The following is a 137,715-nucleotide window of genomic DNA, read 5'->3' as shown; positions in this document are numbered from 1 at the left end:
AGGTCGCTACAATGTCTACACAGATGCCAGTACTGTACGTCGGTTTTCATCCAAGCACCATTTACAATTGATCCAACTTCAAGACATCAGACAGCAGCCAGCAGTTTAAAGAAAATGACCAAAACCAGTGTTTCTACTGCTTCCAAAACAAAGAAAAAATCTCCAGGTTTGAGAAGCACAGCATTGTACCTGGAATATGCCTGGAACCAGGGGGATACAACTAGAAAACCCTTATTATTGAAGAAACTCCTCCTTAGGGGATGGGGCAAATGCAGAGAATTTTCCAGTACTGCTGGGATCAATAAAGTTTCAATTATTATTCTAAACAAAAAGGTCATGCTGATGCAGAGAACACAAACACTATAAATTTAAATAACTGAGGCTGAATGAGAAGGAGCTAAAGGCCCAGATAAGTCACAGAGCAAAGTTCCCTTCTCTGCTCTGTATGTGGGAGACGGACAGACTAGAAAGGTTCCCATCTTACAGAACAAGACAAGAAAACAGTTGGGCTTTTAAACTCCAGACAGATAAGAGACATAGGTCCCCCATGAAAGACATTACTTTTTTACTCTTTGCCCAAGAGCAAAGAGGCACAGTCTTTGGTTGGGATGAATAGAGTCGTGGCAGCTGAAAAGAATGAACTCTGAGACAGAGGAACAAGAAGCTCGCTGAAGGTAATGATCACACAGCAGCCAGCCACCAAAGGTCTATTAAGGTCTTATTAATTTGCATGAAAAAATTTACAGGAACCTTTTGATGGCCGTGAAACTTTTTCACATTTATCGTGGTTGTTCCATGGAAGCAGCCAATCATAAGCTAGATGGCTTGATTCCTGGCGCTCATGCATTGAAGTGAAGATTGTGAGAGGAGACCACTACCTAGGGGGTGTTGCAGAAAACAGGTTATGTGACATACCCAGGTAAGTTTCAGGGTATGTAAGTGACCAACCTCAGCTTTTAGTTCGAGAGGAAACGTTATGGGTGAATAAGTAACCATAGCAACTTGTTCTCTGAAGATGACCTGCTCCAGAGCAGGTTATGTTTCAGGGTTAGTTTGTTTCAGAGGTTACTGAGCATAGCGTGCCCATTTGAGGATGAGCCACCATGAAAGGGTCATAAGGCCACGTATCGATGTTTTTTCATATCCGGATGAATATTTGAAAGAACATTAACGTCTTCCAAAAGAATAATTAATGTATTCACCAAACATTGTCAAACCTTTCATTTTCTGCGCCTACCACAGAGACATTTTGTGCATAGCGCTTCGTTTTTTTGCATTGGACATTTTTTTGTATAATTTGGGGCGATGCAGACCATGTGGGAAAGGCAACGGTGTGTAAAGCCCTTCATACCGTATGGCACTGAAACAGTTCCTGCACACTTTTGTCTAGTTCCCTGGCAGTACAAGATTTTCAAACTTCAGGGAGTCATCACTATGCCACACATTTCAAAGGTATGTTGTAATTTACACAAGCTTTTGTTTTTACTGTATTGTTTATACACATACAAGGATCTCCGGTGCCGTTCTGTGGAGCACTGATCAGCCTCTCGCTGAAGGCGCTCCTCTGTCCAGCCAGCACACTGTGTAGGGGGTGGGAAGTGTTGTCCAGGATAGAGAGTTTGACCAGCATCCTCCTCTAAGCTACAGCATGTAGGGGGTCCAGCTCCACCTCCAGAACAGAACCAGCCCTCCTGATCAGTTTGTCCAGTCTGTTACTGTGTGCTCCATTCATGCTACTGCCCAAGCAGACCACAGCGTAAAACACTGGCTACTACAGACTCAAAGAACATTCTCAGCATGGTGCTGCAGAGGGACCTAAGCCTCCTCAGGAAGTACATCCTGCTCTGAGCCTTCTTGTTCATAGCAGAGAACGTCTGGAGTAAACATGACTCTGAGTTGTACCTGAAGTCTAAGGTGTACAGGGTGACAAGACTGTCCCCTATGGAGCACCTGTGCTGCAGAACACGGTGTCAGACACACAGTTGTGCAGGTGGACGTACTGTGTGCGGTGGTGAGGTAATCCATGATCCATGAGATCAAGGGGGGCTCCACCTGTATGTCCTTCAGTTTCTCTCCCAGCAGTGCAGGTTGGATGGTGTTGAATGCACTGGAGAACTCAAAGAACATGATCCTCACTGAGGCGCCAGGCTTGTCCAGGTGGTTGTAGGTGTGATGGAGCAGATGGTATGATGGTCATGTCATCCACTCCTAGATGGGGTTGATATGCAAACTGGAGGGGGTCGACTCAGGGTTTGACCAGAGAACCACGGAGTCCAGGATCAGCCTCTCAAAAGCCTGATGCCTCTGCAGTGTAAAATAGACAGTGACAAAATCTATGAACACTTCCAGAGTTCTTCCAACGCCAACAAGATAAAATGCATCCACCATTACATCCAGTGCTGTTGTTAATATCTAGAGTTAGTCTCATTGGTGTAAAATACGCAGTGTCAAAGCAAACGAACACTGACAGTGTAGAATATTAAAACGGCACAGGTACACTGTACTCTGGATGCTCCGCCCACCTCCGTCTCATTTCAAAAATCTTCTGACTTTTCCTCCTATGGAAGACTACTGCAGTAAGTCTTTTTAAAAGTGTATTACTTATTAAACATATTGTGTATTTTAACAAAATTGTGTTTTTTCTAATAACATACAAATTGTTTGTTCGTCGAATGCTTGGAAGTTCTACGCTTGAAAACGTTGAAATATAAGCAGGTCCGTGCATGAAGTGCAATTCATTATTCATGTGTAAAATGAAAATTGAATAACGTCTTTTTATGCTGTGTTTCGCTTCCGTAAATCGGTAAAACACATTTGCGATATACTGATTTACTCATTCAACTTTTCTTCACTTTCAAAACGAAATAAGAAAAAGGGAAACCGGGGGCGGGGCCAGTCGCCGGACTTTTACAATAAAACGCCCAAGAGCATTTGAAGCGCAACATCGACAAATATTTGTAACTCTTGAAGGATTGCGGTCGTGTTTTGACACATAATGAGACCCACATTGTTAACATTAATCAACGTAACAATCATTTATTTAAATCATTTATTTAACCAAGCTATTTAACCAAGTGCCGACAACTGTCGATTACGATACGACTCATGGCATTTGCTAAAGGAATGACAGGTCAGTCAGCTCGCCACCGTCGGGTCACTTACAGAATCACATGCCAACAAAGCTAAGTTTTCTGTGCATCACAAAGATGATGCACAGAAACAGCCACAATAAACTGTAATAAATCACTGTTTAGAATACTTGCAAAGATCGGCACAACATTAGAGCGTCTTCCTGGGCATCAACCGGCCAAGCAGGAGGACGCGATTTCAGTCTCACTGTAAACTGAAAATCACCGGAACAGATGCGCTAAATCCTTCCTCATCAGGTGTCGACAAGGTCGTGATATCGCTGCAGTCCTAATGAAGCAGGATGCACAGAAAACTTAGCTTTGTTGGCATGTGATTCTGTAAGTGACCCGACGGTGGCGAGCTGACTGACCTGTCATTCCTTTAGCAAATGCCATGAGTCGTATCGTAATCGACAGTTGTCGGCACTTGGTTAAATAAATGATTTAAATAAATGATTGTTACGTTGATTAATGTTAACAATGTGGGTCTCATTGTGTGTCAAAACACGACCGCAATCCTTCAAGAGTTAGAAATATTTGCCGATGTTGCGCTTCAAATGTTCTTGGGCGTTTTATTGTGAAAGTCCGGCGACTGGCCCCGCCCCCGGTTTCCCTTTTTCCTATTTCGTTTTGAAAGTGAAGAAAAGTTGAATGAATATATCAGTATATCGCAAATGTGTTTTACCGATTTACGGAAGCGAAACACAGCATAAAAAGACGTTATTCAATTTTCATTTTACACATGAATAATGAATTGCACTTCATGCACGGACCTAAGAGGCTAACTTAAACATGCAACACGTGTTAGCTGCCACACAGTAAAGCTAGCATTGTAGTTAGCCAGGTGGGTTTTTCAGTGTTAATCGTTGTGTTTTGGTGGCTACTTGTGGCGTTTGTGTGTAATTCATTAGAGTGGCGTTCTGTTGTGTCTTCTTGCGCCACCATGACTGAAAGTGTTGCTTGTTGGCATGACTTTTACGTATTTAAACATATTAATAATTCTGTCAAATGTTGTTTTGTAATATCACAATTGTTTGTTCGTCGTATGCTTAAGAGTTTTACACTTAAAAACGCTGAATTATAAAGGGCTAACAAAAGTAAGTAGCTAGTTTAAAAGTAAGTGAAGTACTAAGTAGTACTGTGACGGAATAATCTTCTACTACTTTGAGAACCTAATTTATTCAAAGCAAAGTTTGGGCCAGTTGTGTTTTTATACATTCATTCATTCATTCATATTCATCAGTGAGTCTTTTCAAAAATACACAGTAAATTCCATAATTCTGATATTTTGCTGTTTCTTTAGAACGTTAGCTCTAATATCGTCTTCTGTTTTAGAACGCAACCCTGTTAGCCTAAGTATCGCGCGAATCGCGCACTTTAACTATGGCGACTGCTCGTTTCACCACGGAAAAGAGAACAGCGGCTCATTTGACTGCAGTATTGTACTCTATAGTGATAAGAATGTTTAGTGCGCTCTTACTACCGGTTTTAAGGTAAACAATCTCCAACAAATATATTTTAATCTAATTCAGTTTATTTCTGTAGTTCAAAAAGTGCATTTAATCTCACGTGAGTTTATAATCGTGTGGCGTCATCAGAACGCGTCGACGACAGCTGTTCACCGGGACCATGAGACATCGCATCCGGCCCGGAGTGGCCTTCTTTTTGGGAGCGGGATTTGGAGTTTCACTTAGCCGCTTGTGGAGGGACCTAAGCACCGCCAGGGGCGAGCCGCAAAACGATCTCCTGGCCAGAGTCCCGGTGGTCCCGGTACCGAGAGTACAAGCGTCGGAGCTGACGGTCAGTGGCGTGTAGTATTTATACAGGTGTGAATTTGTATAAATGTATCCACCTTATGCTTAATTACAAACACTCTTATGGATCAGTTTTGAAAACTATATAATATGTAATAAGGTAAATATTTGACGCTGATTTAATCCTCCAGAACCTTTGCTTTTTGTTATGTTACCTATTATCCAGGTGAGTCCAGGAGGTTCGGGGGCAGTGATGAAGTATGGCTTTCCGTCCTTAGCCAATATCAAGACCAGAGAATCCTATGTCACCTCCTATGACCCCCGTACCCGAACAGCATCATGGGTAATCGAGAGACTAAACCCTGCATCCCTGAGCGGCTCATCAAACAGGAAGGGTTGTGAGTTCAGAGAGGACGACAGGTGAGGTTGCAGAACCTTAGATGATAGGCAGGACCTGGCCCCTCCTAATCCAGGTTCTGAATGCTTCAAGATAAGAATTAATGTTATTGCAACTAAGAAATTAATGTTATTACAACTAAACTAATCTACTAAAGTAGATTAGTTTCTACTAAAGTAGATTAGTTTCAGATTAATAGATTCTCTAGAGATTAGATTCTCTAATATCAACTGTATCAGCCATTACCGTCTAAAGATTAATGTTTTGTATTTATGCATTTTATGAGCATATCTCTGTTTTAATTGTAATTTAATTTGGTGATTTGAGCAAGTGCAGGTGCATGGCAGCTGCTGGCATCAGTGTGAGAGTGAATGGGTGAATGAGTAGTGTAAAGTGGTTTGGATCCCGGAAGGGTGTTTAAATACGCTATATAAGTTTGGACCACTTACCATTTAATTTAATGTGAAATATTTGGTTCCTATGGCGATTCTATAAAAAGTTAGAAATGTCTGTTTTTATAACTCTAACAGTCATTTTTCTCTGGTTTCTGGTATTAGTCAGTAACTGCACATTAACAAGATCCAGCTGAATATTTTACCAGACTGAAGTTTACATTCAGGTCTTGTGTGTCCAGTATACACCTGTTCCACAGGTCAACTAACGATGACTACAGGGGAAGTGGCTTCGACAGAGGCCACCTGGCTGCAGCAGCCAATCATAAGTGGAGCCAGAAAGCCATGGGTGAGACCTTCTACCTGAGCAACGTTGCTCCGCAGGTACACGTGTTTTCACACAGGTCCCAAATTTCACAAAGCAGAGTCTGGCGAAACTGATGAGACAATCGCACTGCACTTTGACTTAAGCTCAGCGTGTCACTGAGTTGTACAGATAAATTAAAGAAATTCTACAGGAAAAGGTCCCATCAGAAAGCAGGTCTAAATCACGGTCAAAGCTTCTGCTTTGGTCAGAATTGGCCAGAGATCTGTCTTGCAGCAGGTTCTAGTCAGACTGGCTGTACTGTTGTTATTAGTGTCTGGAAGCAGAGTAATGTCTTCTTCAGCTCTGCCATGAGCACCACTAGTGTTTGGTGTTCTCTTGAAATTGGATTTAGACTTTACCCCAGCCTTCATCCTTTGCTGGTCTTGTGTCTGTAGGATCCAAATGTCCAATGAAAATGAATCAACTACATCTTCCTAAACTCAACCTTAAAAAAACTCCCGACTACTCTTCCTGATAAATGTCCACATACTTTAACCATGCCGTTATGTGTAATTCATTTCACTGTGTTCAGGATCCGTCGGAATACATGCTTGTTGGTGTGTGTGTATGTGCACAGAACTCTCACCTGAACCAGAATGCCTGGAACAATCTGGAGAAGATGTGTCGTTCTCTGACCAAATTTTACCTCAACATCTATGTATGCACTGGCCCACTGTACCTGCCTAGGTAACCTCTTTATTTTTGGCTGGTGACTGAACGTGCTGCAGGAGAGGCTACAGGTTGACCTATGTTGGTTTCAGGCAGGAGGACGATGGCAAGCTCTACGTTCGGTATCAAGTAATTGGACGGAATCACGTTGCTGTGCCAACCCACTTCTTCAAGGTGAGTCCTGCCTGGTAGTAAATGTGAGATCACCTGCTGATTAGCTCACCTGTGCTGCGTCCATAGGTCCTCATCCTTGAGCAGGCAGACGGCCATGGGGTGGAGCTTCGGTCATACGTTTTGCCAAATGAACCAGTTGATGAGAAGATCCCTCTGGAGCGTTTCTTGGTTCCTATAGAAACAATCGAACGAGCATCAGGGCTCCTATTTGTCCCAAACATCATGAAGCGCACTAGTAGCCTGCAGGCCATTGCTGCAAAATGAGCTGTAGTAAAACTATTACCCAGAAATGTTGCTACTTTAGCAGTCTGTACTACTGAGATGACTCATTACCCAGAATCCTACACTTGAAAGGACTGAAGTAAAGGTGAAAAGATTGTCAACTCAAGCTTTCGTGATTTGCTAATGTTGTGTTGTGAACTGGAGCCTTTTCAGGTTTCCGCTCTGAGGAGTCAGTGGAATGTTGCTTAGAGCGAATTCACGGTTTTGACTGTGCTTCATGAGTTTGAGGACAAACGAGGTCTGCAGGACTCATGCAGGTGTGGTTCAACTATTCCAGAGAATAAAGCTGAATTTAAGGAATGACAGCTTGCTGTTGCTTTTTTCATGTAAGGTCTTAATTAGTTGGTTTCCCAGTTTACTTCCAAATGTTTTGATTTTTTTTTTTATTTAATATTTTATCACAAGTGGAACAAAGCAATAAACAAACTTAATGACATCTTCAAATTGTTGCAGATGTTTAGGCACATTCTAAATAACTGACCAAGTTTGTACTTTCAAAAGTAGTTTTTAAAATATTCCATATATTTGAGTACCAAGTAAATTAAAATAAAAACATTGTCACCTGTGGAGCTTTTTAAACAAGACATTAGTTTTATGACTGATCCAATAATCAGTCACAAAAGGACAAATTCACGCCTTTACATGATTAATGGTGGCCTTCAAAAGAAAAGCCACAGTTCCTGTCCAGGCAAGACAATATAAATCCTCACATTTCAGACTAACAAGAGAAAGTGGGACGGGTCGTTGTTCAGTCATGTATTTGTATGAGAACTGTTTCTATAGCCATGTCCTGATTAGCTGAAGGGCAGCTGACTGTTGTCCAACTCCTGGTACTTGTTCTCCTCATCTTCCCAGCTGAAGATGTCAGACAGGTGGTAGCTGCCTTCCTCCAGCTCCTGATGCATCTCCTCCTTGCTGAACTTGCTCAGTTTCTCCTGCAGGATAGGAACCACTTTCTGCTTCAGAAAGTCTACAGTCTCTGTGAAAAGCCAGGTGAAACCACACAGATTCAGAAGCACACCTTTACAGGTGGTAAATAAATGACCTTAACATATAGTAAATTAAAGACAAAATTATATGCACAGGCTCTTAAGGGAAGACACTAAACCCCAAGTTGTGTCAGCTTAAGCAAAAGGGTGAATGAGCTTCAACCACTGATGAGGTATAGGAGCTCGAAACATGCAGCATTTACCATTTAGCAATTTGGATTAATGTGTGACTGTATCTCATGGTTTACATTCAGCCCCAATGACGACAGCTCAACAACCTGGTCCTAGGTTCTCGTTAAGAATTGCAATGTCTCAAGTGAGATGCTAATCATTACCATGGCACGGGTGTTTTGGCACATGGTCCTGTTGGCCAAACACTGAAATGATGTTGATTCCCTACTAATGGTACCCTGGACATCAGAGTAAACAGTTATCTGACTAATTTAAAATCAGCTATTTTATTAATGTGTAATATTTATTCTTGTACAGTTTGTTTGTAGTTATTTTTCCATTTTTATTTTATCCATCCATCCATTTTCAACCGCTTTATCTGGGGCCGGGTCGCGGGGTCAGCAGTCTAAGCAAGGATCTCCAAACTTTCCTCTCCAGAGGCATCCAGGAGGCATCTGAACCAGATGCCCGAGCCACCTCAACTGGTTCCTCTCGAATGTGGAGGAGCAGCGACTCTACTCCAAGCTCCTCCCAGGTGACAAAGCTCCTCACCCTATCTCTAAGGGAGCAACCAGCCACCCAGCTGAGAAAACTCATTTTGGCCGCTTGTGTCCATAATCTTATCAATTTGGTCATGACCCATAGCTCATGGCAGGTATGTAGATTGACCGGTAAATTGAGAGATTCGCCTTTCGGCCCGGTCCCACCGACTGCATTACTGCAGCTGCCACAACGATTCGTCTGTCAATCTCCCGCTCCTTCCTTCCCTCGTGAACAAGACCCCAAGATACTTAAACTGCTCCACCTAGGGCAGAAGCTCTCCTCCAACCTGAAGAGAGACAACCACCTTTTTCTGGTCGAGAACCATGGCCTTAGACTTGGAAAAACTTACTCTCATCCCAGCCTCTCTGCACTCAGCTGCAAACTGTCTCAGCGCAGGCTGGAGGTCCTGGCCTGGTGAAGCCAACAGGACAGCGCCATCCGCAAAAAGCAGAGACGCAATCCTGTGGTCCCTGAACCAGACCCCCTCCGGCCCCTGGCTGCACCCACTAATTCTGTCTATAAAAATAATAAACAGAACCGGTGACAAAGGGCAGCCCTGCCAAAGTCCAACATGCTCCGGGAACAGGTCTGACTTACTGCCGGCAATGCAAACCAAGCTCCTGCTCCGGTTGCACAGAGACGGAACAGCCCTTAGTAAAGAGCCTCGGACTCCATACTCCTGGAGCACCCCCCGCAGGATGCTACGAGGGACACAGTCGAATGCCTTCTTCAAGTCCAAAAAACACATGCAGACTGGTTGGGCAAACTCCCACAAACCCTCAAGCACCCTGATGAGTATATAGAGCGGGTCCAGCATTCCACGACCAGGTCGAAAACCACATTGTTCCTCATGTAGCCGAGGTTTGGCCGAATTCTCCTTTCCAGTACCATGGCATAGACTTTCCCAGGTGTAATGTCTCTGTAGTTGGAACATACTCCCCTGCCCCCTTTTTTATAGAGAGGGACAACCACCCCGGTTTTCCAGTCCGGAGGAACTGTCCCCATCGTGTTGCAGAGGCGTGTCACCCAGGACAGCCCCACAACATCCAGAGACTTGAGGTACTCAGGGCGGATCTCATCCACCCCCACTGCCCTGCCACCGAAGAGCTTGCGAACTACCTCAAATGACCTCAGCCTGGGTGATGGGCAAGTCCACCTCTGAGACCCCTGCCTCTGCTTCCTCAGCAGAAGGCGTACCGGGGGGGATTGAGGAGATCTTTAAAGTACTCCTTCCACCGTCCAATAACAACCTCAGTCGAGGTCAGCAGCCGACCACCTCCACTGAAAACAGAGTTGGTGGAGAACTGCTTCCTCCTCCTGAGGTGTCGAACGGTTTGCCAGAATCTCTTTGAGGCTAAACTATAGTTTTCTTCCTCCCCAAACTCCTAAGGTCAGATACCACCGGCCTAGGGTGTCCTGGTGCCATGTGCACTGGTGGACACTCTTAGGTCCGAACATGGTGTTAGCTATGGACAAACTGTGCCTAGCACAGAAGTCCAATAACATAACACCACTCTGGTTCAGATTAGGGAGGCCGTTCCTCCCAGTGTCACTGTCAATACCCATGTGAACTTTGAAATCCCCCAGCAGAACGATGGGATCCTGAGTTGGAGCACTTTTCAACATTTCCTCCAGAGACCCCAAGAAGGCCGGGTACTCCACACTGCCATTCGTCCCATAGGAATAAACAACAGTGAGTGACCTATCCGCAACTCCAAAGTAGAAGAGAGTCCAGCCCCTCTTAAGGAGTTGGGTTCCAGAACCCAGGCTATGTGTGGAGTTGAGCTTGACTATTTCTAGCCGGTACCACTCAACCTCCTGCACAAGCTCTGGTTCCTTCCCCCCCAGTGAAGTAAAATTCCATATCCCGATAGCCAGATCAGTTATTTTAGGTTACCAAATAATCAATCAATGAGTCAAACCCAAATTAACCTATGGAATTAAAGATTTGAGAGTGAAATGTGATAAAAATAAACATTAGATGCAATGTACTCTGTAGTAATACACGTGTACTGATACTGACCTCCATACGATAAACTGGTCCAGTTGGGAACTCTGGAAACTTTCAACCTGTGGAAACTCTTCTGTACACACACTGGAGTGACTTTACTGCCGAATACACAGGTTCAGTGTTAGGGGGTTATATCATCACTGCTCCTGCGGCAAACTAAGTCAAACTCTTCATTATAAAATAGATGCTACTGCTGCTTCATTACACTGCCCAAATACTAATGCACTGTCCCCACGGAACTGGATTCAGCTACCATCTTCTGGAAAAAAAAATAACAACACCTGGATCCTGTGGAAGTCTGAGGTAACAGCGCCAACGAAGACTTGACCATGTTTGAACTTTGACCTTACCCAATAGTCTCCGCAATCCTGTCCCAGTCAATGTCGGCTGCATCGTCCACTTGCATGTTATACAACCTGAAACACACAGGTCATCAATGTCCACTTTCAGGGTTTTGATGATGAGCTAAATGATACAATTCCAGTCACCATATGAAACCTTTAGAACTTCAGAAGCTCTGAATTAGAGGCGTTAGAGGAACTTGTGCTGTTAAGCTTAAATGTCTCTGTCCCAGACCGAGCACAGACAGTGAAGGGGTCACAAGCAAAGGAGGATTACTAGCACTCGCTCATGTAGTGACTTTTGGGACCCAGTCATACGCACAGCACTGCTACAGACACTCAACTCGTATCCAATGGTCACAGTTCTACAAGCTGGTTGGGGTTGTGTGCTGTAGCCTCACGTGTTGATGAGCTGAATTTTGGCCTGCAGTCCTTCAGGGCCTCTGTTAAAGGTACTGCCACACGACGACAGTTTGTTTTTCAGGATGCTGAACCTGAAACACACACAGCCCCTGGTTTGGTCACTGAGGCTGAGGACTGAATGTTCCTGGGAAAACATAGGATTCACTTGTGTATTTTGCTATGAACATGTGTTTACCGGGATTTAACCAGTGCTCACAATGGCTCAAAAGGCCACAAGTGGTGTCTCAGCCAGGAATTTCACCCCAGTTTAACCGTCTAAACCCAGATGTCTGTACTTGTTTACCTAAAGGGACAACATCCTGGAGGATCCAGCACAGTGGACGTTCCTCACAGATTTGCTTTTGACAGAAATACAAAGTTCAAGAACAGAAGCTCTCCCTGCACTAAAACTCTCTATCTATCTATCTATCTATCTATCTATCTATCTATCTATCTATCTATCTATCTATCGTCAGCCCTACAACAAAGACATGTCTAAACTTCCAACATATCTAAACCTAAACTAAAGTCGAGGTCTATTGTTGTTTTTCCAGCTCTTTCTCCCATCTAAAAACTAAAAAAAACTAATACAATGTCACTAATAATGGAAACCAGGACAATTAGAACTATTAGATATCTTAATCAGAATCAATACAACTGAAAACTGACCATTTAAGACGACACTGGGTCCAGGATCTGGTTCCAACCTCGTGACTAATCTCTTTCCAGGGAAGATTAGTGCACAGCTGGTCTCTGGTCAGACCAGGACCAATAGAATTCAGCTGGAGCAGGGCCTCCAAATGAGCCTTGAGAGCTTGCCTTAACCTGGACTCTTCATTTGCCGTCCACGGGCCCCGTCCTGCAGCTGGACACATAAAAATCAAAACAGGTCTGCATTCTAAGCTGTTGAGAACTGCAAATACTGAATTACTGAGACTTTGTTAGTCAGGGTTAAGATCAGACTTTGACTAAAGAGCTGAACAAACAAGCACTGAATGATGAGAAGATTATGAGAAACTGTCTTCACATATTTATTTTCTCTGTCTACCATCAAACCATCTCAATGCCGTGGCCAGAGGTTAACCATTAGTTTACATGTTACTGCTGAAAGTCAAAGGTCGGTATGTTTACCGAGGCTGGAGAAACGCTTCTGTAGGGCATAAATGCTGCGGCCTGTCTTCTCAGAGATGGTTCTCCAGTCATTACCATGGAGGTTCTGCAACTTTATCAGAGAATGCACCTCATCCTCTGAGAATCTGAAGAAAGATACACACATCACACAGGTAGAAAATAAAGTCCCAACACATAAAACTCTAATGATTAATTGTTATAATGATAATAAAACATAAATGCACAAGAGGTAGAACTGAAAGACAAACAGATGAGGATATGCTGTGGCATCTGACCTTCCCATGTGGTTCCTTTCATCAAACATTTTCTTGGCTCTGGTGACAACCTGCTGACATGTCCGAGGGATCCCCTCAGCTGAGAGACAGACAGAAATGGAAGAGTCTGAGGAAGTCTGACTTCACCTCTTTGTCAGAACCACAACTAACAAGAGCAAATGTGAATAAATCAGTTCATTAAAAGCAGCAAGAAAGCACCTAATCTACAAGCTTCGGTTTGTCAGTGGTTCATTGTGAGAGAAGGAAAAGACAAAAAGATTCTTTTCAATTGTTTCACAGATTGGTCTTGTGACTCATGGTAAATGTGTTTCTTAACATGTGAAAACCTGCTGAGGCTGTGGTAGATGTTGTGCAACGCACCAATCTTCTCCAGGAAGTGATGCTGAACTCTGAGCTTCCTGAAGTCAGCCTCCTGCTCTTTGTACCTCTGAGGAAACAGCAGGTGACTGGCTGAGCTGATGCCAGTAAGAGCAAGGAAGTCTGAAACATTCCTTCTGATTTGCTCATTCTCCACCTTAGAACACCGCCCCCAGCGTACAGAGACACCTGTGGAGTAAGCATTTAAAATAGGAGACCTTCATTGTTTGTAACTGTAGCCTACAGTTATATCAGTATCACCCCGTACTTCTGAAAGCAGAAGCCAATAGGAGGTGTATCAAGCTCGCCTTGTTGGACTAATACCTTGCTGCTTGAACTTCCTGAAGCGCAGCAGGTCGTATTTCAGCAGCTTACTGATTTGATGAATTGATTTCTGTTTGACGTCAGGGACAAACTCCTGCAACTCCTCCACCAGCGCCATGTCCAAGCTGACAAAACTAAATGATTTTAATGTTAAATGTTCCTCAGGACTACAGTAAACATGAACCAGCTGTGACTCAGCTTCACATCTTGAAGAAATAACCCATAGATGAAAAACTCACTCTGTTCCTGCAGTGTTTTTTCCTTCCTCCCTCTTCTTCATTCTTCTTGTCACCATTATTTTTTGTTTTTTTTTCTCACTGCTTTGCTGCCGCTGCTTCTTCTTCTTATTATTATTATTATTACTATCCCCTTCCTGTGACTCCACCCCACTTTTCTTCTTCTTTTTTTTCTCCTCCTCCTTCCAGGTTTTGTGTGTTTCTGTGCAGAATACATCAAGGTCTTGGTTTTTATTATTGGTTGCAATGGCAGCACTCTTGCCACTCAGCCTGCGCTTCTTTTTCTTAGGTTTCTTTTCTATCTTTGTGATTTCTGTAGCACCGATGTCCGCCTCGACCTTCTCTTGATGGCCACTGAACTCTCCACCGTCAGTAGGAGGAGACAAAACCTTCTTTTTCTTCTTTTTGTCTATTGCCTGATGTGAGTCAACGCTGACAGTTTCAGGTGATTCTTTCAGACCCTGAGAAAATGATTTGTTTTTCTGAGGGGATGAAGAGAGTGAGGGAAAACTCATGATGAGGTGATGGAGGAGGGACACAGCAGATAGAGGTAGGCGGCAATGCTTCTAAAGCTAGAAATAGAAAATGCAACAGAAATTAAATTAAAAAGGAGCGCTGTACCTTTATAAAATAGTCAGCTAACAAGGAAGTCCCCACCCAAAGACTGTCGGAGGCATTCAGAGACAGTCAGGAGTGTAGGTCAGAGCCCAGGAGGCCAAAACTTCACTAACAATTATTTCTTACTGTTTAGCTCGCCATCTGCTACTGTTACTATAGCAAAGTCTCATTCAGCCAACTCTAATGTATTGTTCAAGTTGCTTTTTAAACTTACTCTATTAAAAATCAGGACAAACTTACAAAGGTAACCATGGTTGCAGCAAAAATAATCGGTCTCCCCACACGCAACTTAAATGCTCTAAATAATGCAATTAAACACATCACATTTTGAATAGATGAATTATGTTGTTTGTGCTGTTGTCTATTGTTTTCATCGCTACCATTGTCACTCGGTTATGATCATTACTGTTATTGTGTTGTTTTGTCAACGTGGAATATGGGGACAGACAGCCTGAGCCTGACAGACATCCTCTGTCCACATAGACCACATTGACCTCGCACTAGGAGTTTATAAAGATACCAAACGGACAAGTCAACCAGCTACAGCTGATTAGCATATGAAGGCAGCTAATCATAACTCAATCTTTTGTTTGATCATTCGAAAATGTCATGTGAAAAACAACAACATGGCTTTAGATATAAAAGCTCATTTGAAAAAATAAAAAAAACTTTTATAAATTTTTAAAATATTAAAAATAAATATTCAGGTTGGGGCAGGCTGTTAAATAATTAATAAAAAATATTTATTAATAATGCAGAAATAAGCTTCAGATCAAAAGCGTTTGACTCTAATCACGTTTTGGTAAGACGAATGCATCTTACTGGTTTAACTGGTCTCATACAGATATTAAAAGTGGTAAAATAGCTTGGTGGTCACTCGTGTAGGTTTAAGCAGACACAACATGTGAAAGAACATGTTGCTGCAATAATGAGTCGTAGATCTGACTTCCGGCGTCATGACATACCGTGAAACAATTACGATCGACGGCATAAATCTAAAAGACGTGGCATGACTACGACCAGTGGAAAACGTGTAACGGAGATAAAAATGTTTGAAACCGAAATAGGCAACTGTAGTCCTACACAACCCGACCTAAACGCCTTAACGAGACGGTACACGCTCCCACGTAGTGACATCGATTTCTTGCGGACAGTCACTTTTTGGCACGACACACGACAACTCAAACTGGGATACAACTAAACCAACTGTTCTGGCAACCACAGAACAGCCCAGTCTGCTTAGGATCAGTTCAGACTGCTTCTAAAGGATCCCACTTGCACACAAACAAGTTTATTTTCCATTAGATCTGACCAAGTCTTTAAAAGCCTGCAGACGTACCCCTGGAATAGATTCTGACCCGAACCCGCGGAGACACGATCCTACCTGAAATCCTGGACCGACAGCGACTTGTTATCTCGACACGACGAGGTGGAGAAGCAGCTTCCTTCCACTTCTTCTTCTTTGGGGTTTCACGGCAGCCGGCATCCAAAGTTGTTGCATTGCTGCCCTCTACAGGAAAACCTTAAATCCTCCTAATCAGCCCCGATGCTCCCAGGAACATAAAAACAGGCCGCCTATCAGCGCCTCTGCTGGTCAGCATGTCACTCAGCTCCTTTACCTCTATTTCTCTCTTACTGAAATCCGCCTTCATTACTTTTACAGCCCTGGTCCAGTCCATGGTCCAACCATCCTGCCTGTGTCCAGTCCCTGATTCAACCATCCTGCCTGTGCTCTGTTGTTGCCTGTTGTTGTTGCTGTTGAGGTGTTGCTTTCTCTCTCCCCTCCCCCCAACTGGTCAAGGCAGATGGCCGCCCACATGCGGCCTGGTTCTGCTGGAGGTTTCTTCCTCATTAGAGAGGGAGTTTTTGCTTTCCTCCACTGTTGCTGTCAAATTTTAATTAAAGGCCTGCTGTATGTGGGATGTGTTGGGTTTAGTTGTGTAAGGTCTTAAACCTAACCTTGTTGTGATTGAATTGAATTCAATTGTATGTTTTACATCTCATCACATGCTCTGTTTTCAACTCCTGACACTCCCTGCACAGCCCGTCATCATGTTTCCCCAGTATATATAGCGTACTGTTTAAGTTACTGTAACCTATTCGTAGCCTGCTAAAAACCACTTCTTCTCATCTTTTACTGCTCCCCCCCTTTCTCCTCTCCTACTTTCTTCTGCAACCTATTCAAATGTTTGCCCTTTGTCTCCTGATCCCAGTACTGCTGCCATTTTTTATTTACCTTCCTCCACACCACACTCTTCCCATCAGACCTTGACAATGCAATAGTGATGTCAGTCAGATAAGACCCCCCTTTGCTAACTTACCAGCCTTTTCATTCCCAGATATTCCTTCATGAGCAGGTTTCCACACAAATCTAACTACCACATTCTGTTCCACTACTTCTGAATATAACAACAGTATATTCACCAGTAATTCCTGTCTACATGTATATTTAGATGACTCAGCCCTAATGCTGTGCAGAACAATAGCAGAATTGCTACATATTGAAACTTTACTCGGCCTATACTGTTTTACCCACGCCAATGCTAAAACACTGCATACATCTCACTGTATACACACTCAGGCCATTTAAAGTTCTTTTAATCATGTCTGTGTTATGACTCACCACAGTAACTGCAGCACAGGTTCAATCAGTTCTGGGAACCTTAGAGCCATTTGTATACACATGAATGAAACCAGGGTATTGCCTTCCTACATACAAATAAAACGTCATACTTTAATCCCCACACTCCTTTCTTTTTTTAAACAAAAACATCTCCAGATCCACAAAAGAACTCTCCTTCCTCGGGGGGAGCTTCTTCTTCTTTTTGTAGATTGGCGGTTGGAAAGCTTGGTAGTGCATTACCACCACCTTCTGTGTTGGAGTATGTACAGTATTGTTGGTTAAAAAAAAGAAAGGAAAAAACTTTTTATATTCTACTCTCTAACCCTGTCTCCTCTACAAACACAGCTCTGTATCCCATTTCCCATTCACCTGACAAAAATCTATCCTATCCTTATTTTTTCCACTCCAGGACCAATCATCCTACCTTTTTGCTGTATGTATAATAGACAATATATCAGAACACTGCTGCTACTGCTGCTGCTTCTTCTTTGTTTTTTTTACAGTGGGTTAACTAACCCAGCATCATGTCAACAGGGCATTCAGACCGCTCCCTGATCCTCCAACTTCCAACACACTCCTCAAACATACATCTTTCTTTCCTGCTTTCCTCATGCTCCTCATCATTACTTCCCTTTTCCTCTTGTATTTCTCACATTTGAAAATGACAAGCTCCACTCCCTTCACCTCACCACAGAATTCACATTGCCCATCAAATGTAAAGTGCTTTTCAGATAAGTGTGATCTACTTAAAATAACTGTCAGTCTTCTCTCCCTTCCACATGTTCCTCCACCTTTCCCTGCCTTCGCCTGAACACCAAATCATAACAACACATTTGCTACAAAGACAGAATTACAACAGTTTAGAAACTGAATAAGAACTTAGTAGATCAGACTCACAGATTAAAAGGTTTCAGTTACTTCACGTTCAGGCTCTGGATTTACACACACACACACACACACACACACACACACACACACACACACACACACACACACACACACACACACACACACACACACAGACACGATTGAGAAAAAGTCCAAAACCCCCACCCCTGTCTTACACCATTGTTATTATAGTAACCAAAGTAGGACTCCAAATTCTGCCCTCTTTGTCCACACACACATTCCTGTGTTGTTTAGAGCCATGGGCCTCACATACACTTAACACACAGACACGCAGCGTTATACAAGTACCACTGATCCCAGAGGTTCAGCTCCATGCATGCGGACATATTTATGAGCATCTATTATTTTACTGGTAAAAAACAATTGTCCACCTTTCAGGACAATTGTGCAGGGTTACAGGTTGAACCCCAGTTCTCCTTGATGAGTTACACCAGTTACTCTTACATGTGTAACATGAGGTCAGACAGGAAATAGAAAGCCCTGGTTCTGATCACGCCTCTCTGCTGTTTAGTACAGATGGACTTGTTGAATTGGAAAAATGGTGAAACTCAAAGCCCATGTACTGATCTGGTTCACCATGCACATTTTGCCATATTTCTTAGCCAGGTGTGCTCAATCCTAGTTCTCGAGAGCTACTGTCCTGATGGTTTTCCAACGAGGACCAGGATCTAACCAGGATCAGGATTAGCACGTCTGATCTAAGCTATTCAACCTGAAGGGGTACAACAATGCATCATATTAGCAGCAGACATACGAGGTGGAAACATGGGGTGTAAAACATTTTGAAAAGTCATTTAAATTTAAACTAAATATCAGTTGTTGAATTTACATAATTATTAATTGTCACTGATGCACAGACTGATGCGCAGTTCTCTGGACTTTGTTCTTATCACGGCAGGAATGAAACAGCTCAGGAGATAAAGACTGAAATAGACCAAGAGGTTGTGACAAACTGAACCAGAACTGATTGGAGCTGCTGTGCCTTGTTCATCTACTAAGAACTGATCTGAGCTTTACAAACATTTCCAGTCTATTGCTGACTGAACTCCTGGAGCATCGCTCCACACATTACTGTTCCATTTGTAATATTTTAGACCAAGCTCTAATCAAACTGCTTCATTTGTTAGCAGATATAAAAACTGCATTGTCTCAGCACATGTGACCTGTTCTTTCAGCTCTTATCTCCTGTGAGTGTTTCTATTCTAGTTTGCTTCCATCTTTGGTCATCCTCTTTCTCTCTCTCCTCTCTCTCGCTCTCCCATTGCTATAAATTGCGAACTCTTCCACCTCTGTCGAAGAGTTTTGCAGCATCATGCCTGCCAAGAAAGTGGAACCCAAGAAGACGGAGGTGAAGAAGGTGGAGGCAAAGAAGGAGGAGTCCCCTCCACCTCCCAAACCTGCAGAACCAGAGCCCAAACCCCCCGAGGTGGACCTGAAGAGCATTGTGGTGGAGTTCACTCTGGACCAGATTGAAGAGTTCAGAGACGCCTTCACGCTGTTTGATGAGACGCCAACAGGTGAGATGAAGATCACCTATGCCCAGTGTGGAGACGTAATGCGGGCACTGGGACACAACCCCACCAATGATGAGGTGCTGAAGCTGCTGGGGAGGCCAAAGGCAGAGGAGCTGAACGTCAAGCTTCTGGACTTTGACAGCTTCATGCCCATGCTACAGCACGTGGCGCGATCCAAGGAGCAGGGCAACTTTGAAGACTTTGTGGAGGGTTTGAGGGTCTTCGACAAGGAGGGAAATGGCACCGTGATGGGTGCCGAGCTTCGTCACGTCCTCGCCACGCTGGGAGAGAAGATGACAGAAGATGAGGTGGACCGACTAATGGTTGGGCAGGAGGATGCTAACGGACACATCAACTACACCGAGTTTGTCAAACACATTCTGGCTGGATAGAAACCAGCCTCAACTACTTGTATCTGAAGTGTTCATCTCTTTCAGCTGTATGTCCTTGATTTCTCCAATAAAACATCAGCTCTTAATCATGATGATAAATAGTTTCCTTTGATTCTCATGTTACACTTTAACGTTATCAACGACTGATACAAACATGTACAACTGGACTGCAACTAGTGGTAAAAACTCTTCATTGGTTAGAGGCTAGTTGCTACAGATTTGTAGGTCTCATCTGCAACTAGAAAAAGGAATTTCTTGAGAAATTACGTGGGAGAGCTGATCTGCTGCCGCAAAGATGCCAAACGCTGATTAAGCTGCTGACGTCAAAAAGTTGACTACGTCCAAAACTTGACTACGGCAAAACGATGAAAACGATGAAAACGAGAAAACGTTGACAAAGATTAAAACAATGACAAAAGATGGCGATTAAAAAGATGATGATTAAAACGATGACCAAGCGCATACTAAGACAAGATTAAAAATATGACAATGATTCAAAAGTTGACCAAAGTAAAAAGATGTCAAAGATTAAAAAGTTGACCAAGGTGCATTGTGGGCAATCATAAATAAGCTGACTAGCTTTTTGATTTGAAGAAAGTATTTGTAAGTAAATACCTAAATGTGTAATAGTTTAATAACTAGTAAAAATTTACTAGTCAGAAACAAAAATCTTGCCATTTAAGATAATAAATAACATTGATGCTTTTATTTTGAAAGGATTTGGAGTCGTGTGTGAGTGATTGCTAAAGCAAAAGATTTAGATTAAGCCCTTTCAGAATAAAATCACCCTAATAAGTGTGAGTGGTTATTTACTGAACTCTAAAATAGTCTCATTAACGATTGGTAAGTATTCAGAACCAGAAAATTTCGAATCAATCTTGCCATTAAGAGTAATAATTTGTAATTGGCGCTTTTATTTTGAAATGATTTAGAGGAAATGTGTGGGGGTAATAGCGTAACTGTCATTTAGTCTTTAAATAATCATAATTACCCATTAAAAGGCAAAAACAGTGCAGTTAAAGCTAATAAATTGCATTAGTGCTTTTATTTTGAAAAGATGTAGAGGAAGCATCTGTGGGTAATTACTAAACTGTTAATCTATCTTTAAATAATCATAATTACCCATCTAAAAGCAGAAATATTGCTATTAAAGCTAATCATTTGGCTTGGTGCTTTTATTTTAAAAGGATTTAGTGGAAGTGTGTGCTTAATTACTACTACTACTACTATGAATCCCAAGGCTTCCCTGAACATGTGGAGTTAATTTTATGTTTGAGGACTAAAGTTTGTAGCCACAGTCGCAATTTCAAAATACGTCTACTCTTGTTTTTCTCACCAGACGTCTACCGAAAATCATCATTAGGGTCTATGGGAGAATTTCGGGATCTCTCTGCGCTTTGAGGTTGATAGCGACTAAAGTATAGGTCTGATGGTATAGCCAGACACATCATTAGAAAGAAGACAAGTATGACTAAGATTTAGTGAAATAATTACGTTGATAGAGTAAAAATTGTGGCTGTATGTGATGAGTTAAAGACAGAAGCTCTGTCTTTAAAAAGCTCAGCCTCGCACTGTGGCTGTGACATCACACACTCTGACGCAATACACACTAATGGAAAAGCTGAAACTGTAACAAAAAAAAACCACACTAAATTTAAACGCTCACAAGTTGAAAAGTATAGAAGATACGAGGACGCTGATTGACACTGATAAAGTTGAAAGATGCTTTTGAAGTTGAAATGACGTTTCTACGCCAAAGTATGACGATGATAGACGCTGATGAAAAGAAGGAAGTTGATAAAAAGTTGAACGATGATTCCCATAGACGACCATTATAAAAAAACGACGGAAAAAGTTGAGAAACGTTAAAAGTTGAAAAGCTGAAAACGTGAAAAGTAATAGCCCCCATCTCCTAAAGACGACACACGTTTAGAAAGTTGAACGACGATTCTACAATGAAGCGTTGAGACGATGAAAGCGACCGAAAAACGGGTGAAATAAAAAGAATAATAAAGACCGAAGATATCAATAGTGTGAGAGCTGTTCAGCTCTCCCACTAACTAGTTCAATAATTGCTTTTAAAGTAATTAACTACACATAGGTGAGACACAATTTAAGCAACTCATCATATCAATTTAAATATTTCAATGATAATCGAGTGTTTTTATCTGAAAAGTGTTATAATACAAACATATGCATCTCTGTAGATAAAACACACACACACAGAAATGGATACTTAGGTCAGAGTTCGTCATACATTTATTCTACAGCCATAACACAAAGGATAAAAGCGAAGTCATTGTGTTGGTGTCCTGATTTTGTGGATACGAAGAACTAAACGGTAAAAGCTGGAAGTTCAGCTTGAATAGCCTCAGGCAGGTGGATCTCTGTGGATGCAGAAAGTAAACAAACATTTTGTATTTATTGTTATGTTGTTCTCTATCTCCTAATTTCACTCAGGCTGTACTGATTTGAGAAATATTAAATAGATCTGGGTTATGTTTCCTTCAAACAAAGCTCAGGTACTTGAAGAAATCATTGGGTTTAGGTTTTTATTCTTTTCTATTTATTGTTAATTATACAAGTGATGGGACAGATGTCAACCTCTGATCACTCACTGACCAACACAGACTTAGCTGTACTCTGATTGGTCAGCTGTGTGTAGAGGTGGGACTTCAAGAATCGTGGGTAACTGTTCGTCTCCATCAGTCCAAACACCTGTTCCTGGGCCAGCTGGAAGGACGCAGGGTGGACCCCTAGTCTGAGACTTTGATTGGTCGCCTTTCTGACAGGAGTCCACGTTGACCTGTAGACAGAAAACTGTGGGATCACATGACTTCAGAACCACAGTTACAGAGCAGGAAGACAGACATACCTGTCTCACTGCAGAGGTGGAAATAAAGTCAGCGTAGATTTTTTCAGTTCTGGATCCCATCTTGCTTAGAGGGCGTGTTTGCTTTAACTTCTCCACAGCCAACCAAAAGTCCAGGTTTTCCTCACTGAACTCAGACCTCAGAAAGTGACGGAACACTGTAATGCCATCTGAGCAATGAGCAGAGAGCAGCAAGTACAATGTCATTGTACAGTAGGCTCCAACTCAACAGGCAATTACACACATGGGAAGTGATTTGACTTACACTGGTTGCTTAGTAAAGCTTCCAGACTCTCTGCCCAGCTCAGTGCCTCAGCTACAGATGGTCTGAAAACCACAACACACACAAAAGAACAAACCAGAACCAAGAGGACAGTGCCAAAACAAACTAAAGATGTTAGATGTTAACCAAATGGAGCAAATGCCAAAACTAACTGGAGCCCACAAAACACTGCTGAAACTGTAGTGAAAAGTCATACATATATGTTTGTTGAAGGGCATATTATAGTGTATATGTGGTGTGCTTTCACACCTACAGGATTTAGTTCGATGTAATAGGATTCAAGTTTGTTTTCCCACTTGGTGTGGTTGGTTTTGTCTGGCATGAGCACGGTAATCACACTTGAGTGCTCACCAAAACAAACGCACAGAGATCTCCAAAGTGAGAATACTTGAAATCTCTGAAACAGGTTAGTCAGTATATGCTCTAAAAAGTCACTGAATAGCTCAATCGGTAAACTCGCAGGACTTGTATACGGGTGGTCCCCGGTTCGAATAAGCATCCAGTGTGGGTCCTTGGGCAAGACCCTTCAAGCTACCGCCTACCTCATAATGACTAGCCACATGAGATACCGGCTCAGACGTCGCCCGGTGTTGGGGAACCAGAGAACCTTGGCGAGAAGTGGGCTACTAACCCTAGTCAGAGGGCTTACATGAAAAGAATGTGCGGCGAATGGGAATGGAGAAACCCACACAAACGGCAACTGCTATCACAACTTGAGATTGACGAGGTACAACACAAATGCTACGGGAGCCAGGACGCCAGGTCAGAGGGGAGGTTTCACCATCTCCACAACCGGAAATTGGGAACGAAGTCTTAATGAGCACAGATACGCTGAGCGAGGCAGCGAGATCTCATGGCGAGATTCAACAGGCAACCCCGAACCCCACTACAACGACTAAGTGAAGTACCATCAGAAAGTCTGTGAATGCAGCATTGAGAGCGATCCCTACCACAACCATCACAGAAACCAATGAACCAATATACGCTTCAGCATCAGTCATCCTAGAGGGGCTTGGCTATAAGTGCAACCATGGGAGCCATGAGAAACAATAGCCACAATGGAAACGAAGGTTGGAGGCAAAAATCAAGGCAGCTCGGAGGCAAGTGAGCCAAATGACAGAGGCCCAGAGGGGTGCAATGAAAAGACCGATGCTCAAGCGGTACAGTCAGATGCCCATACCTGAAGCACTTGAAACTGCCAAGCAAAGGATACAAGCCTTGGCCAGCCACCTAAAGAGATACACCAGAGACAACGAAGCCAGATGAATAAACCGGCTGTTCGCAACACAACCTGCGAAAGTGTTGTGTGACGCCTCCCTTTCCAGTACTGTTCAGTTTCCAGCTCTGCTGTTATTACCCTGCCATTGAGAGTACAGTGATGCACAGTGGCTGGTGGATCTGAGGGAAGACCACAGCAACCTCCCTGAACAGAATCCAGTGATTATCACAGTGGCAGACATCCAACAAAGAGTCTCAGGTATGAAAAACTGGACAGCACCTGGCCCTGACATGATCCACGCCTACTGGCTAAAGAAGCTCACTGCAACCCATGAGCGCCTGGCAGCACAAATGAACCAGCTGCTAAGGGATGGTACCCACCTTGATTGTCTAACTGAAGGGCAAACAATCCTGATAATGAAGGATCCCTCAAAGGGTACAGTCCCATCCAACTACCGGGCAATAACATGTCTCTCCACAACATGGAAGCTCATGTCGGGCATCATCGCAGCTAAGATAAGTGGGCACATGGGTCAATACATGAGCGAAGCACAGAAGGGCATTGGTAAGGATACCAGAGGAGCCAAACACCAATCGACTACAAGAAAGCCTATGACTCAATGCCACACACATGGATCACTGAATGCTTGGAGCTGTACAACATCAATAGGACTCTAAGGGCCTTCATTGCAAACTCGATAAGGTTGTGGAGAACCACCCTTTAAGCCAATGGGAAGCCACTTGCCCAAGTATCCATCAAATGTGGCATATACCAAGAAGATGCACTGTCCACACTGCTGTTCTGCATAGGTCTGAACCCCCTCAGCCAAATAATAAACAAGACTGGCTATGGATACCGACTCCGGAACAGGGCCAAAGAGAGGCAAGGTTATCCACACAGAAGGGGTCTCACTCCCAGAAGGAACAATAGCAGACATTGAGGACAGTTACAAGTACCTTGGAATACCACAGGCGAATGGCAACCTTGAACAGGCAACAAGGAATGCGGCAACAGCCAAATACCTCCAACGAGTAAGGCAAGTCCTAAGAAGCCAGCTCAATGGCAAGAACAAATCCCAGGCAATAAACAGCTACGCCCTGCCAGTGATCAGATACCCTGCGGGAATAATAAGGTGGCCAAAGGAAGAGATACAGACCACGGATGTTAAGACACGAAAGCTCCTCACCATGCATGGAGGGTCCCACCCCAAATCCAGCACCCTGTGACTGTACTCTAGCCGCAAAGAAGGAGGCCGAGGACTAGTGAGCGTGAGAGCCACTATCCAGGATGAAACATCCAAGATCCATAAGTACATCAAGGATAAGGCTCCGACAGATGACGTGCTGAGTGAATGTCTCAGGCAGTGGAGAACAGAGGATGAGATGCTGGATGAGGGACCATCATGGGAGGACAAGCCCTTGCACGGGATGTACCACCGGAACATAACTGAAGTGGCTGATCTCAACAAATCCTACCAATGGCTTGAAAGAGCTGGGCTGAAGGATAGCACAGAGGCACTCATCCTGGCTGCACAGGAGCAGGCCCTGAGCACCAGAGCCATAGAGGCCTAGATCTACCACACCAGTTAAGACCCAAGGTGTAAACTGTGCAAAGAGGCCCCTGAGACGATCCAGCACATAACTGCAGGGTGTAAGATGCTGGCAGGGAAAGCATACATGGAACGCCATAACCAAGTGGCTGGCATAGTATGCAGGAACATCTGCGCGGAGTATGGACTGGAAACCCCAAGGTCAAAGTAGGAAACACTTCCCAGGGTGGTAGAGAACGAGCGAGCCAAGATCCTGTGGGACTTCCAGATACAGACAGACAGATTGGTAATGGCGAACCAACCAGACATTGTGGCGGTGGATAAAGAACAGAGGAAAGCCGTGGTGGTGGATGTTGCAATACCAAGCGATGGCAACATCAGGAAAAAGGAACATGAGAAACTAGAGAAATACCAAGGGCTCAGAGAAGAACTGGAGAAGGCTTGGAAGGTGAAGGCCACAGTGGTGCCTGTGGTGATCGGAGCACTGGGGGCAGTGACCCCCAATTTGGAGGAGTGGCTACAACAGATCCCTGGAATAACATCCGACATCTCAGTCCAGAAAAGTGCAGTCCTAGGAACAGCAAGGATACTGTGCAGAACCCTCAAGCTTGGAAAGTGGATGAGACCACCCACGTGGGGTGAGAAGGAAGTTGTTTTTTTTAGATAGATAGATCGATCTTCACAAAGATATTTCGATCTTTCAATGGTAAGGCAATGCTATAGTGGCCTCACGTAGAACCGCTGCCAGAACCAACTTTAGGGACTTGGCATCCTCTCTTAAGGGCCCGAGTTGTTCATTATGGCTGTTTTCAGGGAAGTCCATCTTAAACTGTTGCTTCCAAAACTCATCAAGCATAACAGAAGAAATCCTATTAGCAGTAACTGTTAATGAATATCCTGATTCCCTCCCAAGTGGCCCATTCACAGTCCAACCAAGCACTGTCTTAGTTGCAAAAGGCTCCACTTGCGCATCTATCTCGGGCAAAGGGACATGTTTCAAATATGGCCACTCATCCAGGTCCTGTTGTCTTGGAATATTATGTATATTGACAGGCATTTTGCAGTAAAAAGATCAGGCATTCCACAGTAGACATTGCTGTGCAATCCGGCTACTTTGAGGTCAGGAACGATACACCTGTTCACCACTTTTTCCTGTCCCATAGTACACAGGAGAATCCTTATCTTCCTTCCTGTGAGATTAAATCTAACCATGAGGCTGGATGTACAGCAGGATGCTGAACTCCCTGGATCCAAGAAGGCGTACGTCTTCACAATCAGCTGACCCTTCTTCGATTTCACTTTAACTGGTAAAATGGCAAGTTTACAATCCTGGACACCGGCCCCAGTAAGACCACTTGTCTGGACAGTAGCAGGATCACCCCCTGTCTTAGTGACAGCTTTAACGTCATCCTTCTCCTTACGATAAATATGAAGAACACTTGGAAGTCTAGAACCACAGATTTCTTGTTGTTTACATTGCTTACTGATGTGCCCAACACACAAGCAGCCAAAACAGAGGCCGCTTCTTTTGAAGAAAGAAAGTTTGTCATTGTGTGGTGCCTTGCCAAGCTGATCACATTGCTGCAGTGCATGTCCACCTTCACAAAACAAGCATAAACCGATGAGACCATCATATGACTCTGGCCAAATCTTCCTCTCCAGAGCAGTAACCAAAGCTGCTTCCTTTAACCCTTGGACGAGCAAAATGTTTGTTTCCACTGTCACAGTCCTTAACTACAGTTGCTGGGTTATGACAAAGATTTCCATAAATAGGATCTGTAGCAATCTTAACCTGATGTTCAAGAATTATGACAGTAATAGTAAACGTCGCTCTGCGGTGCTGTTTCTCCTGAATGTCACATGCCACTGTTCGCCACTTATCCTTCAGCTTATATGGTTGCCTTTTTATCACAGCAAGCATATTGACGGGAGTGTTCAGAGAGAGCTCTTCCATCTTCAGACCTAATTGATGGCCAAGTATGTACCTTGTCCAAATAAGCAGCTGCAATCATGTGTTCATTTCCAAAATGCTCATAAAAAAGGGTCTTTGCCCTTGCATATCCAACACCTTCAGCCATATGCTGACAGCTCTTAACAAGTTTGTAAGGCTGCCCCTGGTGTACTGTGCAAGATAGTGCAGGCAATCATCAGCATCTCTGGTCTTTGCTTCTATCACCTGCTTAAACGAACGCATAAAGGCATGGAAATGCAAAGGGTTACCATCAAAAATTTGGATTCCTGTCTTTAGTATGTTGATCCAGCAGCCTTTCCTCACTGCCAGTTAGTTTGTTCTGTTTCCCCAAAATAGACAGCAAGTGTGAGTTCTCGTTAATAGTTAGATAGTCATCTTGTTGTGTTTCTATCTTGAGCTGTGTTTTCTCAGCAGTCACCTTTCCCTTTGTGTTCACATTAAATTGCTGTGGCATGCAGGCCTCTACATTTTTTGTTTTCCCCCTGCTTTAAAATATGATTCCATTTCGTTCGACCTCCGTGAGACAAGGGTCCGTACAGTAGACCCGGCCCTCAACACATTCACTTTAGCAGCGGCTGCAGCTATATCAACTTCAAGCTGAAGTTGCTTCTTCCTTCTTCTTAATAGCTCTTCCTGCTGCTCTAGAGTATGTTTTTCTTTAAGCATCTGTTGCCGTGCCAACAAGGCAGCCATCTCAGCTTCTACTCTAAGCCTTACAGATGAAGTTGATAAAGTAGTCGAGCTTGACAACTACCTATATAGGATACGCTGTCCAAGGGCAAAACATCATCCTGGATATCATCATGCTGAAGATTCTGATGCAGTGATGTGCTCTGTGATTGCCCTGTGTCTTTAGTCAACTGTACAGGCCGATTTGAAAGTTTATCAAGTTCAGAAAGCCCTATTTCAACATCCTTAATAAATCCTCTGTTATATTTAGCGTTGCTCAAAATCCATGTATTTTGCTCATCTCTTACGTCAGATGAAATTAAAGACAGCAGAGATTCATGCAAAGCGTCGGCATTCTCGTGTCCCCAGCAGCCGAACAGGCTTGTGATCCACTTATCGTAACCGAGCGACAAACATCAACCGGAGTTCTTAATATGTCACCAGTTGATCTCAGCAATAAATCCCCAGATTCACCGTAATCCCACTCCAGCTCCTGCCGTAATCCTTATTTGCGTACTCTCGTAGAGTGACTTTGTTCGCCGTTTAGCTGCATCTACTGACTATTTAAAATCCATGTCCAACAACGGCTACCTGTTTCATTGACAATGTTGGCAACTCTCCCAGGCTTCAATATTTCCAGAGTCGCCAAGTGGCTGATTTTGGGAAGCTTGTCCGACGCGCTCCGTACAAATATTGACAGACTTGGGTTCAATATATTTGTATTTCGTTTATTCTTTCAACCATTAATAATGACATCCAAATAAGTCATACAGTAGACCCCAGAGTAACATATTGTGTCGGTATAATACAGCGGTCAATGAAAATAGGCCTTCCCCATCTCCCGCTTACTACAAACTGGCAAACACTTTAAGTCATTACCACCATCGGTACCATGTGACCTTGTGACAATTTATGATCACGTGATCACCCCCTGAGCCTGTCCGCTACAACAGTTGTTTAGTTATGAATGTGTTAGCCTAAGGTACATCCCTGCTTTTTTATTTTGCACCGATTGTTTACTTAACAGATTTGCTTGGTTTCAGCAGCAGGTTGCACCCCCACCCGCCCTCCCGCACACACACGCCAAAGCAGAAACTGTCCACCAACACAGCAACATCACACATTTAGGATTAGCTAAATAAAACATTAAATAAACCATTAATCAAGAAGAGTATATATATTTTATATATACCCCTCTTGTTAAAGACAAGCTGTCCATCACAATATGGCATTAAGCGTAATATATGCTGCTTGTTAAACTGCTGGACAGAACAAAAGGAAAAAAAGGAAAGCAGTTAAAATCTTCAGTCTAATGCATCTGACCTGGTTTTCTTTGTTAGTACCTGTGGTTTCTCAAAGCTTTCTCCAAGTTGTTGCTATGGAAGAAGGAATTCTTTTTACGTCTTTGTAGGAACCACATTCGACTCTGAACATCTGTGGCTCTAAAGACACAAAGATACGTTGGAAACAGAAGATGCAAACAATACCACAGTAAATGTGTTGTTACATACAGACTCTTGGACTTCATTCTCAGCTGAAGATTACTGGACCTGGGATCCTAAAAAAACAACAACAGATAGTCGGTTGCTGCTGTTCCTCACTAATGAACCAGAGATGTTTTCCTTCATATTGTCTTCTTAAACCAGTTTTGTGCTTCTTGGTGGATCAGACTTCATTCATTGACCCCCATGCTTTTTACTAGACTAAACATGACTCTGCTGCTTTCAATACCTTGGTGCCACAGAGAAACAACAGCATTTGGTGCAGAGACCCCCCCTTTCTGGTTAGTTGTTTCCTCAGGGTGTGGGGTGAAGGAGGTCTTGTGTCTGGCTTTGACCTTGTGTCAAAATCAAAAGCCACAGCTTGTGTGAGTCTGTGAATGTGAATGGTGCTGTCGGACAGGAACCGGGGGGATTGAGGTTCCTGCAGCAGAGAACCCTCTGAAAATGAGCGACTTAGGCCTGAAACAAGACCACAATAAGAAGGTCTGATGTCTTCATCACTTTTATTTGTTCATGAACTTCAGCACTTTTACCTTTTTTTATCATGTACCTCCATATACTGTACAAGTCATCAGCTTATTCTGTTGTTGCAATCGATCATGGCCGTACTGGACCATATAATGGAAAAAAATTCCATTACATGGTCTAGTAATCCTGCAATTAATATCTTATGTTTTGCCTTACATCTGTTTTAGGTATTCTTCATTTAACCTGGATTGTTCAATGGTCCTCAAGTGCACCCACCATCCGCAGGAGGAACCGTAGGGGGCCGGTGCAAAGTGGATTGGGCAGCAGTCGAAGGCGGGAGCCTAGGCGACCCAATCCCTGGATAACCAATCTGGCTATTGGGACATGGAATGTCACGTCACTGGGAGGAAAGGAGCCTGAGCTTGTGCAGGAGGTTGAGTGGTACCAGCTAGAAATAGTCGGGCTCACCTCCACACACAGCCTGGGCTCTGGAACCCAACTCCTTGAGAGGGGCTGGACCCTCTTCTACTCTGGAGTTGCCTGCGGTGAGAAGCGGCGGGCTGGTGTGGGCTTGCTCATAGCTCCCCAGCTTAGTCGCCATGTGTTGGAGTTTTCCCCGATGGACGAGAGGGTCGCTTCCCTGCGCCTTCGGGTGGGGGATAGGTCACTCACTGTCATTTGTGCTTACAGGCCAAATGGTAGTGTGGAGTACCTGGCCTTCTTGGGGTCTCTGGAGGGAGTGTTGGAAAGCGCTCCAACTGGGGACCCTATCGTTCTTCTGGGAGATTTCAATGCCCACGTAGGTAACGACAGTGATACCTGGAGAGGCGTGATTGGGAGGAACGGCCTCCCTGATCTGAACCCGAATGGTGTTATGTTATTGGACTTCTGTACTAAGCACAGTTTGGCCATAACAAACACCATGTTAGAACATAAGGCTGACCGTCGGTGCACATGGCACCAGGACACCCTAGGCCGGAGGTCGATGATAGACTTTGTAGTCGTTTCACCTGACCTTCGGCCATATGTTTTGGACACTCGGGTGAAGAGAGGGGCTGAGCTGTCAACTGATCACCACCTGGTGGTGAGTAGGATCCGCTGGCAGAGAAGGAGGCTGGAACGACTTGGCAGGCCCAAAACCTTTAACTCACACCTCCGGGAGAGCTTCGACCAGATTCTGAGGGAGGTGGGAGACATAGAGTCCGAGTGGACCATGTTCTCCGTCTCCATTGTCAACGCGGCCGTTCAGAGCTGTGGACGCAGGGTCTCCAGTGCCTGTCGTGGTGGTAATCCCCGAACCGTGGACGCCAGAGGTAAGGGACGCCATCAAGCTGAAGAAGGAGTCCTACCAGGTATGGTTGACCTGTAGGACTCCTGAGGCAGCTGATGGGTACCGGCAGGCCAAGCGTGCTGCAGCCCGTGCCGTTGCGGAGGCAAAAACTCGGGCTTGGGAGGAGTTTGGGGAGGCCATAGAGGAGGACTATCGCTCGGCCTCAAAGAGATTCTGGCAAACAGTCCGGCGCCTCAGGAGGGGGAAGCAGTTCTTTACCAACTCTGTTTTCAGTGGAGGTGGGGAGCTGTTGACCTCAACTGGGGATGTTATCGGACGGTGGAAGGAGTACTTTGAGGATCTCCTCAACCCCTTCGACATGCCTTCTGCTGAGGAAGCAGAGGCATGGGACTCAGGGGCGGACTCGCCCATCACCCAGGCTGAGGTCCCTGAGGTAGTTAGTAAGCTCCTCGGTGGCAGAGCAGCGGGGGTGGATAAGATCCGTCCTGAGTACCTCAAGTCTCTGGATGTTGTGGGGCTGTCTTGGGTGACACGCCTCTGCAACATCGCGTGGAGGAGGGGGACAGTTCCTCTGGACTGGACAACCGGGTGGGTTGTCCCTCTTTACAAAAAGGGGGACAGGAGAGTGTGTTCCAACTATAGGGGGATTACACTTCTCCGCCTCCCTGGGAAAGTCTATGCCAGGGTACTGGAGAGGAGAATTCGGCCGATAGTCGAACCTCGGATACAGGAGGAACAATGGGGTTTTCGGCCTGGTCGTGGAACGCTGGACCAGCTTTATACCCTCAGCAGGGTGCTTGAGGGTTTGTGGGAGTTTGCCCAACCAGTCTACATGTGCTTTGTGGATCTGGAGAAGGCATTCGACCGCGTCCCTCGTGACATCCTGTGGGGGTTGCTCCGGGAGTATGGAGTCCAGGGCCCTTTGCTAAGGGCTGTTCGGTCTCTGTACAACCGGAGCAGGAGCTTGGTTCGCATTGCCAGCAATAAGTCAGACCTGTTCCCGGTGCATGTTAAACTTCGGCAGGGCTGCCCTTTGTCACCGGTTCTGTTCATTATTTTTATGGACAGAATTTCTAGGTGCAGCCAGGGGCCGGAGGGGGTCTAGTTTGGGGACTACAGGATAGCATCTCTGCTTTTTGCAGATGATGTTGTCCTGTTGGCTTCATCAGGCCAGGACCTCCAGCGTGCGCTGGTGCGGTTTGCAGCTGAGTGTGAAGCGGCTGGGATGAGAATCAGTTCCTCCAAATCTGAGGCCATGGTTCTCGACCGGAAAAAGGTGGTTTGCTCTCTCCAGGTTGGAGAAGAGTTCCTGCCCCAAGTGGAGGAGTTTAAGTATCTTGGGGTCTTGTTCACGAGTGAGGGAAGGAAGGAGCGTGAGTTTGACAGACGGATCGGTGCGGCGGCTGCAGTAATCCGGTCGGTGTATCGGTCCGTCGTGGTGAAGAGGGAGCTGAGCCGAAAGGCAAAGCTCTCAATTTACAGGTCAATCTACGTTCCTACCCTCACCTATGGTCATGACCGAAAGGGCAAGGTCACGGATACATGCGGCTGAAATGAGCTTCCTCCGCAGGGTGGCTGGGCGCTCCCTTAGAGATAAGGTGAGGAGCTCTGTCACCCGGGAGGAGCTCGGAGTAGAGTCGCTGCTCCTCCACATCGAGAGGAGCCAGCTGAGGTGGCTCGGGCATCTAGTTCGGATGCCTCCTGGACGCCTCCCTGGGGAGGTGTTCCGGGCATGTCCCACCGGTAGGAGGCCCCGAGGAAGACCTAGGACTCGCTGGAGAGACTACGTCTCTCGGCTGGCCTGGGAACGTCTTGGGGTCCCACCGGAAGAGCTGGAGGAAGTGTCCGGGGAGAGGGAAGTCTGGAACTCTCTGCTTAGAACTCTCTGCTGCCCCCGCGACCCGGCCCCGGATAAGCGGATGAAAATGGATGGATGGATGGAGGTTTTCATAGGTTCTGACTCTGACACATCCCAACATCTCATCTCAAGGTTTCCTAGAAAATTGAAACCAATTCTCAGTATATTCACAGAATCAGACCCCTCAGTTCTCAGAGGTCACCTTGTCCTCCAAGATCAGGTTCATTCTCCATGTCCTGATGCTAATCCTATTTTTTTTCTGATGCTAGTGTAAAACATAATTAAACCGGCTAAGTACAGTGGTACTGGATGTAGTAACATCTGTGGTAGTGGCAAAGCAAAGACTACAACCTCCCACCAGTATTTGTAGAAATGGTAATGCTACTATCATATTTAAGGTAGTGTTTGCACTACCTTGGCAGGCAGCAGGTCAGACTGGTGTAGGATCATTTCTTCCGACATCAACAGGGTTCTGCTGGGGCTGCAAAGATCCAAAGGCTAGAAATAATCAAAGAACAGCAGGTTTATTCAGATAAACAGAAAAACAATGATAATGTGAGTTTGAGGAATAATATTCAGATTCTAATGCAAAATTAAAGCTCCATTGGTTCTAACATTAACATTCCTAGACAACATTGTCTTCAGTGTCTAGTTTCAGTGATTCTATCCTGAAATGGTTCTGACCTGAATACAGGAAAGGCTGTTTGGTTCAAAGACCAGCAGAGGCCATTGGCAGAGTCTAACCTGGACAAAGATGGGGAAGATGAGTGTCTTGGGTGCCAGATTAATGTAGGTTCCGTACACGGAGCACGCTAGGTGTGATTGAACGATAGTGCAGTTCTGGTAGTTACTGTAGTTATTGGGTGGTACTGGTGGGGACAGGGCATTGGTAGAGCTGGAGCCATGTCTAAAGTCTGGGATGAACTTCTGAGTTCTCCTGGGGTAAGTCTGGTACAGGTGCCCTAGACACAGATAATGCAGGTAGTTACCGTTAGCATTCAACCCTCATACTAGAGGACATATGCGCAGAACAAGTCTCACCAATGGTCCTGGTCCCATCGTGATATACTGACTGCAAGAGCTGGAAAACAGAGCAGATGGAGAACATCTCATCTCAGAGTGTTATCAAAACCAACACTGGCAACGATACATATACCTTTTGCAACCCACGCCTGTTTTCTGGGGGTGTTCTGGAAAATGACATAGCTACATCCAAACGACTTCTCTTTGCAACCATGAAATCTATTTCACTGCAAATAATGTCATAATATAAGAGCCAGCTGTGTGCTGTTATATAAGGTGTAACGATTTGTGTTACTAATGCAATGTTTATGAACAATAAAAAAGTAAACTTTTCAGTTCTGTCTGAAAAAACTTCAAGGCCAACTGCCTTGACCGGTTGGGGTGAGGGGATAGAGAGGGAGAGAAAAGCACAGCAACAAAAAAACAAGCAACAACAGAGCACAGGCAGGATGGTTGGACCAGGGACTGGATACAGGCAGGATGGTTTGATCCGCAGCTGCCCATCACAGACACAGCTCTGAGTCCTGACCCAAATCCAGCACCCTGAGACTGTACGCTAGCCGCAAGGAAGGAGGCCGAGGAATATTAAGCGTGAGAGCCACTATCCAGGATGAAACATCCAAGATCCATAAGTACATAAGGATAAGGCCCCAACAGATGACATGCTGAGTGAATGTCTCAGGCAGTGGAGAACAGAGGATGAGATGCTGGAGGAGGGACCATCATGGGAGGACAAGCCCTTGCACGGGATGTACCACCGGAACATAACTGAAGTGGCTGATCTCAACAAATCCTACCAATGGCTTGAAAGGGCTGGGCTGAAGGACAGCACAGAGGCACTCATCCTGGTTGCACAGGAGCAGGCCCTGATCACCAGAGCCATAGAGGCCCAGATCTACCAATAATAATAATAATAATAATAACAACTGCAGTGTGTAAGATGCTGGCAGGGAAAGCATACATGGAATGCTATAACCAAGTGGCTGGTATAGTATTGTTGGGGATATGCGAGGAGCACAAATTATAATAATTGGATTTATAGCTCCTGATTGGAGATACCAATTATGTTTATAATTTAGATTCACAAATCTTGGTTATTAGCTTAAATATATATAACTATATGACGAATGTCTATAGTTTGGTAAGTGAAACACTTATTATTGATTTAATAATTATTAATTGAATTAATAATTACTTAGTTTACGGGGCACCACCCTGTTTCCAGGGACCAATAACCGATTTGGAATAGCCAATACAGTCTCATTTGTATTATATAAGTTAGTTGAAGGATGAACTTCGTACCATAGCCGACTCAATTCACTAGTGCTGCAAAACCATATACAAATAATCACAGACAACGACCAATTAAATTATGAACGCTTTATTATACAATTAACATTAACTCTATCAACACTATCTTGAATAACTCAGCAAATCACAACTTAATCTTATGGTGTGTTCGTCTGGCGTTCTGTATGTGCGTTACCTGAGATAAGAGGGGTGTGTGTGAGAGAGAGAAAGAGAGAGAGAAAGAGAGAAAGAGAGAAAGAGAGAGAGAGAGAGAGAGAGAGAAGAGGAGGAGGAGGAGAGCACCCCCCTTTAGGGGCGTGGTGAGGTGGCACAGCTGCGCGCGTGTGCCGGTGAGCCCTTTGAATGGAGCGCGCGTGTCTGGCGCTCACAGGGAAAGAAGCGTGTAAAGGAGTGTGAAGTGGGGCTAGCGTGGATAAGGCTTGTGGTCACACAAACACGTGGGGCTATATTCTGAGATATAGTCACGTGATCGCGGAAGCGTGCAGTGGTTGAAACGTGCGCTTGGCGTGGTCGCAGAAGAAACAGAGCACTGCACAGTAACACACTAAAGCGCTTAAGCTAGTAAAATCACAGATTACAACACTTAAATATGCACCTCTTAGATTCACGTAGACCTGTAACAGCGTTACAGTCACGTGATCGCGGAAATACACAGTGATCAGATCGTGTGTGCAGGAAAAGAGACAACACAACAATAAAACAATTACTGATACCCTAAGAGTTCTACTCTGCTCAGACTTAAGAATGCCTCTGCCTTACTGCTCAATCCTGGTGAGAAGCTCCGGCGTTGCGTGCGTGCGTGCTTGCGCTGTTGCGGTCCGGTCCGGTCCAGGTGTGCGTCGCGGTGATCGCGTCGTGATCAGCTGATGCGGCGGCGAGTGAGGCGGTTAAGCTGGCGGTTTCCTGCCGTGTGGCTGGAAGTAGATGGGTGATCAGGCCCGTTCTCTGTGACGACGTCTCCGTTGGTTCAGCTGTTGGCTGCGGTGGAGGCTCCAGGCGGATGGAGAGAAGAAAGGTCTGCAATGGTCTCGTGTGCGAGGAGAGAAGGGTCCGGGACGAAGTCGGAGAGAAGAAAGGAAGGAGAGATCGCAGAGAACAAGGGGAAACGGGACAGGGTCGGAAAGAACAAGGGTCGAGTCTTCGGCCACGGTGACTTTTATAACCGTGTTTTTGGTCACGCCCGTCCTATTGTTTGGTCCAATCAGGATGGCTGACGTCCAAGTTTCTCCTCCGTTTGTCGCTTGTGTCAGCGGGAGTTGGATGTCAGCGGGGGAGCCAGGTACAGTATGAGTCCCCAGCCTGGCGCCTGGTTTTGGCGCTGAGATTTGAAATCTCTTTGTTCTCACTCACTACTATCAGGATGAGGACTTTACATGCAGGCCACAGTGCCTCCTTTGTCTGAGCATGTGGGACCTTAATAATAATTCTGTTAATAACAGATTATACAGATGAGGTCCCCCAACAGTATACAGGAACATCTGCGCAGACTATGGACTGGAGACCCAAAGGTCAAAGTGGGAAACACCTCCCAAGGTGGTAGAGAACGAGCGAGCCAAGATCCCGTGGGACCTCCAGATACAGACAGACAGAATGGTAATGGCGAACCAACCAGACATTGTGGCGGTGGATAAAGAACAGAGGAAAGCTGTAGTGGTGGATGTGGCAATACCAAGCAATGGCAAAATCAGAAAAAAGGAACATGAGAAACTAGAAATACCAAGGGCTCAGAGAAGAACTGGAGAAGGCTTGGAAGGTGAAGGCCACAGTGGTGCCTGTGGTGATCAGAGCACTGGGGGCAGTGACCCCCAAACTGGAGGAGTGGCTACAACAGATCCCTGGAAATACATCCAACATCTCAGTCCAGAAAAGGAACAGCAAGGATACTGCACAGAACCCTTAAGCTGCCTGGCCTCTGGTAGAGGACCCAAGCTTGGAAAGTGGATGAGACCACCCGCGGAGGGTGCGAATAGAGTGTATGCCTGGGAGCTTGAGGGTCCTGTGTCCTTCTGAACAGAGATCTCAGATGTTGTTCCTGGGATCTGCTGGAGCCACTCTCCCAGTTTGGGAGTTACAGCCCCTAGTGTTTCTATCACTTGTGCCCTCTCCTTCCACATCTTCTCTATCTCTTGTTTTAGACCTTGGTACTTCTTGATTTTCTCGTGCTCCTTCTTTCTGGTGTTGCTATGACTTGGGATGCTACACCTATCACAGCCTTGTTTTCTTGTTTGTCCACCACTACTATGTCGGGTTGGTTGGCCATTACCAGTTTGTCAGTCTGTATCTGGAAGTCCCACAGGATCTTAGCTCAGTCATTCTCAACCACCTTTGGAGGTGTGTCCCATTTGGGTTTTGGGACCTTCAGCCTGTACTCAGCACAGATGTTCCTGTACACTGCCAGCCACTTGGTTATGGCGTTCCATGTATGCCCTGCCTGCTAGCATCTTGCATCCCATTGTTATTTGCTTTATTGTTTTAGCTATCTGGGCTCTGTATAGCCAGAGGTGGTTCTACCTTATTTTACCAATCAAACAAGATCATCAATAACTGTCCAATGACTCAAAGCAAAAGTCAAAGCAAGCAAGCTCTGTCTGTGGTCATTTTGTTTTAGATGTCATTGCGTTTCGGTGAATCCTCACCCGTTCTGAACTGACAGGTGAGAAAATGATGTAATTCTCTCCATCTGATGTCACATGGGTTCCCTTTATTGTAGTGCTGTGAGAGGAGTACTCAGTCATCTGGGCTCCCTCCATCTTATCCCCCTCCACTCTCTTGTCTTTCCACACAGATCCCAGGGCCTCCAAAATGAAGCGGACTCCCAAACCTTGACCCTCTCCATGTTTACTGCAGACGGGGTGAGACAGGAACTTCTGGCCCATGGTCTAGGAAAGGTTAGATGTGTTTAGTACAGCCCCTTTCACACCTGCATCGGATGTGTGAGCAGGGCCCCTAAGTTGTTACATGGTCCTTAAACATGTCTGAAAGAGGCTTCAGGCTCACCTTACAATGAGCCGGTGGGCATCCTGACCAGAGCTTAGGTAACCCTCTCCTCACAACCAAGACGATACGAGATGAACTCCTGAAATGACAGGTTCTTATGAGGAGAGGCTACAGGCTTGCGTATCTCCGCTGCACATTTACAGTAGCAGAGGGAGAATTCAAACACAACTGGCTAAGGGCAAACAATGACTGTTGTAATGTTGACAGGGAACCAGCTGATAAAACATTTCATTTATCATGGCTGATGGTTTGACATTCTGCAGTGAGAGCTGAAGTGCTTCTTATTATGTATTTCTAAACTTATTCAATTAAACATTATGGTTTCCATACTTTATATAAGTTCGCATATACTGTAGCTAAATATGCTTCTATTTTCCACATATAAAACTGAGAGAATCATTCAGTTGCAGCTCATCCGGTTTACCGGGTCTGCTTCGTTTCTGTTGTTTCTTAATCACCATTAGATTCAGTTATTCTAAATTTCTACCTGATTGTGTGGGCAAGGTCCACACACTTCCATGTCTCCACAGCAAGGCCATTCAACTGTAGGACCGAGTCTCCCTGATGGAGTCCGGACTGATGAGCTGGACCACCTGTAAACACAGTGGAAAAGAAAGAACCCAGACAGGCAGGTGTCAGTCTGCAGACACCCAGCCCACTCACACTGACTGATTTAGTTCCCACAAACTTTGGCACCATGCACGTAAAACTGTGTGAGGAATTTAATATTGCTTGCTATAAGAGACATCAACTAATTCTGATTTCACTGAGTTTCTCACCTGGGTCGACGGCCTGGACTCGGACAGGACAGTCAGAACAGATGGTGAAGCCAAACCCATCTTTTCCTCGAATAATGTTCACCTGCACAAAACACAGAAGAACACGTTAATATTTTTACTCTGAGTCTGAATAATATGTCACATGCAGACTGCAGTTCTGTGTCGATCCTGGTTTTTATGACTGTGTAAACAGCAAAGGGAAGAAAAGGTCGAGTTTGCCCTCCACAAAAAATTTGTAAATGTCTGTGCAGACTGACAGCTGATATTAAAAGTCCTGCAGAAACACAGGTCCTGATCCTGGGGAGACGTGATTTACCTGGAAGGTATGTCAGCAATGTTTGCGTTTCTTTACATGATCAATCTTGTTCTCTGAAGAACCTGGACTGGTTTGGTTCCAGAAGCACAAGAGTCTTCACAGAAATGTTGGACTGTCCCTTTAAAATGACAGCCATTACATTCTATATATATATATATATATATTATATTAAACAATATTACACAAATACTATACACACACTATACTATACAGTACAACATTCTGATATTTCAGAACCTCGTTTGCACTTTTAGGTTTTTTATTTACTTTCCTGAAACTGTTTTGACCCCAAATTAGGAGGGTCTGGATTGAAGCTTATGGCAATGTTCAGATCACAAATTAATTGCCAACCATTCACACTCAGACCTGAGAAAGATTCTCTTCGATGCAGACTTGACAGAGACGATGGATTGTGTGCATACCAACAGATCGGGTTCTTGGTTGAAATCTTGCAAGTCCCTCAGCCTACGTGGATCTACTGTAGGGCTAAACCTGGACAAGGGTTCTAGATCCAGGTCCAAACAAATTCCACAGTTCCACGTCAAGCTCTATAGAACTAGTTCATAAAATTCAAATCCATTTAAACATTCATATGTCAAAATTCCAGATGTACAACCAGATCTAATCCACATTAGGACAGACTGAGGTCTAACTGATTCACATGAACTACTGTGTGAGACTGAGATCTGAATGGTAGAGAGAATAATAGCAGGAAGCGGGACTCACAACAACACCTGATGCATCCGCGTGATAAGACACACACTTCCTGTACAGACACACACACACAATCCCTACCTCCCCCTCCCCGTGTTAACAGTCACAACCTGGTACCAAAGAGTAATTAGTTACTCTCCGGTACAAGTTGCGCTGTGTTCCAGTTTCTCCAGTTCCTACATTTCTCCAATATGCTTCTGGGTGAAGCTTCATACAAGAGAAAACACAACAGAAACCCTATGGTCCTCAATGGGCAGAAATATGACACCCATAGGTCAATGTGTTCCTGGTCCCGGGGGGGGGGCATCCAGCCTACCTGAGGCCAACAATTAATGCAGATCAGGATTTTGTGTTTGTGTAAGCACAGCCAGGTGATTATTCAATTCAAATTAATTTTTCAATTCAGTTTTATGTATGTAGCACCAAATCACAACATAGTTATTTCAAGGCACTTTACAAGGTAAGGTTTAAGACCTTACACAACTAAACCCAACAAATCCCACATACAGCAAGTGTCATAATTCATGTTTCTTAGTTACGTTTTCACTCATGTCGGGTTTTATTTTTTCACCACTTCCTGTTTAGCTCCTTACCAAGTTAACCTAGCTTTACTTCAAGGCCTTGTTAACATCACCTGCCTGTCATCAGTAATTAGTCTTCTAGCACCACCTCTCACCCCAGTACCTTGTCAGATTGTCTGCGTTGTTCCTGACCAGCATTTCAGCGTTCCTAGTACTCTTGTCATTGTGTTCGACCCTGTCTTGTTGCCGACCTTGCCTCTAGCCTAATCTCTGACAGTCCTGTGCTGTAAGTTTGACCACCGTTTTGTTTTTGACCTTGCCTTTGCCTACTCCCTGTCGGATCAATGCCTACAACGTGTATGACATCTGCCTGCTTCACCTTGCCTATTAAACCATTGTTTTACTCAAGTCGATGCTGTGCATTTGGGTCCTTCCTCCATTGTCTGTTTGTGACAGCAGGTCTTTATTTGTAACTAATTACTATTTCACAGCAACAGTGGGATTTCTTATTAATGTGAGGGATGCAGGAAATGTTGCTGAGGTTCACTAAAGTCAAAGTGATATTTTAAACAAAGGTAAATGTTACTCAGATTCTGATTCTTCTAACATCATGTTCTGGTTCAGAATCGGGGTCAGTACAGTAGCACTGCAGTACATTCGAGGATTTACTGTGTAAAGAGAGGAGGCTGCTTCGTTCTATAATTCATCGCATGAATCTTTGATGACTCTGGAGAAAAACACTAAAACACAACAGACTGAGACATGAATCAGTGACAACTGTTCTTTGTGCAAATTCCTTTGAGTTTTACTTGATAAGTAGTAAAGTCCAGTTCAGGAAAACAGATTCTAGGTAATCTGACAATAAAGCCATATAATTACAAAGGATAACAGAGCTCTGCCTGGGGGGCTCTGTGTGGGCGGCTTGGGTCGCAACATCTGCCCTTCTGGAACTGAAGGTGTGTGGGCTCCCTGGCTGCTAGGATTCTTTCCTCTGCTTGTTGGATGGGCGTAGTGGCCGAGCCCCTCACATCACCCTGGCTTCCACAAGTGGCATTGTTCATGCACAAACGTCTGCCTCAGCCTTTGGGTGAACAATGTTAAGGTACAGCTTTACTAACCTTGTAGTGGGACACTTTCCAAATCCAACTGTAAGTATTACTGATACTTATCACTACCAATATCAATAATGTGTGAATATGGAAATTGTAGTGTTGTATGTCATGACTTTGATTAAGTTGTATGGGATATGTATAACAATGCACATATGTATGTATATGATATGTATGTTTGTATGAGTATGTGCACATACCATAACACTATTATTGGTATTAGTATTAAACCACAGTACAACAGTTGTTTAGTTATGAATGTGTTAGCCTAAGGTACATCCCTGCTTCTTATTTATTTTGCTCCGATTGTTTACTTAACAGATCTGCTTGGTTTCAGCAGCTGGTTGCACCCCTGTGTTGTATATATATATTATATATATACTCCTCTTGTTAAAGCAAAGCTGTCCATCACAATATGTCATTCAGCGTAAGATATGCAGCTTGCTAAACTGCTGGACAGAAGAAAAAAAAAAACAAACAAAAAAAAAAACAAAAAAAACAAAGGATAACAGGACGTACCATAAGCTGCTGGGAGCTGCTGGGATCTCTGGACAAGTGGCGATGCTCGGTGTTTGGCTGACTGCAGGGCAGGTTGTGGTTGCTAGAAGCTTTGGGTCCAGTGGGGGAGGTGGTGAAGTGGGTCGTGTCACACTCTGAATTTAAGTCTGAAGTTCTCCTGAGGTCTGCTGCAAGTAGATACCCACCGTCATCATCATCATCAGTCCAAGACCAGACTGCATTCTTCCAGAACATCCCAAATGTCATCAGAAGAGACCAGTGAAACCTGCAACTAACACTGGATCCAACTTTTAAAGTTGTTAAAAGAAATCAAACCTCAGAACTTCATAACCAACAACCTAAAAACCAAAACAGGTCTAGCTGCTGATGAACTACAAGCACTACTGATACTGCATCTAATAGTACTTCTGGTGATCTGGGCTTCTGCAAATGAATCTGCTTCTCCTGAGTCCTCTCTTTCCTTCTGCTGGTTGTCTCTCTCTCTCACTGCTCATCCATCTGGGGCAAACCAGTTTCGGATCTCTGTGTGATATGAGAGAGAGGGAGAGAGAGGGAGACAGAGGTAGAATAGGGGGGTTTGGACAGACTTGGGACACATGTTTGCTGGACACCTTCTCATCACCATGGTAACCATGCCCCCCCAGGCAGAGAGAAAGAGCAGCTTTAATTTATATTTACAGCTAGCGTGGCTCCCCTCCTGCACGTTAATGCAGCCATCACAACATGGGGTTCTGTTTATAGCTTAGAGTTGTTTGTTTATGAATAAGTTTACATTGTTAATGTCTTCACAGCAGAAATCTGGATTCATTTTGTCTCTAGAAAGAAGATCTGTTCTGTTTCTTTACCTATTACACACGTCTTTAACTTCTTTTTCCTTCCTATGTAACAGCGCAGCCCAGGACGCAGAGTCGCAGTCTTACACGCCTCTCTGCATGTTCTCTACAGCCGCCACCCACTCTTAGTCTTAGTTATCGCATAGACTGTGTCTGCTCCCCGACCACCTAAACTATACAAGTCACACACAAATCAAAGAGGAGTGACTTACCAGAATTTAATAAACATCAAAACAGTTCCTCTTACAGAACAAAGTAACAGTAAGCTAATAAAGTGTGGTTTATTAAATATCAGACCTCTCTCATCTAAATCCTTTTTAATAAATGACTTGATAAGTGACCATCACATAGATCTGTTCTGTCTCACTGAAACCTGGCTGCAGCAGGATGAATATGTTACTGTTAAATGAGTAGACTCCAATGAGTCACATCAACTATCATGTTCCTAGAAGTACAGGTAGAGGTGGAGGAGTAGCAGCAGTTTATAAATCAGATTTATTAATTACTCCTAAACCTGTCAGAGAACGGCAGAGAAAGGACCCAAATGCACAATGCATACGCAGCAGACGGGAGGTACGATTAAAGTAATATTTAATGACGGAATCCAGGTCACAAACGGTCCAAGTCATACACAAGCAGGCACAGGTTAGCAGCACACAAGGGAATAGCGTAACCGGGTCCGGTAACAGGCGTGGGTCAATAACAGAAGGGCTCAGATCTCAGAAACAAATCGACAGGCTTAGACAGGTCCAAAAACAAGCAGGGATCAGCAACGGGGTGAAGACTTACAATGCCAGTCAGGATTAGGCGAGAACGATGGTCAGAGGTGCGGAACTAGGTCAATAACAGAACAAGCCGAGTTAGAGAATGCTGGAACGTGAGAACAGAGAATCAACGATCTAGCGAGGTGCTGGCGTGAGAAGTGGTGCTTAAATGCATCATTACTGATGAAGTGCAGGTGTGGAAAATGACCGGGTGAAGCAGGAACAGCTGTGACGTGACGTAAACCGGAAGTGAAGCTAGAACAGAAACAGAAACCGGTAAACTACCAAAATAAAACAGGAAATGGAAACCCCAAACATGAATATATGGCTGATGAACAGAGTCCTTACAAAATAAAACCGGAAACAGAACCAGAACCTGACAAAACCTAAACATAGTTATAACTCATTTGAGAGCCTCACTCTGAGCCTTTCTCACCCAGACTCTAAAACCCAGAAGCCAGTTGTGTTTTGCATTGTTTACCGTCCTCCTGCTCCATATATGGAGTTCTTAACTGAATTCTCTGAATTCTTATCTGACTTAGTTCTTAGCACAGATAAAGTCATTGTAGTAGGAGACTTTAACATTCATGTAGATGTTGACAGTAACTGTCTCAGCACTGCTTTTAACTCCTTAATAGACACTATTGGTTTTACACAGCAGGTAAATAAACCCACTCATCACTTTAACCATACCCTCAATCTTGTCATGACATATAGGGTTGAAATTGATAATTTAATAGTTCTTCCCCAAAACCCTCTGTTATCTGACCATTTCCTATTAACTTTTGAATTTAGCATAACTGACCTTACAGTAGCTGGAAAGAAATGTTACTACTGTATAGCAGATGTTTATCTGACAACGCTTTTGCCAGATTCAAGCAGACGATTCCATCATCTTTTGCTCATTGTCTTGTAGATACACAGAAAACGGTCACCTTAATCCTTATGAACAGGTTGACTGTCTTGTAGATGATGCTGCAGCTCCTCTACGTACAATGTTAGACACAGTGGGTCCTCTGAAGAAGAAGACAGTGAATCAGAGGAGGTTAGCTCCGTGGTATAACTCAGAGATCTGCACCCTAAAGCACAGGACCAGACAACTAGAAAGACAGTGGCGTTCCAACAAAATAAATGTAAACTGCATTGCATGGAAAGACATCCATCTATCCATCCATCCATTTTCTTAACCGCTTACTCCCTAGTGTGGGGTCACGGGGGTGCTGGAGCCTATCCCAGCCGGCTACGGGCGAGAGGCAGGGTACATCCTGGACAGGTCGCCAGTCCATCGCAGGGCAACACATAGACAGACAACCATTCACACACACACTCACACCTACGGGCAATGGAGAGAAGCTGTGCTTGCTGTGCTTGCTGTGAGGCGACAGTGCTACCCACCGCACCACCGTGCCGCCCCTGCATGGAAGGACAGTCTAATAAAATATGAAAATGTGCTGCTAGAAAAACATATTATTCCTCCCTAATTGAGGAAAACAAAAACAACCCCAGGTTCCTTTTCAGCACTGTAGCCAGGCTGAATCGTAGCTGTGTTAAGTCTACTATCCCCTTAAATCTCAGCAGCAATGACTTTATGAACTACGTGACTAATAAAACTATCACCATTAGAAAAAACATTCAGCAGCGACCTTTTCTAAATGACAGAAAGCACTGTCTAGATCCATCAACTTTAGATATACCAAATCCTCTGTCTCACCTTGACAGCTTCTTCCCCATAACTCATATGGAGTTAACCTCAATAATCAACTCTTCCAAGTCGTCCACTTGTCGTTTAGATCCAATCCCAACCAGATTACTCAAAGAAGTTCTACCTTTAATCAGCTCGTCCATATTAAATCAAATCAACCAATCTTTACATTTAGGCTATGTACCACAGGCTTTTAAGGCTGCGGTCGAACCTCTATTGAAAAAACCAACCCTGGACGCTGGAGAACTAGCCAACTATAGGCCCATTTCAAATTTACCCTTTATTTCCAAGATTCTTGAAAAAATCGTGGCTAAATAATTATCTGACCACCTGAGTGGGAATAACCTGTACGAAGATTTTCAGTCAGGATTTAGAAAACATCATAGCACAGAAACAGCTCTGGTTAGAGTCACTAATGATCTTCTATTAGCTTCAGACAATAGGTCTAGTTTCTGTCCTTTTATTCTACATCTTATTACAGACACTAGAACATAAAATCGTGATTAAAGGAACAGCATTGGGATGGTTTAAATCCTATTTGTTGAACAGATTCCAGTTTGTTCATGTTAATGAGAAATTCTCCACATGCACAAGGGTTAGCTATGGAGTACCACAGGGTTCTGTGCTTGGTCCAATTTTGTTTAGCCTATACATGTCTCCCCTAGGTGAGATTATTAGAAAGCATTCTATTCATTTTCATTGTCACGCAGATGATACTCATTTATATATATCCTTGGAACCAAATGAAACAGATCAACTAGTCAAAATTCAGGGTTGTTTAAAAGACATTAAATCCTGGATGTCCCAAAACTTCCTTCAACTAAATTCAGATAAAACTGAAATTCTTATTGTTGGGCCTAAAAATCAGAGAGAGACACTCCAACTAGAGTCAGATAGCCACCCTGGATGGCATAACATTAGCTTCAGATTGTGAGGAACCTTGGTGTGTCACGATCCGGGTCTAGTTCTGCTTTTATTTTTGTAAGGACTTAATTTGTCAGCCATGTCATCATGTTTTGGTTCCAATTTCCATTTCCTGTTATATTTTGGTAGTACTCCCGGTTTCTGTTTCTGTTCTAGCTTCACTTCCTGTTTACCGTATGTCACAGCTGTCCCCGTTTCCACCAGTCATTATTCACACCTGCACTTCATTAGTAATCAGTTCACCGTGTATTTAGGCACCACCTCGCACCCCAGCTAATCTTGTTGCACAATCCTGACCGTATCTGACCGCCGATTCCTGTCAACACCTTGTCTGTACCTTCGCCTTGGACCTTGTGGTAACTTTACTGACCGTCTGACCATCGAGTTTTTGTCTAGACCTAGTCTGTACCTCTGCCGTGTTTACCCGTGTACCGAACTCCTGCATGTTTCCCGGACCTGATCCTGCCTGCCTCTTTTGTGCCTCTGAACTGAGCCTTCGTGTGTATGACCTGGATCGCCTGACTACGTTTGAGTAATAAACACTGTTTGTTAACTATCATCCTCGTGCGCACTGTGCATTTGGGTCCTCCTCCGTGTGTTCCTGACAGAACAATCTGGCCAGACTTAGACCCAGCCAGTGCTCAGTCTCCATCCAGGTCAGTGACTGGTTTTGTTTTTTTTGTTCCTCCCTGCCTGTTTGGTTGCGAGTATCAATCGCTTGCGGGGAGAATGGAGTTTACATGTGCCGAGCTACCCAGCGACCTCCACAATTATTTTAAACTCCTCGCGGAGGATTACCGAAGGGCGCCCAACCTGGAAGCCCAGCGAAGCGCCATGGAGGTGGCGGTGTGCACCTTGGAAGACGAGGACAGCGTGCTAGAACGCCCTAGTGTCCGTCACCTCTACGAGCGGATGTGTGCGCGACTCGGGGAGTTAGACAGCACGCTCCGCACCACACCAGCCCCCACGCCGTCCGCTCGGATTACGCCAGCCCTTGTCGCATCCTCGATGCCCCCGGATTCAGCTGACTCCTCTGCTCCTCCTCCCACACCAGATCAGCCCGCGGTCCCGGTTTCAGTTTCTTTTTCCCAGCCCCGTCTGACCGTTGCTGCTGCACCAGCCTGCCCAGCTCCAGTTTTACCCCACTGGGAGGAATTCCTGCACCAGTACGGTTTCACGTCTCATGCCCACGTTCTAGCCACAGAACTGCAACCAGCAACCACATCAGTCCCCGCGTTTCAGTCAGCCCAGCCCTGCTCTGCTCAGTTTCCAGCCCCAGTTGAGTCGTGCTCTGCTCAGGCTCCAGCCCCAGTTCAGTCGTGCTCCGCTCAGGTTTCAGCTCAGCCTTGTCACGTTCAGAGTCCAGCTCAGCCTTGTCACGCTCAGGTTCCAGCTCAGCCTTGTCACATTCAGGTTTCAGCTCAGCCTTGTCACGTTCAGGTTTCAGCTCAGCCTTGTCACGTTCAGAGTCCAGCTCAGCCTTGTCACGTTCAGAGTCCAGCTCAGCCTTGTCACGTTCAGAGTCCAGCTCAGCCTTGTCACGTTCAGAGTCCAGCTCAGCCTTGTCACGTTCAGAGTCCAGCTCAGCCTTGTCACGTTCAGAGTCCAGCTCAGCCTTGTCACGTTCAGGATCCAGTCCAGTCGAGCTCGGCAGCTGCGAACAGCACTCCAATGAGAAGTCCGCGAGCAGCACTGCCGGCCCTGGTAAGGACGCCGTTCCAGCTCCCATCGGCCCTGTAGAGGTCGTTCCAGTTCCTGTCTGCCCGGTAGAGGTCGTTCCAGTTCCTGTCTGCCCGGTAGAGGTCGTTCCAGTTCCCGTCGGCCCGGTAGAGGTCGTTCTAGTTCCCGTCGGCCCGGTAGAGGTCGTTCTAGTTCCCGTCGGCCCTGAAGAGGCCGTTCTAGTTCCCGTCGGCCCTGAAGAGGCCGTTCTAGTTCCCGTCGGCCCTGAAGAGGCTGTTCTAGTTCCTGTTCCCGTCGGCTCCACGGAGGGCGCCGTTCTAGTTCCTGTTCCTGTCGGCTCCACGGAGGGCGCCGTTCTAGTTCCTGTTCCTGTCGGCTCCACGGAGGACGCCGTTCTAGTTCCTGTTCCTGTTCCTGTCGGCTCCTGTGAGGACGCTGTTCTAGTTCCTGTCGGCTCCTGTGAGTACGCCGTTCTAGTTCCTGTCGGCTCCTGTGAGGACGCCGTTCTAGTTCCTGATGGCTCCGGTTCCTGGTGACCCGGCTCCGGTCATGTCTGCATTGGGTCCTGGTGGTCCGGTTCCAGCCACGTCTCCACGTCTGTCCTCGTCTCTGGTCCTGTCTCCGTCTCCACGTCTGTCTTCGTCTCTGGTCCCGGCTCCGTCTTCACGTCTGTCTCCAACTGTGGTCCCGGCTTCGTCTCTAGTCCCGGCTCCGTCTTCACGTCTGTCTCTGTCTCCACGTCTGTCTTCGTCTCCAGTCCTGTCATCGTTTCCGGTATTGGTCCCGGCTTCTCGTCCGCCATCGCCTCTGGTTCCGGCTCATCGTCGGCTCTCATCCCGTCTGCCGGACTGGTGGCCTCGCCCTTGGCGCAGCCTGCTGTGGGGTGGCGCTGCCTCCTGCGTTGTCGGCCACCTTGGTGGTCCTGCCTCTGGGGCGGCTCCCCGCCTGTAGGACGTCGCTTTCTGCCGCAGTAGTGGTATGGTCTCTGCCTTCGTCGTCCGCCTCGACCCCTCAGCCTCCAGGATTGTCGCCCACCTGGGGGACATCGCCGTTCGGGGTGGTTCCCGTAGACGCTGGCCCAGCTCAGGGGCACTGAGTGTGCCGCCCTGTCTCAGTGGCGGCTGAGCAGGATCTCGCCTCGTCACCACCCTCCGTGAGGAAAAATTTGGACCTTGTTTCTTAGGTACTGTGGACTCATCATGGACTCCAATTCCTGCCCTGTGTCATGATCTTGTTGTTTCTGTTTTGACCCATCTCCGGTCCTCCCTTCGCCCACCCTGCTTGTGTGCCTTGGGGGGGAGGGATTCGGTCCCTCCTCCTGTGACCACCCTCCACCCGCCCTGGTTGGGGGGAGGGGGGGGCCTCCGTGGGCGCCGTGGTAGGCGCCCTAGGAGGAGGGGTACTGGCACGATCCGGGTCTAGTTCTGCTTTTATTTTTGTAAGGACTTAGTTTGTCAGCCATGTCATGTTTTGGTTCCAATTTTCATTTCCTGTTTTGTTTTGGTAGTACTCCCGGTTTCTGTTTCTGTTCTAGCTTCACTTCCTGTTTACCGTATGTCACAACTGTCCCCGTTTCCACTGGTCATTATTCACACCTGCACTTCATTAGTAATCAGTTCACCGTGTATTTAGGCACCACCTCGCACCCCAGTACCTCGCCAGATTGTAGAGTCTCAGTACCACATTCCAGCGTTGCCGTATCAGCTAATCTTGTTGCACGATCCTGACCGTATCTGACCGCCGATTCCTGTCAACACCCTGTCTGTACCTTCGCCTTGGACCTTGTGGTAACTTTACTGACCGTCTGACCATCGAGTTTTTGTCTAGCCCTAGTCTGTACCTCTGCCGTGTTTACCCGTGTACCGAACTCCTGCATGTTTCCCGGACCTGATCCTGCCTGCCTCTTTTGTGCCTTTGAACTGAGCCTTCGTGTGTATGACCTGGATTGCCTGACTACGTTTGAGTAATAAACACTGTTTGTTAACTATCATCCTCGTCTGCACTGTGCCTTTAGGTCCTCCTCCGTGTGTTCCTGACAGAGTGTCATCTCCAAGCTCCTCTCCTCTGGAACCAGCTCCCTCTTCAGGTTTGAGAAGCTGACACACTCTCCACCTTCAAGATTAGGCTTAAAACCTTCCTTTTTGATAAAGCTTATAGTTAGAGATGGTTCAGGTCACTGGCAATGATTGTTAGTCACAGGAACCATCTCTTAGTTAAGCTGCAATAGACATAGACTGCTAGGGGACTTAACTTAATTTATACACTGAGCTCCTCCTTCCTTCTACCTCTTGTGTCCAATAACCTCCCATCATTGTCCCATGTTTAACTAACCTTGTCTCTTTCTCTCCAGTAGTTGTGCTTCTCTCTCTCTCTCTCTCTCTCTCTCTCTCTCTCTCTCTCTCTCTCTCTCTCTCTCTCTCTCTCTCTCTCTCTCTCTCTCTCTCTCTCTCTCTCTCTCTCTCTCTCTCTCTCCTCCACTCTGTCCTCCACTCTGTTCTCACCTACAGGTATCATTGGACTCAAAGTTTGGTGTCTGTGATGGGCAGCTGTGGATCAGACCATCCTGCCTGTATCCAGTCCCTGGTCCAACTGTCCTGCCTGTGCTCTGTTGTTGCTTGTTGTTGTTGCTGTGCTTTTCTCTCTCTCTATTCCCTCACCCCAACCGGTCGAGGCAGATGGCCGCCCACATCCAGCCTGGTTCTGCTGAAGGTTTCTTCCTCGTTAGAGAGGAAGTTTTTCCTGTCCACTGTTGCTGTCAAATTAAATGCTTGCTTTATGTGGGATTTGTTGGGTTTAGTTGTGTGAGGTCTTAAACCTTTCTTTGTAAAGCGCCTTAAGATAATTTTGTTGTGATTTGGCGCTATATAAATAAAATTGAATTGAACTGAATTGAATTGAATTGAACTATACTCAGCACTTAGAGGAGTGTTTTTCTCACATTGTCATCATAAAAACAAAGGTTAGACCCCAGGAGGCTGTTCTCCACCTGGTCCCTCCTCCACTGCACTGCACAGTAGAACTGGAGTCAACAGAGAATCCAGGTAGATAACAGGTTCCAAATGTTCTGGACCATCAGCCCCCCAAATTTACATAAAGTGTGACTGTTAAAATTCTGGAGCACTTCCACTTATTTACCACTCTAGACTTTGAAAGATGTGCTAACATGTGCTGTTATCACCTGTTAACTTAGGCATTTTGAACTTGCTGCCGTCTGTCACTCTGGCTTTCTCCAAGCTTGATGCTGCTTTTCTCTGCTGTGATGTCACACAAAGGTGTTCTGGCCAAACGCCTCCCCCAGCAGGTAGAACCAACCAATCACACACTGCAATAAAGTGGGGTGAAGTGGGAACAGCACATATATAACATAAATACCAGCCAGAGTCATGTTTAATTTCTCATCATGATACATCTTCCAGCCTGTCAGGCAGGTGGTTTCCCGACTGACCTTAGAGGATGAAAGTAGAGAACCAATCCCAAAGCACATGGGATTGGTTCTCTACTTTCTACTATGATAGATTCCGGTTTGTTCATGTTAATGAGAAATTCTCCACATGCACAAGGATTAGCTATGGAGTACCACAGGGTTCTGTGTTTGGTCCAATAGTGTTCAGTCTATACATGTCTCCTCTATATGAGATTATTAGGTAGCATTCTATTAATTTTCATTGTTACGCAGATGATACTCAGCTATATATGTCCTTGGAACCGAATGAAACAGATCAGCTAGTCAAAATTCAGGGTTGTTTAAAAGACATCAAATCCTGGATGTCCCAAAGCTTCCTTTAACTAAACTCAGATAAAACCGAGATTCTTATTGTTGGGCCTAAAAATCTGAGAGAGACACTATTGAGTCAGATAGCCACCCTGGATGGCATAACATTAGCTTCAGATTCTACTGTGAGGAACCTTGGTGTCATGTTTGACCAGGATCTCTCTTTTACATCATACATTAAACAAATCTCCAGAACCGCCTACTTCCACCTTAGAAATATAGTTAAAATCAGAAGCATCCTCTCTCAGAGCGATGCAGAGAAACTGATCCATGCATTTGTTACCTCTAGGCTGGACTACTGTAACTCCTTACTCATAGGATGTCCTAACAGCTCCTTAAAAGCCTACAGCTTATTCAAAATGCTGCAGCCAGAGTTCTGACAGGACTTAGAAAGAGAGATCACATTTCTCCTACATTAGTTTCTCTGCACTGGCTGCCTGTAAAATGTAGGATAGAATTTAAAATTCTCCTACTCACCTACAAAGTACTCAATGATAAAGCTCCTTCTTATCTTAAAGACCTCATAGTTCCTTATGCTCCCAGCAAAACACTTCGTTCTCAGAGCGCTGGGCTACTTGTGGTTCCTAGAGTGTTTAAATGTAGAACAGGAGGCAGAGCTTTTAGCTACCAAGCTCCTCTCCTCTGGAACCAGCTCCCTCTTCAGGTTCGAGAAGCTGACACACTCTCCACCTTTAAGATTAGGCTTAAAACCTTCCTTTTTGATAAAGCTTATAGTTAGAGATGGTTCAGGTCACTGGCAATTATTGTTAGTCACAGGAACCATCTATTAGTTAAGCTGCAATAGACATAGACTGCTGGGGGACTTAACTTAATTTATACACTGAGCTCCTCTATTTCCTTCTACCTCTTCTGTCCAATAACCTCCCATCATTGTCCCATGTTTAACTAACCTTGTCTCTTTCTGTCCAGTAGTTGTGCTTCTCTCCTCTCTCTCACCCCCCCCCCCCCCCCCCCCCCCCCCACTCTCTCTCCCTCTCTGTCCTCACCTACAGGTATCATTGGACTCAAAGTTTGGTGTCTGTGATGGGCAGCTGCGGATCCAACCATCCTGCCTGCATCCAGTCCCTGGTCCTACCATCCTTTCTGTGCTCTGTTGTTGCTTGTTGTTGCTTGTTGCTGTTGATTCTACGATAACAAATCGTAGCTAAACAATTATCTGACCACCTGAGTAGGAATAGCCTGTATGAAGATTTTCAGCCAGGATTTATAGACAGACATGCTACAGACATAGCATCGGAATTAAAAGAACAACACTGGGATGGTTTAAATCCTATTTGTTGAACAGATTCCAGTTTGTTCATGTTAATGTCAAATCCTTCACATATTAGCTATGGAGTACCGCAGGCCTCTGTGCTTAGTCTAATTCTGTTCAGCCTATACATGTCTCCTCTAGGTGAGATTATTAGGAAGCATTCTATAAATTTTTATTGTTATGCAGATGATACTGTGGTGGAAATTTCCCATAAAGAGGCAGATGAGAGAGTTGTCTTTTGTGTGATTTAATATAAAAATAAAGGAAAATAAAAATAATGGGGAAAGCAAATCAAAAACATGGATGTTGAACGTGCACGTCAACAAACCAAAAACCAGTTGAGGAGATCAGTGCATACACCACGAAGGTGTGACGTAAACAGCCCACAATCCTCAAGTTGTTTCTGCTTTTAAACCCCTCTGTCTGAGGAGCGCTAAGTCTCACAGACAGAGAGACACAACTCCCCGGCCTTGGGTTTGGGAACTAGAGTACAGAGTCTATCAGGCAGAGACAACCATGGAACAATCTAGGAGAGATGTCAAATACATAAAACAGAAGTAAGACAAAACATATGTTCTGCAATTAATATCTTAAGTCATAAATCATAATATATAATAATGACTGCATTTTTTTGCAACAATTTTTCCCATAACACTCGTTTTGATCACATGTTAATCAAACACTAAGAATAAAAAAAACACTAAGAATAAAAATTGTCAAACATATCATTTCCTAATACTAAAAGACCCTTGCAAATGAAACAATTGTGTATTAACTCATAAAGAGTGCATTGTGTCATTTGATACGAGAGTGCTGCTGAGGTCGCACGCATGATTAGACCTCTAACCAGTGGGATAACGCAACAACCAAGGAAGAGAATCACAGCCATCAGCCAGATTTACATTTTCCAGACATTTCGTCTAGCCAAAAGGGGAAAATTCTAAGCGCCCCATTTGTCCCTGAGACTTTGAAGGTCGTGGAGCGCCTTCACCACAGTACCATTAGAATCAGTGTTATTCGGGATGTAAGTACTGTTTCATATAGTCTTAAGATAGTTTTCATGCTTTTGGATCTTTGTTGTACATTTGGGTCTAGAGTGAATAGGAGAATCAGGGATTAAGCAGAATGATGATGTGTATTGCTGCTTGTGTTGTCTTATGACCTCTGTCATCTGTAGATGAAGGATAAAAGCAACAAAAAATGAAGTCTACAACTGCATGGTTACATTTGATGTCTCGCTCATCCAAGTCTCCTCACTTCTGGTGGATTGTCCGTGCGGTTTAGACAGAGGGTCGTCTGTTGGATCCGGGACCCTCCTGCAGTAGATGGAGTGGATCCAAGTTGCTCTCTCTGCGACCTTCACAGCTGTGTGAGTCGTCAGTAGGACCTGGAAGGGGCCTCGCCACCATTTGGAGTTCCAGTGCTTCCTCCTGATCTCCTTAACGATTGCTCGGTGCCCTTGTTGGATGGTGTAATGGTCCTGTTGCCTGTTTGCACCTATTGGGTAATCTGAATTGTGGGGAAAAAGTGTTTGGGCGGCACAGCTTGCCATCAGTCCCAAACCACTGTAGACTCCATGGCTACAGGTGGAACCATTCGTCTGCCAGAGTCTGCGTGTTTAAAGCACAGGGAGAAGCCAGTCCACCAGGAACCGAGGCAGACGTGGTTGAAGCCGGACCACTGGAAACTGAGGCAAACGCGGTCGAAGCCGGCCCACCGGGAAAGGAGGCAGGCGGGGTCGGTGCCGAACCACCGGGAACGGAAGCAGGCGGGGTCGGTGCCGAGCCACCGGGGGGGCAGTGGTGGTCAGCGCCTGAGACAGAGTATCCTGGAACCGAGGTTCGAGCAGTCGTCTCCAGGCCCCTGGAGACAGAGGGTGGCACGGCCTCCCTTGGACCCCTAGGGGTGGAAACAAATGTGCTCCTGCAGGGACCACCAGCACCTCCAAGGACGACACCTGTGCACAGAAAATCAGAAGACACCAGGCTCCGGACCGGACTCTCAGGGAAGGAACGGGGTGTGGTCTCCTCAGGACCACCAGGGACTCCAGAAGCGGCCTCCTTGTTGGTGTCGATGAGGCCTGGAGGGACCTCTTTGTGGACGGCTGGAACTGAGGCAGGGACGGCCTCTTTGTGGACGGCTGGAACTGAGGCAGGGACGTGGGTCAACCAGTAATCATAAACTCTAGCAGAGGTACAGGCAGGGACAAGGCAAAAACACGGTCAGAACACAGGCACGAGTCAAAAACCATAAACTTACTAGGTAGTGCTGGGAGGCTGATAAACCAGGTGCTTGAACAAAAACTAACTGGCAGAGAACAAAGGAACATGCAGGTGCTTAAATGCAAGGAGGTGATTACTAATAGAATACAGCTGGTGATCACATGTCTTGAAAACAACTACGCACAGTTGTGCAGACAGGAAACAAGACAAAAATAAAACTGAAGACTAAGCCAACAAGAGCAACAGCTGGAATCATGACAACCAGACTTCAAGACGGCATGAGGAGTGCAGACTGCATACCCAACCTAACATTGGCCCAAAGCAGCGTCTGTAGAGGCAGAGCCATCAACACAGTCTGAGGTTCGCCATCGTCAGGGCGTGGAAGAAGAGTGGCTGGGTCAAGCACATTGCACCTCTTGATAGTAATGTTCAGCATGTTAAGCAAGATGGTGTTGTATCTTAGCCATCGGGCTGTAGAAAGATGTGATATTTTCTGTTCCAAAAGGATCAAAAACACAGCATGAGGAACCAACAAGGTGACGTCAGAGTACCCAGCAATGTCACATGATGCCAGCATGGCTTTCTCTGCCGCCTCCACTGCCCATAGACACAGTGGAAGTTTAGCAGCAGCTGGTTGACGCTTGGCAGGAAAAAAGACTACAGGACAAAAGACCAGAAGTCGTACAACAAGATTTCTTATCCACGGTTTGAGTGAAGGTCGCGTAAGGTCAGATCAGGAAGACCCAAAATAGGAGCAGACTGAAGAGCAAGCTCGAGGTCAGTAAACGCTTGTTCAGCCGCAGACGTCCTTGTGAGAGAAGAAGTGGACGATGAAGACATCTGCGTCAGAACACTGAGTGGGGCCTCAAAGACAGTAAAGTTAGGAATGAAGTTCCTACAATAAGAACAAAGACCTATAAAAGACAAAAGCTGTTTATACATGCACGGTTTAGACAGGTTTCACATTGCTTCAACTCTGTTGGGTGAGAGGGATTGCCATCAGCTGTAATTACAATGACCCAGAAAAATAACCTTTGTCTGAGCAAACTGTAATTTAGACAGGCTCGCTTTGCGGCCTATAGCATCCAATGTTTCAGTAGCTTTAAGGTGTCTGCAGTAATGCCATCTATGACTTCCTTTCAGAGGGTGTTGTTGTTTACATAATCTGTGGTCAGATTTAGGTGTGATGACCACTGGTTCACATCCTCTAATCAAACCTCATATCATATATGTGTGTGAGCCACAGCGAAGCAGGGGCTTCCTATAAGGCTGAGTGTTGGGTCAGAGCGTCCATAACAATACTCAGCTATATAGTCCTTGGAGCCAGAAACAGATCAACTAGTCAAAATTTGTTGTTTAAGTTGTTTAAATAACATCAGATCCTGGATGTCCCGCAACCTTCAACTAAATTCACATAAATCCCCCCATCATTGTTCCATGTTTAACTAACCTTGTCTCTTTCTCTCCAGTAGTTGTGCTTCTCCCCCACTCTCTCTCTCTCCCCCACTCTGTCCTCACCTACACGTATCATCAGACTCAGAGCTGTGTGTCTGTGATGGGCAGCTGTGGATCAAACCATTCTGCCCGTGTCCAGTCTCTGGTCCAACCTGCCTGTGTCCAGTGTCTGGTCCAACCATCCTGCCTGTGTCCAGTCCCTGGTACAACCATCCTGCCTGTGTCCAATCTCTGGTCCAACCATCCTGCCTGTATCCAGTCCCTGGTCCAACCATCCTGCCTGTGCTCTGTTGTTGCTCGTTGTTGCTTGTTGTTGTTGCTGTGCTTTTCTCTCTCTCTATCCCCTCACCCCAACTGGTCGAGGCAGATGGCCGCCCACATCCAGCCTGGTTCTGCTGGAGGTTTCTTCCTCGTTAGAGGGGGAGATTTACCTCTCCAATGTTGCTGTCAAAAAAGAAAAACAAAAACAAATCCCACATACAGCAAGCCTAATTGTATTTAATTCCAATTTAACAGCATCAGTGGAGAGGAAAATCCCTAACCTCCAGCAGAACTAGGCTAAATGTGGGCATTTGGCAATCTGTCTCGACCGGTTAAGGTGAGGGGATAGAAAGAGAGAAAAGCACAGCAGCAGCAGCAGCAGCAGCAGCAGCAGCAGCAGCAGCAACAACAAACAACTACAAGCAACAACAAGCAACAACAAGCAAAGGCAAAATGGGTATAAATAAAATTGAATTGAATTGAATTGAATTGAATTGAATTGAATTGAATTGAATTGAATTGAATTGAATTGAATTGAATTGAATTGAATTGAATTGAATTGAATTGAATTGAATTAAGCTTCTGGTCTGATAAAAGACCCACACCCACTGAAAAGTGTTAACATTCATTAACTGCTAACAGTAACACAAGCCAGAGTGACAGACTGAGTGATCAGATTAGCTCCCACTCCGCCTCACTGAATGCGTCGGTTCTGTTCCAGCAGATGGTTTTTTCAGTCTTTTCTTCATCATTATCACAGCTTCAGTTCTACCACCGGCACTCAGGTGAGGTTATTATATATTGTTTTATTTTGATCAATGCGTGTAGTTGAACTCATCTGGCATTTTATCTTTTACACTCAAAACCTTAAATGATTTAAATCATTAATATTTGCTTTAATGTTTAAATAACTAGCATAAACTATTCACCCTCTAAGATTGTTCGTCTGGCTGGTCTCTGACGTTTGATCTTTAACAACCCTAACCACATTGGAGGTCACAATGTCATCACACAGGCATAACCTAACAATTTTTTTTTATTAAACATGAAAGTTTTATGTTTTAAAGCAATTTTGTGACAGACCTAGTCAGCAAAGACCAGCTTCTTTGAATTCCTGCTAAATCTAATCAAGTTCACCCACATGTTTTAGATTAACCATAATTTCTGCTCATGAACAACAACAAGCAAAAGAGCAGCCACTCTGCAGTTTAATGGCTCTTTACAGAAAGCAATGAAACATCACTTAGTTTCCAAAGACTCAAGAAGGAGGGTCCAGCAAGACGTTCTAGAGGTGCTTGACCTTTTATGAGGTTCTGTTCTTGAAAGCAGTTCTAGAAGTTATCAGTGATACTTCAGAGGCTGGTTTAGTGGTTCTCAAATTTACAAAAAATATTTGGTGAATAATTGTTTTGAAAATAAATGTTGAGGCTTAAGATTCCGACTAGCCAGATTTTAGGGTCACAGATTAAAGGACATTCTAAACGTATTCACTGGTTATACATGTTTTAAGGTAGTATAAATAATAATCATATACTTATGAAGACAAAAAAGATAATTGATAATGTTCAAAGTCTTAGATTCTGTGGCTGGACTAGCTTAGCCAAAAGTCAAGACCAGAGATCTAGCGATCCACTGAGAAGTTCCTACAGAAGTGTGTTTCATATTTTTAGGATGATGCTGAATGACCGATGGACAATCATGAACAACAGCAGCTCCGAGCTTGACAGCAAACGACCAAACACACAAAAGGTAACCTGGCACCTGGAGCTGTTGTATGCTTCATTTATAGTTTGTTCTGTAAAGGTCAAAATAAAACACATATGAACAGCATAAAGGACTAAATGTGTCACTGGAAGAATGATGGACTCATCAGGTCAAAAATCCACCAGGTTTAAATTGTAGAATATAACTTACCTAACCAGTAAAGTGGAAACACGAAGACACACAGAGCAGAACCATTAATTCCCCCTAATCAGGAGTTAAAGTGTCAGATCAGCATGTGTCTAATCTGCAGCAGCTGTCGCTTTTGCCTACTTCTGTGTACTCAGTTTGAAGGTACTTTTAACCATCAACCTTTTATTCATAGCTTCAATCCATGTGGGACTACACAGTTGGTTTTAATTTCAGTTCCTCTAGGTCATTTTTGTTTTATATAGAAACATTTTTTGGTCTAACAAATAGCATTGACCCATTCCCTGTGTCCGTAAATAGAATCAGACACCATTTTTGATAGCTTTTGATGAAGAAAGTTGTTGATACCCACACAGACAGGAGGTGAACATGCAAACTTTACACAGAAAGACACCTGGGCGACTCTGGAATCAAATAAGAGAGCATTTACAGCCAGAACAATAAAAGAGGCCTAGTGAGTTCAGCTGATACTCACTAGCTAACATACAGCAATGTTGTTGAAATCCAAACTCCCAAATCCAGTTAAATCCCAACCAAGAACCAAACCCAAGTTAACGATCCACATATTAGAATCACAGAGGCTCCAGATGAGAGGGTTCCAGATACCCAATCTAATTTTTGTGAATTCTCCTCTTGAATGAATAAAGTTTCCATCCGTCCAACCCCCAACCCACCCACTGACTAGCTTCTCTGTGGTAATTATGGCAAACTAGATTCACTAGTTTTCTGGCTAATGAGAATACATCACAAATAGGAAGCAAAATAAGGGTTTAATTTTACAAAAACTATATGACTAATTATCATAACAGTTGAACCAAATGTTTAGAAGCAAAATCAAAGAACACAAACATTTTATTAATATTTTGCCAAATTACAACTCAGTTTTAAATATAATTTCTCTTTACAAATAAAATAAAAAACTAGATAAACTAGAACTCAAACTTAGACAAATTCAGTTTTTACAATAACTTAAAGCATATTTGAAATATATCTATCTATCCATCCATCCATTTTCATCCGCTTATCCGGGGCCGGGTCGCGGGGCCAGCAGTCTGAGCAGAGAGTTCCAGACTTCCCTCTCCCTGGACACTTCCTCCAGCTCTTCCGGTGGGGCTCCAAGGCGTTCCCAGGCCAGCCGAGAGTACCACTACCCTGTTATAGACTTTTCCGGGGAGGCTGAGAAGTGTGATCCCCTTATAGTTGGAACACACTCTACTGTCCCCCTTTTTTTGAAGAGGGACTTACAAACTACCTCGATGACCTCAGCCTGGGTGATGGGCAAGTCCACCTATGAGTCCCCTGCCTCTGCTTCCTCGAAGGGGTTGAGGAGATCCTCAAAGAACTCCGTCCGATAACATCCCCAGTCAAGGTCAACAGCTCCCCACTTCCACTGTAAACAAAGTTAGTGAAAAACTGCTTCCTCCTCCTGAGGCTTTGAACGGTTTGCCAGAATCTCTTTGAGGCCGAGCGATAGTCCTCCTCCATGGCCTCCCCGAACTCCTCCCAGGCCAGCGTTTTTGCTTCTGCAACGGCACAGGGTGCAGCACGCTTGGCCTATCGGTACCCATCAGCTGTTTCAGGGGTCCCACGGGTCAACCAGACGTGATTGGTGGTGATCAGTTGACAGCTCAGTCCCTCTCTTCACTCGAGTGTTCGGAACATATGGACGAAGGTGAGGTGAAAAAACTACAAAGTCTGTCATCGGCCTTCGACCTAGGGTGTCCTGGTGCCATGTGCACTAATGGACACCCTTATGTTCGAACATGGTGTTTGTTATGGCCAAACTGTGCCTAGCAGAAGTCCAATAACGTAACACCGTTCAGGTTCAAATCAGGGAGGCCGTTCCTCCCAATCATGCCTCTCCAGGTATCACTGTTGTTCCCCACATGGGCAGTTGGAGCAACACTCCTTCCAGAGACCCCAAGAAGGCCAGATACTCCACACAACCGTTTGGCCCATAAGCACAAACGACAGTGAGTGACCTATCTCCCACCGGAAGGCACAGGGAAACGACCGTCTCGTCCACCTGGGACAACTCCAACACATGGCGGCTAAGCTGGGGAGCTATGAGTGTCAGGTTCTGGTTCTGTTTTCAGTTTTATTTTGTGACACTTCCGGTTTCTGTTAATCAGGTTAGTTTCCGCTTTTGTTTTAAAAGGACTTAGTTTGTCATCCGTGTTTTGGTTCCAGTTTCCTGTTTTATTTTGTAAGCACTTCCCTTTCTCGTCACGCCACAGCAGTTCCCGCTTTACTTCCGGTTTTCAGTTACGCACCTGTGTCTCATCTGGTTAGCCCCCGTTCCACGTCCCGGTCTCATTACACACACCTGTCTGTCATTAGTAATCACCTGTGTATTTAAACCACCACCAGTCACCATAGTCTTTGCCAGATCGTTTGTGTATGCCAATCATCACTATCCAGCGTTTCATCGTCCTGCCCGTTTGTTCTTGATCCTGCTTCGTGTTCCCGACTCCCGATTCCTGCCTGCTCCTTACCGGTACTGTAACCTTGTCATCCTGTTGTCGAACCCTTGCCTGCCCTTGGACCTGATTCAGCCTGCTCCCTCTGTACTGAAACCTGAGAATCATTGTGTATGACCTGGACCGACTATTGGAAAGAGAACTGTATTAAACCCTTAAAATTCTACCATCTGTCTGACGTCTCGGTGCTGTGCATGTGGGTCCGATCTCTGCCAAACCCTGACAGAACGATCTGGCCAGACTTGGACCCAGCCAGCGCCCAGCCTGCACCCAGGTCTGTTACGGTTTTTCTTTTTCCCTTTTTTTTCTCTGTTTGCTCGCCTCCGTGCATAACCATGCAGCGGAGCGATGGAGTTTTTTCCCCCGAGCTTACCGGAGGATATCTGCAGAGATTTCCAGAAACTGGCGAACAAATATGCGGAAGCGCCCAGCAAGCAGCCATGCCAGCTCCAGAGAGGACGCCGTCCCAATCCCTGCTGGCTCCAGCGAGGAGGCAGCGAGCAGCACCGCCGGCCCCTGCGAGGTGGCCGCGAGCAGCCCTGCCGGCTCCAACGAGGAAGCCACCCCCGTCCCAGTCCCTGCCGGCTCCAGTGAGGAGTCCGAGAGCAGCACTGCCGGCTCCAGTGAGGAGTCCGAGAGCAGCACTGCCGGCTCCAGTGAGGACGCCGTTCCAGTTCCTGTCGGCCCTGTAGAGGTCGTTCCAGTTTCCGTCGGCCCTGTAGAGGTCGTTCTAGTTCCTGTTCCTGTCGGCCCCCGCAAGGACGCCGTTCTAGCTCCCGTTCCTGTCGGCTCCCGCAAGGACGCCGTTCTAGCTCCCGTTCCTGTCGGCTCTCGCGAGGACGCCGTTCTAGCTCCCGTTCCTGTCGGCTCCTGCGAGGACGCCGTTCTAGCTCCCGTTCCTGTCGGCTCCACAGAGGACGCCGTTCGTGTTCCTGTCAGCCTCGGGGGGGCAGTCCCCGCCGACCTCCAGGAGGAGGTCGCGCCAGCTGGAGTTACTGCCGCAGTCCCCGCCGACCTCCAGGAGGAGGTCGCGCCAGCTGGAGTTTCTGCTGCAGTCCCCGCCGGCCTCCAGGAGGAGGTCGCGCCAGCTGGAGTTTCTGCCGCAGCCCCCGCCGACCTCCAGTAGGAGGTCGCACCTGTTGCTGTTCCTGCTGCAGTTCCTGGTGGTGCTGCAGAGACTTTCGTTTCTGTTAAATTGTGCGCAGGAGCCGTTCCGAGGGTGCTGGAGGTTCCTGCGGAGATCCATCGGCGCCTGCCACGCTCATCTCGGCTCCTGGCGGCTCGGCTCCGGCCGCATGTGCATCGGTACCTGGCGGCTCGGCTCCGGCCGCATGTGCATCGGTTCCTGGCGGCTCGGCTCCGGCCGCATCTGCATCGGTTCCTGGCGGCTCGGCTCTGGCCGCATCTGCATCGGTTCCTGGTGGTCCGGCGCCGACCACGTCTCCAAGTCTGTCTTCGCCCCTGGTTCCGGCCACGTCTCCACGTCTGCCCTCGTCTCTGGTCCCGGCTTCGCTTCTGGTCCCGGCTCTGGCCCCACATCTGTCTTCATCGCTGATTCCACGTTGGTTCTCGCCTCGGCGGCCGGACTGGTGGCCTTGCCCTCGGCGTCTCCTGCCGTTTGGATGGCGCTGCCTCCTGCGGCGCCGTCCGCCTCTGCTCCGCCGTCGTCATGGTCACTCGCCTGGGGGGCGTCTCCTCCTGCCGCGACGAAGGCGCTGTCTCTGCCGATGTCATCCGCCACGACCCTAGGATCCCCGGAGCATCTCCGTCGGGAGGGGGTTGGACTCGGCTCTGCCCTCCCGGACCCTGCCAGCCGTCGTGGCAAACTCCCCTGCTGCCGCCCTCCAGAAGAGGGGGTTTCTGGGCCACATGGGGCCTTTGGGGACGGGCTCTGCTTCGGTTTATGGACTCTTGTTTTGACCCTCCTCCAGTCCTCCCTCCCCCTCCCTCCGGGGGGGGGGCTTCCGTGGGCGCCGTGGTAGACGCCTTAGGGGGAGAGGTACTGTCAGGTTCTGGTTCTGTTTTCAGTTTTATTTGTAACACTTCCGGTTTCTGTTCATCAGGTTAGATTCCGCTTTTGTTTTGAAAGGACTTAGTTTGTCATCTGTGTTTTGGTTCCAGTTTCCTGTTTTATTTTGTAAGCACTTCCCTTTCTCGTCACGCCACAGCAGTTCCCGCTTTACTTCCGGTTTTCAGTTACGCACCTGTGTCTCATCTGGTTAGCCCCCGTTCCACGTCCCGGTCTCATTACACACACCTGTCTGTCATTAGTAATCACCTGTGTATTTAAACCACCACCAGTCACCATAGTCTTTGCCAGATCGTTTGTGTATGCCAATCATCACTATCCAGCGTTTCATTGTCCTGCCCGTTTGTTCTTGATCCTGCTTCGTGTTCCCGACTCCCGATTCCTGCCTGCTCCTTACCGGTACTGTAACCTTGTCATCCTGTTGTCGAACCCTTGCCTGCCCTTGGACCTGATTCAGCCTGCTCCCTCTGTACTGAAACCTGAGAATCATTGTGTATGACCTGGACCGACTATTGGAAAGAGAACTGTATTAAACCCTTAAAATTCTACCATCTGTCCGACGTCTCGGTGCTGTGCATGTGGGTCCGAACTCTGCCAAACCCTGTCAATGAGCAAGCCCACACCACCCATCGCCTCTCGCCACAGGCAATTCTAGAGTAGAAGAGGATCCAGCCCCTCTCAAAGAGTTGGGTTCCAGAGCTCAGGCTATGTGTGGAGGTGAGCTCGAGTATTTCTAGCCAGTACACCCCCCCCCCCAGTGATGTAACATTCCATGTCCCAATAGCCATCCATCCATCGATTTTCCAAGCCGCTTATTCCCTAATGCGGGGTCGCGGGGGTGCTGGAGCCTAACCCAGCTGGCTATGGGCGAGAGGCAGGGTACACCCTGGACGGGTCACCAGTCCATCGCAGGGCAACGCAGAGACAGACAACCATGCACACACACACTCACACCTACGGGCAATGGAGAGAGTCCAATCAACCTAATGCATGTCTTTGGACTGTGGGAGGAAGCCGGAGAACCCAGAGAGAACCCACGCAAACACGGGGAGAAAGTGCAAACTGCTCCAATATGCACTGTATTTTTGAAATATAGAGAACTAAATCCTTAGCAGACTAACAGGCAAACAAAAGAAACAGCAGAAAAGGAGCCCAAGCAGATGGATATGAAGCATGTCACAGAGGTTGAAGTGAAGGTAAAGTAATAACTGATATCTGAATGGATGTGGCAAAGGTTAGTGAGCAAATAGGACAAATCAAAAGCAGGATTCTAAGGCCAAAGCTTTAAGGCTGACTAGAAGATTGCTAGGAACAAACTAAAGATGGGGTTTCAAAACAAAAAGCTGGCTTGTCACCTGCTGGCTCAAAGAAAAACTGATCTTGTGTGTGTGTGTGTGTGTGTGTGTGTGTGTGTGTGTGTGTGTGTGTGTGTGTGTGTGTGTGTGTGTGTGTGTGTGTGTGTGTGTGTGTGTGTGTGTGTGTGTTTAGAAATGCTGCAGCTTTGTGTTATGGACTGTCATCTCTGTGCTTGGCATAGCAACTGTAATTATGACAACTGTCATCATCCTGTACCTGAGCCAGTACCCACTTCCTTTCGTCAACAGGTAAAATCAGAATTTGTTTTACCCATGTGCGGCATATCTGCCACCTGCACATCTCACCTGTGTGCATATGCTTTCACTGTGATAGGGGTGGTGTCTCCTCCTCCTCGCCTGTAATTTCAACCAACCCTAAAGAGTCTGTTGCCCTGGTGACAGTGTCTCGTGTCACAGCTGGTGAGCCAATCAACATCTTCTTGGACCCAAACTGTCCAGACTACAGTGAGAACCTTCTACGCTGGGAGGCGCTACAGAGCTCACTGCTACAGGCACTGACTAATCACAATGCAGATGACTGGCAGGAGAAGGGACTGCTACAGAAGGTGGCAGAGGAATTAAAAGTACTTGTTGGCCATGCCCACAACCTGAGGCTGGAGTCTGATTCACTTAAAAGAAGTCAAGGTGTTCTGGACCATAAGCTGGATGGACTGCAGAGTGAACAGCGCAGCATCATACAGGTGAATTTAGAGGTGTCACATAATCATGCATGAATGTTAATGTGAATAATACTCACCTATCGCACCTGTGCAGGTGTTGTCTGACAGTCACTCCGGTGTGCTGAAGGTGGCTGCAAGTTTCAGTGACTCTCTGCTCAGCCTGCAGAGTGAAACAGAGAGTGTGAGAAAGCTGAAGAGTGAATTGCAAAAAGTCAATAATAACAGAGGTACAGAGATGCACAATAACCCAGTGAGCTCTGTTATGCTGGTATATGAACCCCCCACACCACACGCTTCTCTCTGTCTCCCCATCCTCAGCCATAGGACCCAGAGACTGCAGCGATGTCATGGCATCCGGTGTTTTTGAGGACGGAGTTTATTCTGTGTTTCCAGTTCATGACCCTAACGGCTTCATGGTTTACTGTGACATGACGACTGATGGAGGAGGCTGGACGGTACTAATACAGGCTACACTAGCAAACACTGGCCTCGAAGGACACTACAACTCTCTGAAACACCCCAAAGCACTGAATACCAATAAATACAAGAAGCTTAATTTGAAGTGGTCACTGGACAAGGGCACAGTTCCAGATATTTGTATAGCCACGAGGTAGCTGTTAAGGGAAAAGCTAAGTCATAGGAAGGCACAAACGACAGGGACAAGAAGAAACACAAGACCAACATAACCCTCATAACAAATTGTAAAGCATCATAAAATGCAAGGTCAGTTCTGGGTGGACCATGCATTACAGTATTATGGTTGTGGTAGATGCCTGTGCATTGTGTGTGTGTGCAGGTGATCCAAAGGAGGGAGGATGGTTCTGTGAACTTTTTCCGGGACTGGGAGGCATACAGAGACGGCTTCGGACAGACGACAGGAGAGCACTGGCTCGGTCTGACACACAATTAGAGCTAGATGTAAAAAGACTGCTATTGGGATTGATTAAGGAGCTCCAGGTCTAAATAACCTCCCTGTATCCATATCATCCTGTCCCTCCTAGGTTTACACAGGATGTACTCTTTCACCAGGTTGGGAGGCTATGAGTTACGTATAGATATGGCTGACTTCGACAATGCCACAGCCTTCGCTCATTACGCAGAATTCTCTGTTGGCCAGGACTCTGTGAACCCAGATGAAGATGGGTACCCGCTAAGCGTGGACAAGTACTCTGGGACTGCAGGTACTGACTCAACACAGGACTTTTTCCGAAAAAGTAGCCCATTCAGATGTAAACCACTCATTAATAAACTGTCCTTAAGGAAGGTTAAATCCACACTGTCCTATACATCCTTAACTAGGCTAGGTTAGGTAAATGTTGCTGTTTGATAAGATCATTCCATGTGGAGGTGTAGCTAGGTTCAACTTGTTCTGCACGTAACTTAAGGTCTTCAACCACTAATGTCTCACACCCTCACAACATATGACTATACTATATAGTATACTATACTATGACTATAAATACCAGCCCTAACTAGCGGTGTCTGCTAAAGGTGATTCCCTGTTGAAGCACTCTGGGATGCAGTTCACCACCAAAGATCGGGACAATGACCAATCAGAGAACAACTGTGCAGCATACTACCAGGGTGCATGGTGGTACCGAAACTGCCACACCTCCAACCTGAATGGCCAGTACCTGAGGGGAGGCCACGCCTCCTATGCTGATGGGGTTGAATGGTCCAGCTGGACCGGCTGGCAGTACTCACTCCGTTTCACTGAGATGAAGATACGTCCACATGCCAGACCACAGTCCTGATCCTCACAGACCTGAACTTAAACTGGACCTTTGACAAAAAAAAACCCTGATCTAAATCAGGCCCTGTTTTTGGTAAGATTGCGACTTCACCATAACTATGACACCTGGACCTGAAGGGCCAGGGTCTGTATAGTGTGAAATCAGAACAAAGCTTCTAAATTTGGTTTAAGTATTAAATTACTTGAGTCTTTTATTTTCAAAATCTGCTGTATCACATTTCCAAAGTGTAGAAATACTTGATGATAGTACTGATAGTAATTTTAAAAATCCTGTTGCTGTTCACACACATAATATATCATATGACTTGTTGGGGTATGAGCTTAAAGTAACTAAAACTAATAAGCCAACTAATGTATTACTACTGCTGTAGTGAGGTATTTGGGTACTTAGTTACTGTATTCCAATCAGCTAGTATTTCAGGTTGCTCTCTGGTTAATAATTAGTTACTTGATAATGAGATGTCACAAAAATACCTCCATGAAATGTATGTTGTTTATTTTTCTTATTATGTAAACGTATTAACTTTCACACCCTGACTGCCGGTCCTCCATACACCTTGTAATTTTTATATAGAAGAGGTGAAACACAACATAAGATTTTTGGCTTAGAAGTGAAATACTTCACCTCTGACCTCTGGCATTGACCATACACTAAGTCTAAGCCCTGGGGAGTCATCTGACTCTTTGTTTTATACATTGTGAGCATTTATATTGTGAAGAGTTTGATTTACTTGTTTGTTATCCTAACTTGTAATTTATTTGCTTGAATGTCTTACTTAAGATCTGTTGTGCTAAATGATCTCATGAGTCATAACTGACTAAAGTAAAAAAATAAATTTATTAAACTAAATTGAATGTCTCATTCATCCTGTTCATGTTTGTTCTAAACGTTGTGTTTAGTAGACTGAGTTGTAAATAATAATATTTAATAATAATAATTATTATTATTATAATAATGAAATATTATAATATAATAATAACAATAATAATAACAATAATTATTATTATTATTGTTGTTGTTATTATATAGATAGACAATAAAACAGATAGACAATAAGACAATAAGGGGGTTCGAGCGCCCGTCCTAACGTAATGACGGTGACGTTTATGCAAATTATAAAAACCTTCTTTGATTCGCGGGAAAAGTGAAAAAATGGCGACGGTGGAAGTTTGAAGTTTAGCGCCACGAAAGAGGAACGGGGGCATAAACGTTAAGGACGTGGAGATACTGACTGTCTTGCTGCGGTTCGCGGTTACGACCGGGAGACGAAGGTTTTAGCGGAGGAGTAGGTAAGGCGACTCTGAGTCTAACCCGCATCAGATGGTTATGTCACATTAGACCCGCTCATGGACCGATTAGCTTAATATCGGTTGTTAACGGCAGTTTAACTTAGTGAAGCTGGTGATACCGGGCTCTCCCGTATTCACTTGTGACCGGAATGGTTGCTCGTATTTACGGCAGTTCTTTAATTTCTAAAGACTGCTTACGTCCATTTGTTTCATCCTGTAAAGACACGACAAAGCATTGACGTGGAAAAAACGAGCTTTCTAACTGTGCGCTTCAGTGAGCTAATAACCCTGCAAATGACCAGATTATTAACCGGTTCTATGATCAAATTACTTCGGGATGGGTGGTAAGCGGCAGTTAGTCTGTGGTTAGTTGGTTAACGGTTTGCCATGGGTCGAGTTGTACGCATGCTCCAACTTATGAGGGTTCGAAAAGAATCAGTTGCAACCTGTCGCATTTACTGTGTGTGTGTGTGTGTGTGTGTGTGTGTGTGTGTGTGTGTGTGTGTGTGTGTGTTTGTGTGTGTGTGTTTGTGTGTGTGTGTGTGTGTGTGTGTGTTAGAAATGTTAGAGGACCTGGTTGAAGCCTTTGGGGGTCTGGAACCCCAGGTGTCCTGTCAGAAGGGGCTTTGCCTAGAAAATGATGAAGAAGCTGAGTTAAATTTGAGTGTTGGGCAGTTTGTACTTTGTCACTGGTCAGATGGACTCTACTACCTGGGCAAGATACAACGGGTAATGCACACACACACACACACACACACACACACACACACACACACACACACACACACACACACACACAAACAGTTTTCACAATCCTTTAATTGTCAAGTTTAAAAAACTTTCAAATTGACAGAGTTCAACAGGCTATCATTTCATAATATCGTAACCAATGCAGGAATGAATAAATAAGATAAATAAGATAATTAAATACTAGTAACAAACTAACACTTTTCTTAAAATCCCTCGCCCCATTTTGGTTCAACATGCTAATTTTAAAATTAATCATGAGGAAAGAAAAATTAAAAAGAAATTAAACACATTAGCAGCATGACAAAAATGTGCCGTATAAAAGACTAAAACATCATCATCATTTTCATCATGTTCTCAACTCACTCTGTGCACCAGTTTCTTCAATCTATAAACCTTTTGGTCAGTGTAACCTTCTTCCTCTGCTTCTCTACTGCCTTCGGACTGATTTCACAAAACATTCTTTGTCAAAAAAATTATCCTCAATTTTCACCCCCCTTTATATTTTTTGCATGTACCAGAAAATGCTTAACCCTGTCTACACTATACACCTTGGTCCTTAGTGACTGAGATCTGCAGTCAGACATTTCAGTGTTTGTGCACAGAGAGATCTCATCCTCACTGATGTCATACTCTGGAGGTAACTGTCGATTGTCCAGTTTACTCCAGTTTACCTTTCATTTCGCTCTACACTCTTTTCAGCTGCAGCACTGTTTACATTTGAGTCCTCATCACACATTTTTTAAATTTTTATTCTGCCTTCCAACAGTTGACATATTAGCAACTTCACTTTCGTTTAAAGTCACCACTTCAGCCTTTTTAGACTGTTGGTTGCCTCTACCGCAGTGTTCCGTCCACTCACTACTCGTTTTCTCCTCCTCCACCTGTTTGTCTGCACCCTCTCCACGTCCTTCTGTCCGTCTGCACCTTCTTCACCGTCCTTCTTCTGAGAGGAGTTGACCAGCATCCTCCTCTCAGCTATAGTAGGGGTCCAAAACAACACTGGCCACCACAGACTCAGAACATCTGCAACATGGTGCTGCTGACGTTAAGGGGCCTGAGCTTCCTCGCAAAGTACATTCTGTTCTTAGACATCTTTGTGCTGTGATTTATGAAGGTGAGCCCCCCCAGGCAGAGCTGCTTTGTCACATTTGAGGACAACTCAAAGTTTTGGGTCCTCTGGAAGGACATCCAACACGGTAAGTGATAGACATGTGGAGAATCATCAGACAGAGGGAAATCTGATAAAACCATTTTGCTGTCATTTTGTAGCTGGGGTGCCAGGGGAGGAGCCGCGCTGCTCTGTGTGCCATGGGGAAAAACCAATCTGTGACGGCCAACTAAACCAAAACAACCAGATCCTCATCTGTGGGAAATGTGGTATTGGTGAGTGGGACAGGAAGATCCTGAGAGTCAGTTTGTACAGTTCAACAACAAGGTAGCGTTATAAACAGCAAACAGTTGTGTGAACTGGTAACTGCTTTCTGTAATTGGCCCCGTGTTTCAACAGTTGCTGGTCTGCCTGAACTTTGCAGCTTATCTGTATGTTTCTCAGGGTTCCATCAGCAGTGTCATGTCCCCCCCGTAGAGGGAAGCGGTGGACTCGGCCCGTGGTTCTGCAGACGCTGTGTCTTTGCTCTAGCTGTCAGGGTAACTGCACCAACACAGAATGCCGTGTCTGTCCTAGCAGTCCTGCGCTCTGAGCATGTTTGTCATGATACAGAGCTCGACACATGAGCTCAGATTACATCAGTAATGAGCTGTGAGTCATATGTGCTCCTCCATAGAGACCTGTGAACTGGAGGTACCTTTACAGTATCTAAACTTAGGACTGTGTCTGTCTGGTTGGACAGACAATTCAGATATTAATCCTGAGACCTCAATAAAAAAACTAGCTTTGAGTGTTCTGCTTCTCATTGTTGCCTTTACAGTCCACAGCTCTAGCACATTTCTCATCCTTGGTACAACACACTAACAATGATGTCTAGCGAGACACACAACTAACAGCACAGCAATGTTAACTACTTATGAGACAAAATATGTATCACCCTTTACTTACTGTGGTGTTTTGTATAGAAACAATGAGTTGTGTTAATAATGTAACAAATTAAATTCTAAAAATGAGGTCGTTACTGTGTGTTATGTACTGGCTAGCAGCAGGTTTTGGTTTGACCACCATTGATTTGACCCCCCCCCACACACACACACACAGAAAGGAGGTGCTCTGAAGAAAGGCCCCATTGCCAAAGCTCTGTCAGCAATGAAACTGGTCTTACCCTATGAGCTGGACTCTTTGGACTGGGACTCTCAGCATCGAACCAACCAGCAGCAGTGTTACTGTTACTGTGGGGGACCTGGAGAGTAAGACATCCACACACTGATGACAGAATCAAGTGAGCAGAGACACTTGATTGACATGTCTTTCTGTTTCTGTTTGTAGGTGGTACCTGAAGATGGTGCAGTGTTTCAGGTGTCAGCAATGGTTCCACGAGGCTTGTACCCAGTGTCTGCTGGAGTCTATGATGTTTGGAGACAGGTGCACAAAAACTCCTCTTGTCTCTTCTGCTTCTCTTTACTCCTCCTTGACTTCTCATTTGATCCTCCACAGGTTCTACCTGTTCCTGTGCTCTGTTTGTAACAAAGGTTCTGAGTATGTGCGACGTCTCAGTCTCAGGTGGGTGGATCTAGTTCACCTGGTCCTCTACAATCTGTCTGTTAGCAGCAAGAAGAAGTACTTTGAGCTGGATGAGATCTTGGCGTTCGTCTCCTCAAATTGGGACCATCTGCAGCTTGGAAAGGTACCAGACTAAAGCTACTTAAACAAACACTAGATTTTAGGAGGTTTGGTTTAACTTTAGCCCTGAATAAATCTAAAAGGAGACAAGAATAAAACAAAACCAAATAAGCTTTTTTGACCAGCTGTGAAATCCTTCCACTGATCTGTTCTATATGCAGTGATTGATAACTGATATCGTGTTTGTCTGATATGTTTTCGTTGTTCAGCTGTCAAACACTCCTCCAGCAGAGAGGGGGCAGCACCTGCTGGATGCGCTCAACAAATACAAGAGCAAGTAAGATAAAAGAAAATTAATTTTCTATTTAATTTTGAAAAGATGTGTGTGTGTGTGTGTGTGTGTGTGTGTGTGTGTATAACTCCCTTCTCACCCCACAAGGGTGGTTGGTCTCATCCGTTTTCCAAGCTCGGGTCCTCTACCAGGGGCCAGGAAGCTTGAGGGTTCTGCGCAGTATCCTTGCTGTTCCTAGGACTGCACTTTTCTGGAATGAGATGTCGGATGTTTTTCCAGGGATCTGTTGTAGCCACTCCTCCAATTTGGGGGTCACTGCCCCCAGTGCTCCGATCACCACAGGCACCACTGTGGCCTTCACCTTCCAAGCCTTCTCCAGTTCTTCTCTGAGCCCTTGGTATTTCTCTAATTTCTCATGTTCCTTTTTCCATGATGTTGCCATCGCTTGGTATTGCCACATCCACCACTACGGCTTTCCTCTGCTCTTTGTCCACCACCACAATGTCTGGTTGGTTCGCCATTACCATTCTGTCTGCATCTGGAAGTCCCACCGGATCTTGGCTCGCTCATTCTCTACCACCTTGGGAGGTGTTTCCCACTTTGATCTTGGGGTTTCCAGTCCATACTTTGCGCAGATGTTCCTGTATACTATGCCAGCCACTTGGTTATGGTGTTCCATGTATGCTTTCCCTGCCAGCATCTTACACCCTGCAGTTATGTGCTGGATTGTCTCAGGCGCCTCTAGGATTTGTTGAGATCGGCCACTTCAGTTAGGTTCCGGTGGTACATCCCGTGTAAGGGCTTGTCCTGCCATGATGGTCCCTCTTCCAGCATCTCATCCTCTGTTCTCCGCTGCCTGAGACATTCACTCAGCACGTCATCTGTCGGGGCCTTATCCTTGATGTACTTATGGATCCTGGATGTTTCATCCTGGATAGTGGCACTCACGCTCACTAGTCCTCGGCCTCCTTCCTTGCGGCTAGCGTACAGTCTCAGGGTGCTGGATTTGGGGTGGAACCCTCCATGCATGGTGAGGAGCTTTCGTGTCTTAACATCTGTGGTCTGTATCTCTTCCTTTGGCCACCTTATTATTCCTGCAGGGTATCTGATCACTGGCAGGGCATAGCTGTTTATTGCCCGGGATTTGTTCTTGCCATTGAGCTGACTTCTTAGGACTTGCCTTACTCGTTGGAGGTATTTGGCTGTTGCCGCATTCCTTGTTGCCTGTTCAAGGTTGCCGTTTGCCTGTGGTATTCCAAGGTACTTGTAATTGTCCTCAATGTCTGCTATTGTTCCTTCTGGGAGTGAGACCCCTTCTGTGTGGATTACCTTGCCTCTCTTTGTCACCATCCTCCCACATTTCTCGAGCCCGATTGACATCCCGATGTCCGAGCTGTAGATCCTGGTGGTGTGGATCAGCGAGTCGATGTCTCGCTCACTCTTGGCGTACAGCTTGATGTCATCCATGTAGAGGAGGTGACTTATGGTGGCCCCGTTCCGGAGTCGGTATCCATAGCCAGTCTTGTTTATTATTTGGCTGAGGGGGTTCAGACCTATGCAGAACAGCAGTGGGGACAGTGCATCTCCTTGGTATATGCCACATTTGATGGATACTTGGGCAAGTGGCTTTTCCATTGGCTTCAAGGGTGGTTCTCCAAACTCATCGAGTTTGCAATGAAGGCCCTTAGAGTTCTGTTGATGTTGTACAGCTCCAAGCATTCTGTGATCCATGTGTGTGGCATTGAGTCATCGGCTTTCTTGTAGTCGATCCAGGCTGTGCACAGGTTGGTGTGTCGCGCTCTGCAGTCTTGGGCGACTGTTCTGTCAACCAGGAGTTGGTGTTTGATTCCTCTGGTATCCTTACCAATGCCCTTCTGTGCTTCGCTCATGTATTGACTCATGTGCCCACTTATCTTAGCTGCGATGATGCCTGACATGAGCTTCCATGTTGTGGAGAGACAGGTTATTGGCCGGTAGTTGGATGGGACTGTACCCTTTGAGGGATCCTTCATTATCAGGATCGTTCGCCCTTCGGTTAGCCATTCAGGGTGAGTCCCATCCCTTAGCAGCTGGTTCATTTGTGCTGCCAGGCGCTCATGGATTGCAGTGAGCTTCTTTAGCCAGTAGGTGTGGATTATGTCAGGGCCAGGTGCTGTCCAGTTTTTCATACCTAAGACTCTCTGTTGGATGTCTGCCACTGTGATAGTCACTGGATTCTGTTCAGGGAGGTTGCTGTGATCTTTCCTCAGATCCACCAGCCACTGTGCATCGTTGTTGTGTGATGCCTCCCTCTCCCATATCCCTTTCCAGTACTGTTCAGTTTCCAGCCTTGGTGGGTCTGCTCTGCTCTTATTACCCTGCCATCGAGAGTACACTTTCGCAGGTTGTAATGCGAACAGCCGGTTGATTCGTCTGGCTTCGTTGTCTCTGGTGTATCTCTTTAGGCGGCTGGCCAAGGCTTGTAGCCTTTGCTTGGCAGTTTCGAGTGGCTGTACCTCTTGGGCAGCGGTCTTTTCATTTCACCTCTCTGGGCCTCTGTCATTTGGCTCAATTCCCTCCGAGCCTGGCGTCCTGGCTCCCCCTTGTCGTAGCATTTGTGTTGTATCCCGTGAATCTCAAGTTGTGACAGCAGTTGCCGTTTGTGGATGTTGGAACACTGAGCTACTAGTTGCTTCGCCGTCAGCCTTGAATGTGGGTTTCTCCGTTCCCATTCACCGCACATTCTTTGCATGTAACCCCTCTGACTAGGGTTACTTGAGTAATAGCATTCCAACAGAGCCTTGTTCTCGCATCTCAGCCATTTCTTTCTTGTTTCAGTAGCCCACTTCTCGCCAAGGTGCTCTGGTTCCCTAACACCTGACGCAGACCTTGTTGGACCGGGCGACGTGTGAGCCGGTATCTCATGTGGTTCATTGTCTCTCATGATATGAGGTCGGCGGTAGCTTGAAGGGTCTACTAATGGCTTGAAAGGGCTGGGCTGAAGGACAGCACAGAGGCACTCATCCTCTGTGGGAGCAGGCCCTGAGCACCAGAGCCATAGAGGCCCAGATCTACCACACCAGACAAGACCCAAGGTGTAGACTGTGCAAAGAGGCCCCAGAGACGGTCCAGCACATAACTGCAGGGTGTAAGATGCTGGCAGGCAAAGCATACATGGAACGCCATAACCAAGTGGCTGGCATAGTATACAGGAACATCTGCGCGGAGTATGGACTGGAAACCCCAAGGTCAAAGTGGGAAACACCTCCCAAGGTGGTAGAGAACGAGCGAGCCAAGATCCTGTGGGACTTCCAGATCCAGACTGACAGAATGGTAATGGCGAACCAACCAGACATTGTGGTGGTGGATAAAGAGCAGAGGAAAGCCGTAGTGGTGGATGTGGCAATACCAAGCGATGGCAACATCAGGAAAAAGGAACATGAGAAACTAGAGAAATACCAAGGGCTCAGAGAAGAACTGGAGAAGGCTTGGAAGGTGAAGGCCACAGTGGTGCCTGTGGTGATCGGAGCACTAGGGGCTGTGACCCCCAAACTGGAGGAGTGGCTACGACAGATCCCTGGAAAAACATCCGAAATCTCAGTCCAGAAAAGTGCAATCCTAGGAACAGCAAGGATACTGCGCAGAACCCTCAAGCTCCCTGGCCTCTGGTAGAGGACCCGAGCTTGGAAAGTGGATGAGACCACCCGCGGAGGGTGAGAATAGAGTGTGTGTGTGTGTGTGTGTGTGTGTGTGTGTGTGTGTGTGTGTGTGTGTGTGTGTGTGTGTGTGTGTGTGTGTGTGTGTGTGTGTGTGTGTGTGTGTGTGTATATATATATATATATAATTAAAGATAAAATTTAAATATAAAAATTTTAAATTTTAAAATTAAATATAAAATTTATTTTCTTCTGCCGCTCAGGTTTCTGTGTGGGAAGGAAATAAAGAAGAGAAAGTGTATCTTTCGCCTGAGGACCAGAGTGCCCCCTAACCCCCCCTCCAAGCTTTTCCCAGAGCGTGCTCAGAATGTAAGGTGGCAGCACAGTAAGAAGGGCATGGCTAGAATCAGGTAGGTGAGACTGTTTTACAGGAGCGGGGTGTGGTTGCCTGGAATTAACATGTCTGCCTGCATCCAGTGCTGCAGTAGAGAGAAAAAAGAGAAAATCCAAGTGGCTTCTAGAAGACGCCATTCCCAATGTAAGGCTCCTCTTCCGCTCAAGTGAACAAACCAACACAGACAATCAAACATTAACTGCTGCTTTCCTCTGTTGGCAGAATGAGCTGACTGGCAGCTGGACGTCCAATCATCACATGGCCAACATCTTTGACTTCACCCTGGACGAGCTGAAGAGGTTAGTCCCACATCAGCTGGTAGTATATAAACCAGTCCCCAATAATACGAAGCACCTCCCCTCACCCGTCTGGGCTTTGTCAGCAGTTCCAGTAGAACCATTTGTGTTGACCAGGACTCCACTGATGCATCCACGTCTGGATCTGCTACCACCAGCACCTCCTACCACTTCAGGTAAGCTCGGGTTACTGGACTGATGTTCTACCTAAAGCTCTGACGTTTTTCACAAAGTAACTGTCAATTAGTCTTTAAATTGTCATAATTACCAGGCAAAAAAGCAGAAATATTGCTATTAAAGCTAATTATTTGGCTTGGTGCTTTTATTTTGAAAGCATTTAAAGGAAGTATGTGCCTAACTAGATTTCCATAGGAAAATGCACAGTGAATGCTGCCATGCTGAATTTATTCCTGGGGGAATTGCTGGAAGTAGCTGAAACACTTAAAAGAGACTGATCATACTTTTCATTCTAAAGAATATTGGACTTAAATGCCTCAGTAAGGTCTAAATTTTCATTCCATAAAACCCTTCAGATCTTCCACACTTTCCCTGTCAATATGTGGTTTTCACTCCCCATCAGCAAATACTCTGGGCGTGTCGCAAGTTAAGCTGCTCGCCGCACCCCTACCACCACCTTGTTGTTGTTTTTTTTATATTGGCTTAATGGATACCAGCCACCGCACGGTTAGGATACAATAGGCGGCAGTAGTGCGACATTTAGAATGCAATCCAACGCAATCCTCCACAGAAGCAGAAGGCCCACAGGACTGCACGACAATAGCCAGCTGGTTCGGTAGCGTAGTACAACCATACATCTACGATCCTGAATCTGACCCTGAAGCTGAAGAGGAGGCTGTTGAAGTCACCACATTTCGGCTGATGCAAGATGTGTCTCATTGGTAATGTCGCATTTACTTTAATTTATTTGATTTATGTAATTTGCAAAGCGACTAGCGTTTGCTAATGCTAAATGGCCTGTGCAGCTTGAATATTCACAACACGACTTACCTGGAAAACTCTTGTTAATAGAAAACACTACTTTAGCTTACATTACACAAATGAATAGGTTTGAGAGCATAGCTGAAATAATATAAATACATTTGACACTGTTTTTGTCTTACTTCTGCTGCTGCTCTGACAATTTTATTTAAAAAATGTGCATTAATATTCAGAGCAATCACTGCATGACCTACCTGGGAACAAAAAGCATTGGTTCAAATTATATATTGACCTGACATATTTTTACTTCTTTTAATTATGTTTTTGGATTATTCTTGATAAATCTGACAGTAATATGTCTCTGTATCTTAGGTTGTTACAGGTATCTAGTCTACAGAGGCTAATGAGCTGGTGCTGGGGATTCCTGGGGTGAAGAATCTGAGTTGCCATCTCTTCATGCGTGGGTTGTAGATCAAGGCAGAGTTTCGTGATGGATAAAACACTAAAACACTCACTATATGATGGATGTAGACCACCTGTGGAATAACTCCTTTACCATTTGTGTAGAAATGTGTTTTTTGTGTGTGCAATACTCATTAAGAATTTGTTTTTTTAAATTTATATTTACACATTTATGGATGGTTCACCTTTATAGCTTACCATATTAGAAAGAGAAAAACATGTAATTTCAATACTATGATTTCCTAAATAAAAGTGTTTTCCCCTCAGAAAAACAGAGTTCAGTGAAATACGTAATAGTTAAAGACAACTTTATTGTCAACCAAAAAATGCACCACTACTCCAAAGCTAGAACAAACTGTTATGTTCATACTCCAATGCAATGTATAGGTTACTGAGTTAATTAAAAAGTCTGGGGGTTTGAGGACAGAAGCTTTTGCAGGGCCTTGCATATTAAATGCTTGATGGAAGTGGGTAAACAGTCCATGTCCTGGGTAGGGGGTACACTTGGTTATGTTGCAGATTTGTTTCTGCAGCAGGACAGGTATAGTTGTAGACAGATGACCAGGGAGATGTGGTGATCCTTGTTCTCATCACTATTTGGAAGACTGAGCCGAAGCAGTCCTCTACCAGATGGAAGCTGTGGCTCTCCTCACCATTACCTCATCAAAACAAAAGGTACTGCAATCAGAATTGTAGATTAGTGATGTAGGTCAAAATCTTCTCTAATGTATCAATACACAATACCAGACAAAAATTAAATTAAACCAAACAGACCTGTCTGTGCTAAACCAACAGATAAACAGTTGTTACAATTCAAATATAAAATCTAAACAGTATATACCAATTAAAATTAAAATCTTCTATTGCCTATCTTACTGTTGGTACATACAAACGTACGTACCTTCACTCCTGAGCTGGGCAGCCCATGTTTGTGTACCAACAGTCTGCAGTGATTTCTCTGTTTGACAACTTCCTTGCATGTGGGTAACTGGAATGTGTCCCCCCCCCCCCCCCCCCCCCCCCCCTATAGAAAAGACTATGTTAAATTTACTGTAAATGGTATTGGTCCTACAAATATAATGGCTATGGTACACAAGCTATAGGTAACTGACCAGATAAGCAGCAGTTATTGTAGAGATGTGACTAATAAGCAACTAAGCTTGCAACACAACATAGTTACCATTCCAACTAATCATGTTAGAATTTGATAGCACAATGACATAACCCCAAATCACAAGTTGATTTAGGCTGTTACACAGGACGGGGTAATAACGAACATAACCATGTTCATCTGCAGTTTCTTATTGTAGTGATCACCAGCTGTAGCTCTAAAGTGCAAAGGCCTAACGGCATGCTAACGGCTAACGCTACACACAAATAGGAGCAGCAGCACGTCAACAGGACAAAAGCTCGATCCAACGCTCCCTGCCTGTCGCCGCTCGAAGGCCCATAGCTATTAGCTGCTCCCCACACAGGTGTGTGATTGCGCCAACTCAGAGTAGAAAAGGGAAAGGGACAAAGGCTTGGTTGACTCGCTGTAGCTTTTAGCAAAGCTAGCGATTAGATTGTCTCACATGTGGGTTACTACATTTTAAACAGACCAACTAATATATTTAAACACGAGTATCAAGCACAAACTTACTACAGCAAGCTAGATACACCTCTCCCTGCCTGTAGCCGCTCAAAGGCCAATAACAATTAGCTGTTCCCCCCAGGTGTATGCGATTACAGAAAAAGGCCAAAAGCTAGACCCACTGTTCCCTGCCTGTAGCCGCTCGAAGGCTGAAAGCTATCACCTGTTCCCCCGAGGTGTAGGTGATTGCAGAAAAAGGCTAAAAGCTACAGTAATACAGAGTTAGAAAAAGCAGGCATTCGTGTTTCAATGGTAGAATTCTCGCTTGCCATGCGAGAGACCTGGGTTCGATTCCCAGCCAGTGCAAGCCAATAGTGTATAGCCTACAGTACTGGTAAAAAAGCTTGCGATTTATTTATCAGAAGACAAGATGGTAACCTAAAGCAGCAGCGGCCTAAAACTGCCAGTGTCACATGGTCATTTCAATTTGTTCTTGTGAGTTCAACCTCATACGGGCCATTTTTTAGATTTCATTGAATACCTTGTTAACCACCACTGACCACATATAACTATAATGATGAATAGGTGCTGCTTCAAGAACATGTTGGTTCAGATTGTTGCCATTGTTTTAAATGTAATATAGAGTTATTAATCGCAGGCATTGGTGTTTCAATGGTAGAAATCTCGTTTCCCATGCGAGAGACCTGGGTTCGGTTCCCAGCCAGTGCAAACAGGCAGTTTTTAGCCTACTTATTGGTAAGCACAATCAGAACAAATTCTTCAGTGGAAATATTTGGCCAAATTGCTTCCGCCCTGTGGATCTCATTTATATTTGTTAATTTTGCCTCATTTAGTCTCACCATTAGTCGGTATGTGAGGTTTTACACATTTAGTACCAATTTGCTGCAGATGGAAAAAACATGCTCTCATGTGTTCAAGCATGTCTCTCAGGTTTTAAGGCATATCTGTTCATAGGTTAAACCCTATACTGGCCAATGTGTTGTCCTCCAGGTAGGAGTTGTGAGAGATTTTAGTCTTGCATGTGCTTTTGTCCAGCTGGGCAGTTTGAATGCGGCACAAGTAAGCTTTCGATGTCTCGTTGGCGCAGTAGGCAGCGCGTCAGTCTCATAATCTGAAGGTCGTGAGTTCAAGCCTCACGCCAGGCAAGTTTTTTATTGCATATAGTACGTTTTTAACCAGCACCAGCACAGACACACTGGAAACTTTTTAAAGATCTTAACAACACATACAACTTTAAGGATAAGTAGTTGCTACTTAAATAACATGTTGAATCAAAGAAATGCTCTCAGGTGTTCAAGCATGTCTGACAGGTTTTCAGGCATGTCTGTTTATAGGAAAATCCCTATACTGGCCAATGTGTTGTCCTCCAGCAAGGAGTTGTGTCAGATCTTAGGCTTGCATAACCCTTTGTCTACCTGTGGAGTTTGCATATGACACGATGTAGCTTTCTATGTCTCGTTGGCGCAGTATGTTTTTAACGATTAGTAGGTGCTACTTCAAGAGCATGTTGGGTCAGATTGTTGCCACGGTTTTAGATGTACAGATGGAGCGGTTCATTTTCGCTGATTTCAGTCGACTGTCAGTCACCTTTCTGACGCTGATCACACACTTATCACACCCTCATCAGCCGACTGTCAGCAGCCCCCCTCCTTGGTCTGTCTGGGGAAGGTGTTAAAAATGTTAATGAGGCCACCCCCATTTTAGCACCAAAGACGCAATTCCAGGGTAAAACCAAAAGGTGGAGCTTTAGTATCTGACCCGTAGAGTTAGAGTCAAACAGCAAGTATAGGCACAGTTCTGAGAACAGGACATAGATCTGATAATGTCAGTTCTACACTGTTTGCTAGGGCATACAGACAAACAGACAGACAGACAATAGTCTGTCTAAACAGTCAACTAAAAAGTTGAGAAAACTTGAAAAGTTGACTTCATTTCAGAATTGAATGTTGTACTAACTTTTTTTTAATCATAGATAAGCATCGGCAGCTCACGCTGCCACAGCTGCCAAACTACCTTCTGGAGGTTTATCAGTTACTGGCTGTATTAGGTTGAGTTGGACTTCACAAATGAAATTAATAAATTCTCATTCTATATATTATTCTTATTCACTTGAATGTAGTGTGTGTCAGTCTGCCTGCTTCAGGAGCTGTTTTAAATTAAAAAAAGAACATTTCAATGTTCTAATCAAGCTTAGATGAACATAACAATAGAGAGCCTCTTTTCAGACAGAACGACCAATCCACAGCACCAGTTAGACTGGTTTCACACCACCCCCTTCTCCCCAAAGCACCAGAGTCCTGCAGTGCTGTTACCTGATGTAACCAGATACATTTGTGAACTACTTCATCCATCCATCACTTATAAGAGCCTAGTGGTTAAAGCACACAACTTCTCACCCACAGTTTTTAATTAAACTGTTTTTGTTAGTTGGTGGTTTAAAATAAGAAACTTTTATATCCTAAAGCCATAGACTTAACACTTTCTTTTTAACAAGTTTTATTTACAGATTTTATAAACGTCCAGTTCATTTGACCATTTTCTAAACCAAGTTGTCTGAAAGTTGGGTCACTACATTCTTTTAGAGCAGAAATGTTTCTCAAGGAGCTTCTACATTATATGTCCTTCATGGGGGACATGGTCTTCACACCTTCTCACAGTCCTTTGTTCAACTGATGAGCCAGTTCTTTACAGGTGTGAAGTGAAGCCTATTGTAAATAGAGGATAGTGCCTAACTTTACTCAGACTGAAGGTTCCTGCACTTTTGGTAATGTTTCAGCTTTCAGAACAGTACTGGAAGGGTATATGGGAAAGGGAGGCATCACACAACAGTGATGCACAGTGGCTGGTGGATCTGAGGGAAGACCACAGCAACCTCCCTGAACAGAATCCAGTGACTATCACAGTGGCAGACATCCAACATAGAGTCTCAGGTATGAAAAACTGGACAGCACCTGGCCCTGACATGATCCACGCCTACTGGCTAAAGAAGCTCACTGCAATCCATGAGCGCCTGGCAGCACAAATGAACCAGCTGCTAAGGGATGGGACTCACCCTGAATGGCTAACCGAAGGGCGAACGATCCTGATAATGAAGGATCCCTCAAAGGGCACAGTCCCATCCAACTACCGGCCAATAACCTGTCTCTCCACAACATGGAAGCTCATGTCAGGCATCATCGCAGCTAAGATAAGTGGGCACATGAGTCAATATAAAAACACCAACTCCTGGTAGACAGAACAGTCGCCCAAGACTGCAGAATGCGACACACCAACCTGTGCACAGCCTGGATCGACTACAAGAAAGCCTATGACTCAATGCCACACACATGGATCACTGAATGCTTGGAGCTGTACAACATCAACAGAACTCTAAGGGCCTCCATTGCAAACTCGATGAGGTTGTGGAGAACCACCCTTGAAGCCAATGGGAAGCCACTTGCCCAAGTATCCATCAAATGTGGCATATACCAAGGAGATGCACTGTCCCCACTGCTGTTCTGCATAGGTCTGAACCCCCTCAGCCAAATAATAAACAAGACTGGCTATGGATACCGACTCCGGAACGGGGCCACCATAAGTCACCTCCTCTACATGGATGACATCAAGCTGTACGCCAAGAGTGAGCGAGACATCGACTCGCTGATCCACACCACCAGGATCTACAGCTCGGACATCGGGATGTCATTCGGGCTCGAGAAATGTGGGAGGATGGTGACAAAGAGAGGCAAGGTAACCCACACAGAAGGGGTCTCACTCCCAGAAGGAACAATAGCAGACATTGAGGACAATTACAAGTACCTTGGAATACCACAGGCAAACGGCAACCTTGAACAGGCAACAAGGAATGCGGCAACAGCCAAATACCTCCAACGAGTAAGGCAAGTCCTAAGAAGCCAGCTCAATGGCAAGAACAAATCCCGGGCAATAAACAGCTACGCTCTGCCAGTGATCAGATACCCTGCAGGAATAATAAGGTGGCCAAAGGAAGAGATACAGACCACAGATGTTAAGACACGAAAGCTCCTCACCATGCATGGAGGGTTCCACCCCAACTCCAGCACCCTGAGACTGTACGCTAGCCGCAAGGAAGGAGGCCGAGGACTAGTGAGCGTGAGAGCCACTATCCAGGATGAAACATCCAAGATCCATAAGTACATCAAGGATAAGGCCCCGACAGATGACGTGCTGAGTGAATGTCTCAGGCAGTGGAGAACAGAGGATGAGATGCTGGAAGAGGGACCATCATGGGAGGACAAGCCCTTGCACGGGATGTACCACCGGAACATAACTGAAGTGGCTGATCTCAACAAATCCTACCAATGGCTTGAAAGGGCTGGGCTGAAGGACAGCACAGAGGCACTCATCCTGGCTGCACAGGAGCAGGCCCTGAGCACCAGAGCCATAGAGGCCCAGATCTACCACACCAGACAAGACACCTGCAGGGTGTAAGATGCTGGCAGGCAAAGCATACATGGAACGCCATAACCAAGTGGCTGGCATAGTATACAGGAACATCTGCGCGGAGTATGGACTGGAAACCCCAAGGTCAAAGTGGGAAACACCTCCCAAGGTGGTAGAGAACGAGCGAGCCAAGATCCTGTGGGACTTCCAGATCCAGACTGACAGAATGGTAATGGCGAACCAACCAGACATTGTGGTGGTGGATAAAGAGCAGAGGAAAGCCGTAGTGGTGGATGTGGCAATACCAAGCGATGGCAACATCAGGAAAAAGGAACATGAGAAACTAGAGAAATACCAAGGGCTCAGAGAAGAACTGGAGAAGGCTTGGAAGGTGAAGGCCACAGTGGTGCCTGTGGTGATCGGAGCACTGGGGGCAGTGACCCCCAAACTGGAGGAGTGGCTACGACAGATCCCTGGAAAAACATCCAAAATCTCAGTCCAGAAAAGTGCAGTCCTAGGAACAGCAAGGATACTGCGCAGAACCCTCAAGCTCCCTGGCCTCTGGTAGAGGACCCAAGCTTGGAAAGTGGATGAGACCACCCGCGGAGAGTGAGAATAGAGTGTATATATATATATATATATATATATATATATATATATATATATATATATATATATATATATATATATATATATATATATATATTAGGTATCATTAGGTATCATTCCACCAAGCCCCCCTACACCAGTCATGACCCCCCACTGTGATGTACTTAATGCGTGGCTGCCTTGTTAACGCCCCCTAAACCTTTTTTAAGAAATGACCTGCAATTGCACATTCATGCACCAGGTGGAGCAGTGATGTGTAATGCAGGCCCATAGGCAGATTGGAAGTGCATGAGGTTTGTGTACTATATATTATATTATATATATATATATATATATATATATAGTATATATTATATATATATATATATATATATATATATATATATATATATATATATATATATATATATATATATATATATATATATATATATATATATATATATAGTACACAAACCTCATGCACTTCCAATCTGCCTATGGGCCTGCATTACACATCACTGCTCCACCTGGTGCATGAATGTGCAATTGCAGGTCATTTCTTAAAAAAGGTTTAGGGGGCGTTAACAAGGCAGCCACGCATTAAGTACATCACAGTGGGGGGTCATGACTGGTGTAGGGGGGCTTGGTGGAATGATACCTAAGTCATGCTAATGTCATGACAAGATCAGTGTGAAAGTCCTGCAGCAACGAGGCAACGAAAATTTGCCGCTCCATCTGTAGACCCACCGTTCTCTGCTTGTAGTTGATAGCCATTAGCTTTTTTCTACACAGGTGTGAAGGTTGAAGGGGACAAAAGCTCGGTCGACTGGCTGTAGCCGTTAGCATAGCTAACTATTAGCTTGCCTCACACATGGGTTACTACATTTTAAACAGACAAGCTATTTTAAAACATTATAGGTACCAAGCATGTACTTACTTCAGTGAGTGGATGACGGACTGTAGGAATAGATCCTTTTTTTCCAACAGGAGCCGTGAAACAAATCCAGCATTGTATGGACCCTCGTTTGAAATGCACATACATATAAATGCTGAGGCAGTGTTTCGGGCACCGGTCCGTTTAAAATAAAAGTGACCCACAAAGTCCTCACTTGTTGATCCTTTGGTTAAGTAATAAACTTTGGTGTTGATTAAAACACCCAAGAACCGAACTATTTCTATGGGAGGACTGGGGCGCTGCAATGCTCGTTCACGGTGAGTGGGGGTGGCGGAAGTCCAGTTTTGGTTCGGTATCATTGTGGGGGTGGTGGTTCAGGATTTGCAGGGAGGACTTCCTGCACTTGTGACCACACGATTGTAACGGTTTTAGGATGAGTTGAGTAGGACGAGGTCTGTCTCTATTGGATAAAGTTAAAGTAAATTTCCTCCTTAAAAAAAGGAGGAAATGCACTTCTACCGTGCTCAGTGTGTGTAAATGTGACCCATAGAGTCATAGGATGAATAACTTAAAGTTATGGAAACATTTAAAACACCTGAAAGTAGCTGCAGAGGTAAAAGTTGGAGCTTTGGAGGAAACGTGTGCAGGTAGTTGCTAAACAGTAAAAGCTAGCTAGTCATAATGAACCAGTTGAAAGCAGAAATACTGCTATTTTTAGCTAAGGATTTGAACCAGTGCTTTTATTTTGAAAGTATATGAAAGAAGACTGTGGTAACTGTAAATCTTTATAACAGACGCATTAACTACTCACAATACACCAATTGAAAGCAGAAATATTGCTATACTTAACTAAAGGTTTAGATTGCGGGTCTTATTTTTTATAGGATATGGATGAAATGTGCAGGTAATATTGCTAATCTATGAAATAGTAGTCATATTTAAACAGTCAAATCCAAAATTTGAAACTTTTACTTTGAAAGTAATTGGAAAAGGTTTGTGGACATTTGCTAAACTGTAAAACAGTCTTATTAATTAGCAGTCATTATCCATTCAGAAGCAAAAAAATGACTAAAAAAGCTCATAAATAAAATTGGTGCTTTTATTTTAAAAGGATGGATGAAGCGTGTGTAAGAAATTATTAAATTGTAAAATAGTCTCATTTACTACTCAATAATAAACCAATTGAAAGCAGAAATATTGTAGATCTGGATTGGTGCTTTTATGTTGAAATGATTATAAGGAAGCCCATGAAGGTAATTGTAAAATTGTCTTATTACTAGTCACAATAAACTGGTTGAAAGCAGAAATATTGTTATTTTTAGCTAAATAGTTGAATTGGTGCTTTTATTTTGTAAGGATTTGGAGGATGGGTGTGTGCTTAAAAACTAAACTAAAATATTCAATTCAATTTTATTTATATAGCGCCAAATCACAACAAAGTTATCTCAAGGCACTTTACAAAGTAAGGTTCAAGACCTCACTCAACTAAACCCAACAAATCCCACATACAGCAAGCCTTTAATTTGACAGCAACAGTGGAGAGAAAAAACTCCCTCTCTAACGAGGAAGAAACCTCCAGCAGAACCAGGCTGGATGTGGGCGGGCATCTGCCTCGACCGGTTGGGGTCGCATTAAAGTCATGCTCTTTTGTCACTCAGCCACACCAGCTGCTTAAGTTACTGCTCGGAGTAACAGCATACATGCGAATGGAAAAGCTGAAAATTTCTAATCTTGTAAAATGTCTGAACATTGGCAATACATTAAGCATATATGTCTATTTATCTGGGAAATACATATATTTAGATTATAGAGATTATAGCAGAGTTTGACCCGTCAATCAAACTGTTACTGAGCTCAGTCTCTGATCGACTGCAGCTGCGCCGTTGTAATGGAGACAGCTCTCCAGGAAACTCCACAGATCAGCTCAGGGAGCTGTAGTGAAGCTGATTTCCATCATGATTCCACTTACAACAAAACCATAAGGGTTATCACAAAAATAACTTCACTTTATAAATCCCAAGGCTTCAGCGAGCAAGTGGTGTGAATTTAATGTCTGTGGAGTAATAATTGTGGCCACAGTCACGATTTAAAAATTCTAATCCGACTTAATTTTTCCACAGAAGTCTTACGGGTAAATGAATTAGAGTGAATGGGAGGATTTCTGGAACTCTTTGTGCTTTGAGGCAGGTACAGACTAAAGTATAGGTGTGAGGGCTTAACCAGGCACATTATTAGAAAGAAGACAAGTATGACTAGGACTACAGTAAGTGAACAAAATATGTTTATAGAGTAAAAACTGTGGCTCTGTGGTGGTCTTAAAAAAACGTGTCCTCACACTCTGGCTGTGACATGACTCAACCTAGCTCACGCAATACACACTAATGGAAAAGCTGAGAATTCAGCAAAAACACCTTGTATTTAAACTGCTGTAACCCAAAGTGTTAAAGATATTGAAAACTGAACAAGAGATTGATAGTTGAATAGTTGAAGAGTATTTTGTGGTTCAAGTTGTGTCTGTAGCTTAAAGTATTTGGAAGTAGTTAAAGCTGAAAGAAGACAAAGCTAAAGAGGATTTGAAAAGTTGTTTCCATTTATTTCAATGGGAAAAAATGAGTGAATAAAAGCTTAATAACTTGAAAAATATGAAAAGTTATAGCCTGCGTCGTCTTAAAATGCTGCATGTTTTGATTTTTGAATGGTTTCTGTAGCCTAAAGTATGCGGGACTAGTTAGATGCAGACGAAAGAACTATATTAAAGCTTAGAAAAACAATACAGTGCTGGAAGCATATTTAAGTCAAGATTTCTGACCTGTGTTCTCAGGAGGAGAGTGGGCAGCAGGAAGAGGAAGTTACCAGCCAGCATCTATAACCACTGGACCAGTCGCAGTCAGGTAGGGGAGGAGGTGGGACGTGAGGAGCTCTCTGGAATCCTGCAGACCCACGATGCCTCGAGCCACCTGCCATCAGACTCCTCCCACTTCCTATCAGACTCCTCCCACCTGCACTCCTCTATCTCCTCGTATTTTGGAGTAGCGGGAAGACTGAAAAATGGGGAACGATATCAGGTGTTGGCTCGCCGCATCACTCCTCAGGGTACAGTCCAGTACTTGCTGGAGTGGGAGGGGACCACGCCTTATTAGAATAGTTACATACTGGAAAGGTTTGGGTAATTTTTCTCTGCTCCCAAACACCTGTTGTTCATGTCATTCTGATGCATAACAATTACTTTTATATTTGGGAAACCATGACCAAAGCTGTTCTGTTAAACCAATATTTAGTGGAACTCCAGCCAAAGACGCCACCATAGTATGACATTCTGTGTCCATATTGAGAGCAGATGGACTTTCTCTCTGTCAAACCAAACATTTCTTCTGAGTTGACCCCCCCCCCCCCCCCCCAAGCTGTCAAACAGCTCTCCTGCCCATCTACCTGTGCGTTAATTCATGTAAGCACTTGATTTAAAGAGCCGGCCAGAGGTCAGAGAAGCAGCGGTTCCACTGGCTGTGTGGCCCTGACCTTTAGGGAGAACTAATGTGAAGTTGTGATGAGTCTAACACCAGTATATGGGTTTTACGGTTCTACTTGGGTTCAGTCCTTTAATGGTCATACATACTGACTTTGGATAAAGGGATTGGATGACACACTGAGCCTGAGTCTACGTCACAACCACTTTTTTAGCTGTTATGAGTTATTGGATGTGGACATGTGATTCTGTAGCAGCGCTGGGCTTACTGTGGGGTTTGTGCTGGCCAGAGGACAAACAGCTGTGTCTCTCATAGCTCAAATGATAATCCACATTTATTAATTCAAATATTTGATTAAGTGTAAAATAATTATTCAGCTGTAGTGGAAAAAAATAATTGTCGTAATGGTGGCTAGTAACTAAGTATATTTCCGTACTACTGTGGTGCTGCACATTCTACTTTACTACAATTTTTAAATCTAAAACCTAACTCTCCCATGAGTCAGTTTACTGTTGGATATGAAATGAAGTATTAAAGCACCAGTATCTTTTATAAAAGCTTATTGTGAAATATAAGTAACACATATATCCAAGTACACGTATATCCAAACTGTACTTCAGTGCAGTAGTTGTGTAAATGCACAGTTACCGTCTACCACTTTAAACTTCAGCACGACTCAGAGACGAGGATGATTATGTTCTTCGGACTAAGGCAGCAGATCCAACATTTGTCCAACCCGCTGCTCATTCTTGTAGCACTGAGCCCATCTGTTTTTGCACTATTAGTATCTATGCAAACATAACTGAACTGAGAACCAATCGGCCACAAAACCACATTTATGTCTTTTACACAATAGGTTAGCCTGATGCTAGCAGTGTTAATAAAACCAACGGTCTGTATGACATTAAACTGTCACTTGAAACTTTGCATTGGTGTTTTCAATATGTGAATGACTTACCAATCTGCTACCAGCCTCTCTGGAGAAATAAAAAACTGAACCACTGTTTGATCTTTTTTCGTGTGTGTGTGTGTGCGTGTGTGTGCGCGTGCGTGCGCCCGTGCGTGTAAATGACCTTCATTCATATTCATAAAGTACAGCTTGTTGTCAGCCCTGAGGACATGTTGCCTGCCATGTTCTCCTTCAGTGTAGGGTTCGGATGTGATTCTGGCAGTGGGGTTGTAGAAGAGCTATACAGACCTGTCTGTGTGTGTACTGTAGCAGTGAGAGTGAAAGGCGATAATCTCTTAAAACCATTAAGGATTAAAGAGAAGTGAAGGAGAAGAAAACAAGTCTTTTGGTCCCTTCCACTATGTGTTGGGTCTTCATTGGTCCTGTATCCAGACACAGATCAAGGTGCAGCTTCTTTATCTACTTGTATGTAAGTTTACTCGTCTTTGACTTTTTCTGTTACTTGTTGTCTTGTGTCTCCTGTCATGTGTGCTTCTCTAACTACATCAAAATTAACATGTCTTCTCTTCTATCTACCATCTGTCCCTGTGTCAGACTTGTGTACATGTTAGGGACAGACAGGTAGAATATCCTTAATGCATTCCTTTGCCTAAAGGATATTGTGGCTATGGAGGATCTGGTAAAACACCTCTCCAGATGTCAACACCTGGGCTGGATGTATGTGATTGGTGAGTTGATTGACTGCTGTAAAAGGCACAAATCTGTCTAGCAGCTATGGCTAGTGATGTGTGTTCCCACTGTAGCTATAGTGGAGAAGAAACCTCCAGAACCAGGCTAACGATGGGTAGCCATCTGCCTAGGTTGAGTTGGGGGAGAACAACAGGCAGCAAACAAACAGCTTTCAGTCACATGAGGTTAATCACATGGAAAACAATGAAATGACTCAAAAAACCCATTAGTGATGAACACAGCATTAACTTTACTCACATCATTTACATAAAACTACTCAGTGATGAATGACAAACCAACATGATCCAATTATTGCGTGGCAGCAGTAGCACGTCTGTAAACCAAACACTGGTCATCTGGATTTAATTATATTATGACGCTGTGACAGAGCTAAAGCAAGGCTTCAACCACTGGTTGTCCTGTGGTCACAAGGCGAAGCCAGACATCTGGAACCAGATGTTTTGCATCCTGTCGGACTCTCAGTTACTGATGCTGGACAACCTGCAGGTACTATGGATGATCAGAATGTTTGTGCCGGGTCCCTTTTAAATTACAGCTTTCCTCCTGTGTTCCTCAGATCCATCCCCTCCTGCTGGCAGAGAGGGCGGAGGCTTGTACTGTTTGGCTGCTAAAATACACTCTTCGTGTGACCTCAGCACCCCCTTGCCCCACCCACAAAGGTAAAACATTATGGGTTCTACAGAGCTGCAATACACAGAGAGACACTGAGACAGGTGGACACAATGATACACAGTTATGCTGTATTTAATGCAGTGTTGAACGGTCTAACTGGTAAGAGTGTCTAATTTCTTTCTGATGGTTGCTACGGGGATTAGATTGTCTGGATAATCTTAACGACGCATCATAATAACAATCTCATAATCTGAAATCTGAGGCTGGTACCACTCCAGAATGTACTGTATGCCTGTGTCTCTGCTCACTGTTGACAATCCTAACCTAAACTAAGTAGGAGCTGAGTTTAAGGAAACTAGAGTTTAAGATTTAAAAGTTGGAAGTTAAAGTTCAAAGATCACAGATTTTACTGACATTAACATCAACGTATCTGAATTAAGGTGTAGAAAACCGTTTTTGTGACTTGGATCTAAATCAAAGCGGTTGACACAGACTCTGTTGTACTAAAAAACAACCAAATTTATGAGATGCAAAAGACACAAATTAGAAAATGATAAAAAGTGGATTAGGATGCATGTTATAGCTACCCAGTCTGATGGATCAGTCCAAACCACAGGTATTCACAGTTCTGTTCAATTATTACAGAGTAATTGAACCAGTAGGAAGAGAGAAGGCGAGATGTAAGTTGGAGCAGGCTCATGATGGCAGTGGGTGAACAGTGCAGTGCTTGTTGAATTAGACAGAGCCAGAGCTCCAGCATCCCTCTGAGCTCTGGACTTATTCTTTGCTAACACTAAAGAGTCCTACAGTGCATGCTCCCTCCCACCCCTGGGCAGAGATGACCATGACATCCTGCATCTCCTGCCTGTGTATAGACCTGTAGACCACTGTGTGGACAGGGCTCTGCAACCCACATGTGGAGGACATAAATGCCATCACAGACTGCATTACAGACTATGTTAACTTTTGCTGTGAAAACACTGTTCCCTTCAGGCGGGTTCGGTGGTTCGCCAACGACAAGCAGTGGGTCACCCCTGATATTAAAGCTCTGCTAAGGTAAAGGAAGAGAGCATTTAAATCAGGGGACAGGGAGGAACTAAGGAGGTTGCAGAAGGAGCTGAGGAGGAAAATCCGTGAGGGGAAGGCCAGCTACTGGAGGAAAATGGAGAAGCAGCTGAAGCAGAACAACGTTAGTGAGGTGTAGAGAAGCCTGAAAACCAACTCTGGCTTCAAAGCACCACACCCACAGGCTGAGGGGGACCTGAGCTGGGTCAATGACCTGAACTCACATTTCAATAGGTTTTACCTATCACCCACTCATACCCCCTAGCAGCTGCCTCCAAACCTTTTGTGACTTCACACCACTGGACCACCCCCCACAGTCCTTCACGCCTCTAAACAAAGGCCTTTACCATCAGCCCTGCATAACGGCTACTCATCTCAGCAACACTCCACTCCACTTAACACCAACCTGAGACACTCCTTCAACCCTTGTGCTTCTCCAGCACCCAGCTAAAAAAGGGCTTAAGAGGATTAAGGCCAGGAAAGCAGCTGGACCAGATGGCATCAGCTACAGACTCCTAAAGTCCTGCGCAGATGAACTGTGGGGAGTCATGGAATACGTGTTCAACCTGAGCCTCAAGCTCAGGGTGGTACCACGGCTCTGGAAAACCTCCTGCGTGGTACCAGTACCCAAGACACTGCATGCCAAAGACCTCAGCAGCTTCAGACCAGTGGCCCTCACGTCCCATCTGATGAAGACACTGGAGAGACTGGTTCTGGGTCACCTCCGCTCTGCGGTGGGAAACTACCTGGACCCATTGCAGTTCGCCTACCGACATGGCATAGGAATAGATGGCGCCATCATCTCCCTTCTACATCAAGCTCTTTCTCACCTGGAGAAGTCCGGCAGCTCTGTGAGGATCATGTTTTTTGATTTCTCCAGTGCTTTCAACACCATGCAGCCAGTGCATCTGACACTGCCTGACCAGACCAGCCTGGAGGAGGTTGGTCTGGACCTCCACCTGACTGAGTGGATTTTGTTCTGTTTTCACTCACTAACCATCATTTTCATTCCCTCACACAAACTGATACCACTAAATGTGACTCTCAACAAAACAATGGATTAAAAAAACAAACAAACATAAAATTGATCATCTGTAGCAAACTGACACTAAATCTGTAGTGACAGTAACATTCAGACACATGCACAGTGCAGAGCCGCAGCTATACGTGGCAACAATATTAACAATAGAATACTAATAGTAAATAATATAGAAATTAAAAACACAGAGCATGACATATGGCTTTTTCTTTCAATGTTTATCCTCATCTTCTCTCCTGTCGCTGGTCACCATAGCAACTGCATCACTGGCATTTATCATGGCAATAGCTGCTCAGTCAGTGTTTCTTATAATTGGTTTCTTATAATATAAAAAATAAACTACAACCATTCCCACTATGCACCTGTTTCAGATGGTGAAGACAGAGGGCGTCAACAGAGCATGCCCAGTAACTCCACTGTAGACACGCCCACTGCCAGAATCACGGTGAGCGCATTGAAAATGACACAAAAACATAGAGGGATCAGACCTTTGTTTCCATGGTAACAGGGACCTAGCTGTAGATTAGCTGGTTGGCTCCACCTACAGGTCAAACAGCGTGGGAGCAGACAGACAGACAGACAGGTGCAGAGTGGCTCCCACTCCTCCAAAAAAAAAAAAACAAAAGATATTACCATTGTACATTAACATATTCAGCAAGTAACATTATACAAATTTTTAAGTTTTCATTACTGCTTTTTTGAGTGTTATTGTTACACTGTTAAATTTACTAATTATTTAACCAGCAGCATTTTTGTGAGCACTGCAATAAATATATTTATAGATACTTGGTGGGAGATTGATTGTATCACACCATCCTTTTCAGGGTTTTCTGTCCCAGAGGCTGAAACAGTCTCTTCGTCGAACCCGATCGCAGCCCAAACTGTCTCGTCAGCACAGCATTAAAAGTGAATCCATGAATCCTGCTGAAAGCAGGTAACATGTCTGATACCACAATGTAGTCAAATGATGTGATGCTTTTTCATACTTAGTAGCCATACACTGCTCATATCCATGATATGTTAACCTGAGCCTGATCCCTTGTGATGTGATTCTGTCTGGTTACTACTGGAGGACAAGTTCTGTAACAATGGTTGAAACAAAGCACAGATTGCTACACTGCTACTTATCAGTTTAAACACAACATTTACATGACACATAATCTGTCTGCTGAGAAGCAGGGAGGCTGAAGTGTGGGTTTAATCCCTGGATGCCAGCAGCACAAAATGACAATGGGTGAGGAGGGGCAGTGGATTAACGGGAGGAGCAAAGAGGGAGAGTCACACTTACAGAGGAGGCGAGGAGAGGACTAAGGAGACGAGGAGGGGAAGTAGGGCAGCCTCACTGCAGGGGAGGGGCAACTGCTGACAGGCAGGGTGGTCGAGTCATATCGAGACAGCAAGAGAAAGCTACTAGCCGTGTAGCTTCATTAACGAGAAACCAACAAGCAGAGAGACAACCAGAGAGACAGACAGGTCTTCAGCTATTCGACCACACAGCATCAGAATCAGCAGGTTCTCCATCTTTCTTTCTCTCGTCTCTCCTTCTGCTGCTGCAAAAGAACATGCATCTATAACCCCCAACTTCCTCCTCCTTTTCCTCCTCCTCCACAGCAATCAAAATGCTCGGTGAGTATCTGCACAGATCCTGCACACATCCACCGTCTTTGTTGTGTGACTAAACACAGCAGCTGCAATGAGTCATTGTGTGTGCTATAGTGGCATGGCGGCATCTTCCCATTAATTTGCATAAGTATCTATTCTGCGTTGTGTGCTAACAGTGCTTTAGCTTGTGTCAGAGCTGGACCTGCTGGTAGACAACACAAGGTTAAACATGCAGACATCCCTGAAGACTTAAAGCTTGCTATGAGAAGATACAGAGGCCAGATGAGGCAGTGGTGCTGCTGATGTGTGTTTAATGTCAGAGCTTGCTGCCACCCCACAGAGCTCCCCATCTGTCCTTGAAATCATATTTCAGTTTTATCTTCTATCTATAATCATGATGGGTAAATCCTAAATTATGTTTCATTCCTAGTGTGGCCCCTCCCCCTTCTTTCCCAACTGTGATGGACTTAGAGTAATGGTAGGACCTCTGTACCTCGCCAGCGGTTGGTTCTGGTATACTTGGGTTTTTATGTTAAAGCTTTGAATGACAGTCATTGTCAGACGTCAGAGCCAGTGGGTTAATGTTGGTGCAGACTTGGCCATAACGAGCAGACAGGACAACTGATGAGGAGCAAGCATCCATTTATAGGCAATCTCCTAGGTTCATATTTGACTTGCGTATTGACTTCTTAAGCCAATAATCTTCTATGCATCAGCTGCTTGAGCGGATCCAAGCTTTGATACTGAAGCTTGCATGAATAACAAGCAGCTCACTGAATGTTAGCTGCTGGTTTGGGTGCAGTTGTGCAAGAAAGGCATCAGTAACCAGCATCTGGTCATCAAAGTGGAAATGTTATAATGATTAAATTTATTACATATTTTACATTGGCCCAAGATGTTTGAACATTAAGGTCTGCAAAGTTAGACATTTGCTGACTGTGCTTGTGTTTGTGTTGAATAAAAGAGCTGCTGTCAGCTGTTAGATTGAGTGTCTGGTTAGGCTTTTTCTAAGCTTGATGGTTGTTGCTAAACTGTCACTGTGGAGTATCACAGGGGTGTTGTCCTTGTCCTGCTGCCTAGTGGGATGTTTTCGTATAGTCGTGTTGTCACACTGACGTGCCTTGAGACAAGTCCTGCAGTGACTTGGTGGTGTACAAATAGGCCAAACATATGCAAAAATGTTCTCAAACACTCATATTCAGCAGAATCAAATTCTACCCAACGTTTTGGCTTAACAGGCAAAACAAAAGCAATTACTGGTTTGAGATTCTGTCGTTCAAGGAGGAACCTCACACTTAGGACCCCACCTCTGTAGTTTGGAGCCTGAGGCCTTTCTGTCAAATTTGTTTTAAGCTCATTTTGTAGTTCATTCTATGCTTGTGATATTAACATATTCATCCTATGCTTTAAACAAATAACATGGTTGCTCTCTCATCACGATAGTGAGAGAACAAAGTTCTGTCTTTATGAACTCTGAATGAATCTGTGGTGGCCGTGGAGATTCTCAGCCATCCAGGTGGAATAGTCTGAAGGTTGAGTCATGTCAACTGGATTTTTTTCTTTTCAGTAGTAGAAAAAAAGAAGAAATCTACTTGATATGACTTAACCTTAAGTCAAACTGGTGTCTTCAAGCCTGTTGTCTGTGTTTCAGGTGTGTGATGCAGCGGCTGCACTGCAGTAGCCAGGAATCTCTGCTAACCACTGGCTGTGTTTCATCTCTGGAGCTCTGGATGGACCAGTCTGTGATCATCAAACCAGTCCACTCCTCCCTCCTGGGCCAGGATTACTGCTTCGAGGTGACCCATAGACTACTTCAGTAACACCAGTTATGTCACAGAGGGGAACAGCAGATTACCAAAACATACACTGCTCAAAAGATGCACTTGGCTTTTGATGAGAACTTAAAGTTAAAAAAATCTCTCTCTCTCTCTCTCACTCACTCACTCACTCACTCACTCACTCACTCACTCACTCACTCACTCACTCACTCACTCACTCACTCACTCACTCACTCACTCACTCACTCACTCATTCAACTGAAGTCAGTACACAATTTAAAACCTGAGGTCACAGGTTGATTCAGTTGCCTGAATGATATAAACATCCAGACCAGATCCAGAAAGGTGTCCTGTTGGGCTTCCTCCTAGACCAGTTGGTGGACCAGGACATGCTACTGTATACACTAGGCCTTCCCATCACTGGCCTGACGCCTACCTAGTCATGTTCCCTGTCAATTTGCTCTCATCTCTGAAGTGAACCTGCTGGAAACCACCAAAAGTGCTGGGCTGCTGAGGGAGAGCTCCTGTTGTCCATCTTCTGTGCAGTCCTCTGCATGGTGTAATGGACATATTTGTCTGTGGCCTTTTCATTGTATCAAAGCAGATTAAACTGATTTACCACACTGGGCAGATTAAGTCAGTTTACCCAATTTGCCTCTATATACACCTCTGATACACTACTGAAATGTTGAGCAGCTAATACGGCTTATTGTCAGGCAGGCTATAACTTCTGACCTGTGTCTTCTAGGTAACTACCTCAACAGGCACCAAGTGTTTTTCATGTCGCTCGGCAGCAGAGCGAGACAAATGGATGGAGAACCTGAGACGAGCCGTTCATCCCAACAAAGACAACAGCAGGAGGATGGAGAATGTGCTGACTGTGTGGGTGATCGAAGCAAAGGACCTGACCACGAAGAAAAGGTAGGCCTGTACCCGAGCCTCTCGATCAGCTGCATTATGAGACAATAACAGCACTATCTATGCTACAGGTACTTCTTTGAGCTGTGTCTGGACGACAGTCTTTATGCTCGAACATCATGTAAACTGAAGACTGACAACATCTTCTGGGGAGAACGCTTCGACTTTAGCAGTCTGCCATCTATCAGCGCTATCACACTGCACCTCTACAAAGACACAGACCGGAAGAGGAAAAAGGACAAGAGCAGCTACGTTGGACTGATCAACATTCCTGTTGCTACAGTGACTGGCAGGCAGCTAGTGGAGAAGTGGTACTCAGTGAGCACGCCCAGTACAATCCGAGGTACAATGCGAAGCTGCATATGATATTTGTCAGTAATGAAGTTGAATCATTAGTTGTGTGAAATGTAATTTAATACAAATAAATCATAAAACAATGTATTTGTTTAAGAAACATGGGTGGAAAGTCCTGTACATGCAAGTACTCACACTGCAGAAGTTTGTTTACTGAGGACAAGGATGGGATGATACAACTTAGTCAGTTACAGAAAGTAGCATCTAAAACCACAGAAGCAGCACCAAACAAATAGCTTTTGGTAAAAGACCAGCAGATTTCAAAGCTGACAAATAAGCAGTCCTGGCCTTGACCTTCGTTAAAATATTTCATTTAAACTGACCGTTAATACAAATCTGTGTTTCAGGGAAATCTTCAGTGCCGATGGTCCGGATCAAAGCTCGACACCAAAGTATTGTCATCCTGCCCATGGAGCAGTACAAGGAATTTGCAGAGTACATCAGCTCCAACTACCTGCTGCTCTGTAACACTCTGGAAGCCTCCATCAGCCTGAGAGCTAAGGAGGAGCTGGCTGCTGCACTAGTCCACATCCTGCACAGCACTGGCAAAGCCAAGGTAATACGTCCACCTTAGGTACAGATACTGTAGCACCTCCACTTTAGGTACAGGTAGCACCTCCACCTTAGGCAAAGGTAGCCCTATCCCACCGTCCTCCACTACTCTAGGTACAGGTAGTCCCACCCATCATCCTCCACCACTCTAGGTACAGGTAGCCCCACCCACTATCCTCCACTACTCCATCTGACCAACAGGTGTAACCTTAATGAAACACCATCGATTGTTATGAAGACAATTAATGTATGTTAGCGATATGTTTCCGGTGGGGTTCTGTTACATATAATTTTGAGCTAGTTTTCAGGCTTTCGTATCTTTAATTGTACACTTGGGTACAGATTGAATAGGAGAATCAGGGATTAACTAGAATGATGATGCATATTGCTGCTTGTGTTGTCTTATAACCTCTATCATCTGTACAGATGGAATGGTTCGTTTTCGCTCATTTCAGTCGACTGTCTGTGCCCTTTCCGGCGCTGATCATACACTCATCACACCCTAATGAGCCGATCTCCTCCCTGGTCTGTCTGGGGAAGGTATTAAAAATGTTAATAAGGCCACCCCCACTTTTAGGACCAAAGATGCAATTCCAGGGTAAAACCAAAAGGTGGAGCTTTATTATCTGACCTGTATAGTTAGAGTCAAATATCAAGTATAGCCACAGTTCTAAGAACAGGACATAAACTGACAGTCATCAATGTCAGTTCTACACTTTTTGCTAGGGCAGACAGACAAACAGACGGACATATAAACAGTCAACTAAAAAGTTGAGAAAACTTGAAAAGTTTTCTTCATGTCAGAGCTAAATGTTGTACTTAATCATAGATAAGCATCAGCAGCTCACGCTGCCACAGCTGCCAAACTACCTTCTGGAGGTTTATCAGTTACTAGATGTATTAGGTTGAATTGGACTTTACAAATGTACCAAATGAAATTCCTAAATTCTCATTCTATATATTCAGGCCATATTCACTTGGATGTAGTGTGTGTCAGTCAGGTTGCTTCAGAAGCTGTTTCAAATGAGAAAAGAGCATTTGAATCTTCTAATCAAGCTTAGATGAACATAACAATAGAGAGCCTCTTTTCAGACAGAGCGACCAATCCACAGCACTAGTTAGACTGGTTTCACACCATCCCCTTCTCCCCAAAGCATCAGAGTCCTGTAGTGCTCTTACCTGATGGGATGTAACCAGTTACATTTGTGAACTACTAAACTAACTTCAAAGAGCCTAGTGGTTAAAGCACACAACTTCCCACCCATAGTTTTTTTAAATCAACCCGTTTTTGTTAGTTGGTGGTTTAATATAAGAAACTTTCATATTCTGAAGCCATAAACCTAACTCTTTCTTTTTAAAAAGTTTTATTTACAGATTTTAAACATCCAGTTAATTTGACCATTTTTTAAACCAGGTTGTCTGAAAGTTAGGTCATTGCAACGCCATTCTTTTAGAGCACAAATGTTTCTCTTCATTTGTTCAACTGATGAGCCAGTTCTTTACAGGTGTGAAGTGAAGCCTATTGTAAATGAAGGATAATGTGTACTGTAACTTTACTGAGACTGAAGCTTCCTGCACTTTTGGTAATGTTTCTACTTTAAGAAAAGTCTCTGAGTTAACTTGAAAATTATTGAGCTGTCACAATCAGCCGATTGTGGTGACATTTGGCAGTAAAAGGTGACTGAAATGACACAGAACTGAAACAATATCAGCTGGCATAACTCTGGTAACACACATAGATAATCAGATGTCCATTTATTACTGGATATGGTGGATGATGATGCTGATTTCCTGCTATACAACCAGGCCCAATGTCTGTCCATTCTTGAGGCACTGATGTGCTTTGCCTTATCTGATTCTTCTCGCCTTGTCAACACAAACTGGGCGCGCAGATCTCTGTATTTTGTGTCACTCGAATTTGTGTGGTAAACAAAAGGCACCAGACGCAAGGAGTCTCTAGCTGGGAGATTCTGTGCCTCAACCACTAGGCTGTTGGTCCTCTGAGGGTGACCTACTGTATGCACACATACTAAGTTCCTTCATACAGCATTATGTTAACAAAGCCTTGATTTGAGTGAAACCATGAAATATTTTCTTGTTAAGCAGTTTACAAATATATCTGGTTTTCATGGCTCAGGGGAAGTTTTGTAAAAGTTGAGTCATGTCAACTCTTTCAGTCTGGAGCAGAAACCATCTTCTACAATTTGTGTCCTTCTTGGGCAAGGGTTCATCACACCTACTCACTTTTGTGTCTTTTGTTCAAGTAACGAGGCAGTTTTTTGCAAGTGTGAAGTGAAGCCAAACTGGAGGGTAATATGGAATTTCCCTCAGACTGAGGAAGCTTTTGGCCTTTGTCAGTTGTCATTTATTCCTGGCAGGTTGAAAAAAAATGCCGGTAAATTTTGTGCTAATCACTACAATACAGTAATACATAGTATAATTAGAACAAATAAAGTATCCATGTGGATCTTGACTAAATGTTTTCCTAAAGGGCATTGTATTCAAAACTTAACGAGGCAGTTACACATTAAGTACATCACAGTGGTGGTCATGACTGGTGTAGGGGGGCTTGGTGTAATGGTAGTCATGCTATTGTCATGACGAGATCAGTGTAAAATCCAGCAGGAGCGAGGCAGCAAAAACTTGCTACTCCATCTGTAGGTACAGGTATTCCCACCCATCATTCTCCACTACTTTAGGTACAGGTAGTCCCATCCACCATCCCCTTCCACCTTAGGTACAGGTAGCCCCCACCCACCATCCTCCACTATTCTAGGTACAGGAAGTCCCACCCACCAACCTCCTCCACCTTAGGTACAGGTAGTTCCACCCACCTCCCTCCGCCACCTTAGGTACAGGTAGTCCCACTCTCCATCTTACACCACCTAATGATAAAGATCTTCAACTCCTTCTTGTAGGACTTCCTAACAGACCTGATGATGTCAGAAGTTGATCGTTGCGGTGATAATGACCAGTTGATCTTCAGAGAAAACACGCTGGCAACAAAAAGCATTGAGGAATATCTGAAGCTGATTGGACAGAAGTACTTGCAAGATGCTCTTGGTAAGTTCAGCACTGCACACTTTCCTCTCAGAACCTTCTGCAAATTCTTGGATAGTCAAACAAGTCAGCAGAAATATGAGCTATGATTAGGAAGGTACCAGTGTGGTGTCCTCTCTCCAATGTTTAGCAGGCATACAGCATCCATCAGTTTATTGGTCTCTGGTCCTCCTGTCTCTTTGTTTTAGGTGAGTTTATTAAAGCTCTGTACGAGTCCGATGAAAATTGTGAGGTCGACCCATCTCGCTGTTCAACCTCTGACCTCGCAGAGCATCAGGCTAACCTGAGGATGTGCTGTGAACTTGCTTTCTGCAAGATCTTGGACTCGTATAGGTAAATCAGAGAAAATCTTTCATTATGATTTTTCCAACTGTGCAAAACTCGACAGAAGAACTCACTGCTAAAAATGTGTCATTTTATTTGTGCCACCTATTTTTACCCATAGGTTTCAAAATATAAAATAAAAACACACCATTTTGATCTATAATAGAATAGAATAGAACAGAAAACCTTTATTTTTCCCTCAATGGGGAAATTGCCATGTTGCAACAGCAGGAAAATGCATATAATGCAAAAGACATAAATACAGAATTGTTGGAAAAAAATATGACTATACTCTATCACATTCTTGCTAAATTATCAAATAGGGTGTTTCCCCGGGAACTGAAGGAGGTGTTTGCATCATGGCGGCAGGAGTGTGGTAGCCGGGGGCGGCCCGACATCAGTGAGAGACTGATCAGCGCATCATTGTTCCTGCGCTTCCTGTGTCCAGCTGTGATGTCACCGTCGCTGTTTGAATTGATGCAGGAGTATCCAGACGAGCGTACAGCAAGAACCTTGACCCTGATTGCCAAGGTGATCCAGAACTTGGCCAACTTCAGCAAGTAAGTCTGGGCTCCTACTTGGAAGGGCTTTTAATTTGAACCTGGTCTAAGAAGATTAAATAGCCTCTATTGTCATTGTCAACAAGGCATGAATGTTTTGACTGTGAACACACTAAAAGGCTTTTACTGTACTGTAATAATTGTAGCTGATCCTGAGTTATCTGTGTACCTGACTGTTGCCTGTGGCTGCAGGTTTGGCACCAAGGAGGAATACATGCTGTTTATGAACGACTTTGTAGAACGACAATGGAGCAGCATGCAGCGCTTCCTGCAGGAGATTTCAAACCCAGATGGGCTGAACCACACTGCTGGCTTCGATGGGTATATTGACCTTGGGAGAGAGCTGTCTTGCCTGCACACACTACTTACTGAGCTGGATCAGGTAAGACTAGAACAGGTAACACGAGGGCAGGTAGCATCTCCCCCCTTTAACACCTATATCTCTTTCTCAAACTGTTTTGTCTCCAGTCCTGCCTGGCGAAGCTTGGCCCTCTTCCTCGGGTTCTCAGAGATGTTTCGGCAGCTCTGGTTAACCCAGGGGGCCTGGGTAATCCTGGGTCTTTCTCCTCTCCAGAGCCACAGCGGGTGGTGGCTCCACCTCCTCTGTCCCCACCCCCTCTGTCTCCACCACTGTCTCCTCCCTGTAATCCCTCCATTGGCCTGCAGGGTGGCATTGGGCTGGACGGGAGGTTAGCATCAACAAAATACAAGCATAAACCAGCAGAGACATAGATTTGTACATGGAATGTAGCATTCCAGCCTTTGCAAACGTCAAAGATTAGCTATAAGGAATTTACTGGTGAATAAGAACGTCAGACGACATGTATTAAGTTTCCTCTGCCAACACCAACTATACTGTAATATTAATACTAATATCATTGAAACACACACCATTATCATCATATTGTGCCATTAATTGAATGTCTGCTAATCCTGACTTTGTGTTTGTACTTGTTCTTATTGACCTACTGGCTCTCTGTGTTTGCAGTGTAGTGGACTTTACCAGACTTCCATCTCCAACGCCTGAAAACAAAGATTTATTTTTTGTCACTAAAGGATCCAGTTTGCAGCCCACATCAGGTAACCCTTGACTTAGGATCTTTATGCTGACATCACTCTGGCTACTGACATCTGACCCTGTGCTGCTGATGTTATCTTCTGCAGGCCTACAGGGTTCTCCTGCTCCAAGCTCTTCCTACTCAGAACCCAATGAGACTGAGGCAGCCTTTGAAATGAATAATGGGTGCCGGAGGGATGGGATGGAGCTGACCAATGAGAGTCGCAGCCTGTCTCTGGTTGACCTACAGGACTCCTCTCCTACTGATGGCCTTGACGACAGCAAATGGCAACGTAGGACAGGGCTACTCCCCCTGTCTTTCCAGAACCCTGTGTATCACATGACCACCACATCTCCTCGGCAGCCACAGCAACAGCAGGATGCCACACCATCAGATGGGTCAGCAGGGTCGCAAGGAAATGTCGACACCATGGCAACCAAGCCAGCATTTCTCACCCAGATGTCTGTCGGGCTCGGAGGTGGGGAGAGGGGGGAGAGGATGTCAGCCATGTCAAGCAGCAGCAGTGGAGAGGAGTACTCCAGACGAGCTCTGTCCCTCACTGAGACTCTCACAGGTGACCAGAACCAGATCCACTAAATAACAATGTGGGGGGTGGACGAATGATCAGCAAGGATTTGACATGCGAGTGAAGTTTGCTAGTTGGTTGGGGAAATTATGTTTAGCTTCCTCTTGGTGAAGAATAAAAATTTCACTGAATGAATAACACCAATATTTAGTTTTGCTCAAACGTAAACATAAAAATAAGACCTTCAACTGTGGTAACTGAGCTTTGGACATAGGAGTGAGATGAGTTACCATACATACAGCAAAAAGAAACACATTTTACACAAATCACAAAACCAGCAGCTTAGTCAGAGATATAAGTAACAAGTTTTTCATTTACTCTTCAGGAAGGAAATAACAAGTATAAAACACTTTCTGACGATGTCACATCTTTGTTGTCCCTATCCACCTTCCTAAGGTACCTCGGGGGCCCCTCGTCAGAATTCCTCAGGTCCTCAAAGACGCATTGATCAGCCCCCTCCCCCGAACTCTGCTCCCCCGGGACCTGCCCGAGGCCGGACTCCCCCCAGTATGCTCAGTGGCAGCGGTGGGGGTTCTGTCTATCCTCCTCGTCCAGCCTCTGGTAGCATAATGTCTTCAAGTCCTGACTGGCCAAGCAGTGGGCAATCACGACTCCGACAGACATCATCGTCATCTAAAGGGGACAGCCCTGAGAAACAGCGCCCGGCTGCCAAGGTAACAAACTGTTACTATTTCAACATATTTTCCTAGGGCGAGGGGCCATACTGTAGATCAACACATTTTATATATTTAGTGGGAGAGCTGGCAACAGCTCTCACACTATTGATATCATCAGATTTCTTTATTAGTGGGAACGCTGGCAACAGCTCTCTGATATCTTCAGATTTCGGGTTATCACAGTACTTCACAGTACTGAGCTGGAGTATGTGATGTCACAGCTAGAGTGTGAGGACACATTTTTTAAGCCAAAACCTTTCTATTTAACTCATTACTATGGCCACAGTTTTTACTCTATGAACATGTGTTTTCTACTCGCCATCAGACTTATATTTTAGTCTGTGTCTGCCTCAAAGCGCAGAGAGTTCAAAAATTTCGCCCATACACCAATGCATTTGTCTGTGAGGCTTTTGAGAAAAAGCGCAAAAGGAGTGGCCTTTTTTTAATATGCTGTGGCCACAATTCTTACTCCTCAAATATAAAACTTATGGCAGTTGCTCATTGAAACCTTGGGAATCATAAAGTGAAGTTATTTTTGTGATAACCATAATGGTTTTGCTGTAACAATCCTGTTGAGCAGGGGAGCAAATCAGCTTCAACTAATTGAGCTGATCTGTGGAGTACCTGCCTTTGGATGACCGTCTCCATGACAACGGCGCAGCTGCAGTAGATCGGTGATTGATCTCATTCTCTCTGCTCTTCTCAGTGTCCACAGCAGCTCTATGCATATAACTGATGAGTTCATTACAATGCCCATTCCTGATCAGAGCAGGTGTAAACATTCAGCTTTTTTAAACTACCTGATCTTTATTGTATAGGTATATATAGGTATATTTAGCCATACTTGTATTGTAGTATTAATAGTGAGTATTTCTGGCACCCTAACAGAAGCTGGTCACATTTGTCTTAGGTTTACACCTTTGACACTGTTGCAAGATTCAAGTCTTTGTTTAATAAAATTACTAAACATTTCTTTCCATCTGGAGGAACCTCTTGAGCTACGTTGTCTTTCAGCTATTATATACTGTACCTCAATGGCGTAAGTTATTGGCTCTGGAATGGGGGATGTGGGTTTGATTCCCCTCTGAGTCATGTTTATGCAATCACATTATAATATAAATATTTGTGTCTCACAGATAAATTGAGTTATATGCTTCATGTATTACTTTATTAGTAATCTATATTATAGATGAAGAAATTTTCGAAAGTTTCAGTTTTTTCAGTAGTATGTATACTGCTCCTCTGAGCAGTGCTTCAAGCAGCTAGTGTGGCTGAGTGGCTAAAGAGCATGGCTCTGATGCAGAAGATCCTGCTTTGAAACCTGACTAGAACAAGTCTTTCAGCAAAATTCAGAAGGATTTAAAGGATGCTAGTCATGTGTGAAACATCTTATAATTTATATTATTTAGCTCAAACTACTTTTGTTTTATTTGTGCATATTCAGCTCTACAACATTTTCTTTGCAGATCTGATCAGCTATACATTCAATTCATCCGGTAGTTTCAGTAATGTCTCAACTGATTAATTACAAATAGTAATTAGAATATTTTACAGTACAATAAAAATCCACATGCCCTCAAAATCTTTTACCCAATAAAAGCAATCCAATTGCTTATTAGCATGTTTTCTGCCTTTGACTGGATAGTTACTGACACTGTTTTAACTTTACCAGTTAAGCACACACTTCGCCTAAATCCTTTCAGAATTAAAGCATAAGTCAAAATCATTAGCTTTCGTAGAAAATCTTTCAACTGCTTCAGCCTTTTTTCTCATCCACCACTCATATCCTGTGGCTCAATGGTATAAGTCCTTGATTCGGGAGTAGGAGATCTGGTTTGGATTCCCATTGGAGGCATGTTTGTGCATTTAGTTATTAATATACATACTACATTGATTTCCTTAGGATAAATTGAGTTATATATTTAATATATCAGCAACATTCAGCTATATTATAAAAAACTACTGCCTCTGCAGCTACTTTCAGCTGTTTTAAACTTTCCAGTATTCTTTCAGCTCTATTCAACTCTATTTATCTATTTTGATGCATTCAGCTACATTTCGTCACATTCAGCAAAATTTCATCACTTTCAGCAGTCCTTTACACATTTCCTTTATTGTAGTGTTTCTTGATTTTCAGTTGACCTCTTTGAACTTTTCTTAATTTAACATTCAACTGCTTCAGCTTCTTCTGAAAATATTCAGCTCTGTTTAAAGAACTCCCAGTTCTCTTCAGATACATTCATCTAATACTTACGTTCAGATATGTTTCAAATGTTTCTGCTATTTTCAGCAATTCTTCAGCAATACATTCAGCATGGAAGCATTCACTGTGCATTTTCCTATGGGAATGCTTTTTCTAGTTATACCTGTACTTATTATGTTTTTCGGTTGTGTTCTTTTTCTCAACACTTTATTGTAGACAATTTCCACAATTTTCAGGCACAATTTTGTAAGCGTTTAAATATTGTATGTTTTTTGTTACATTTTCAGCTTTTCCAGTAGTGTGTATTGCGTCAGCTAGAGTGCGTGGTGTCACAGCTAGAGTGAGAGGGTGCACTTTTTAAAGACAGAACTTCTGTCTTTTACTCGTCACTACAGTCACAATTTTTACTCTATCAACGTAATTATTTCACTAAATCGTAGTCATACTTGTCTTCTTTCTAATGATGTGTCTGGCTCTGCTTTCACAGAGCAGAGTGAGCCTGATTTTCCCGCCTTTCGTCTCCATGGCGACGGCGCAGCTCACGGGTCAAACTGCCGATGCTCAGTGTACAGAGCAGTTCCATGCATATTACTGATTAGTCAACTACACTGTTTGATTGTTTAGTAATTAATCAGACTCTTCCTTTAAATCCTTTCAAAATAAAAGCACCAAGCCAAATAATTAGCTTTAATAGTAATATTTCTGCTTTTAGATGGGTAATTGACTATTTAAAGATAGATTAACAGTTTAGTAATTACACACACATGCTTCCCCTACGTCTTTTCAAAATAAAAGCACCAATTCAATTTATTAGCTTTAACTGCACTTTTTTGCCTTTGAATGGTTAATTATGACTATTTTAAGACTAATTGACAGTTACATTATTACCCCCATACATTTCCTTTAAATCATTTCAAAATAAAACCACCAATGCAATTTATGACCTTTAATGGCAAGATTTTCTAAAAATGTCTGGTTCTGAATAATTACCAATCGATAATTAGACTATTTTACAGTTCAGTAAATAACCACTGTAGTAGATTCAAATTATTAATAGTTTGATATTAATGCAGAAACATTAATATACCTCGAAGTTGGGGCACCAGGTTTGTTTTAAAGCTGAAACCACGCTTGTATCAATCTAGTCAATGTCAGACGTCAATTCAATAAGTTACCAGTTATGACGCGGTTCTGTGACCTCTGTTTAAATCTGAAGAACAATGCACACAAAACCAAATTTGCTTTTAACGTTTTATTAATCTAACACTACTGGATATATGAATAACATAATATGGAAATACTCAAATAAACAGAACAGAAAATGAGAAAACAATCAGAATGAGATGATCAGCGATGAATGAATCAATGAGTGAAAGGACCAGGAATGGTCAAGAGCTGAGTGTGTGATGGCTTTGATCAAGCGAAAAGAGTATTTGTTTCAAACTTATACAATACACGAATTTTCAATTTTAGCGCTTTGAGAAACACCAGAATTCTCAGAGGATTAGAGATGTTCGTCTTGCCTTAGTTTGGAGCTGTAGGCCGCTGTGCAGCGTCTCCCGTTACCGGCTTGGTTGAGCAGGCGTGCACTCTCTGATCCAGGTGCCACAGCCTCTGGGACAGGAATCGTCACCTGCGGTGATGATGACGGCTTGGGGTCAGCAAAGTAACAGTCAGCCAGGATGGGCTTTCAAGGTGTTTCAAAGCGTCAGCGCTACTTAAACTAGCCCAAAAAAGAAAATGGGCTGGAATCTAATTTAATTAGTTCGATCAAAAATATCTGTAATGGTTTCAGTTTTGCAGAGTTTCTTGATGACTTCCTAACGTAACAAAATCGTTGCTCGTTCGTATTTCTAAGTTCAACTTAAGTTTACAAAATTTAAGAACAAAGGAAAATAAAGAAATGTAATGCAACGCAAAAAGAGAAGGTGAAAGAAGTTTGAAGATAGAGGGTTATCCAATTCAAGTAGGGTGTCACTGGTTTAAATACCCCTGGGGCAGTGGTCACTGCAGGGCGGAGAAATGAGTTCATTCAGTGGTGAAGAGTTCCACCGCTTCAGATCAGGTATCAAACTATTTGATTTGGATTGCTCCTAAATCTGGGATAACTAATCTTTCCTCTTTTCATCAAGCTCAAAGATCCATCAACAACACAGTATACATGTAATGACCACTTTGGCACTCAACTAAGCAGGGAAGCAATAATAAATGCATAGAATATTAAGGTTTTATATGTGGTACCTTAAAACGCTGTAACAAATGAAATGTTATTCATGATGACTGGTCTTGTCTTATGTAGCACCAAGTAAACACTAAAACATACATGAATAATAAAGCAAGCAAAATCAAATTATAAATGACCTAATCTGGACATTACTAATTAAACAATCGTAACACTTAAAAATGTAATACAATAATGAGGATACCTAATTGTAGCTGGTGGACATAGTCTATGTGTATGTTGCACAGTGAGTATCCGTATTTCAACTTTGTACATTCACACAAAGGAAAGCATGGTGATAAGTTGAAGTCCCTTTGTAACTAGGAATTTCCTGGGCAAATCTGTAGATTAGGCATTAAACATCACACAGAAACCAATCTAATATCAAATGAAAACATTTCGTCCACAGAATACAATGGTATCAGTTTCATGAAAGTTGAAAGTTCTGGTGCATCGGAACCAGGCTTAATCTAAATCTTTTGCTTTAATAGGGCTGTTTTTGCTTTTGAAAGATAAATTATGACTATTTAACACTACTTTATAGTTTAGTAATCATACACAACCTCTAAATTCTTTCAAAATAAAAGCACCAATGTAATTTATTACCTTTAATGGCAAGATTTTTGTTTCTGACTGGTAAATATTTACTAGTTATTAAACTATTACACAGTTAAGTAATTATTTACAAATACTTTCTAGTATTACTTGCTAGTCAGCTTATTTATGATTGTCAACAATGCACCTTGGTCAACTTTTTAATCTTTGACATCTTTTTACCTTGGTCATCTTTTTAATCATCATCTTTTTAATTGCCATCTCTTGTTATCGTTTCTATCTTTGTCAACGTTTTCTCGTTTTCATCATTTTGCTGTTAGAACATCCTATGAGTAAGCAGTTACAGTAGTCCAGCATAGAGGTAACAATTGCATGGATCAGTTTCTTTGCATCACTCTGAGAGAGGATGCTTCTGATTTTAGCTATATTTGTAAGATGAAAGTAGGCGGTTCTGGAGATTTGTTTAATGTAAAAGAGAGATCCTGGTTAAAGATGACACCAAGGTTCCTCACAGTAGAATCTGAAACTAATGTTATGCCATGCAGGGTGGCTATCTGACTCAGTAGTGTCTCTCTCAGATTTCTAGGCCCAACAATAAGAATTTCAGTTTTATCTTTATTTAGTTGAAGGAAGGTTTGAGACATCCAGGATTTGACAAGGGTCTAGTTTCATTGAGTCTGACATTGTTTTGGTGAACGAACAGACCGACTCATTGTTAGTTTTAGTGACTTCTGATTGGCATAACCGGCCGTCAATACCTCCTGCGTGTATTACGATCTTAGCGTACTTACACTTATCCTTAGACAGGAGCTTAAGATAAGACTCAATGTTGCCCGCTCTGGCCCCAGGCAAAAACACTTAACTATGACCGCTGGATTCTCTAACTTCAGGTTTCGGACTAATGATCAGAGTGGGTTTTTCAGCGGGTGTGTCGCCCAGTGGGGAAAACCTGTGTGAAACGTGAAGCAGTTCGTGGTGAACCGTGGGTGCCTCCCTAAAGCTACATTTCTTACGAACCGTGACCCAGTCCTTACTCAGCTGCCTGGGACCGGGGGACTAGTAGCAGCTAAGCTTCCTTAAACTTCCATTTTCTTAACCGCTTACTCCCTAGTGCGGGGTGCCGGAGCCTATCCCAGCTGGCTACGGGCGAGAGGCAGGGTACACCCTGGACGCAGGGCAACACATAGACAGACAACCATTCACTCACACACCTACGGGCAATGGAGAGAAGCCAATCAACCAAATGCACGTCTTTGGACTGTGGGAGAACCCGGAGAGAACCCACGCAAACACGGGGAGAATGTGCAAACTCCACACAGAAATCTGGGAATCGAACCCAGAACCTTCTTGCTGTGAGGCGACAGTGCTACCACCGTGCCGCCAAGTGGGAAGCCATATTAGGAAAGTAAGCTAGGTGCTATGCTATTAGAGGAAACACTAGACAACAGTGTAGATTAGCAGGACGTTTAATGAAAGGAAAGGATGCTTGAGTGTTACAAGCTTGTTTTGCAACTCTTAGCAGTCGCTAACCAGATACAAGGCAATAATATTTTCGAAAAGAGCGCAGAGTAACGCTGTACACACACAGTGGCAGCAAACCTCAGTAATTGGAAGTGATGCGATATGCTTACCGTCAGTCAGCCCATCAGAAGGCCAAAGCCATGACTAGTTATTAAACTATTACACAGTTAAGCAATTAATTACAAATACTATCTTCAAATCCTTTCAAACAATGCAATTTGGTCAGTCTTTGACATCTTTTTACCTTGGTCAATTTTTGAATCGAATCATCTTTTTAATCCCCTTCTCTTTAATTGCTGTCATCGTTTTAATCTTTTTTTAATGTTTTGTCGTAGTCAACTTTTTGGCGTTAGCGGCTTAATCAGCGGTTGGCATCTTTTCGAATGGACTAATTGACAGTGTAGTAAATACGCTCACACACTTCCTCTAAATTATTTTAAAATAAAGCACCAATTGAATTTATTAGTTTTAATAACATTATTTTTGCTTTTGAACTATTATTATTACCAATTAAAGACTAATTAACAGTTTAGTAAATACGAACACACCCCCTTTAAGTCATTTGAAAATAAAAGCCGCAAGCCAAATCTTTAGCTTTAATATCACTATTTTTGCTTTTGAATAATAAATTATGACTATTTCAAGAAGATTTTTGGTAATTACTGGTTAATTATGACTAGTTATTAAACTTTTTAACAGTTAAGCAATTAACCACAAATACTTTCCTCAATCTTTTTAAAATAGCTTTTTCATGATCGTCAACGATGCACCTTGGTCACCTATTTAATCTGTCACCTTATTACGTTTAATCATTGTTATCTTTTTAATCTTTTTTATCGTGTGTGTGTGTGTGTGTGTGTGTGTGTGTGTGTGTGTGTGTGTGTGTGTGTGTGTGTGTGTGTGTGTGTGTGTGTGTGTTCAGGCACCGTCTCCCTGTGCACTGGATCGAACCGCGGCCTGGCTACTCAACATGAACTCTGCCTCCTCTTATGGCGAGACAGAGGAAGATCGTCATGATGATGCCCTCATCGAGAAGGTAGGAACCATGAGTCCAGGGTTCTCATCAATATGCAAACAATTGTCCATCCAAGAAAATGAATCTGCTGTGAATCAACTAGGTCTTCTCACGAACATGTGTGTACCGTTAAAAGAAAGAAGAAATTCTTTCTTTGCCATATGTTACACTTACAATGTTACTGTGTGTGTGTGTGTGTGTGTGTGTGTGTGTGTGTGTGTGTGTGTGTGTGTGTGTGTGTGTGTGTGTAGTACCAGCAGGAGATTGCATTACTGCAGGAGAAGTTACGAGTTGCTGCATTACGTCAGGAGGAATGCGAAACCCGCCTGATGGTTCAGGATCAACAGAACCAACGCATGTTGCAGGAGTACCAGGTCTGCTTGTCACCTGATCCCACTCATTCAGACATGTGACCCAGCTATGCCAATTGGACTGTGTGTGTTTCAGACTCGCTTGGAGGACACAGAGAGCAGACTGAGGAGACTGCAGGATGACAAAGACCTCCAGATGAACAGCATCATCAGCAGGTTTGAACACTTGTCTGTGTTTTTATACAATTGTTGACCGGTCAGTATGCTAACAATCCCACCTGTGCAGGTTGATGGCAGTGGAGGAGGAGCTGAAGAAGGACCACTCTGACATGCAGGCAGTGGTTGACTCCAAACAGAAGATCATAGAGGCACAGGTACTTGTCTGTTTGCCCCCCACCCTCTTCCTTCTCTGTATCACCCGTCTCTTTATCTTATCTGTCTGTCCATCAGGAAAAGAGAATAGCAAGTCTTGACGCCGCCAACACTCGTCTAATGGCAGCTCTGACTCAGTTGAAGGAGCGATATGCTGTGACATCACAGAGGAATGGCCTGTCTCCTAGCAACACATCATCGCTGCAGATCACTGAAAATGGGGAGTTTCGTAACTCTGGCAACTGCTGAGCAACATGCAGCTGAGCTGTGATTGGCTGTGACTGCAGGGAGAGGGAGTAGCTTATCTGCATGACATATGGGGTGGTCTGAGGCAGACCTAATTGAAGTCGCTATATTTGATTTATTTATTTTTTATCCAAGCAGCTAGTGCTATTGTATTTATCACCTGCACTCATGAACAAATGGAATGTGACTTCATCCCTGATGCTAGGTTACCCCACACAATCTGTTTTGTTTTGCATGTTTCCTCTTACAGTTTGACATCATATCCTGTTTCTCAATTGCACTTCATTGTCAGTCCTGGAAAATCAGTCTAAGACTTCATCTTTAACTGTGACTGACTCTGACTGTATACATCGCTGACTGAACTAGAACTAGAACTAGAACACACCCATTTAATGATCACCTCTCATCATCTCTGTGTGTGGCTCTGGTCACATTGGGTAATTTCAACCATGTGGTTACTTGTTTTGATCAAAAGTTCCAAGTATTATTAAAGTGAGGGGACCATATTAGACGGCAGGAGCACAGAGCTGTTATCGTTTTAATAAGAATAAGAATGCCTTTATTAGTCCCACAGCGGGGAAAACTGAGAAAAACCATACATACCATACAAACACACATCCATAACAGAGCACACATCTGCAAACAGAGCAAATGTTAAGTTAACAGACTCTTAGACTCTTTAGATTGTGATTTAAAGCAGCAATCCAACACTACTGTGTCCATTATGCTAATGTGTGTGTGCAGAGACAGGTCCTGCTTAGCCTAGTTTAACACAACAACTGGAAGCTTTCAGAACAAAGGTTGGGTTGTAAAGTGGGCTTCCGTAGAGTTCAGTTCTGGTTTATCAGGGGTTCAGAGGCCGTGTTGGGACATTAGTTTGTATTGTTTGAAACAATTCTAATTTTAATATTAACATTAAATTTATTGTAGAACAGTTAAAAAAAATCTTTAAATTGTGATAGTTTGTGAACATACACTCGTCTGCCTCTGTACAGTCTAGACTCTACTGAACTTCTCTCTGCTGTTCACAGTCTCTGTTCTTCTGTATTTATGAGAAACCTTTCATTCCTGTTCTTGTTATTTATGAACATGAGTATTTATAGAGAGATGCTCCAATAAACTATAACATCTATCTGTTCCATGGCAATGAGTGGCAGTTTATTTTATAGCAAATGTTGTGGATGTAGTGAATAATACCTGGAATCCCCTCTGTTGTGTAGACAGAAAGGTGTTAATTAAAAAGACTGTTGATATAATGTTTTCCATTTTTTATCAACTAATAAAAACTAAACAATGTGAAGTAATTCAATGGCATGTGTGGGACGTGTGGGTTCAGATACTGGGGGATGCTTTTCTGGCTGTGGTTGGTCATGTGTACAGGGAAATAGCTGGGATGGAGTAAATGGGGCTTATCTGTGTTATCAATTACCAGTTAATGTGGGGATCAATGGCTTTTTGTAGCCTCAGGTCATGAGAGTGGAGGAACATCTCATGCTACAGGGTAAATCTGTAGTGCTACAGTAAATAGTAAATGGTCCCGCACTGCATCACATTTACCCTAACACTCATTCACACATGGGTGACAGAGCTGCTGTGCAACTTACAGCATGCTAACATTGGTGGCAACTTAGGTTTCAGTGAAGGTTGGTGGTTCAAATTAGCTCACATTAGCTTTGGTAGCGTTGGCACTGGCCTGACACCTTTTGCTGTCATGGACATATGAATCCAATTCAATTCGCTTTTTAGTTATGCAGTAAAAATTTACGAAAATTAGGGCATCCATCCACCCTCACACCAGCAGTCTAAGCAGAGAGCTCCAGCCTTCCCTCTCCCATGAGCTCTTCTGATGGGAACCCAATGTGTTCCCAGAAGAGCTTAGAAACATAGTCCCTCCAGCATGTCTGGGGTCCTCCCCGGGGCCTCCTACCAGTAGGACGTGCCCGGAACACCTCCCAGAGGTGGAGCCCTACAGGAGGCAGCTCCCTCTTCACCACGACGGACTGATACACTAGCCACATTACTGCAGCCACCGCACCAATCTCTGTCGATCTTATGCTCCTTTCCTTCCCTTAGTCATGAACAAGACCCCAAGATACTTGAACTCCTACACTTGGAGAAGGATCTCTCCTCCAACCTGGAGAGAGCAAACATCCGCTCCCCCTTGAGCTGAAATGGGACAGAATGGCCCCCTCCTTGGAGCCAAAATGGGACAGAATGGCCTCCTCCTTGGAGCCAAAACGGGACAGAATGGCTTCCCACTCTGAGCCCAAACGGGACCGAATGGCCTCCTACTCTGAGCCAAAACGGGACAGAAGGTCCTCCTCCTCAGAGCCAAAACAGAACAGAATGGCCTCTCCTGGGCCAACACGAGACAGAATGGAGACCTAGCTTGGCGGAACGGCAACCAAAGCAGGGGCCAGATGTGTTGCGTGTGCCTTCCGAACTGGGTTGGGGCAGGAACTTGAGTCTGGGCAGGGCGCGGTTGAGCTGCCACTGGGTCGGTAGGTTTCTGGTATGGCATAAAACCCGGTGCAGCAGAAGTCGACGTAGCGGGAGATCTGTTGCAACCGATTCCAACGTGGCGGGAGAGCTGCGGTAGCGGCCTGGAGCCTGGGGCCTGGAACCGGCTGTGGCACTGGCCAGGTAACGGACTGTTGGTCATGTGACTAAAACGTAAAGCAGAAAAAGACTGAACAGATACCGGAAATATTACAAGAATAAAACAGGAAATGCAGGCAAAAACCCCAGACTGTGACAGCAAACCACCTTCTTCCGGTCGAGAACCATGGCTTCAGACTTCGAGGAACTGATTCTCATTCCAGCCGCTTTGCACTCAGCTCAGTCAGTGTTCACTTAAAATCCAACTAATGTTTCTTTAAAACAACCAAACATTTTTGCAGCTGAGGGTTTGCAGGCTTAAGATAAGACACAACTAAAACCCAATGATTCCCCACATAAATCAAGCTTTAAAATGTAGCCAATCAATAAATTGCAATTTTAAAATATATACTCAGATACAGATATATTCATATACAGTGTGTAGATATTATAATACTTTATATATAATATATATTATAATACTTTAACTTTATTTAAATTTTGACCGAAACAGTGCAGAGAAACCTTCAGCAAAACCAGGCTCAGTTTGATAGAACACCTGCCTCAACTGGTTGGGTTGAGCGACCAGTGAGGGTGTTGCGTCAAAGGGACGTGACGTCACAATCCTGGAGTCATGACAACAGTTATGCCGGTTACGCTTTTAACATTTAAGGGTTTTAAAGTGACTATCCATAATTGCATTTTAGATATTTAAAATAGCATTCTGCCCAGTCAAAATTAGATTGTGCCTAGTCAGAATTATATTTCTAGATTGCCAAAAAATATTCTGACTAGGAAGAATTACTGTTTTAGACATACCGATATCTTAAATTGCAGTTTTGACTAGGCGAAAATACATTATGGATATCTAATAAATGTTAAATCAGCGCACTGATTTCCTATGATGTCATTTTGGAGTGGCCCGTAGGTGCCACATAACGCCAAAAGAGAGAACACTACAGCGAAACATAACGACATTTTAAAATCGGGTAGCGATCTTATTGAAAGTTCACTATTTGGATACTGAACAATATGGTTAGCGCCTAGACCAGTGCATCCTAAAGGGTGTGATTCTTTTTGGGAGGCCATAAAATAATAAGAAGTGCAAAAGTAATAAACTTTGTGCCCACAGGTGCATGACTCTGTAAGGAGTCAAAAGAAAATCACAGGACACATATGGAATTAAAATAAACATTAAAAGACGCAAACAAAGTAAAGAGAACTAAAGAAAGGGACAGCTGCTAGAACTTGCTGCGACACACGGAGCACCATCTTGTTCTTAATATAAAACCTAAAAGAATCTGAGGAGAAAGAGTGTAATTTAAAGCATACAAGGGACAGTCAATAGAGACTAAAGGACAATCTAGGCTAACAGTGACAATTAAATGGACACGGCCCTGAGCACTACCAAATTCCAAAAAGACAACAAATGAAATGACAGGTGCAAAGATTTTCAGTAAACTGGACACATGATATGGATTTTGGCATCTGAAGCTGAAGATGCAGACAGCAGCAAGTGCTGCACCTTCAACACACCATTTGGGAGATATATTTCCTAAAGCTTCCCTTTGGCATCATATCAGCGCCAGGGATATTTCACAGAACCATAGAGTCCATCATTGAAGCTCTGGAAGGCACAAGAGTGTACATTGATTGATCGGAACAGCCAAAGACTCTGTGTCTGTCTGAAAAGGGCTCAAGACAATCACTACAAGCCCGGAGCCCTACAGCCCTAACCCCTTTACCTGCACCTGGACGATTTCTACTGCTGTTTTGAAAAACAATGGGAAATTCCTAACATCCTCCCTCGCCAGCCATTGTCCTGCAACAGGCCTTCTCCCATGGCCCCACCTGATCCACCCACACAGCTTCACACCTTAGTGTCACCCACACCCCTCACACCTCTTTCCATCATAGAGGGACATGTGAATAGACTCTTTAAATGGCTGAACCCCCGCAAAGCTACAGGCCCGGACTCTGCCCCCCCCTCTACCCTGAAGCAACTAGCTGTCTCCAGTGTTCACAGACATTTTTAACACCTCACTGGAGACATGTCATGTGCCAGCCTGCTTCAAATCCTCACTTATCATCCTTGTCCCCAAAAAGACGACAACCACAGGACTCAATGACTAAAGACCCATGGCCCTGACCTTTGTAGTCATGAAGTCCTTTGAGTGCCTCATCCTCTCCTACCTCAAGACATCACGAACCCCCTCCTGAACCCCCTGCAGTTTGCTTACAGAGCCAACTGATCTGTAGATGATGCTGTAAATGTAGCCCTCCACTTCATTCACTTCTTCTCCCGCATCTGGTCTCTCCAGGATCCTACGCGAGGATCCTGTTTGTAGACTTCAGCTCTGCCTTCAGCACAATAGTTTCATCCCTGCTCCATTACAAACTCTCCCTGCTGAATGTGCCTAACTTCATCTGCAGGTGGATCACAGACTTCCTCATTGACAGACAGCAGCATGTGAGGCTGGGGAAGCTTGTCTCAGATTCCCTGACCATTAGCACCGGATCCCCCCAAGGCTGCATCCTTTTATCGCTGTTATTCTCCCTGTACACAAACAGCTGTACATCTAAACACGAGCTGAAGAAGTTTCGCCTCCCTGTGAAGATGTTGGTGACCTTCTACACTGACATCATTGAATCCAAGCTGATCAAAGGTGATCGGCTGCCACCTCCCGTCTCTCCAGGAGCTGCACGTCTCCAGGAACCAGAGACAGGCAACCAGGATTGCAGCTGACCCCTTCCTCCAGGACCTGAACACTTTCAGCTCCTCCCCTCTGGCAAGAGGCTCCAGTCCATCAGGACCAGGACCTCACGCCACAAAAACAACTTCTTCCCCACTGCAGTCAGTCTACTGAACTGTGACATTTTCCATTAACAAGCTGATGAGAGAGTGTTGTCTTTTGTGTGATTTATTGTAAAAATAGGGGAAAATAAAAATAATGGAGAAAGCAAATCAACCAGCTGGGGAGATCAGTGCATACACCGAAGATGTCATGCAAAGAGCCCAAAATCCTCAAGTTGCGTCTGCCTTTTAACCCCTCTGTCCAACTATGGTGGAACGTCTGTGTAGCCCAATCAAACTGCATGCACCATCTCATCCCTGTCGCCGTGTGTGTGGAGATGTTTACATTCTCACACCTGCATCACTGACGTCTGACTATCAAAGAGGAAGGAGCGCTAAGTCTCAACAGAGAGGCACAATTCACCGGCCTTGGGTTTGGGAGCTAGAGTTGAGAGTCTATCAGGCAGAGACAACCATTGAACAATGTAGGTGAAATGTCAAATACCTATAAAACAGATGTAAGACAAAACATAAGATATTAATTGCAGAACACAAGTCATAAATCACATAATAACTGCATAGAATAATTTTGATTATACATTAATCAAACACTATAACAATAAAAATGGTCAAACCCCCATCCATCTTCTATTCTGCTTAATCCCATACATGGGGTCGTGGAGGGGGCTGGAGCCTATCCCAGCTGGCTATGAGAGACGGGGTTCACCCCGGACAGGTCGCGAGTACATCACAGGGCCTTACATATACAAACAACCATTCACATCCACACTCACACCTTTGGGCAATTTAGTGTGACCAATCTACCTAACGCATGTTTTTGGACTGTGGGAGGAAGCCAATGAACCCGGAGAGGAGAGGAGAACATACAAACTCCACACAGTCCCTCTCCGGGACTCCAACCCAGTACCTTCTAGCTGTGAGCACCACCGTACCGCCCCTGGTCAATCATTGCATTTCCTGATAACGGCCTTTGCAGCTGAAACAGTGTTTTAACTCATCAAGATTCAAAAATACACTTTCACATAAAATGCAAGTAAGTTATGGATAAAAGGTTCAAAGTTTTTGCTGTGGCCTTTATGCCATCAGGTGTAACCTTAATGAAAAACCATTGACTGTATTAAGACAATTAATGTATGTTAGCGATAAGTTTCCGGTGAGGTTCTGTTGCATATAATTTTGAAATAGTTTTCATGCTTTTGGATCTTTAATTGTACACTTGGGTCTACAGTGAACAGGAAAATCAGGGATTAACTAGAATGATGATGCATATTGCTGCTTGTGTTGTCTTATAACCTCTATCATCTGTACATTAAACCACAGTACAGCAGTTGTTTAATTATGAATGCATCAGCTTAAGGTACATCACTACTTATTTATTTTGCATCAATTGTTTGCTTAACTGATCTGCTTGGTTTCAGCAGCTGGTTGCCCTGCTGCATAAACACACCAAAGCAAAAACTCAACCTGTCCACCAACACAGCGACATCAGACTAAATAAGACTGGACTAAATAAAAAATAAATCAACCATTATTCAAGACGAGTATATATATATTTCTTATATACTCCTCTTGTAAAAGCAAAGATGTCCATTACAATACGACATTCAGCGTAATATATGCTGCTTGTTGAACTGCTGGACAGAACAAAAAAATAAATGAAATAGAATAAAATAATTATCTGTGACTAGTCATTCACACTGTTTTACACTTAAGCAATTAACCACACACATTTTTCAAAATAAAAGCACAAATTCAGATCTTTAGCTTCATATAGCAATATTTATCCGTGTCAGGCAAGGTTGTAGTTTAACTGGAGACAGGCTTTATTGATACAATCGTGGTCAATTCAGGCAGGGTCATACACGAGGAAGCTTCAGCGACAGTACAAAGGGAGCAGGCAGGTTCAGGTCCAAAAACAGCCAAGGTTGTCAACAGGTAAGCACGGCAGAGGTAGAGATAAGGATCAGGCGATCTCAGGTCAAAAACAGTCAGGTACATTACCAGGTTATCTCAGCAAAGGTACAGACAAGGAGCAGGCAGAAATCAGGAGTAACGAGAATCAGGAACAAGATCACGATCGAGGTAAGCTAACACGGCAATGCTAGAAAGTGGTGAGTACATGCGACAATCTGGCAATTAGCTAGTGTGAGATCTGGAGCTTTTATGCTGGAGCTGATTACTGATTACTGTCAGGTGTGCATAATGAGAACTGGTGATGACGTAAGAACAGCTGTGGTGTGAACGGAGCAGGAAGTCCTTCAAAATAAAGAAAATCTGACAGATTGTGACACACACACACCTACTCAACATCCTTCTAAAATGAAAGCACCAATCCAAATCTTTAGACCAAATAGCACATTTTCTGTGTGGTGAGTGAGCTCTGCTGCTCACTCGAGACATGAAACGCCGTGCAAAAAAACAACCAAAAAAAAGATGGCTTGCTCGCAGATAGTGAGTTTATTCAGTCCAAAAGTATAGTGCAGAAAAGAATCAGGTGCAGTATTTACAGTTGCTCCAAAAACCCCGCGGGTGCAACAGACAAAAAAAACGAAAAACAGAATGATAAGGACAACTATGGATGTGGAAGTCAACCTGAAAAAAAAACTGCTCAAATAAAAGGAATGTCTCTTCTCTTCTCTTCTCTTCTCTTCTCTTCTCTTCTCTTCTCTTCTCTTCTCTTCTCTTCTCTTCTCTTCTCTTCTCTTCTCTTCTCTTCTCTTCTCTTCTCTTCTCTTCTCTTCTCTTCCACTCTCTCACCAAACAACTCGCTCTCCGTCCAGTCCACTCTCCCTCACAAGGGAGTTTGGCCACTCTTCTTAAAGGCCTGGCCCCGCCCCCTTCAACTGGGTGGAACCATTCTCTAGAACGTTCTGGAAACTAAACATTTATAATCCCAATATTCACCTTTAAACACGTATAAATCAATCACCCATATTCCCACAATAATTCTCAGATTCATAACACAAGAATACCCCACAAATAATGACTAGGACCAAATAATAACAACAAACAAAAGTGGTTTCGTCGGACCCGCGCCTCGCGCCGAGGCGACACTGCAATGACGTCAAAAGTGAGCGTCGCCCAGCTGTCCGGTTTTGCCGTCGCGACGCGGGAGTCCGACTACTCCCGACACGTAAGTACTGACACAAGAAACCAAAACCAACAAAAGTGACAAGTGTATGTGGTTAGTCTAACGGCGTAACAAGATGTAATGGTGGTGAAATGTCCAAATGGCCGCACGATTGCTTGTGCACCCGCTCTCTGCGGCCAATCAGCTGGTGCGTGTGTGTGTGTTTGTGTGTGCGCACAGTCCGGGGCTGCTCAGTGGGAAACAAACCGGCGGTTTGTCACATTCTGCTTTTGACTTGTTAATTATGATTAGTTAATGAGACTATATTACTGTTTACTGTTTTATCTGTCCCCACCACAGGAGACTGGCCTCTATCACAACAGGCACCAATTGGCCAAGTGTAAATCTCACAGGATTACACTTCTGCTTATCATGCCAAAAGGACAGCCTGTCACATTTATCACCGCAAAGCTGTCTCTCCCGGGACTGGGACCACCAGCCGTAAAATGTGGAATTTGCTTGTTAAGAGAACAAGAGACTTAATCTGGACCTAGTCCTGGTTCAGATGGACCAGAACTTTCAACTGCCATGAAACTGATGTCATTGTATTCTGTGAACAAAATGCTATTATTTGATATTAGATTGGTTTCTGTGATGTTCAATGCCTGATCTACAGACTTGCCAGGAAATTCCTCAAGAACAACAAAGGGACTTCAACTTATCAGCATGCCTTCCTTTGTGTGAATGTATAAAATTGAAATAAAGATACTTAATGAAAAAGATACGAGTTCACTTAGTGTTACATAGGGACCATTCCAAGACCATTCCTCATGGAATAACATTTCATTTGTTACAACGTTTTAAGGGACCACGCATAAACCTTAATAATCTATGCATCTTATTTAGCTATTTAACCATTCTGACTACTCTGCTTATTTGAGTGTTAAAGTGATCGTTACATGTGTATTGTGATATGGTGTAATGGAACTTTGAGCTTGAAAAGAAGAAAGCTTAGTTATCCCAAATTTAGGAGCAATCCAAATCAAATAGTTTGATACCTGATCTGAAGCCCTGGAACTCATCACCACTGGATGAACTCATTTCTCCGCCCTGAAGTGACCACTGCCCCAGGGGTATTTAAACCAGCAACACCATAGTGGAATCAGATTTCTCTCTATCTTAAACTTCTTTCACCTTTCTTTTTGCATCACATTACTTTTCTTTAATTTTCCTTTGTTCTTAAATTTTGTAAACTTACTTTAAACTTAGAAATACAAACAATCAGTTAATTTTGTTACTTTAGAAAGTCATCTCAAGAAACTCAGGGAAACTGACATGATCACAAACAGTGCTTAGTTGACTCGCTTTTTTTTGATTGAGCTAATTAAATTACTGTAGATTTCAGCCCGTTTCCTTTTTGGGCTTGTTCAAGTAGCGCTGGCGCTTTGAAACACCTTGAAAGCCCATCCTGGCTGACTGTTACTTTGCTGACCCCGAGCCGCCATCATCACCGCAGACAACGATTCCTGGCCCAGAGGCTGTGACACCTGGATCAGAGAGGGCACGCCTTGCTCAACCAAGCCGGTAACGGGAGACGCTGTAAAGCGGCCAACAGCTCCAAACTAAGGCAAAACAAACATTTCTAATCCTCTGAGAATGCTGGTGTTTCTCAAAGCCCTTATTATATATATAAATATTGTTTCTGCATATGTTTCTGCATTAATATTAAACTATTAATTTGAATCTGCTACATCAGCAATCCTTTACATACCTTCCTTAACGTTTCTTGATTACAACTGCTTCAGTTTCTTCTAAAAAATAATCAGCTCTGTTAAAACAACTCCCAGTTCTGTTCAGATATATTCATCTATACTTTATGTGCTTAAGCATGTCTCCTTTCCAATTATGTCTGGCTAAGCCATCAAAACTAAACTTTACTCTGTATCTGCCTGAAAGCAAACACAGTTCCAAAAATCCTCCCATTCACTCCAATGGAAAATATTCTCTGACTTCTAGGTAAAATCACAAAGGTACAGGCATTTTTAAATCACGACTGTGGCCACAAAGTCAAACTCCTAATGCTCAGTGTCCATAGCAGCTCTATGCATATTACTAATAAGTTCATTGCACTGTTGATTGTGTAGACATTAAGCTTTTTTAAACTACCTGGTCGTTCATATAGTTGAGGGGGTGTTTTTAAGGAATGAATTCAACATTACAGCATTCAATAATATATGCAAATGTATAGCACAATGCATTGTGGGTGATGCACCATAACAGAAACTGGTCTTAATAAGAGTGACCATTGCAATGATTAATTAACAATTACTGCATTAGACTCTTCATGTTCATATAAGAGACTACTCTTTATGTTTAATTAGTTTAATTATTAATTTGATTAGCAGATCTATTCAGTTATAAATTCAACTTCAGTACAACTGACTGAGCTGATCTGTGGAGTTTCCTGCCTCTGGAGAGCTGTCTCCATGACAATGGCTCAGCTGCAATAGATAAGTGATTGAGCTCAGTAACAGTTTGACTGAGAAGTCAAACTCTTAATGCTCAGTATCCACAACAGCTCTGTGAATATTACTGATAAGCAAATTATATAAATGCAAATTTATAGCACAATGTCTTGTGGGTAATGCCCCATAACAGAAACTGGTGTAAATAGAAGTGACCCTTGCAATGATTGCTGACTGACTTTTGCACTACACTCTTCGCATCAACCTTGTGTTTACACACTTGAAGCTGTTAATTATGGTTAGTTAATGAGACTATATTACTGTTTAGCAATTCACAAATGCTTCATCAAATCCTCCAACTTTTCCAAATTTATAATTCAGCTACTATGCATCTACTGTCAGCTGTTTTAAATGTTTCCACAACATTCAACTATTCTTTCAGCTCTTGGACTCTATTAACCTATTTTGATACATTATATATATATATATATTTATATATTTCATCAAATTCAGCAATTCTTTACATACTTCCTTAATTAAAGCAATTCTTGAATTTCAGCAGTTTTCTTTGACTTTCCTTAATTTGAAATTCAACTGCTTCAGCTTCTTTTTAAAATATTCAACACCCAGTTCTGTTCGGATACATTCATCTATACTTTATGTGCAACTAGTAGCTCAGTGTTCCAACATCCACAAACGGCAACTGCTATCACAACTTGAGATTGACGAGATACAACACAAATGCTACGGCAAGGGGGAGCCAGGACGCCAGGTCAGAGGGGAGGTTTCACCATCTCCCCAACCGGAAATTGGGTACGAAGCCCCAATAAGCACAGATACGCTGAGCGAGGCAGCGACTGACCTGAAAGATAAGATCATGGCGAGATTGAACAGGCAACCCCGAACCCCACTACAACGGCTAAGTGAAGTACCATCAGAAAGTCTCATGGAGGATGTGAATGCAGCATTGAGAGCGATCCCTACCACAACAATCACAGAAACCAATGAGCTGATATACGCTTCAGCATCAGTGATCCTAGAGGTGCTTGGCTATAAGAGCAACCATGGGAGCCATGAGAAACAATACCCACCATGGAAACGAAGGTTGGAGGCAAAAATCTAGGCAGCTCGGAGGGAAGTGAGCCAAATGACAGAGGCCCAGAGAGGTGCAATGAAAAGACCAATGCCTAAGAGGTACAGCCAGATGACCATACCTGAAGCACTCGAAACTGCCAAGCAAAGGCTACAAGCCTTGGCCAGCCGCCTAAAGAGATACACCAGAGATAACGAAGCCAGACGAATAAACCGGCTGTTCGCAACACAACCTGCGAAAGTGTACTCTCAATGGCAGGGTAATAACAACAGAGCAGACCCACCAAGGCTGGAAACTGAACAGTACTGGAAGGGTATATGGGAAAGGGAGGCATCACACAACAGTGATGCACAGTGGCTGGTGGATCTGAGGGAAGACCACAGCAACCTCTCTGAACAGAATCCAGTGACTATCACAGTGGCAGACATCCAACATAGAGTCTCAGGTATGAAAAACTGGACAGCACCTGGCCCTGACATGATCCACGCCTACTGGCTAAAGAAGCTCACTGCAATCCACGAGCGCCTGGCAGCACAAATGAACCAGCTGCTAAGGGATGGGACCCACCCTGAATGGCTAACCGAAGGGCGAACGATCCTGATAATGAAGGATCCCTCAAAGGGCACAGTCCCATCCAACTACCGGCCAATAACCTGTCTCTCCACAACATGGAAGCTCATGTCAGGCATCATCGCAGCTAAGATAAGTGGGCACATGAGTCAATACATGAGCGAAGCACAGAAGGGCATTGGTAAGGATACCAGAGGAGCCAAACACCTACTCCTGGTAGACAGAACAGTCGCCCAAGACTGCAGAATGCGACACACCAACCTGTGCACAGCCTGGATCGACTACAAGAAAGCCTATGACTCAATGCCACACACATGGATCACTGAATGCTTGGAGCTGTACAACATCAACAGAACTCTAAGGGCCTTCATTGCAAACTCGATGAGGTTGTGGAGAACCACCCTTGAAGCCAATGGGAAGCCACTTGCCCAAGTATCCATCAAATGTGGCATATACCAAGGAGATGCACTGTCCCCACTGCTGTTCTGCATAGGTCTGAACCCCCTCAGCCAAATAATAAACAAGACTGGCTATGGATACCGACTCCGGAACGGGGCCACCATAAGTCACCTCCTCTACATGGATGATATCAAGCTGTACGCCAAGAGTGAGCGAGACATCGACTCGCTGATCCACACCACCAGGATCTACAGCTCTGACATCGGGATGTCATTCGGGCTCGACAAATGTGGGAGGATGGTGACAAAGAGAGGCAAGGTAATCCACACAGAAGGGGTCTCACTCCCAGAAGGAACAATAGCAGACATTGAGGACAATTACAAATACCTTGGAATACCACAGGCAAACGGCAACCTTGAACAGGCAACAAGGAATGCGGCAACAGCCAAATACCTCCAACGAGTAAGGCAAGTCCTAAGAAGCCAGCTCAATGGCAAGAACAAATCCCGGGCAATAAACAGCTACGCTCTGCCAGTGATCAGATACCCTGCGGGAATAATAAGGTGGCCAAAGGAAGAGATACAGACCACAGATGTTAAGACACGAAAGCTCCTCACCATGCATGGAGGGTTCCACCCCAAATCAAGCACCCTGAGACTGTACGCTAGCCGCAAGGAAGGAGGCCGAGGACTAGTGAGCGTGAGAGCCACTATCCAGGATGAAACATCCAAGATCCATAAGTACATCAAGGATAAGGCCCCGACAGATGACGTGCTGAGCGAATGTCTCAGGCAGTGGAGAACAGAGGATGAGATGCTGGAAGAGGGACCATCATGGGAGGACAAGCCCTTGCACGGGATGTACCACCGGAACACAACTGAAGTGGCTGATCTCAGCAAATCCTACCAATGGCTTGAAAGGGCTGGGCTGAAGGACAGCACAGAGGCACTCATCCTGGCTGCACAGGAGCAGGCCCTGAGCACCAGAGCCATAGAGGCCCAGATCTACCACACCAGACAAGACCCAAGGTGTAGACTGTGCAAAGAGGCCCCAGAGATGGTCCAGCACATAACTGCAGGGTGTAAGATGCTGGCAGGCAAAGCATACATGGAACGCCATAACCAAGTGGCTGGCATAGTATACAGGAACATCTGCGCGGAGTATGGACTGGAAACCCCAAGGTCAAAGTGGGAAACACCTCCCAAGGTGGTAGAGAACGAGCGAGCCAAGATCCTGTGGGACTTCCAGATCCAGACTGACAGAATGGTAATGGCGAACCAACCAGACATTGTGGTGGTGGATAAAGAGCAGAGGAAAGCCGTAGTGGTGGATGTGGCAATACCAAACGATGGCAACATCAGGAAAAAGGAACATGAGAAACTAGAGAAATACCAAGGGCTCAGAGAAGAACTGGAGAAGGCTTGGAGGGTGAGGGCCACAGTGGTGCCTGTGGTGATCGGAGCACTGGGGGCAGTGACCCCCAAACTGGAGGAGTGGCTACGACAGATCTCTGGAAAAACATCCGAAATCTCAGTCCAGAAAAGTGCAGTCCTAGGAACAGCAAGGATACTGCGCAGAACCCTCAAGCTCCCTGGCCTCTGGGGGGACCCGAGGACCTCTGGGAGGACCCGAGCTTGGAAAGTGGATGAGACCACCCGCGGAGGGTGAGAATAGAGTGGTTATATATATATATATATATATATATATATATATATATATATATATATATATATATATATATATTGTAGCTGCCCTTGGTATCAAAAAAATTCACAGGAGAGTCTCTAACGGGTGCGGTGAGTTTATTTGCTGGTGTCATCCACAGAAGTTTGTCCAGCAACACTTGAGCATCCTTCAAGCACCGTGAAAACTAAAAATGAACAAAGTTGCTGCTTAATGGTCACTCACATTTAACAAAGTGCAAATAAACTCACATATATCACAGTAACACACATGTCTACACATAAATACAGAATATAAGCTCTGAATAAAGCATGGTAATACACAAAAAATGACTAATGTGCACCGCTGCATAAGCACGTGAAAATATTTAGTCTCCCAAAGAACAAATATTACAAACAACGTCAACATTTAGGGTTCTCTAAACTTTTGTTTGCTGATACGGTGAGTCAAAATCACATACCTCGCTCCGCTTACCAAGGGTGCAATAATTAGAAAACGTGTTGAAGTCTTCGATCTTAGCATCGCTAGCTTGACTGACACACACACGGCATCTGAGCTAAAAATAGCACATGCATGCAAGCGAGGTAAGAAAAACTCAACTATGATTTGTAAAGTGTTTACATATCACCAAATAGCGTTAAATAAAACAACATCATAATAAACGTTACAGTAACATACAAACTTACATTAAACTTGAAGAAACCTGAAGGCAGTGAGTGCCGTAAATCTCCATGCTCGGCACATGGTCTGGGGTGAGGCTGCTTCAATTGAGCCACGCCCACAACGAGTAACTGACATTACCTTTGTGGTCATTTACACTCCCACCAAATCATGTTATGATACTTAAAATAAGTAAAGAAAAACAACACAATCATAAATGATTTCTAGTCTACAATGAAGGACCACAGGTGGTGAGTTTCAACGGAGAGAATTTGTGATAACATGTTACATGTCTGATGTAAGTGCCTGAATGAACTGTTTGCCAATTATTAATTTTCCATGAGAAGTACTAACTTTTGGATAGGACGTTCAATAACCGATGGTTTGAGAGAATGGTCGTATTTCTTTGTCGGCCTACGATCTCCTACTCGTACCTTTACTCGACGAACTAGACCATCAGCAGATTCTGTAGTTTCAATCACTCGTCCTAACTGCCATTGGTTCCTTGGAAGTGTGTCTTCCTTGATAATGACTATGTCATCCACCTTTAGGTTACGCCTGGGTACATGCCATTTTTGCCTTGTGGACACATTCAAAAGATATTCTTTCTTCCACCTACTCCAGAACTGTTCAGTCAAATATTGTACTCTGCGCCATCTCTTTGCAGCATACATATCCTCTTTTACAAATTTTCCAGGAGGTGGTAAAGCAACCTTGGATTTCATCAAAATGAGGTGGTTTGGCGTCAGTGGCTCTGGAGAGCTGGGGTCATCGATTCCATTAACAACCAGTGGGCGACTATTAACAATGGCCATAGCCTCATAGAACAGCGTTCTGAGGGAAGCGTCGTCCAGTCTGCCTGAACATCGAGCAGCCGTGAGGTTTAACACACTGCGTATGGTTCGAATTTGTCGTTCCCAGATTCCACCTGCATGGCTAGCTGAAGGGGCATTAAATACAAACTCACACTGCTTATCTGCTAGGAATGCCTCTAGGGTCTTGAAGTCACATTGTTTGAGTGCTTCTTTGAACTCATTTTTGGCTCCCACAAAGTTTGTGCCCTGGTCACAGTGTAATTGAGAAACCGCTCCTCTGAGACTGATGAAGCACCTTAAAGCGTTAATGAGAGCATCTGTGGTCATGTCTTCAAGCATTTCTATATGGACTGCTCGGGAAGACAAGCAAGTGAGGATGAGACCATACCTCTTGCACTCTTTACGGCCCTTCTTGATGATAAATGGGCCAAAGCAATCCATACCACAGTATGTGAAGGGTGCTGAGACTTCTACACGTTCTTTGGGAAGTTCTGACATACGTTGCTCCTCGGTTGAACGTCGAAGCTTTCGGCACTGTACACATTTGTGTATGTATTTGGCAATTGATTTGCTCCCACCAATGACCCAAAATCCATTTGCTCTGATTTCCATCAAGGTTTGATTACGGCCCTGGTGACAAATCTGGTTGTGGTAATGAGACAGGATCAGCCTTGTGACATGGCTGTCTTTTGGGAGAACGACAGGGTGTTTAAGCTCTAGATCAAGGGATGACGCTTTCAGTCTGCCTCCAACACGAATAAGTCCATCATCCAGAATAGGGTCAAGGCGAACAAGAGGACTTGATCTCGGAAGACTATTTCCCTTACGAAGTAGCCTTAGCTCTTGGGAGAAAGTGTCCTGCTGAACAAGCTTAATCACCACCTTGGCAGCCTCCTTACGTTCTTCAACAGTCACAAGTTCGCTTTGGTGTTCCAGCTTGCACCCTAGTCTCTTGATTCTGGCAACCACCTTAATGAGCCTTGTCCAAGTGGAAAACCGACTCAGGCGATTCAAAACATCTCTTTGCTCGCTGACCTGTGTTGCAAAGGCTTGGACTGATTTAACTTCTGGATCGCCAACAAGCAACTCAGTTGGTGGATTAGGCGCTGGGAGAACCTCCTCTTCCCACAAAAACCTAGGCCCTGAAAGCCAGTTAGTTGAAGAGATGTCCTTTGCATGAAGACCTCTAGAGGCGTGATCAGCTGGGTTTTGTGTAGTGTCGACATAATGCCACTGACTTGGGTCTGTGTTGGCTCTTATCACTTGAACACGGTTGGCTACGAACACATGAAATCTTCGTGCTTCATTGTTGATGTATGCCAACACTACTTGGGAGTCAGTCCAGAAAAATTCTCTGTCAATTTTCATTTCAAGTTCAGTCTTAAGCACAGTACTTAGTTTTGCTGAAGTGACCGCAGCAGAGAGCTCCAGCCTTGGGATACTGTGGACCTTGGTAGGTGCAACTCTTGCTTTAGCCATCACAAGGTTACAATGGACTTGGTTGTTGTTATTTTTATATCTGAGGTAGGAGCATGCACCATATCCCACGTTGCTGGCATCTGAGAAGTGATGCAATTCCACTCTAATAATGTTATCAAAGTCTTGAGGATGATAACATCTGGGTATGGTGACTTCCTTTAACCTCTGAAGACCACATTTCCACTCCTCCCACCGTGGCAGCAAGTTCTGAGGAAGTGGGTCATCCCATCCGTTGCCTCTGCGACATAGCTCCTGCAGGATACACTTTCCACCCAATATGAAGGGAGCCAAAAACCCAAGTGGGTCAAAAAGAGAGGCCACGACTGACAGGATAGTACGCCGAGTTGGTGGATAATGCTTCACATCAATATTGAAGCCAAATGTGTCATCTTCTATAGACCACTGTATGCCAAGTACACGTTCATTCTGTGTCATATCTGGGTTAATGCTGAGAGGTTCCGTAGTTGTGGCCCTTTCTGAAGGGGATACACAAGACAGAACATCCCTCTGGTTTGAGTTGAACTTGTGCAAACGCAGACCTGCACCTTTGCATAACTTCTGTGCTTCAATGATTAGATTCTTGGCTTCTTCAATTGATTGCACGCTCACCAGACCATCGTCTACATAGAAGTTCTTCTCAATAAAGGCTGAGGCTGAAGGAAAGTTATCCTTGTGTTGTCGTGCCAGGTACTTAAGGCCAAAGTTGGCACATCCAGGGGAGGAGGCCGCGCCGAAGAGGTGGACTGCCATCCTGTACTCTTTTGGCTCTGATTGCAGCTGTCCATCTTCCCACCACAGGAGTCTCAAGTAGTTGCGATGTTCAGGCGCCACGTAGAATTGGTGAAACATCCTTTCAATGTCGCATACTACAGCAACTGTTTCTTTCCTAAAACGACAAAGAACTCCTACTAAGGAGTTGATCAGATCTGGGCCTGTGAGCAGTGAGTCATTTAGGGAGATACCACGGAACTTTGCTGAGCAGTCAAAAACAACTCTTACTTTGTCTGGCTTCCTGGGGTGGTACACTCCATGGTGGGGAATGTACCACAGAGTCTCTCCCTCTGATATTGAAGGGGCCAGCTCTGCATCACCTTTGCTTATCGTTTCCTCCATGAATGACGTGTAATGATCATAATACTGCTTGTTTGCTTGTAACTTCTTCTTCAGGTGTTGCAACCGAACCAACGCCAGCCTTTTGTTATTTGGTAGCGAAGGTGGACTACTACCCTTGAAAGGGAGGGGCATCTCATAGTGTCCATCTTCTCTTTGTAGGATGCTGTTGCTGAGGAGTTGTACAAATCGAACATCATCTTGCGACACGTATTTGTCCTCATAGCTCCTTTCACTAAAGTCAGATTCCAGGACCTTTAAAACATCAGTTGCAGATGGCAGTGGAACTTCCTTCACTGAAATTCTGTGCACTAGGCTCTGGTGCCCTTTCCTGTCTAGGTGGGGATTGGTTAAACCTATAATGCTCCAGCCTAGTACAGTTCTTTGTGCAAAAGGTTCATTTTCATTACCTGTAATGACCTCTAAAGGTGCCAGAGCTGATGGGCAGTTATAACCAATAAGCAACCCTACCTCACAGTCTTGAAGTGGGGGCAGCTGATTTGCTAAGTGTTTGAGGTAAGGCCACTGCAGAGCTGTCTTTGTTGTAGGAATGTGAGACTTATCAACAGGAATGAAGTTTCGCGTGTAGGCTTGCTGTAGTTGGATGGACGTTCCTGTGTTGAATCCCCGAATTTGCAGACCGCAAGCAATTTTACTTGTGATGACTGTGTCGGCAGCTGTCATTGTGCTAAGTCTTAGCTGCACTGCTTGAGTGTCTACATTCAGTTCGTCCACTAGATCCTCTAAGATGAAAGTTGAATCACTCTGTGTGTCGAGCAGGGCGTAAGTTAAAATTTCTCTCTGAGGTTCCGCTGCTGATGACACAAAGACAGGGACAATACTTGAGGTGGCAGAGCTGTGCTGTGTGATTGCATGGGCCATAACCTTGTGAATCTCTTTGCTTGAATTATCTCTTGCAACAACAGAACTGCTACTTATTGGTTCTACAGGCCCATTGTTTTCTCTGTGCAAGCATGTTGGGTGACGTCGACCGCACGTGTTGCAGGTGTGTCGCCTTTTACAGTCCTTGGTGTTGTGTCCCTTCCTTAAACACCCAAAGCAAAGGTGATTTTCGTGAATGAAAATTCTCTTTTCATCCGTAGTCCTTGCTGCAAATGTAGGGCACTTAGCAACACCATGTGTTTCATCCTTGCAGACTGAGCAGGGTGGTTTTGACCTCGAGTTTGAGGGTCCTGGTAACTTAGAGGTGGAATTTCCCAGTTGAACACTTGTTCTGAGTGCTTTGGCTCTCTTTGGAACTCTCTCATCTGTAGTTCTAGTGTTCATCAAGAATGGGGAAGCAATAGGGTTACAAGCTATCCGTGCTTCTCTCTGCATGAACTCTGTAAACCGTGCAAAGCTTGGATAATCTCCCTGTTTGTCTAATTCCTCCACGATGATTCGGCTCCATCTGTAGACCAACCACTCTGGCAGTTTTCTGAGGAGTTTGTGATTTTCCTCACAATCATTTAGGATGGCCAGACCCTTAACATGGGGTATAGCCTCAGCACAGCCTTGGAGGAAGTCTGCAAAATCCCTGAGTGCAAGGGGGTCATTTGCCGCTATTTTGGGCCACTTTGTGAGCTTGTCTCTAAAGGCCCTTTGGATAATGAATGGACTTCCATACCTGTCTTGCAGGACTGTCCAGGCACCATTATATGCATCTTCTGTGTTTCGGTAGAAAAATCCCTTCACAGCCTTTTGTGCTTCACCTGCAAGATAACTTTTTAAATAAAGCATTTTTTCACTAACTGGCAAAGGCTTCTGGTCAATGAGAGTCGTGAAGGATAACTTCCAATCTAAAACTTTAAAGGGTCCCCAGTGAAGACTGTGGGTTCTGGAACAGGCAGACGGTTTAAGGTGAGTGAGCTTGCAATTGCCTGGGCCAAGCTGACTGCATCCTGAGTTGATTGGGCTTCCAATGTTGCATGCTGACGCTGAAATTCTGCAGCTTGTGGGTTTAGTGGGGTCTCTATTTTAACATTTTGGCAACTAGGTAGTATTTTGTAGTCAGACTCTTCTTCGTTATTCTCAACACTATCAAAAATGTTGTATACTCTTACTCTTGCTGCTGCTACCTTGACCTCATTTTCTGCTTGCATTTGTTGTAACCTTAGTTGCTCATCTTCAAGTTTTGATTTCATTTCTGCCTCCCTTTGCCTAATTTCAGATAGCATTTGTGATTCTTTAAGTTTCCATTCACTTTCCATTTTATTTAACTTGGCTTGTTGGGCTTGTATTCGTTGCACAGCCTTTGCCTGTTCTAATTTGGCTGCAAGGTCTGCTTCTGCGTCTGCACGTTTGGTGGAGGACCTGGAGGTGATGTTTGAGTCACTGTCTGAGCCTCGTGCCGACTCTGAAATTACTGTTTCTGTATTTGTGTTGCCAAAAACAGATCCATACTCTTCTTTATTTAAAACCATCCTCACTCTTTCCTTTTCAAGTTGATCATTGAAGGCTTCATCTATACTCTCTAGTCGCTTACTGACAAGTTCACAAGTCTCAGCTGTCAGAGTGACACATGCATCCATTCTCTTGACAATGTCTGGAGCAGAGGTGTGGTTACGTAGAATTGTCTCATAATGCTTCTGTACAATGGCATGTCCAGCCTTAATGTCTCTTTGGCTTTTACCAAGGTCTTCTAGTGAGCAATAACTCTTCAGTCTGACTCTAATCTCTTTTGCTGTTTGCTTCCAAGAGTCATATGCCTTATTGAATGCCTTTTCAGTTTTCCTTGCTTCCTGTTCATGCATCTCCTGACCCTTCTCTGTTAAGCGTCGCTCACGAGAGCTGGACCTGACCTGTTGCGCTTCCAGGAGTTTGTCTGTTTCCACAGGCGTTAACATTTTGTTTGTACGTCTGCACTGCGAGGTTAATTATAAAACTTGAGTGTTTTATGTCTGGACTCATAGTGTTAACAATAAGTTAAAACCATCTCTCAACTACTTTGTCACATCACTCACATCAGACATTTACACTTAATGGACACCCAAGATTAGCAATCACACACAGTGTAAGCTCACAAATAAAAATAACAGACGTTTGGGCCTCAGACCTTTGGATCTAATAGGATGTTGCTGATCTAAGATACACTATTACTTTGCAAGACTGAAATTATTTAGGCTTTAATCCTGATACTCATTACTTGTATAACTTACTTTGGATTGCCTTACTGAAATGAGCAGGTGTAAATGTTCTTATCTTGTGTTTTTCTGCGTTGCTTTATACACAAGTGTGCCAAAGTTTCTCACTGCAGCTGTAGCATCCACGCAGCATGTTGTAGAATCTTGCTTCCATGGCAGATGAAGCTGCTCGTAGAAGACAGGTGGATAGCTCAGATGTAGCGTCGAGTTTTCACTGTAGCTGCCCTTGGTATCAAAAAAAATTCACAGGAGAGTCTCTAACGGGTGCGGTGAGTTTATTTGCTGGTGTCATCCACAGAAGTTTGTCCAGCAACACTTGAGCATCCTTCAAGCACCGTGAAAACTAAAAATGAACAAAGTTGCTGCTTAATGGTCACTCACATTTAACAAAGTGCAAATAAACTCACATATATCACAGTAACACACATGTCTACACATAAATACAGAATATAAGCTCTGAATAAAGCATGGTAATACACAAAAAATGACTAATGTGCACCGCTGCATAAGCACGTGAAAATATTTAGTCTCCCAAAGAACAAATATTACAAACAACGTCAACATTTAGGGTTCTCTAAACTTTTGTTTGCTGATACGGTGAGTCAAAATCACATACCTCGCTCCGCTTACCAAGGGTGCAATAATTAGAAAACGTGTTGAAGTCTTCGATCTTAGCATCGCTAGCTTGACTGACACACACACGGCATCTGAGCTAAAAATAGCACATGCATGCAAGCGAGGTAAGAAAAACTCAACTATGATTTGTAAAGTGTTTACATATCACCAAATAGCGTTAAATAAAACAACATCATAATAAACGTTACAGTAACATACAAACTTACATTAAACTTGAAGAAACCTGAAGGCAGTGAGTGCCGTAAATCTCCATGCTCGGCACATGGTCTGGGGTGAGGCTGCTTCAATTGAGCCACGCCCACAACGAGTAACTGACATTACCTTTGTGGTCATTTACATATATTATATATATATACACACACACACACACTGTGTCACGATCGCACGGATGAGGACCCACATGCACAGCACGACACAGCGTTTACGATGTTAAGGGGACTGTTTATTCCAGAGTACAGAATCCAATCCAGGCAGAGTCATACACGGGGGATCAAAGGGGTTTAAGCAGGAGCAGGCAGAGACGGCGTCAGGGACAGGCAAAGTCATACACACGAGATGGATTACAATACCAGAATCGTCGGGCGTCAGATCGTGGTCAGGCAGACAAGGTCGGTAACAGACAGTAGTCGATAATCAAGGCAGACAGGGGCTAGGCAGGCTCAAAATCAACGGTCGAAACAGAATACACGGGATACGGCAATGCTAGAACAATGAACTGGACTAATACGGGAACACACAAACAACGATCTGGCGGAGAACTAAGGACACAGGTGGTGGTTAAATACAAAGTGACTTGATTACTGATAAAGTGCAGGTGTGGATAATAACCAGGTGAAGCAGGGACAGCTGTGACAAGACATAAACCGGAAGTGAAGCTCGAGCAGAAACAGAAACCAGGAGACTACCAAAATAAAACAGGAAACAACTAGAAACAAAAACCCAGATCGTGACACACTGTACACAAACCTCATTAGTGTCTTAAATGTAAAGTAGTTAACTTAAAGTTAGCAAACAGTGTAGAACTAACATTATCAGATCTATGTCCTGTTCTCAGAACTGTGCCTATACAGTACTTAGTAATTGACCCTAAC

General features: G+C 44.3%; 7 protein-coding genes, 1 long non-coding RNA gene, 3 other non-coding genes and 1 pseudogene across 25 annotated transcripts; 9 read left to right on the top strand and 3 right to left on the bottom strand.

Moving 5' to 3' along the window:
• The first annotated feature begins 3,768 nt into the window (after nucleotides 1-3,768).
• endog (endonuclease G) lies at nucleotides 3,769-7,468 on the top strand. 4 transcript variants are annotated; one of them, XM_029160980.3, is made up of 8 exons: nucleotides 4,036-4,225; nucleotides 4,464-4,621; nucleotides 4,727-4,928; nucleotides 5,109-5,302; nucleotides 5,914-6,055; nucleotides 6,571-6,725; nucleotides 6,804-6,881; nucleotides 6,948-7,007. In XM_029160980.3, exons 2-7 carry the CDS (start codon nucleotides 4,512-4,514, stop codon nucleotides 6,838-6,840), a joined length of 840 nt encoding a protein of 279 aa, XP_029016813.1. In that variant the 5' UTR covers nucleotides 4,036-4,225; nucleotides 4,464-4,511; the 3' UTR covers nucleotides 6,841-6,881; nucleotides 6,948-7,007. The 4 variants fall into 4 exon arrangements, with proteins under 4 accessions (XP_029016811.1, XP_029016813.1, XP_029016809.1 ...); XM_029160976.3 differs by having other exon boundaries at nucleotides 4,051-4,225; nucleotides 6,800-6,881; nucleotides 6,948-7,468; XM_029160978.3 differs by lacking the exons at nucleotides 4,036-4,225; nucleotides 4,464-4,621 and adding an exon at nucleotides 3,769-3,972 and having other exon boundaries at nucleotides 6,800-6,881; nucleotides 6,948-7,468.
• A 49-nt stretch (nucleotides 7,469-7,517) lies between these two features.
• LOC114861579 (transcription termination factor 1-like) lies at nucleotides 7,518-16,102 on the bottom strand. Of its 4 annotated transcripts, none has more exons than XM_029160971.3 (11): nucleotides 15,946-16,102; nucleotides 13,947-14,515; nucleotides 13,708-13,841; nucleotides 13,387-13,572; nucleotides 13,027-13,105; nucleotides 12,752-12,876; nucleotides 12,290-12,485; nucleotides 11,620-11,712; nucleotides 11,228-11,293; nucleotides 10,890-10,975; nucleotides 7,518-8,142 (listed from the first exon to the last, which is right to left on the bottom strand). In XM_029160971.3, exons 2-11 carry the CDS (start codon nucleotides 14,456-14,458, stop codon nucleotides 7,958-7,960), a joined length of 1,662 nt encoding a protein of 553 aa, XP_029016804.1. In that variant the 5' UTR covers nucleotides 14,459-14,515; nucleotides 15,946-16,102; the 3' UTR covers nucleotides 7,518-7,957. The 4 variants fall into 4 exon arrangements, with proteins under 4 accessions (XP_029016804.1, XP_029016808.1, XP_029016806.1 ...); XM_029160975.3 differs by having other exon boundaries at nucleotides 10,890-10,970; XM_029160973.3 differs by having other exon boundaries at nucleotides 13,708-13,832.
• A 3,278-nt stretch (nucleotides 16,103-19,380) lies between these two features.
• myl4 (myosin, light chain 4, alkali; atrial, embryonic) lies at nucleotides 19,381-20,091 on the top strand. The gene has a single exon (XM_029164090.3). The coding sequence runs from the start codon at nucleotides 19,406-19,408 to the stop codon at nucleotides 19,997-19,999; it is 594 nt and encodes a 197-aa protein (XP_029019923.1). The 5' UTR covers nucleotides 19,381-19,405; the 3' UTR covers nucleotides 20,000-20,091.
• Nucleotides 20,092-22,240: 2,149 nt separating this feature from the next.
• On the bottom strand, nucleotides 22,241-44,820 carry LOC114862755 (regulator of G-protein signaling 3-like; annotated as a pseudogene).
• A 13,697-nt stretch (nucleotides 44,821-58,517) lies between these two features.
• On the top strand, nucleotides 58,518-68,929 carry fibcd1a (fibrinogen C domain containing 1a). Its single transcript, XM_029162463.3, has 9 exons — nucleotides 58,518-58,642; nucleotides 59,528-59,606; nucleotides 65,766-65,881; nucleotides 65,967-66,333; nucleotides 66,407-66,539; nucleotides 66,631-66,767; nucleotides 67,109-67,205; nucleotides 67,314-67,493; nucleotides 67,804-68,929. Exons 2-9 carry the CDS (start codon nucleotides 59,529-59,531, stop codon nucleotides 68,064-68,066), a joined length of 1,371 nt encoding a protein of 456 aa, XP_029018296.3. The 5' UTR covers nucleotides 58,518-58,642; nucleotide 59,528; the 3' UTR covers nucleotides 68,067-68,929.
• A 226-nt stretch (nucleotides 68,930-69,155) lies between these two features.
• phf19 (PHD finger protein 19) lies at nucleotides 69,156-90,802 on the top strand. 5 transcript variants are annotated; one of them, XR_008695619.1, is made up of 15 exons: nucleotides 69,156-69,355; nucleotides 69,915-70,084; nucleotides 71,220-71,301; nucleotides 71,375-71,488; nucleotides 71,658-71,752; nucleotides 72,315-72,463; nucleotides 72,543-72,638; nucleotides 72,711-72,900; nucleotides 73,106-73,173; nucleotides 77,027-77,173; nucleotides 77,241-77,301; nucleotides 77,380-77,456; nucleotides 77,543-77,629; nucleotides 78,202-78,352; nucleotides 78,765-79,142. XR_008695619.1 is itself a non-coding variant. In XM_029162462.3 (14 exons), the coding sequence occupies exons 2-14, from the start codon at nucleotides 69,917-69,919 to the stop codon at nucleotides 89,473-89,475; spliced, it is 1,653 nt and encodes a 550-aa protein (XP_029018295.1). In that variant the 5' UTR covers nucleotides 69,157-69,355; nucleotides 69,915-69,916; the 3' UTR covers nucleotides 89,476-90,802. The 5 variants fall into 5 exon arrangements, 3 of the variants coding, with proteins under 3 accessions (XP_029018295.1, XP_055367676.1, XP_029018294.1); XR_008695618.1 differs by having other exon boundaries at nucleotides 69,157-69,355; nucleotides 77,540-77,629; XM_029162462.3 differs by lacking the exons at nucleotides 78,202-78,352; nucleotides 78,765-79,142 and adding an exon at nucleotides 89,157-90,802 and having other exon boundaries at nucleotides 69,157-69,355.
• Nucleotides 80,723-80,793, top strand: trnag-gcc (transfer RNA glycine (anticodon GCC)). Its single transcript has one exon. It is a non-coding gene; the product is annotated as a tRNA-Gly (tRNA).
• Nucleotides 81,086-81,156, top strand: trnag-ccc (transfer RNA glycine (anticodon CCC)). The gene has a single exon. It is a non-coding gene; the product is annotated as a tRNA-Gly (tRNA).
• trnam-cau (transfer RNA methionine (anticodon CAU)) lies at nucleotides 81,521-81,593 on the top strand. The gene has a single exon. It is a non-coding gene; the product is annotated as a tRNA-Met (tRNA).
• Nucleotides 90,803-91,303: 501 nt separating the features above from the next.
• LOC114862295 (disabled homolog 2-interacting protein-like) lies at nucleotides 91,304-115,397 on the top strand. 3 transcript variants are annotated; one of them, XM_029162457.3, is made up of 23 exons: nucleotides 91,322-91,437; nucleotides 91,827-91,945; nucleotides 92,016-92,118; nucleotides 94,547-94,620; nucleotides 95,000-95,109; nucleotides 95,787-95,801; nucleotides 97,429-97,573; nucleotides 98,304-98,476; nucleotides 98,545-98,816; nucleotides 99,175-99,383; nucleotides 102,298-102,442; nucleotides 102,628-102,772; nucleotides 103,087-103,323; nucleotides 103,516-103,705; nucleotides 103,792-104,012; nucleotides 104,312-104,403; nucleotides 104,488-104,955; nucleotides 105,364-105,641; nucleotides 113,067-113,180; nucleotides 113,411-113,533; nucleotides 113,607-113,686; nucleotides 113,757-113,844; nucleotides 113,921-115,397. In XM_029162457.3, the coding sequence occupies exons 1-23, from the start codon at nucleotides 91,377-91,379 to the stop codon at nucleotides 114,089-114,091; spliced, it is 3,633 nt and encodes a 1,210-aa protein (XP_029018290.3). In that variant the 5' UTR covers nucleotides 91,322-91,376; the 3' UTR covers nucleotides 114,092-115,397. The 3 variants fall into 3 exon arrangements, with proteins under 3 accessions (XP_055367671.1, XP_029018290.3, XP_055367670.1); XM_055511695.1 differs by lacking the exon at nucleotides 95,787-95,801 and having other exon boundaries at nucleotides 91,323-91,437; XM_055511696.1 differs by lacking the exons at nucleotides 113,067-113,180; nucleotides 113,411-113,533; nucleotides 113,607-113,686; nucleotides 113,757-113,844; nucleotides 113,921-115,397 and adding an exon at nucleotides 111,735-113,041 and having other exon boundaries at nucleotides 91,304-91,437.
• Nucleotides 115,398-120,932: 5,535 nt separating this feature from the next.
• On the top strand, nucleotides 120,933-123,353 carry LOC129604593 (uncharacterized). Its single transcript, XR_008695620.1, has 2 exons — nucleotides 120,933-122,634; nucleotides 122,932-123,353. It is a non-coding gene; the product is annotated as an uncharacterized LOC129604593 (long non-coding RNA).
• Nucleotides 123,354-128,847: 5,494 nt separating this feature from the next.
• On the bottom strand, nucleotides 128,848-133,652 carry LOC121202459 (uncharacterized). 3 transcript variants are annotated; one of them, XM_055511694.1, is made up of 3 exons: nucleotides 129,468-133,652; nucleotides 129,242-129,337; nucleotides 128,848-128,968 (listed from the first exon to the last, which is right to left on the bottom strand). In XM_055511694.1, the coding sequence occupies exon 1, from the start codon at nucleotides 133,527-133,529 to the stop codon at nucleotides 129,771-129,773; it is 3,759 nt and encodes a 1,252-aa protein (XP_055367669.1). In that variant the 5' UTR covers nucleotides 133,530-133,652; the 3' UTR covers nucleotides 128,848-128,968; nucleotides 129,242-129,337; nucleotides 129,468-129,770. The 3 variants fall into 3 exon arrangements, with proteins under 3 accessions (XP_055367669.1, XP_055367667.1, XP_055367668.1); XM_055511692.1 differs by having other exon boundaries at nucleotides 129,242-133,652; XM_055511693.1 differs by having other exon boundaries at nucleotides 128,848-129,337.
• Between the last annotated feature and the right edge of the window lie 4,063 nt (nucleotides 133,653-137,715).

Source organism: Betta splendens, chromosome 9, assembly GCF_900634795.4.
Source record: "Betta splendens chromosome 9, fBetSpl5.4, whole genome shotgun sequence".
NCBI lineage: Eukaryota > Metazoa > Chordata > Actinopteri > Anabantiformes > Osphronemidae > Betta > Betta splendens.
This window is presented reverse-complemented; position numbering and strand designations above follow the sequence as displayed.

Coding starts and splice junctions, on each gene's coding strand:
- endog (XM_029160976.3), top strand. CDS start 4,512: ATGGCGACTGCTCGTTTCACCACGGAAAAGAGAACAGCGGCTCATTTG. Junction 4,929..5,108: donor TACAAGCGTCGGAGCTGACG/GTCAGTGGCGTG, acceptor CCTATTATCCAG/GTGAGTCCAGGAGGTTCGGG. Junction 6,056..6,570: donor TGAGCAACGTTGCTCCGCAG/GTACACGTGTTT, acceptor CACTGTGTTCAG/GATCCGTCGGAATACATGCT.
- LOC114861579 (XM_029160971.3), bottom strand. CDS start 14,458: ATGAGTTTTCCCTCACTCTCTTCATCCCCTCAGAAAAACAAATCATTT. Junction 12,877..13,026: donor GAAAGGAACCACATGGGAAG/GTCAGATGCCAC, acceptor ATCTTTCTTCAG/ATTCTCAGAGGATGAGGTGC. Junction 12,486..12,751: donor GAAGCGTTTCTCCAGCCTCG/GTAAACATACCG, acceptor TTATGTGTCCAG/CTGCAGGACGGGGCCCGTGG.
- myl4 (XM_029164090.3), top strand. CDS start 19,406: ATGCCTGCCAAGAAAGTGGAACCCAAGAAGACGGAGGTGAAGAAGGTG.
- fibcd1a (XM_029162463.3), top strand. CDS start 59,529: ATGATGCTGAATGACCGATGGACAATCATGAACAACAGCAGCTCCGAG. Junction 66,334..66,406: donor AACAGCGCAGCATCATACAG/GTGAATTTAGAG, acceptor GCACCTGTGCAG/GTGTTGTCTGACAGTCACTC. Junction 66,768..67,108: donor CTGATGGAGGAGGCTGGACG/GTACTAATACAG, acceptor GTGTGTGTGCAG/GTGATCCAAAGGAGGGAGGA.
- phf19 (XM_029162461.3), top strand. CDS start 69,917: ATGTTAGAGGACCTGGTTGAAGCCTTTGGGGGTCTGGAACCCCAGGTG. Junction 73,174..77,026: donor CTCAACAAATACAAGAGCAA/GTAAGATAAAAG, acceptor TCTGCCGCTCAG/GTTTCTGTGTGGGAAGGAAA. Junction 77,630..89,156: donor AGCACCTCCTACCACTTCAG/GTAAGCTCGGGT, acceptor CTGTGTTCTCAG/GAGGAGAGTGGGCAGCAGGA.
- LOC121202459 (XM_055511692.1), bottom strand. CDS start 133,529: ATGACAGCTGCCGACACAGTCATCACAAGTAAAATTGCTTGCGGTCTG.
- LOC114862295 (XM_029162457.3), top strand. CDS start 91,377: ATGGAGGATCTGGTAAAACACCTCTCCAGATGTCAACACCTGGGCTGG. Junction 92,119..94,546: donor CCCTTGCCCCACCCACAAAG/GTAAAACATTAT, acceptor CACCTGTTTCAG/ATGGTGAAGACAGAGGGCGT. Junction 98,817..99,174: donor CACGCCCAGTACAATCCGAG/GTACAATGCGAA, acceptor TCTGTGTTTCAG/GGAAATCTTCAGTGCCGATG.